The sequence below is a fragment of the Eleginops maclovinus genome, chromosome 5, assembly GCF_036324505.1.
Source record: "Eleginops maclovinus isolate JMC-PN-2008 ecotype Puerto Natales chromosome 5, JC_Emac_rtc_rv5, whole genome shotgun sequence".
Classification (NCBI taxonomy): domain Eukaryota; kingdom Metazoa; phylum Chordata; class Actinopteri; order Perciformes; family Eleginopidae; genus Eleginops; species Eleginops maclovinus.
This window is the reverse complement of record NC_086353.1, coordinates 8,431,797-8,566,548: the sequence shown is the minus strand read 5'-3', so window position 1 is coordinate 8,566,548 and position 134,752 is coordinate 8,431,797. Positions and strand designations below refer to the sequence as shown.

General features: G+C 40.5%; 12 protein-coding genes, 3 long non-coding RNA genes and 5 other non-coding genes across 23 annotated transcripts in view; 5 read left to right on the top strand and 15 right to left on the bottom strand.

Moving 5' to 3' along the window:
- Positions 1-14,175, bottom strand: part of ern2 (endoplasmic reticulum to nucleus signaling 2) — a 15,132-nt gene extending 957 nt beyond the window's left edge. The window contains exons 1-24 of one of the 2 annotated variants that reach the window (XM_063883925.1): positions 13,859-14,175; positions 12,622-12,739; positions 12,502-12,535; positions 12,271-12,343; positions 12,111-12,183; positions 11,744-11,866; positions 11,515-11,616; positions 10,313-10,372; positions 9,979-10,195; positions 8,827-8,905; positions 8,444-8,594; positions 7,666-7,799; positions 6,973-7,161; positions 6,344-6,497; positions 6,052-6,156; positions 5,872-5,962; positions 5,305-5,494; positions 4,730-4,826; positions 4,234-4,433; positions 3,701-3,848; positions 3,116-3,243; positions 2,538-2,661; positions 2,383-2,450; positions 1-1,391 (exon numbers count right to left, since the gene is read on the bottom strand). The exon at positions 1-1,391 is cut by the window's left edge and continues 957 nt beyond it. In XM_063883925.1, the coding sequence (XP_063739995.1) occupies positions 1,206-1,391; positions 2,383-2,450; positions 2,538-2,661; positions 3,116-3,243; positions 3,701-3,848; positions 4,234-4,433; positions 4,730-4,826; positions 5,305-5,494; positions 5,872-5,962; positions 6,052-6,156; positions 6,344-6,497; positions 6,973-7,161; positions 7,666-7,799; positions 8,444-8,594; positions 8,827-8,905; positions 9,979-10,195; positions 10,313-10,372; positions 11,515-11,616; positions 11,744-11,866; positions 12,111-12,183; positions 12,271-12,343; positions 12,502-12,535; positions 12,622-12,739; positions 13,859-13,948 (2,934 nt within the window). In that variant the 5' untranslated portion in view covers positions 13,949-14,175 and the 3' untranslated portion in view covers positions 1-1,205. The remainder of the gene's footprint in view (positions 1,392-2,382; positions 2,451-2,537; positions 2,662-3,115; positions 3,244-3,700; positions 3,849-4,233; positions 4,434-4,729; positions 4,827-5,304; positions 5,495-5,871; positions 5,963-6,051; positions 6,157-6,343; positions 6,498-6,972; positions 7,162-7,665; positions 7,800-8,443; positions 8,595-8,826; positions 8,906-9,978; positions 10,196-10,312; positions 10,373-11,514; positions 11,617-11,743; positions 11,867-12,110; positions 12,184-12,270; positions 12,344-12,501; positions 12,536-12,621; positions 12,740-13,858) is intronic. The other variant, XM_063883926.1, reaches the window with a different exon arrangement.
- A 1,218-nt stretch (positions 14,176-15,393) lies between these two features.
- On the bottom strand, positions 15,394-21,857 carry LOC134864596 (carbohydrate sulfotransferase 12-like). Its single transcript, XM_063883700.1, has 6 exons — positions 21,509-21,857; positions 19,163-19,795; positions 18,794-18,936; positions 17,264-17,392; positions 16,909-17,101; positions 15,394-15,978 (listed from the first exon to the last, which is right to left on the bottom strand). Exons 2-6 carry the CDS (start codon positions 19,682-19,684, stop codon positions 15,706-15,708), a joined length of 1,260 nt encoding a protein of 419 aa, XP_063739770.1. The 5' UTR covers positions 19,685-19,795; positions 21,509-21,857; the 3' UTR covers positions 15,394-15,705.
- Positions 21,858-24,574: 2,717 nt separating this feature from the next.
- Positions 24,575-32,461, bottom strand: eif3ba (eukaryotic translation initiation factor 3, subunit Ba). The gene is made up of 19 exons (XM_063883698.1): positions 32,227-32,461; positions 30,835-31,027; positions 30,626-30,745; positions 30,456-30,513; positions 30,200-30,328; positions 29,957-30,114; positions 29,243-29,374; positions 29,066-29,132; positions 28,935-28,981; positions 28,616-28,826; positions 28,451-28,523; positions 28,083-28,205; positions 27,894-27,972; positions 27,543-27,681; positions 27,310-27,435; positions 26,934-27,011; positions 26,404-26,512; positions 26,200-26,312; positions 24,575-25,131 (listed from the first exon to the last, which is right to left on the bottom strand). Exons 1-18 carry the CDS (start codon positions 32,324-32,326, stop codon positions 26,212-26,214), a joined length of 2,043 nt encoding a protein of 680 aa, XP_063739768.1. The 5' UTR covers positions 32,327-32,461; the 3' UTR covers positions 24,575-25,131; positions 26,200-26,211.
- Positions 27,122-27,209, bottom strand: LOC134865363 (small nucleolar RNA SNORD60). The gene has a single exon (XR_010165954.1). It is a non-coding gene; the product is annotated as a small nucleolar RNA SNORD60 (small nucleolar RNA).
- LOC134865366 (small nucleolar RNA SNORD60) lies at positions 27,764-27,845 on the bottom strand. The gene has a single exon (XR_010165957.1). It is a non-coding gene; the product is annotated as a small nucleolar RNA SNORD60 (small nucleolar RNA).
- A 145-nt stretch (positions 32,462-32,606) lies between the features above and the next one.
- brat1 (BRCA1-associated ATM activator 1) lies at positions 32,607-39,654 on the top strand. 2 transcript variants are annotated; one of them, XM_063882795.1, is made up of 12 exons: positions 32,607-32,975; positions 34,095-34,243; positions 34,319-34,466; positions 34,993-35,407; positions 35,546-35,653; positions 35,805-35,896; positions 36,065-36,168; positions 36,263-36,449; positions 36,682-36,755; positions 36,939-37,023; positions 37,143-37,426; positions 38,020-39,654. In XM_063882795.1, the coding sequence occupies exons 1-12, from the start codon at positions 32,849-32,851 to the stop codon at positions 38,866-38,868; spliced, it is 2,622 nt and encodes an 873-aa protein (XP_063738865.1). In that variant the 5' UTR covers positions 32,607-32,848; the 3' UTR covers positions 38,869-39,654. The 2 variants fall into 2 exon arrangements, with proteins under 2 accessions (XP_063738865.1, XP_063738864.1); XM_063882794.1 differs by having other exon boundaries at positions 35,543-35,653.
- Positions 39,655-40,733: 1,079 nt separating this feature from the next.
- Positions 40,734-46,343, top strand: LOC134864599 (GRB2-related adapter protein-like). Its single transcript, XM_063883705.1, has 5 exons — positions 40,734-40,881; positions 41,029-41,126; positions 41,534-41,653; positions 44,559-44,868; positions 44,954-46,343. Exons 1-5 carry the CDS (start codon positions 40,804-40,806, stop codon positions 45,131-45,133), a joined length of 786 nt encoding a protein of 261 aa, XP_063739775.1. The 5' UTR covers positions 40,734-40,803; the 3' UTR covers positions 45,134-46,343.
- slc5a10 (solute carrier family 5 member 10) lies at positions 46,276-70,481 on the bottom strand. 2 transcript variants are annotated; one of them, XM_063883702.1, is made up of 15 exons: positions 69,946-70,479; positions 69,751-69,822; positions 68,768-68,872; positions 68,162-68,221; positions 67,121-67,225; positions 66,892-66,997; positions 66,223-66,303; positions 65,931-66,136; positions 62,769-62,904; positions 52,531-52,638; positions 52,289-52,439; positions 51,983-52,151; positions 49,147-49,362; positions 47,811-47,904; positions 46,276-47,576 (listed from the first exon to the last, which is right to left on the bottom strand). In XM_063883702.1, exons 1-15 carry the CDS (start codon positions 70,051-70,053, stop codon positions 47,383-47,385), a joined length of 1,911 nt encoding a protein of 636 aa, XP_063739772.1. In that variant the 5' UTR covers positions 70,054-70,479; the 3' UTR covers positions 46,276-47,382. The 2 variants fall into 2 exon arrangements, with proteins under 2 accessions (XP_063739772.1, XP_063739773.1); XM_063883703.1 differs by lacking the exon at positions 49,147-49,362 and having other exon boundaries at positions 69,946-70,481.
- LOC134864597 (protein FAM83G-like) lies at positions 55,224-65,217 on the top strand. The gene is made up of 5 exons (XM_063883701.1): positions 55,224-56,598; positions 58,505-58,672; positions 59,611-59,735; positions 60,346-61,726; positions 64,169-65,217. Exons 1-5 carry the CDS (start codon positions 56,044-56,046, stop codon positions 64,538-64,540), a joined length of 2,601 nt encoding a protein of 866 aa, XP_063739771.1. The 5' UTR covers positions 55,224-56,043; the 3' UTR covers positions 64,541-65,217.
- Positions 70,482-71,211: 730 nt separating the features above from the next.
- On the bottom strand, positions 71,212-72,204 carry LOC134864326 (uncharacterized). Its single transcript, XR_010165823.1, has 3 exons — positions 72,137-72,204; positions 71,951-72,027; positions 71,212-71,477 (listed from the first exon to the last, which is right to left on the bottom strand). It is a non-coding gene; the product is annotated as an uncharacterized LOC134864326 (long non-coding RNA).
- Positions 72,205-72,287: 83 nt separating this feature from the next.
- chtf18 (CTF18, chromosome transmission fidelity factor 18 homolog (S. cerevisiae)) lies at positions 72,288-89,286 on the top strand. The gene is made up of 22 exons (XM_063884318.1): positions 72,288-72,514; positions 73,217-73,306; positions 73,398-73,548; positions 78,841-79,027; positions 79,157-79,249; positions 79,497-79,549; positions 79,638-79,770; positions 80,216-80,440; positions 80,525-80,622; positions 80,719-80,842; positions 80,928-81,064; positions 81,373-81,466; positions 81,551-81,649; positions 81,741-81,871; positions 82,258-82,372; positions 82,518-82,742; positions 82,989-83,138; positions 83,291-83,421; positions 85,130-85,274; positions 85,357-85,455; positions 86,647-86,716; positions 88,889-89,286. Exons 1-22 carry the CDS (start codon positions 72,427-72,429, stop codon positions 89,008-89,010), a joined length of 2,760 nt encoding a protein of 919 aa, XP_063740388.1. The 5' UTR covers positions 72,288-72,426; the 3' UTR covers positions 89,011-89,286.
- LOC134864960 (uncharacterized) lies at positions 73,834-78,525 on the top strand. Its single transcript, XM_063884319.1, has 5 exons — positions 73,834-74,903; positions 75,588-76,169; positions 76,392-76,535; positions 76,685-76,937; positions 77,413-78,525. Exons 1-5 carry the CDS (start codon positions 74,211-74,213, stop codon positions 78,075-78,077), a joined length of 2,337 nt encoding a protein of 778 aa, XP_063740389.1. The 5' UTR covers positions 73,834-74,210; the 3' UTR covers positions 78,078-78,525.
- On the bottom strand, positions 75,963-78,655 carry LOC134864962 (uncharacterized). Its single transcript, XR_010165882.1, has 2 exons — positions 77,541-78,655; positions 75,963-76,861 (listed from the first exon to the last, which is right to left on the bottom strand). It is a non-coding gene; the product is annotated as an uncharacterized LOC134864962 (long non-coding RNA).
- Positions 89,090-91,958, bottom strand: LOC134864961 (guanine nucleotide-binding protein G(I)/G(S)/G(O) subunit gamma-13-like). The gene is made up of 3 exons (XM_063884320.1): positions 91,577-91,958; positions 89,642-89,749; positions 89,090-89,541 (listed from the first exon to the last, which is right to left on the bottom strand). The coding sequence occupies exons 2-3, from the start codon at positions 89,737-89,739 to the stop codon at positions 89,436-89,438; spliced, it is 204 nt and encodes a 67-aa protein (XP_063740390.1). The 5' UTR covers positions 89,740-89,749; positions 91,577-91,958; the 3' UTR covers positions 89,090-89,435.
- A 986-nt stretch (positions 91,959-92,944) lies between these two features.
- On the bottom strand, positions 92,945-94,572 carry LOC134864873 (uncharacterized). The gene is made up of 5 exons (XR_010165876.1): positions 94,423-94,572; positions 93,839-94,001; positions 93,533-93,641; positions 93,257-93,341; positions 92,945-93,068 (listed from the first exon to the last, which is right to left on the bottom strand). It is a non-coding gene; the product is annotated as an uncharacterized LOC134864873 (long non-coding RNA).
- Positions 93,140-93,222, bottom strand: LOC134865367 (small nucleolar RNA SNORD60). The gene has a single exon (XR_010165958.1). It is a non-coding gene; the product is annotated as a small nucleolar RNA SNORD60 (small nucleolar RNA).
- On the bottom strand, positions 93,406-93,494 carry LOC134865368 (small nucleolar RNA SNORD60). Its single transcript, XR_010165959.1, has one exon. It is a non-coding gene; the product is annotated as a small nucleolar RNA SNORD60 (small nucleolar RNA).
- On the bottom strand, positions 93,715-93,803 carry LOC134865364 (small nucleolar RNA SNORD60). The gene has a single exon (XR_010165955.1). It is a non-coding gene; the product is annotated as a small nucleolar RNA SNORD60 (small nucleolar RNA).
- A 921-nt stretch (positions 94,573-95,493) lies between the features above and the next one.
- Positions 95,494-125,822, bottom strand: LOC134865200 (caskin-1-like). Its single transcript, XM_063884662.1, is given in 23 exon segments — positions 95,494-97,454; positions 98,629-99,307; positions 100,299-100,563; positions 100,565-100,951; positions 102,094-102,893; positions 103,162-103,300; positions 103,526-103,627; positions 104,133-104,240; positions 105,432-105,505; positions 107,238-107,319; positions 107,960-108,144; positions 108,656-108,754; positions 109,533-109,823; positions 110,375-110,489; positions 111,014-111,108; positions 111,320-111,428; positions 111,784-111,892; positions 112,497-112,618; positions 113,060-113,155; positions 113,341-113,486; positions 116,499-116,596; positions 118,587-118,638; positions 125,098-125,822. Coding segments are annotated over 23 exon segments (4,332 nt in total). The 5' UTR covers positions 125,192-125,822; the 3' UTR covers positions 95,494-97,369.
- A 1,390-nt stretch (positions 125,823-127,212) lies between these two features.
- On the bottom strand, positions 127,213-134,550 carry LOC134864759 (suppressor of cytokine signaling 1-like). The gene is made up of 4 exons (XM_063883985.1): positions 134,324-134,550; positions 131,706-132,135; positions 130,461-130,648; positions 127,213-130,008 (listed from the first exon to the last, which is right to left on the bottom strand). Exons 2-4 carry the CDS (start codon positions 131,964-131,966, stop codon positions 129,684-129,686), a joined length of 774 nt encoding a protein of 257 aa, XP_063740055.1. The 5' UTR covers positions 131,967-132,135; positions 134,324-134,550; the 3' UTR covers positions 127,213-129,683.
- Positions 134,551-134,752: the final 202 nt, after the last annotated feature.

The window sequence follows — 134,752 nt, the reverse complement described above, 5'->3', positions numbered from 1 at the left end:
GGCTTATTATTAAGCTGTTTCAACAACGTGGTTGCAAGGAGAGATATCAGAGCAAGATTTCTCCCTGAGCAAACTGTTTTTAAAATGTGCCAATGATAATTCTATCCACTGAACTCCATCTACTGCCTTCAGTGAAAAATGATATGATTAAATGACATGCTGTTAAGCGGCTGCCGTTTGCAGCTCCTTCGCTCAATACTGGACCAATTTCAAAAACGGTGGTGAGACACAAACACATGGGAACATTTGGTCCGGGTGTGAGCGTCACCATCTAGAATAATTTGATGCCCTTTGTGTTTTTTAATTATTAAAAATGTATAATTTATACAAACACATACATTTGTCTTGTTATTATAGTATCATTATTTAAAAACATGGCAATGCTGCATGTCTCAAGCCTTATTTACACTTCTCTTCTTCTCTCCCCATGTTTCCAGTTTATCCTTTTCATAATCCATTAAAGAAAAAAAAGGCTAAAAATAAATAAACAAAAACTGTCGAATAGGTTATGTTTTTCAATCCAGTTTAAAAATCTCAACATTGTAAACATCTTCCAATAAAATCTGGTGAGATTGGCTGAGGAACGAATTTGGCCATTGTGCAAAAATGTTTGCTTTAATCCAAAAAGGACTGCGCTGTAGAATAAGGATGAAAGACTCTCCAAAGATCAGCCGACTCAGAGCTCTAAGGGCCATAACCGAGGCCATTATATTTTGGGCTGCTATTTATAAATAAATCTATTCCCTTGACCAAGTTGAGTACCCTCATACACAATCAGACAATTCTGCAGTTCAAAAAGAATATGTTTTGAACATGTTTGTGGCTTTTATATTTTCCTGAATGTGGAGCCAACATGATGCTGAAATATTGATTGAACTGAATATAAAAGTGAACTTTAAAAACGTTGTCTATTATTAAGATTATTTTCTGCAGGTATGCACCCTGCGGACCTCTAATTTAATCCTAAAAATGTTTCTTCAGCAGCTGCAAAACATCAAATAAATCTATAAAAACAACTCAAGCCATATAAAACCTTTTTCACAGCACTGTATCATCCCCTCCAAAAACAGTAAGGGCTTTACAAAAGCAATAACGGGGCACTGTCAGCGATTTCTGTTGCTCACAAAATCGCACACCAGTGTATCTGTGCGTGTGTGTGTACCTGTTTGTGTGTGTGTGTGAGTATAGAGTGCCGAGCCATATCATTACTCTTTGGCGTTGGGGTGCAGATAGTAGGGGTGAAACAGTCTCTCATGTGAGCAGATGTGCAAAGCTGCGTGTGTGTGCATCAGTAACCGAGGAAACCGTGATGTGAAGTAGCTGATGAAGCCTTCGGGCAGCTCGCCGAGAGTCTCCTGCACCTCCGGGGGCAGCTCGTGGTAGTGGTGCTTCTGCAACGGGGGAATGGTCACATACACGAGTCAAAGCTTTGCTGCTTGTAGCAAATAAACAAAAAGTGTAGGCTGTACTGAAGCTCCTATTGAGGTAGAAATCATCTTCAAACGTCTTATTTTATTGAATCAACTTTCTTTAACGAATACAACAGGTGAGTCAACATCTCGATGGAGCACCAAGCGACTGCAGAAAGGTAATAATATATTTCTGGGGAAACTTCTTTTGTCTAATCATTAATTAACTAGCCCTAAGCCTGCGAGCTAGTTCAACTCGAGCCCCAATGATACATTGCCACGTGACGCGCCTCGTACTTCTTACAACCAACCGAATACATTCTCCTTAATCTGCCACTCTATCTAAGCTGCCAGATCTGCCTGCCTCTGCCTCGCTAATGCTGCTGCTGCTGCCGGGGGGATAGTTATCTAATCATCACTCAATGTTCTATGTAAATCTGTGGAGTGATGAGTTCTGAGCCTAGAAGCCAAACTCAAACTATATACTGCTCCTAATGAACATCAAAGAAACACATGAGTTGTCTGATTATTATTGTGGTTATATACACGTAGTATTTGCTGCTGTAAGCCCTTACTATGGTGCATGGCTCCCTTTGAGTGCAGTAGGAGAGCAAACTGTTGGTGGACAACAGCGAAAGTTTTTAAAAGGCTAGACGTCAACAAATATGGATTAAAGTAGAAGTTTAAAGTAGATTAAAGAAGAAGTTGTTGTTAAATAAAACATGTTGTTGTGATTATATGATATGATGACTTCAATATATTGTTACTTTTGGACCATTATTGGAAAGGTTTGGATAACACGTGCCGGAAACAATCCTTGCCACCACTTCAATCAAGATCAAGAAATAATATAAAATGAATAATATCAGTGTAGAATATTCTTCATCTGCAACTATGAGATTTAATTCAGAGTTATGTACGAAGCGTCAGACTACTCCGTACATCCCAAGGAAAGTAAAGTAAACAAGCTCACCTTATTCCTCATGGCTCTCAGCAGGTCCCGGACTGAGTTTCCTTTATATGTCCTGAACCGCCTCAAATCTGGAAACAGGAAGGTTACAGGACATTGATGGCTTTGTCGTCCTGCACAGGTGTAAACAGTGCAGTTATGGGATGCCGTGTGTTTACCTGTCTGCAGAGGCACAGAGATATGCATCCTCCAGTTGGTTCGAACCACGGCTCGTCCTGCTGTCTCCAGTTTGACCACAATCGGGCTGTCGGCTGGTTCCTTCTCGATGCGGTCACTCACGTCCTACAAAACCACACAAAGTGTTTTAAAGAGACATGAGGCTTAGCAAATAGAAAACATGTACTTACACTACAGTACCCCGGTATATACCAGGGTAATTATTGTAAACTTGTAAAAAAATATTGTTTAATTGCCAATGTTCTTTATGAAATCAAAACTAAACAGCAATGATTTTACCTGGATAAATAACTGGTAAAGAATGAATGGTTCTTTAAGGTGAATAAAGGTTGACTAATTCAGTTGTAGTCTGAAACTTGTGTAAAACTGAAGCTTAATACAAAAACTAAAACTAAACCTTTCTGGAAACACTCTTGCACATCTCCTGCTGAGACAGGATGAAAATTGAATCTAATGTTTAACCTGGAAGAAATAACTTGTAGTCATAAAAACAGGAGCCATTTTGGCCCCAGGGAGACAGCTGTTCCTTTGTGTATCTAGACCAACTGAATTACCTCACCTGGAAAAACAGCAGCTGCTTCTCGGGGGTCCAGAAGAACGGATGTTTGAGCACACAGGCGGTAGAGGGCCGGGACTCAGCCTCTGCACAGATCATCTGCTCGATCAGATTGTGTGCTATGACGTCGTCTGAGGAAGAAACAGTCTCAGGTTTTTGTGTACTTGTACCGTTTGTGACTTCAGCTGATTTTTGTTTAGATTATAACCTTCCTCAATACTGCCTGCAACACTCTTCTGGGTGCAATTACTAGCCCAAATAAAGTTAAAATACATGATAACCAGGAATACATTGTCATTATTAATAAAGGGACTCGTCTTGAGAGACAGTTCTACCTAAGAAGCTCAAGTCGAATCTGTGGAGCCCTGAGTGTATTTGCAGAGAGGTTTGATTGTTGAAGAACAATGGTGCTTTAGGGTTTTTTTATGCAGGACATGACAGGTATTTAGTTCAAATGAAATCTTTCTATTTGAGAATTTCATGTATTTTAAGGGATTTTGAATGAATTGACTGAACTAGCTTTATAAATAATATAAGATTATGCATGAACCCAGCCAGGGAAGAAACATAGACCTTTACTTCTCTCACCATGTAGATCGTCTGTAAAATGCGACAGTGAGTATTCTCCTGACAGGATGTTGACCTGCCGTCTTAACGCATCACCGAAGGGGTGCTGCCCCCTGCTGACCACGTAGTAAAACACGCAGCCGGCCGAGAAGACGTCCACTGCTGCTGTCTGCACAGAGAAGAGGAGAAACACAAGCACCTAAAAATACTAATTTCTTCCTCAGAGTTCATCATCTTTTATTTGGCTATGAATTTTTGGGAGAGAAATAAAATATGACTAATAAATTAAATACTGGCGAGATCATGAGGACGTGAGGAGATTGATGGTGAGGGTGATAACATAACCACTTTTTCCACAAGGGCTAGCAAATCAACACAAAACAATAGTTATTGGTAGTTGTTTCAAATACTGAATAATACACTCCTTAATCTACATTTAAACCTGAATGATCATCTTTAGTTTTCTCAAACTGTGACAATTTTAGCTATCAAGTTGACTGAGCATCAAAGAAAGGATATATATGGTTTATGTGAGATTTGTGTGTGCACCCTACCGGTTTGTTGCCCGGAGTATCCCGCAGCACTTCAGGAGCTATCCAACCTTCAGTTCCCGGTATTCCTGACCTCAAAGAGAAGCTGCACCGCCCCTCCGGGATCTTCTTACAGAGTCCAAAGTCAGAGATGAGCGCTCTGACCCGCCCAAGCGCACTTGGACCAGAAAGGAGGATGTTTCTAGGCTTCAAGTCACGATGGACTACAGGGAGAGACGGTGGAGAGCAGAGAAGAAATGAAGGACATAAAAAACTATTCTTGGCTGTTTAAGCTGTGCCAGATTTAAGATTCAATATATGTGTTATTTGAAGTAAAACATTGATTTCGCTGGCTCCACAGCAGAAAGAGAAACATTTTTTAATAATTAAAAATAAAAAATGTAATGTAAGATGGCAGTACTACAGTGCCTTCTGTTTCTGTGGGTAATACAATAGGAACATAATCTGTGAACCTACTTATATGCATGCATTTATCTACGAATGTGTGTGTATGACAGACCTATGTTGAGGGAGTGGAGGTGTGAGAGGCCACACATGGTCTGCCCCAGAAGAGTTATCGGATTCAGCCCAGGAAAACCAGACGGGTCCTCCACATACTTCAGAGAACAAAGACAGACATAAAACACGTTAGTTCTGTTACGAAAGCACACTTCACCCCTTAAAATGACTCAGCCTTTATTACCTAAACTTTGAGAAAAAACTGTTGATGAATTAAACTTAATATGGGCTAAATTTAACAACAGTACTGAAAACATCCATTTACAAACTCTCAAACAACTCGGGCAGTAATAATCCAAGTCTAATTTATCCATACAGACGCTCATTACTTCATAAACAGATCAGCAATTTCAAATAAACCTTACTATTGAAAACAAATTTGCTGTACCTTCTCTCAAGTAGAATATCAAACTTAAATCAGATTTAAAACTAATATTTTTGCTGTTGCTAAACGCACCCCATATTTTGTATTAACTAACACAGTTGAGGCATTAAAAGAGGTTTTGTTAAAGAACTCGATGTAACACAGGCTTAATAACTATAGCTCTAAGTAACAAAAGGCCCTTCTGTGCGGACCTGCTGCAGGGTGGCGGTGCACAGCTCGATGGCGATGTAGGTGAAGAGGCGGTCTCTCTCTGTGCAGAAATATCGGATGACGTTCGGGTGAGTGTCAGACTCTCTGAGGAGCTGCACCTCACGTTCTGCTACCTCGAAACACTCCGGCAGTATTCGCTTCACCGCTACCTGGCGTCCATCAAAGTTACCCCTGAGGTTAAAAAACAGAGAACCATAACATATTATGTCTAGTACTGTATATGCCACAGAGTTTATCTCAGAGTTATTAAAGATATTCAGGTTTTGTAAAGTCAACACATGAACTCAAAGCTGTTTGATGAGCTTTGGCAATTTTCCAAAGCCTACTGTCACATAAATATTGGTTTGATTTTGCACTGTGGTAGGAAAACTATGGATACATTTTTTTTATATCTAATGGAAGGCATTTCAAATCTAATTTGGTTATTGGTTATGGCTGCACAATACCTTGCACCATCTAAAACATACAAATCCACATACTGTATATTGTGGGCTGATTATGTATCCTTAAATGAGAAATAGTGCTGTATTAAAATACACATACTGTACCTGAAGACAAAGGTTCCTGCAGTGCCGTGTCCGAGCACCTCAGATGGCGTGAAGGAAATTTTCCCGACCAGCACCTCCTCACTGTTTCCTTCTGGGAAAGGCAAGAAGGAAGTAAAAATAAATAAATCTCCTCTTAATAAGGAGCAGCAAAAGGAAACAATACACAGTTGGTTGTGTAACCTGCTGTGGGGTTGTGCGCAGTCGTGACATTTGAATCGACATCTGAGGTGCTGCTGCTGTGAGTGTGAGGACTCGGTGGAGGGTCAGCAGAGGCAGGCTGAGAGTCTGAATAAAAGAAAGTGGAGATGAAACTGTGTCAAATAAGCTGCTTTAACACTACTTAATAGATTTAAATAATGCTTAATTTGTCAAGTGAAATTTAACGAAACAAGTTAAATAATTTAACCTGTTCCAAGGTAGGTAAATATATGAAAAAGAGAATAATATATAACTTGTTTTATAGGTGACATACCACTGGAGAGGTTTGTGTCAGTAGAAAGGGTTCTGTCTGATGAAACAGAGCCCATTGTCTGCATGTTTGTCTGCATGTTTGTCTGCATGCGCTGGAGGCGAGACTCAAACGCCTCCTCCATCTGCCTTTGAGCTTTCAGCTGATGAGCTGCACGCTGAAGAATCAGATACAGATTAAAAGAGGCTGTCATAAGATGACAGATAATAAGATAAGAAGGAGTTTGAGACATCAGTAATAAAGAGGATGATAACTGGAGAGAGATTATAAGAGCATAAAACTCTCCTTTGCAACACTGTCAATAAACACAGCAACGACTTATCAGCAAAAACACTTTAAAAAGCAGGTAAAGCACTGATTAAAAAAGAGCCATTTCAAGTGCATGTTGCCATATAATCACTATCTTAGTAACAAAGTATGTTTTGTTAGATTAACTTATTGAGGCATGAGTTTAGTGTTGTTGTCCTTGTTTCATGGTCCAAGCATAGTGCATCTTAGCTTAGGAGCAAAGCACTGGTGAACAATTTAGCTTCACAGTTTTTTTAATTCAAACTGTATTATTATTCAATTCTAAACAATTATTTTTGAGAATAAAACCTGCCTCTCACAAGGAGACGGACACACAAACTCACAACGGGATACGTGAAGGCGAAGGCCAGCCATCCTCCCAGCAGCAGCGTCAGGACAGCCAGAGTCAGGCGGTCCTGAGTCATGGAGAAGGGCAGCACAGCGGCCGGACTCCGGGCCTGTCCTGTCACCTTCCCATCAACCCCTCCGCTGTTAGCATTGGTGTCGTCATGGCTATCAGCAACTGCCTCAAACTGAAGGAAACAATGAGACAACAAGGATGGGAAACAGTGGAAATATAGAGAGGTTTCCCTTATTATTTACAACGTAAGTGGGGGTTAACGTCTGTTGTGAAATACCACCGCTCAGGGGCAATTTACACTTTATTTTTACAATTTATTTACAATTTGTTAGCGTCACTGGCTCCTAAAATACTTTTTTATGTTTACTTACTTTTTGAAAATAATGCTACTCACCTCTTAACTATCCAAATCTAGTCATTTCATATTTGCCTTTAATCTGCACAGTCCTTTGCCATTGTAACGGTGTACATTTCCCTGCTAGGGAAAGGTTTTCTGTTTCTGACATTTAGAAGTTTATCACATTAGTGTCTGGCTCTCTGAAGCAGCTTAAAGTGTGCAATAATAGACATTAAAAACCGGATAAAAGAGGATCATTGTTAGATATCATTCCTGTGATTTACTGACTCAGCTGTAGACAGCAGAAGTGATACAGAGGTATTTGGAGCTGACACTCACGTAGCGCTGATGGTAGTATGAGGCAGGAGAGGCAGAGCGTCGAGGGGGGATGACTGCCTCCCCCGAACGCTGCAGGCCAACAGGGAAATCCCTCAGCATGGTGGTGTGAGCCACTGGAGGGAGCTCGTGGTGACCTGAATCACACAGATATGATGCATTGTGAGCCAATTCTGTTTATGTCGGGGCTGGGGTCACTTTCTTGTCTGGTCAATAAATAAAAGAGATTTTTCAGTTGTGAGGAAATGAAGTGATGTGTCCTGTTACCCCAGAAGTCTTACTTTCAAACACCAAGCTCATGTTTTGGATGTAGAGACTTTATTTCCACAAAATGTTACTAATAATTTAGTTCCAGGAGGAATGAACCTTTCCCAGATAGGTAGATTTTCAATTATTTTATGATCATATTACTATATATTTGACTAGGTAAATCACATTACTGAAACTCTTTCAGAGATCAGAGAACCAATAGCATGCAGGCAAATTAAAACACGTAAAACAAACATACAGTATCAACTACAGAATCATGTGCCTAAGTAAAAGAACTCTACTAATATGTTTAACAAGAAAATTGAGAAAATATAGTTTTAAAAATACAATTAACAACATTTTAAGGAAACTTAGCAGAAAATACACCTATATTGTTACTGTGTATTATATTAGTTTAGTCAGAAGTTTGCATTGTCATTGGATGAAATCCTGTGAAGAAAAGTGTGTCTGTCTGTCTGTCTGTCTGTCTGTCTGTCCGTCCGTCCGCGTGCGTGCGTGCTAGCGTGCGTACCTATTAGCAGCCATTGGTTTTTTTGGCTGTTTGTGCTCCCCGGTGGGTAGCGCACATCAGTGAACGGTGTGATCTCACACTCCCCTCGCTCTCTGACCGTCACTCCGGCCGTCAGCGGACCCTCAATTCGAGCCAAGGTCAGTCCCCGAGGCTGCCATGGCAACAAAAAGCACAAAGTGGTCACATGACAGCTATATTTTGATCGACTCGATCATTATTAGTTCATAACTCTCTGACACAATAGATCTGATACACTGAAATAACTATTACTGTTCTGTTAAAGGGAGAATCACCAAAGATGCTCGACTTGGCCCTGAATAAAAAATGAAACTAGGTGTGTGAATGCAGTTATAATATACAAAAATATATATATCTAAACTCACCACTAATGAGACTCCATGGTGAACAAGGGAAGTGGAGGCGTAGAGGTGGGAGTCCAATTTTCCTACATAAAGAGTGGGTCTTAAAGAGAAAACAAAATAATGTTATTCTCTCAAACAATGTTTATCTATTAGAAAACCTATCAAATGTACTGATTTTTATCAAATGGTATAGATAAATGTTACTCGAGACAAGAAATACATGTTGACTTCCTAACCTAGAGGCAGAAATGATGACATAAAATAAAATAGTACGGACCAAATCTGGGCTCATCGAGTCGAGAGATTAAACTGAAAAAAGTGACGGAAATCAACAATTAAAGGGAAAAATTCATGAATATAAAAACCTCTTAAACATACTTTGAGTAATCATAATGGTCATGTCCCAAACACTAACCAATCTGAACCTCCATATTCAAAATAAACTGTTTAACTGTCGTACTCGTCCTAACATCTGTATGATTTAACACCAAAGGATTTCCTGTGTTTTTTATATCATGTTTGCACCTATAAAAAAGACATTTCAAAGACCATGAACTAAAAAACAAAAGAATGCTCCATGGTGTCTCATATAATAGCAACAACTGAAACACAATGCCATACAGATATGTTTTTCATGATAATATAGCCATAGAAAAAGCTTGCTTCTCATTGGTTGGCAGGAGTTCCTTAAAACATATAACCAGACACCTCCAACATAGCTCCAGCTGACAGTTTGACAGCCGCTGTAAATCAGAGCAGCAGTTACTGGAGATTAAACTGCACTACTAGTACTTCATGCTGCATTACTAGTCGCAGAGCAGACCTAACCAAGGGATAAACAGAATGTAAGCAAGGTTTTTAACACAGTAAAAAAATAAATCTCTGCAGTAAAAGCATCAGAAAGTGTGATGAATAATATAACCCAAGGAGAACATAACAGACTCAGCAGTTCTTGTCTATTAAATGTGTATGTCAGGACACCTCTCAGTGAAAAATCACTTACTTAGAGTGACCAGAACAATGCTTTTTGTTGTAAAGGCAAATTGGAAAAGTGTTGGCAAAGCTTTGAGCAATCTGAGAGTTTTCTAGTTACCACTTCAATAAATAATGTGATCAGACAGATGCATCACTGCTGAAAGCTCTCTCAGGCATGTATAACAAAATGTCTCTTACACAAGCTGTGCTTGAGCGCTGGCTTGCTCCTTCACAAACTGATAGCTCCACTTCAACGTTGAGTGTGCGTCTGCCTGGTCGTTTGCAGAAGAAAAGGTGAGGAAGCGTAGCGTTTCCATGGCGAGAGACAGGTGGGGGGCATGTCTCAGTGAGTCACCAGAGTACAGATAGACCCCCACTACAGGTGACCCATAATTCTGACTCCACAAGACGTCACCTGGAAGACAGTAAAACACACTTATGAGCAGGTAGAGATGGAGATATAGGAATACATCAACCTCTCACACATACTGTATATAAGCTGATATAATATTCACCACACACCTCCCCCTACCTGTTTCTCTGTCAACTGTCACAACGAGACCATCACCGCTCGACACAAGATGGGCCATCTCTAGGAGTCAAACAGGTAGGAAACATTAGTATGAGAGAAGCTGAAAAACTCCTCAATCAATCTTGAACATGTAAATATTAAAAGAGAAAGCACACACAGAACAAATACATCCCCAAAGGCAGCACAATCCTTAAACTCTGTCTTTAGATTCAGACTATGGCCTACAGAGGAAAGTGTAGCAACATTTCTTATTTCTATTAGACATTTTGTGCTTTTTGGAGAGCAAATAGTTTGAAATATGTGTGTGGGAGTAATAGAACAATGAGGTGCAACCACAGTGAGCTGAGATGAAGAGTTGCAGGCACTTACTCAGACTACTAACTATATACACTTTAATATACTTTATGAACTGTAGTATGGAACTGCATTTGCTGTCAACAATAGGGCTGCACACTTTGGAAACAAAAACGACTTATGATTATTGTTGGGAAAAAACTGAATGTACTCTTTCAAGGACAGAGGTGCACATGATAACGAAGGGAGATGATTGTATGAGAGGAGCGTCAGGACACTTGTAGCATATGCTCTGAATGTGATGACTACTTCCATTGTTGCAAGGGTAATAAATACATGTATCCTGTTTTGAAACGCAAGCCGGTATTGAGTGAGATTTTTGTAACAATTATATTAACTGATACTGTAATTGTGATATCATTTGCGGTATCATAAGGAATGATACACTATTTAAATTATCATCGAAAAATATAATAAAATGATCCAGGTGTTTGTTTTTTATCGGTAGAAAACAAGGGTTTTTTTATACCAATTGTAGGCTGGTATTTCTCTGCAGCATTGAAATACTTCATTCACAAATCTACCAAATATTACGCTTTGTTTGGATATTCTCTAGTCCCTATTGCAATTTTGATTAATTGTGTAGCTCTAGCTAACACCAGCGAATTGTGTGGCCCCAAATCAACCAGGAATTCAATCTTAAGCATTGCCACTTTAAATGTATTCCTCAAACATAACAAAAGGAAGTGCAATTATTACTTTTTTTAGACTTGCATGGAATCCAAACATATGTTTTGTATTGCTGTTAAATATTACAAGCGGGTTCTGCAGGGTTGTCATCATATAGACACAGAAGAAATATACAGACTTTAACCTGGCATGGCTGAATGTGTGTGTGCTAGACGTACTGTAGTCCTGTTTTTCATCGTAAGGTGGAGCGGAGTAATCATTGTACGTAGCGTTCCATCGCAGCTCCTGTGTCTTGGTGTCAAACATGGTTATCATGTATTCTGGAGAAGAAAAACAAAGTGTTGAGAGAGCATGAAACCTGTGTAGTTTTGAATGCAGTTGCGCTATATGTGTGTGTGTGTGTGTGTGTGTGTGTGTGTGTGCATGCATGTAGCGTGCACGACATACCTGTGCGTCCAATGTAGAGCAGAGGAGTGTTGGGACAGATGGATTCAGAGGTGGAGGTGGTTAAACTGGTTTGCTTCTCGCCAGTCTCAGGATCCACCACAAACCAAACATCCTGCTTTTTACCTTCAAGTGCCCACACACACACACACACACACACACACACACACACACACACACACACACACACACACACACACACACACACACACACACACACACACACACACACTAATTATTATTCAAATAAGTCCAATAAGTATTCGAAATATTTATGTTTAGTCTAGTCCATTTTTCCTCTCCGACAACTGTCTCACACAACGATATATCATACAGTCTCACACACACTCTCTCTCTCGCTCTCTCTTACCTGTGTATAGGATACCATCAGAGCTCCTGCAGGGAGCCGACTGAACCAGTTCTGGTATGGTAAAAGGTAATTTCTGCAGGTACACCAACACAAGGGGTCATGAAGTTTAAAATGATACAAATACAGACAAACAAACACACCGACATGCTGCATTGTTTACCATAAGGCCTTCCTTGTGTTTGCCACCCAGGACATACAAACTGCCATCGTTGGGGTCTGGGAGAAAACCAGGCCTGCAAAAACAACATTCATACACCTTTTGATTATTTCAAATATTTAAATACACGTGCCTCTCACAGCAGGACACGTTTACAATACCTTTGTTACAGTCAATTTTATTTATCTAAAAGAAATAGCTGTATAAACCAGAATACATATGTGTGTTACTCACTCTGTGAGGTAGACGGGTACTTGAATAATAGGGTCTGAAAGAAATTAAAAGACAATGTCCTGAGTCTTATTGAAATAAAAAAAAAGATACATCTATGAAACAGTATTGATGTGTATGAACCTTCTCTGAGGGTCCACTTGATGTCTCCGGACTGTTTGGAGACAGCATGCAGACTGCCGTCTAGAGTGGAAACAAACAGGAGCGATTCTGGGAGAGTGACTGATCTGACCCCTCCAACCTGATGGGCCGCCAGGAAGAGAAGAGAGAGAGAAACTTTAAGCTAGCGTTTTGACAGTCACCGTGTCATATATCTGATATTCCATCATAGCTTGACTCCAGCAAGTGCGTGTATGTGTGTGTGTGTTGGGGGGGGCGTGCGTGTGTGTGTGTGTGTATGTGTGTGTGTGTGTGTGTGTGTCAGTAGGTTTGTCATCCCAGCCAGGGGTTGGCTCTCTTGCCCTGCAGAACGTTTGTGCTCTATTAGCGTCATACTGTGTTTCTCATTTAGCAGGATATCCTGATTACCCCTCCTCCTCCCAACACTATATCCTATACTGGGAACTATTTTATACCCTGTGTGTGTTCACCACTCCCATATTTACTCACCAGCGGGTGGCAACTGACGACAAAAGAAGAAAAAAAAGGAACAGCACACTATGTTAAAAGCACACATTTGCAAACACTGCATCAAGAGGTGCTCATAATTCAAATATTGTACTCAGGGTGTAAAACTGTACATGCAATACATGTCACAAATGCTTTATACCCCAAAATACCTCTGCGTATGTATACACAGCTCTGGAAAAAAATTAAGAGACCACTGCAGCATTATCAGTTTCTCTGGTTTTACTATTTATAGACGTGTTTGTGTAAAATCAACAACTACTGACAACATTTCTCTGAGCTAGAGCAGTCTCTTATTTTTTTCCAGAGCTGTTTACATATAGAATAACTCTCTGCAACAAATGTATCAAACAATATTTTATTTGTTAATATTTGAAAATGCACCATTTTATCACATAAATATCTGACCATTGTTGGAGGTAGCATGAGATCCAAGGTTTTCATTAGCAACGCTTGTTTCACTGAAATGTCTGTGCATATGATAATGTTCAAACACACAAGCGCGCGTGCACACATAGACAGACACTGGCAGCAGTATTAACTTTCTTCACGCAATTTGGACTTAACGCTTAATCATCATATCCTGGCAACTCTACTCGAGCCTGAAATAGACACAGTGGGTTGGCAGTTGCAGTCTCTTCTGCCCAAACAGTATTTAACAACAACTAGAAAACAACAACAACAACAACAACAACAACAACAACAACACCCAAACACAGTAGAAACTTTATACCTGAAATAGCTTGCCTTCCCAGGACAGCAGGAGGAGAGACAGCAGAAGTCGTCCCAGAGCCCCCATGACCCCCGCAACACTTTGTTTCATGGCTCTGAACAAACCGAGGACTAACAGCTATTCAACTATCAACAGAGGTCGAACGCTCTCTCCATTCCCAGCACGGCAGGCATCCATCTCTCATAAAGTTAGTTAGCACCGACACCGGCCTTTTAACATCGCTCTGGTAGTCCACAAACACGGTGAAAGCTGAGCTAGAAACACCGCCTAAAATCCATAGCAACAGTCTTCACTTGTCACTTTTCCATATTTCCGTGTTGGGACGGAACCAGTGACGTCATGAGCGACCTGTCAAGCAGTGAGGAGGCGGGGTCAATAGTGTCGCCACAGGGAGTGGCATGAGGGCCGGCCAATGAGGGGAGACGTTTGCTACAGAAGGGGCGGGGCTGTAGAAACGGCTGGAACACGTGGAAACAGACAGCAGGACAGTTGCAACGCAACAAGAGCAGCTTTTTGTGCAATAGAAAGTAGTGGAGGGCGGTATTGTTTGTTCACTCTATACACTCCCTACAGCACATGTGGGCTGTTGCTAAGTACATTTACTCAAGCAGTGAACTTGTTTGAATTCGAGGTACTTGTAGGCTCAATTTCTTTATTTATTTCCATTTGCTACTTACAAGCTACTTTATGGGCCAATATTTTAGGCCCACTCTTTACTCCACTACATTTGTCTTAGGGTTTAAGATGCAGAATGAACAATGATCTGTGGGGACATTTCCTATAAAAGTAACAGTAGCCTACTTTTCATGTGACATCTGCCCATGGCTGTTACACTGTAGGCCTGTAATATATATATATATATATATGCTTAGACGAAAATCAAGTCCCACCTGCTTGTACCCCAAATATTTGTGGCTACACTGCTTTCCTCAATAGCTATATTAATAGCAGGGGTAGAAAATAAAGGGTGCATGAGTGAATGAAATGTGATTTAAAAAACTGTAACTGTGAGATCTTTGGTGTATAACTTTTAATAAAAACTTTAGTAGAGGACTTTTTTCCAGCAATAGATTTACTTTAACATTGTAATTTGCTGTATGTACCTCAGTAAAAGGGATAGTTTGGACGTTTTGAAGTGGAGTTGTAGAACGTATTATCCATAGGCAGTGTATTATCTACTGTAGGTGAAATGCGGCATCTTCCAAGTTTGGAGAAGCCAACAGGAGGGATGGCAACGAATCAAATCAACTAAATGCTGTGGACAGGGGCATCAGCAAATGTATTTTAGCCACCTAAAACAATATCTTTACGTTATTTACCTTGCCGTCAGACATTCTATTCTGATGGGTCCAGAAGCCCCAAGAACGTATTTTACTCCATCGCTTAGTTTGCGCTATCATCCATCTGATGTTGGTAATATAATTATGGATAAGTACCTCATACAACCCAACTTCACAACACCCAAACTACCCCTTGAAGTTGATCATCTGAATAACACTTCCACATACACAGTAAATCTAAAAAAAAGATTGTCAAACTGTTACAAAAAACTTTATTTCTCTGCAACATATTTCCCTTCAGAGAGATGCAAGCCAACAGTCTTTTCCATATGACACTCCAAAATACTATTCACAAACTACTATTCAAAGTGCCTTTACATGGAGAAACCAGACTGTGATAACGCAGCTAGTAAGCAGGTGTGCTTCAGATATAAATGAAAACAAAATAAAATAATACTGGCAGGCACTTCTGTCATTTGAGGTATGAAAAAAACAAAAAACAGCATCATAGACTGATTTTTAAAGGCATTTGCTGGCTGTGCGTAGGTGGTTGATTCTAGGTGCTTTCTACTGGTGGAGCGCGCTGTCAGGTTTCGGATAGCCAAACATTGCAAAGTCAGGTTCATATAGCTTGTACAGTTCTCTCCTGATTGCGATGGGAATCTGTGCAAACCAGTCTCTTTCCCAGCTGGCTGCAGTTCGGTTTCGAGCCCCTGAAGGGAAGTGTAGTAGATGATCCACCTCCAGAAGCTTCAGCAGGTACGCCGCGTCCGTTTCTAAGGATTCTAGTCGTCCAATGAAGTCATACTTGACCTGGCATGGATGGCACAGACGGTATACCTAAAACACACAACAAGCAAGCATACGATTTGAAAACTGCACTCATTTGAGGGTCTGTTAGTGACTTTGTTAGTACCAATACCACTGGCGAGGCTTAAAGTGTTCTTGGAATTACCTGTAGGGTAGACTTAAACTCGACTTCCACATCTCTATGGCCAGTTTTAAACAAATGTTGGCAGAGGTTTTGTCACAAAGTGTTTTTGCTACATTGCTTAGTGGTAAGGTTCTGTCTTGTGTTATTCTTTTGACCTCTTCTGTAGATGTGTGTCATCTGTTTTTACTCAGTTTTGTTTGTATGAAATGTTTTGTAAATATATTTAAATTGCTGCCCTTTTGGCTAGATTTTTATACAAAATATCTGCTTAAGGCCATTGGGTTTTGCTTTTGTGTTTGTGTGTTGGCACATACATGAAAAACAAATCGCACAACTCTACCGTTGTTCTGTATTTACTTTAAAATGCTCAGCTTTCTGAACGATGATGGAACAAAAGATCACTGTTTTTAATGCAAGTATGGCAATTTCTCCTGCTTTTCTGCAATTCTTTCGTATGAACTATACTACTACACTTAATTTATATTTGATATTTCTTATCACCAATTTTAAAAACCTATTGATGATTTTTTTGAATGTTTATACATCAACGTTTGTATGTCTTTTGGGAGGGTTTTCTCTAAAAGCCATTACAATGTTCTACCATATTCAGTTTGGGAGATTTTAATGTAATGTTTTTATGTGTGTAAATCATAAAATTAACGTAGAGTCGAGCTGAGGCATATCTTAGCAAGAAGATAAAGTAGACTTAAATGTGTATGCTGAAAGAAATCCCAGACAGCATAAATATGATCATCCAAAGGGGAAATGTACATAACCTCATGAATAATGCCAAGCTGAATTAAGTGTTGCTTTACACTGCTCTGTGAGATAAATACCTGCCGCCAGTGTTCGTTGAAGATACTCTCCTTCTCTGTCTCTGGATCCAGCAGGTATGTGATAAACTGCTGAAACGTTGGTTTGATTCCTTCTGCAAACGCCTCTGCCGCTGTCTCTGGCAAAATGCCCGATACATTAGCATAACGATGCAGCATGACAGAACCGAACTGCTTGTAGAAGTCCTCGTTAGGCCTGAAAACACACACACACACACACACAAATACACACACTTATCACAATTCAACAAGGATATGACTGCTGTTAGTGAAGCCCATTCCTCAGCCTAACCCACAACACAAACACTTACACAGTTACACACCCACTCTGTCTAACCATTCAGTATTAGACACTCACCTTCCAAACTTGTTCCTGAAAGCCGAGATAAGACGAACAAAAGGGTCACGCACGAACAGAAACTTGGTGTAATGCTGGAGCTTGAGTGCCATCAGGTGGCGGGACAAAGAACCATAATGCCTCCAAAACCTGGAAAAAATGCAAAACAGCACAGAACATAAGAGTAGATCTTCAGTGGCACCCTTCTTGAGTTGGGATTTTAATGCCTTGGTTTTATGCAATATCGAAAACATTTGAATGATGTCACTTAATGACTTGCCAAGCCAAAGAGTGCCATAATAAAACAGTACCTCAAATGTGTCCTAACGTTCAGTATTGAGGTAAGTAAAACAACTCACTTACCACCTGCTGCATGGATTATTCCATTTACAGTGCTTTGTTTTTTCTTTTTTTTCATACTTTTCCCCATTATTTTACAGATGTTTTATTATGCAATTCCTATGACTCCATAACACGAGTCCTTGAGGGGTAAAATATGTGTTTTGTATATCTGTGCTCGAAGAAAAACACAGGTTTAAAAAAGAAGTTGAGACAAAACTACCACGGAGAGAAATCATACCGTAATTAACAAAAACGTTTTGGTTTGACGCCCGGATTAAATGGTTTGTTTTCCTATTCGTCATTGTGCGATTGAGGTGTGAGGTTTGTTTGGCACTAAAGTCACTGTTTTCTATATTGACTTGTGGAAGAGATTTAAACTGAGTTGTTAAAAAAAATGATAGTGCACGCTTGGTTTCTTTGTGTTGGGATTTGGTGAGGGCTACATCTTTAAAACACATCATTTATCCATATTCATTGCCTGGTCGTGCAGTATAATATTCAACAAGTTGCTGTGGTGACTTAGAAAAAGTAACTGTTTAAATGTATGGTAAACACTTGATGCTTCTTTTATACTAAAGGCCATCACCTCAAACTAAAGTAGCCCTCCTCATCTTTTGCTTAATGCTGATGAAAGCTAAGATAAGCAACACATGAGCAATACCTAGTCTGCAGCTTATTGAAGGAATACATTATTATTGTGACTTTTGATATTATTGACATATATTAGTTTGATTTGTTGTTGCAAATAGGAGATTTGTTTTCAAAGTAGGTATGATTGGTACCATTGAGGACAGGTTTTGAAGATGGAGGCTGACTCCTTAACTTCTGTATAAATATTTTGTAGGTGATTGTTTTCAATACAAATACATTATGAAGATGTTGTCATTATCCAGTCAGAATTATGGCTGTGCAATGTGCAGAAAAAATATTTAGGTTACAGAGGGATTAAAAAAATATTGGTTTTTGTGCAAGTGGCATTAGAGGGATTTGGATATATTACTACGTTCCTGCCTGTGGCTCTTGCTAATCCCTATACACATAAAATATAATTAACGGGTAACATAAAAAGACATTTTATGAAATTGTCTTTGTCAGTGTGTGTGTGTGTGTGTGTGTGTGTGTGTGTGTGTGTGTGTGTGTGTGTGTGTGTGTGTGTGTGTGTGTGTGTGTGTGTGTGTGTGTGTGTGTGTGTGTGTGTGTGTGTCATACTTGGCAAAAGTGAGGTGGATGGAGGAGTTGTGTACGAGGTCAGGAGGAACAGCCTCCGGGTCGGTGTAAGGTTTTCCTGAGGAGGGCGAGATCAGAGACTGAGACAGGACCACCATCACTCTCTTCCAGTTGGTGCACGCCACCTAAACGCAGAATAAAGATGGCGGAAAGAAAAAGGAAAAACAAAAAATACCCTTGTTTGAATGTGTCTTTTGACCAGTGGCAAAATACTAGAGGAAACATTCACTGTGTCAAGAAGCTATTGTCTTCTTGGTATTTATTTTACACTTACATCCACTCACAGTGAGCCAAATCATGCCCACATGTGTTCCACCACCCAAATAAGCACACATTCACATGCAGCTGTACCTTCGGAACATAGCAGTAGATAATCTGGTGAGTGTCATCCACTATCAGGTGATCAAGTTCCCTGTTTGGGATCTGCTCAAACGGCCGAGTCCTTCCGGGGAATTCAACAGCTTCTTTCCCTGAACACACGTCCACGATTCTCTGCTTCCTCTCTTCCTGCTCCCTATTGTCCAAAGTAGTACGACTCCTTTCCTTCTCATCCTCCCTTGTTTCCTTGTGTCTCTGTTCTTGTTTTTCCTTCCCTTCGTCCTCTGTACGATCTTCAGCTGCTCCTCCTGTCTCCTCAGACAGCAATGTAGTGCTGCGAGCAGTAGTAGGGACCGGGAGGGAAGAACTGCTCTGGGGTCTGGACATAGAGTGCGAGGGCCCAGCAGTCGTCCGGGGGTGTAGTAACACCTGTTTGGGCTCCTGTAGGGGGTAGATGTTGAAACCCCCGACATCGTCCCAGTACACGATTATCAGCAGGATCATAAACAAAGACCCCAGGATAAACGCCACTCGTAGTCCACGCCACGTTCCCATGGTTATATTTAATCTGCTGCAGTGATTGGTGCAGAAAAGAGGAAGAGGTTATCTCAGTTCCATGGTGGCGGTCTATCGCGGAAGGACGTACTTCCTGCTTGCCATCTGCAACTAAAAAAGGGACAGGAAATGTAAATAAGACCCCTCTTCTGCTTTTACAGCCCCAATGAGGTGAAATGATTAAACAACCACAAAGTAAAAATACAAAAACTGATGTGACAACTGTTTTATTCTTACAAAATGAAACACAACACAGAACACATACTCGTGGTGAAATACACACAAGTACATTTACGAATACTAAATGTGTAGTATGCAACTCTACACTCCAACTTAATTTCAGAGATAAATATATCAAGAAGTGGCACACAAAACATATGATAAGAATATCAATGGAGCTGTTCTGAAAGAAGAAATAACACAATCTTCTTTTTACAAATAAAAAAGTTAAATGAACTATAATTAAAACACATCTTTTCTTAATTCAAGCAGTTTTGCTGCAACAGCTTTATTTGGTCTGGTATGACCATCTGCTATTATTAGAAAACTAATATTAAAATGATCTTAGATTTTAACCTTTAGTTTTATTAATGGCTAGGGCATAAACTACTAATGCTTTAGTAATCAATCAGACACCATTAATAACAAGTTCTGCGTTGCCAGGTTGTGAAAAAATCCCTTTGGCTGATGTTTATTCTTTCTAATTGGTAAACATTTTTGTTTAAACATTAGATTGAATTATTTGTAATTATCTAAACCATTTTTAAAAAGGAGAACGTAGTCTACAGTATAACATCAAAGTATGATGGCCTTTGGGTATAATCTTTAAGAGAATATTTTTCAAGTATGTGTCAAAAAAAATTGGTTTGAGCCGTGTGAATTTGCCCAGGGGCCGTGGGAACGTCACGCTCCGCCCAGGGAGCTCAGCTGTCACCGAGATGTGAACAAACGTGTGGGGGTGGAGGTAGCTTCAGTCCAGTGCCTGTAGAGGATTTACTTCCCTTATTGTCCCATAAAAACATCTGCTGTTAGGGAAAACACTGGAAAAAAGGAGGGTCCTAATAAACCAGAAAGCTATCCCGACAGGGGGAGATGATAGGGAAAGCCTTGTATTTTTAGAAAATTATAGTTTTTTTTGTTGCGGTTTTTTTTCCACTAAGTTTTCAATTTAAACTCCACGTTGACTGGAGGGGCCTATTTAGAGAAATCAACATTTACAAACTCTATCGTGGTCTGGCATGCGCTGTTTTTTCAAACACACTTGCGAACAAACACGCAAAAATAAAAAAATAAACATCAATGAATGATGTATGTGGACTCCAGTGTCTGTGGAAACCAAGTTTGCACTACACTACCTGGTTTCTACTTTGTTTTGGGTCGTTTTTTCTGTGTGCTATTTATAAACGAAGGCAGACACTGTTATAATTGAGTTAATATTTTTTCTATTTCGCACAGGACCCACCATCACCTCCTCCCAGAACTCGGTCGGAAAAAACTAATTTATACAGTACACATGTTACAATGTGCCCTTTCACCGGTCGGTGCAGACACTGTCGCTCTCTCATGCAAACGCACACTTTCCTGTAAATCCACATGCAGCAGCCGAGGACATATAATCTGCATTTGTTTTTCCTCAACAGTCTCCTACGCTTCCTCCCCACACAAACACCCTCATCATGCCGCCTTTAAGGTGCACGCACAGCCCGGTTCTGTTCCCTTTATGCCCTTCACACCCGGAGCATGACGGCGACAATTAAACGAGTCTTAACATTAATCTGTCCATCATAGATAAAATACTAAGTGACCTGAATCTTGTTTTCTTACCCGGCAGGAGAGCTCCATGGTCGGTCAACCCTTTGTCGCTGCTCGGTGTCCCCTTCTCTGTCCGTTTGCCCGGTGGATGAGACCGGGTGGGCTCCACAGACAAGTCTGTGGCGGTCTGCTCACTCCACAGACTGTAGCCAAATCTCGCGGTATTTGAGGAAACATCCAGCCATCTCCACATACTGTAGTTTAACACACATGCTGTCCGGATTTAGGCTATGAAACCATAAACCCGCCCACGCCTATGGCAGTCAAAGTAAGGTCCTGCATGGGACCCTCGGGAGGCCTTATAAAAGAGCTAACAATTTCAAAAAACAGCTTTGTGTAATAGCCTATTCATGATAACTCAAATTATGAGACATTCCTATCACATAACATTCAAAATGATGAGAAACTGAATCTGAATTAACCTATTATATACTAAATCAAGACTTACTATTTATTTATATGGCTCAATATAATATGCTTTTGTTTTGCATATCTATTAATTATATTCCTCTTTTCATTATTTTTATTAATCTGTAATACTGTCTATCACAAATGTCGCTTTTTTATATATTATTTATTTTTATATTTAATATCTTTGAAAAAATCTCTATTTTATGCTTTTGTTTATTTGGCTTTCTTTGATTAATTTTCCTGTTTAAATTTATTTTTAAAAATACATATTTATTGAGCATCGTTCGAGGGAGCCTAAAGATCAAGGATTTCCATTGCAACCACTGCTTCTCTGCAATTGTTGTGAACTTCAGGTATAGGTTGTTATCATCTTAGAACAAGGAGTGTGCACACCCAACCAACTATAATATGACGGGTGCTAAGCAGACGGAGAGCAGACAATGGAAAAAGAGCAAATGGCTTGCCCAATGCAGGGCTCCTAGAATATGATGTTTCAATCACAACTGCTCTTTATCAGATCTGAAGAAAATAAAATTGCATCAAAGCAAAAAAAAACTAATAAGCAAAATTGGAACATAATGGGATATTTAGGTTACAGAGCTATTTTACTGACTTGGAAAACACTGAAAATATGTGTGTATGCTCTCTGATTTTCCTGGCTTATTTTGTCAGTCATAAAAGCCTGGAATAACCCATGTTTAAATGAAGAGTTGTCTCTCAGTATTTATAACATCTGTGAACTGAAGGGGAAATGATGGGTTGGCTGCTGTCTCCACATCAGAAGTACGAGGCGGCTTAGAAGCAGTCGACTGAAAGTAAAGAACACACAGATCCTGTTACTAAAAAAGTCAAAGATGTAATTTCCCCCAGAGAGGAAAATATCTGAGATGGTGCCACAACCTTCTCAGATTTACAGTTTGTTCCTCCTAGGGGAAATATTGTCCAATTTACCTCACTATACTTGTTTGTCTCTTAAAGTGACATTCTACATAAGACAACATATTTTCTTAGAGTAAATAACAGGATGCTATCCTCCTATCCTGCATTCAAAGTGTTACTTGAGTAAAATACAAAAGTATAAGCATAAAAATAAAGTAAAGTACTAAAAGTACTAATTTCCGAATAATATATTTAAAAGTGCATTAATGTGTTTGTTGTTGCTGGTAAACAAGGGGCTAATAAAATGGTGTATCAAAATGCTTGTTAATGCAAAGTAAGTTAATATCGTGGAGTAAAAAGTACAATATTTATCTCTGAATTGTATTGGAGTAGAAGTATAAGAATTAGGAAAGGAAATACCAAAGTACAGGTACCTTATAATAGGATCTGAGTACTTCTACTTTGTTGCAACATCTTCTTTTCGGGTCATGGTTCAGATGGTAAGGTACATTTGAGGGCGTTACTTTTACACTTAGTTCATACCTGTCAGATCATGTCTTCAGCCATTAGGTTAATGAGGTGAGAGATCTCTGCAGCTGTAAAGTCAACACATAAAGTGGAACAAAACATTAGCACTGAGGAAGAGTAATGAACCTGAAAGCTGTTGGCACATGGAAAACAAACTGCAGGACTGGTTTGTCTTGATAACTGTGAAGCAAATCAAGTCATTTGTCAAGCCGACCTTAACTGAACCAAAATCTCAGAACTGTTTATTTTCATACACAACATAAACTATACTTATTTGACCTTACCATAGCAGGTTAAATTACTCAAGGCACTCATGCCAGGGATGGCTTGATAAATGCATTGACGAACACTTTCACCATAATGAGAGGCCAGCTGTCCAGAAGAATAAAAACAACCCTGTGATCTCTGCTGCATAACATCTTTCAGGACTAAATGCATTCGATGTGAGGCATTGTATGACTTTGACTTACAAATATTTTTGATCTACGGTGAAAGATAGACATATTTAGATCCTCTGAAGTACATTGCAGCTAGAGCTTAAGGGATCAGTCAATGTTTTATTTAAACCTCTGATGCAGTGACCTCTGGAGGCAGCTCAGTTTAGGATTCTGAGAAGACATACCAGTTTATGAAAGATTAGTTCCAAAGAAAAGGGTTTATACTCATAATATGACAGACAGACAAGTGAATGACAGAAAAAAAGCTTGAAAAGGGCAAGTTAATGAGCATTGCATTATGTACATGCCTAGTACCTTTACCACTGGTTGTGTAGTCCACAGAAATACCTGCAGCTAGCTCGACTTCTATCAATAAAACGTTTTTTTATTTGTATAAAAATAGCTTGTATTGAATGTTTTCCAACTCCACATAATATATGGCTTCTCATAAACTGTATTTATTTTATCAATTAATATGTAGATTATTTATTAGATGAAATATTTGGTGAATAAATTGTGAGAAACTGAAAAAAAGGCCATCCAACTTTTTCACAGCTGTAAAGGTCTTCTATTGTCACTTCAAAAGGCAATGATATTCAGGTAAATGGGATATAAAACGAAGGAACTCAGGAGATCCCCATAGTTGATATGCTGCCATTCTAGAATAATTATTTTACCAATTGTTGGAAATCTTGATAATTACTTGAATGATAAATTGATTATCAAATATGTTGGTAGTTTTCGGTCCTGTGGTCCCGGCTGGTCTGAACACCACTACATTCAGATGCTTCCCTCTACAATAAAGACAAACACTAAGACAAAGTCAGGTATTTTTCTGTTTGAATGTTTATTTAAAGTTATTCCCACTTCGCACCTCCTCCCTGTGTGAAAGCCTAGTCTGAAAGGAGGAGGATACAGGCCACTATAGCGCCACATCAGCACCTTTATAAAGAAGGCTACTTGTTTTGTCACAACACCTTCAACCCCCACTGGTATGGCACTCTGTGTTGCCATGTGATAACACACTAGCATGGTGAGGCTAGTTCCCAAAACAACCCCTGGAAAGGTCCAATAAGAGACAGGGCTGAGAATAGAGAGCATGTGACTCCAATTAATGAATAGAAAAAAAGGAGGCAGTAATACTCAATTTCAGGATCCACAGAGCGAAAAAAAAGTGGGGCGGATGATGGTGAGAGTCAATGAGATAATTTGAAATACAAAGTATCCTCTCTTCTCCCTCGATGTGAAGTGCTTTGATGATGTCACTAAAGATGAACGTTGAGGCTTGTGATCGTGAACCTCAAAAATTCACAGCGTGGTCGTCGTCCTTCTCCAATCAAATACGCAGTTCCTCTCTCCTCCTTCCACACAAAATCAGAACTAAAAGAGAGCGAAATGGACAAGTTAAATACAGACTGAGGATAAATCAGTGTATATTTGTTGTTTACATAAAACAGAGGGAATGGAACTGTTGCTCTCAAAGCCTGGTTCCTATACATTTGAGTCAAAGTCAAATTCAAAGTCTTTATAGCATTGTCATTACAGACAGCTGGCATCACAAATGGATAATATAATTAATATTTAGGTTTATGGGGAAGTTAATATGTGTACTTAAGTTGCACTTGTTGTTTTCCCACTGGGATAAAATTAAACGTAATAAATAAAGAACTAAAACCCATTGGTGAAAAAAATAAATTCATGAGATCAGTTTTGATTTTGTTCCAAGTATCTTTTCAGGCATGGAAATAACACATTTCAAAATACATGATCCCCATGTTTTTCATGATGGTAGGAACATCTTTAAAGACTAAATTGATTGTGGAAGGCAAATGTTGAATATTTGTTGTACTTCCTAATACAATGGAGATGACTGTATTCTAGGACGTGCTGCTAAAAGCACAGCAAATGCTGCTGCAAATCTCAACAACAATGCCTCAGTGAACCAAAGAACATGCTCTCAACAGTTTTCATAGTCCATCTATTCTATGGAAACCGGCTGCACTTAGTTGCAGTTGTGTCCAACTCATTCATTCGTTGTGCCGCAGGAATTCAGAAGGAGCTTGATGAATAAAAGTTGCTCTTGTTCTTGGAGTACAAAGAACAAGAGCAACTTTTATAATCAGAAACTAGACAAAAAATAAATGAGTTGGTACACAACAGAAGCAAAAACCAGCGAGAGAGAATTTACAAACTGTTGACGGCGTATACTTTTGGTTAACCAAAAATTAAGAGGGCGTTTTTACAACACTTTTGTTGTTACGATTTGAAGCAGCTTTTCACTTGAATGAGAATGTAAAACAAGAATCATCCACATGGTCGGACACAACTAAAGGTCATTTATGTAAAATGGCTATTTAACAGTAGCGGAGACAAAATGAACCACTCACGGGAAGCTACAAAATGACACCATTTTGAAATGTTTGAATAAATCGTGTTTGTGATTGATACCTGCGTAGGGGACTACAGATCTCCAAAGGGAATGATTTCTTCGTTGATAAAAAACTCAATGGTCTCCTCCTCCCAGTCTTCCACATTGCTGTCCAGCTCATCAGAGTCCACCCCTGTAAGATAGGAACACGAAGGTCATTATTTCTCTAAATCGAAGTTAAAGATTGTGAAGGGAGGGATCAAAATATGAGAAAAAGGTCCCACCTCCTCGGAGCTCCAGACGTGCGCTCTTCTGCTCCTGGTAAGTCTGCTGCGCTCTCTCCCTGAATTGACGGTAGTCCTCCATCATGGACCTGCGCTTATCCACCAGCTCCTACTCAAACACAGACGCACCCAGTTTCATAAAACAGGTCAATAAACCTGGGGTTGTAAACATGCATTCAAGGGGGCCGAATCTTTTATCTTAACTACGTAGTTATTGTGTAAACCACTCTGAATTATGAAATGTGCTATATAAATAATCCTGCCTTGCCTTGTTTGTCTCTTTATGAAAACTTAAATTGTACTACATCGAAAGTACCCGTTAAGAGATTTTTTCATAGCATTCAAATCTCTTCACGAGTGAAAAATGTAAAAAATATTAAATCCCTGCACAGACAATTTAATTATACTGTAACTTAACTCAGTGGTTAATAAAGGCATTAGAAAATACTGAAAGGGCCCAAATAGTAAATAAATAGGTAAGATATTGATGTGAACAGCGTGAAACAGCAAGATAAATGAACAAGTCGAACCTTAGAAGCCTTGGACTGACTCAGACGATCCTTCTGCTCAAAGATCTTTGAGTATTTCTTAAGATCCTTCTTGATGGTCTACAAGAGAAAGAGGGATATCCATTTTACAAGAAGGTTCCACAGTCACAAATAAAAACATACAACAAATATAAAATAATGCTGCACTAATACACAGGTTGTTCAGTTGTGAGCCTCAGATCAGAGTTGGAATCAGGAGCCGCAGCGCAGCTCTCATACGAGGTGTCAGAAAAGTATTTTAGTTTGTCATCACTGGCTTCACACACACACAAACACGGAGTCAATACATATACATACATACATACATATATATACATACACACACACACACACACATATATACTCATTTAAAAAGTACCTTGATCTGCTCCACGCCAAGCAGAGTTGGAGGTCTGGATCTCCAGAGCAGTTGGCAGAAGCGGTCCTTGTTGTTCTTCTGAAGAAGACGGCCCTGGAACGTCCACAGCCAGTATGCATTGTCCACCTAGACGATATGGAAGACGACATGAGTAAAGGCAAAGTCGTTTACAACAATCAATAGTGAATTCATGTCTGGAAGGAAAAGAAAAGACTCCACAGAGCGGCACGTACCTTGTGGCTCCACCAGGAGACGGAGGTGACGACATAGCGACCGGTGGGGTCCCACTCTACGTCAGAGGCCATGTAGTGCTCTGCTATGTTCATCATGGTACAGTCTGACGTGTCCACAAAGGTAAGAGCTCCATTCATACTGCGCACACAGAGAAAAAACAAAAAGATTTTACAGAGCTACACAGGGTGACAATCACAAGTGCTGATTTAAAAAAAACTGTGAGCCTCAGATCAGAGTTAGAATCAGGAGCTGAGCTCTCATACGAGGTGTCAGAAAAGTTATTTAGTATGTCATCAGTGGCTACTTGTTTCTGTCAATCACACAAATGCAATCACTCTACTTCAACTGACCTCCGGAGTCCGGCCAGCACCAAAAACTGTCCCTGGGGGCTCCAGAAGATGCTGTTGGCCTGCTGCTTGTCGTACGTCTCTGTGGAAAAAAAGAACAAATTGTCACATTTGGTTGAGGCCAACTGCACATCTCAGACTGTGAAACATGGTATCAATAGGACATTCAGCATGTGTCTCCAATCTACTCACTTATCAGCTCGATCTTGCCGTTGTTCTTGACATGATAGAAGGAAACGTTGATCCTGGGAGACTCTCCGTGGAGAACAGCGAACTTGCTGCCATTGGGTTCCCATGCAAAAGCTATGATTCCCTCTGGATGGACAGAAACACAACAAAAAATTAAACACGGTTCTACAGGAAGACAACCAAACAAAGATATTTTACCAAAGAAAAATGTGAAGAAAACACTTTTGCTATAAAACTAACAACTAACTGAATTCTTTTCAAAGGCTGCATTGGCCTATATGTTATCACTACAATTCAAAGCATTAAGAAACACATTGATACTTTTTTATACAATAACACAACGGTAATATTGGGTTGAACTAAATTCTTACCCTTCATCTCCACCACATCCACAGGAACCTGCTTCTCTCTCATGCGGAAGATTTCAAAGTTGGTGACCACACCCTGAAAAATATTAAAATTAAATGTAACATTTCATTTTTTCCTCTCCAAACCAGTGAGTTCTCAGCTGTTTCTCCTTCTCTCCAGATGTTTACCTGGGTTCCTTTAGGAGTCCTGTCCACCTTCACACACAGGTAGTCTCCGTTTCTCTGCCAGTGCAGCTTGCAGTCGACAACATTGAAGAGATTGCGGACACGGATCTCCTGGCGGGAAGGCATCTGCATCAGAGTCACTCTGGCTGGGATATCTTTGTCCTCAGGGACCCAGAAGGCTATGATGTTGTCACCGGGAGACCATGAGAAGTCCCTGTAGATACACAAACACACAGTTTAATATCAACATTTCTATATAGAAAGCTGTCAGAGTTTATAATTAGGAAAAACAAGTCATAAAGGCAATTTCAAAGACTCTTACTTGATGCCGGTGATCTTGAGACTCTTCTTGTCGAGCAAGCCCATAGACTGAAAGGAGCAGAAACATGTCTTTAATGTCTGTTTCACCCTTAACATAAATAAAAACTATACATTTTTTTAAGGTGTACTTACTGGAGTCTCATAGATGCTCAGGGTGTCTGCGGTCATCCTGGCAAAGAACTTTCCATCGTGGCTCCATCTGGATACAAAACATTAGCATTATTACATATTGAAAGCACTGCAGGAGAAACAAACGGGAATCGAAAATCAAGGTAAATTATATTTTGACAATGACAGAGCAAAACTGACTTGAATATGGGCCAGTGTGCAGAGCTCTCGCAGTGGAAGCCTCTCTTCTTCTGTCCAGTCAGAATGTCCCAGATGATAATGGCCTGCGGGTCCTCCTTAGTGTCCATGAGTGGACTGAAGGTCACCACATACCTGCGTACACAACAACCAGACATTTAGCCTCCGATGATTTAAAAATGACACTGTTCATCTAAAATGAGTCAACATTCATTATTAATAATTAACACGTATTTATTTCATAGTTTTGAACTAGGACCTTTAGTATTTTAAACAAGTAGCGTGTATGATTTTGATTCCAACAGCATTTGTTTTCAATCTGACAGATACACAATGCATCAATACTTGTTTTCACCAATGTACATGTAATATTTCCAATTCAGAATTCGTAATAAATGCACTGCTGAGAGAAGGCCTCAACTAGCCACAACCATATTTAACACCATTATGTAGTTTTGGAAATATATCCAAATGTTGTTGCATATGATGGAATACTGGACAGTTGGTGTTGGGATGCACCCCCAGAATTCCCTTCTAGTTAAAGATTTGCATTGAAACATCTTCATTAGATTAACATTACATTTTAAGGGGTGCACCAGTTTCCATCACTCACACTTGAGGCTAACGCTTACAGACACACGGTAAAAGCACTTCATCACGTAATGACTACTGCTAAGAAAGAGTCAATCAGTATGGCTAAACAGCAATATTGATTACCTCTCGCATGGTGAGAAGTCGATCAGGGACACGCCCTGATGACTGAACCTCTGGATCTGCTTGAACTTCTCTCCGCCCCACAATGCAATGCCACGTTGGTGGAAGGTGGCCAGATAGGTGCCTTTGGGAGACCAGCGCACGTATGTCTCTGTCCAGCGCTGCATCAAGACAAAACATTATCAGTCTGCAAGCAAAGCACTACTGTTTAATAACACAATTACAGTGCGATTGAAAACTACGTACTGCTCTTTCTTCAGATACGATTGGCTCCTTAGCATCGTTATTGAAAATGGCGGTCCTTTCTCCAGCTTCGTAGATGACACTGTACTGGTCACGGCAGTCTGGATCCTCAATCCAATGGCGCATATTACCCTGAACAGAAAGATCATTTGGCAAATGTTTTTATTGATATACAGTGGATTAAAATGACTATTAAAAAAAAGCTTATATAATAAATGACTGATTAAAAGTAAGTATTTGTGATCATATAAAGACTTACAAAGTCTTTGAAAGGCTGCTTCTCTGGAGTTTCCCACTCATCGCTGATGTTCATGTACCTGGAGAAATGAGCATACATCATTTATTTAGTTGTCTCATATTTATCCACTGTCACATCTTTTGCATTTCTTGTCACCCTCAAAGATCACAAAGTTCACACCGCACACTTACTTGTCAAAGTCAGTAAAGAGGTTAACCCTGAATGTATGCTGTTTGTCAAGTTTGTATCCATCTGCATTCTTTACAGCTTCGAGGGCCTGGGTAGGACCACTATACTCCAAGAAGATGTACCTGCAGGAGATATGGGTGTGTTAAACATCCTGAATTCGACATTAAAGTAAATATATACTGTGGTATTATTGCAACAGCAAATCACTTACCCTTTGGTCAAGCCATCAGCCTCTGGATAGAACTCAGTGGTGATCTTGCCGAACTTAGAGAAAATCTTGTGTATGACGTTCTTGAGTTTCTCTAAACGCTCCGGCCCCACCTGTGGGACGTTGTCCACCACCACCACCGAGTCTATGCCGTCAGCCTCAAGGGGCTTATCCTTCAGGATGTCCTCAAGGAACTCTGAAGAGGAGAAAAGGAAGGAAGGAAAGGAAGTACTCTGTGTTAGATTGGGCTTTCACATATTTTCATACCCAAAATTCAATTGAGAATGAGACCACCGGCTACATTTTATAAGCATTTTTATTTACATTTTAATATTTATTTCTTGCTGTAACTGTCTTAGGTCATACATAACTTTCTAATCTAAAACTTTGTTTATTTAACAAAAGACTATAGAAGTGTAAAAAAGGGCTACATGAAAATATTCCAATAGAAATACACAAGAGAGTCCCTGGTGAATTCTCTACCTTGTAAGGAGCTCTTGGCTTTAAAAATGATCAACTTAGGTTTTGGGTACTCCTATCTTAAGCTAATGCAATGTTCTGAGATGTTAATCCTTTTTTATGGTGGAGGCTTCAGTTTTTGTTGCTTTGTATTGTATTGCATTATGGGGGTGTGTCCAATAATAATAATCTACCAACATGATATAAATAGGGTTGACAAAATATTAAAAAGCTAAAATGAGTTAACACTATGCAATGCAACAGCACCACAGACCTACAAAGATTCCAGACTAAGGTTTAACCTTTCCATAAGAGTGTGAATACAAAATGAACATTAAGTGCTTTACACAGAGATTTTATTGCAGGGCTATTGTAAATTCTATTCAATATAGCTATGTTACCATAGAACCTTACACCTGAGTGTAATGTTATTCATTTTGCTGATGTGTCATTTGTAGACCTGAGGGGCACCTAGCTCCCCTCCACCCTGCGTCAGGTTTAACAGTAAACTGGTGTGAAAGCTGGCTTAATCACCAGCTGCTTCATTCAAACCAGAGACCTCATGTTTGCAGTAAAGGTCTTGTCCTTAATTTCCCATTCAGACAGCAAAAAGAAATGTTTAACAATAGACTGCTTTAACGCTGTTTCAATGTTCTAAAGGAGAAGGCCACAGTGTCTGGGTGAGGCTTCCAGAGGCGTGGATTTAAACTGGAGATAACGTCGGTTAACGGTAGCTAATACTTGAAATACTTTAAAGAAAGATTTATGTCTTAATCCTCGTAATCAGACCCCAATGTTTAATTAACATCAACGTCGGTAAGGCGAAGAGAGATGCCAGCTAGCTTATTAGCATATATAGCTGATACCGTTACTACGACTCTAAGCTAAGAGTTAGCAACAGGCCGGGAAGCCGGCGCGTATCCTGCCCCCGCTTACCCTCATCTTCGATATCATCCTCGAAGTCCTCCGGGTCGCTGAAGGAGGGTTCTTCCTCATCATACTCCGGGTCTTCCACCATATCCACAGTATCTTGCATTTATCGGCTTACTACGAGACGGATTTCTCGTCCTTAATGGAGCAGAATCCCACAAAAAAAGAGGCTGACGGTCCTCGGCCGGCGCGGAACCATGTGGGGTTATGCGAAAATGGACGATGTGACGGAAACGGAACTGGGTCGGAGGGAAAGAGGCGCTGCAGGGAAAAAACAGATCTGTAAAAATATGGAAGGGTGGAACGTGCCGCCTTTGCATGTAATGTAACCCATCCACATGTTTATAAACTAGCAAAAAGTGCATGTGCCCGTGTTATGAGGCTCACATTTTACTCAGGCGTAAGAAAGCCGCCGGTAGATCCGAAACTATTTCCCGCGAGATGGACGTTTAGCAGAACTACAAGGGAAAACTACATTTTGTTAAGCTAGCTGTTCCATTTCCACTACATAACTTTGATTCTAGCTGTATTTACGGATACGTGAATGGACGTTAGCTATGTATGCTTTAGTTTAACTAATTAGCTGTACAGTTATCAGTGCATCCTGAACTACCATTTGTTAACACACATGGACAGAGAGTGTGCGTTGCTGCTGCCCGGTGTCTGTGGGGTGCTGGCGGGCTCAGGGAGCTCTCTGCCCGATGACACCAGCCTGGAGAAACTGCTGGACTGGTTCACAGGGCTATCAGAGGCTGGTTAGTTGTACAATCTGTCATTATACTTGACTTCTTCCTTTCCTAGTTTTCACTCTTTCTGACACGTTGATGAATTAGTCTGACAGCTCAACATGCATTCAGTGGTATACTACTTATACTACTGTAGCTAAGTGTTAGGGGGATTACAGCTATGGAATTTAATAGGTGTCCCTACTTTACATCTGTGTTACTGATTGGATATAAGGCTGTCTCAAAGTGACCCCAGACACTGAGGGGCCAAAAGTCTCTAACAATGTTCATTTCGTTGTTTGTTTACTTTGTTTGCGAATATGCACCACTAAATCATCATGTACACTGAAATTAGGCTCATGCTAGCAGTAGCTTGATCTGCAGAATGTGCTGATAATTTAATCATAAAGGGTCAGAAAATACTGTAATGTTTGCTACAATACTGTCCTGCTTATTGATCACAACACATGTGCAGCATTGACGTTGTTCTGTAAAAAACAAAGAAAGAGAAATTCAAACTGTGTGTGTGTCCTGCCTCTAGCTGTTTCTTTTCAATATGATCTGCTAGTTAACTCTTCCATAACTCAAGTGTGTGTGTGTGTGTGTGTGTGTGTGTGTGTGTGTGTGTGTGTGTGTGTGTGTGTGTGTGTGTCTTATGCCACTGATTAACCTCAGACAGCTCATTCAGCCCTTGAAAGCAGAGCATAATCGTTGTAGATTCATTCAAATTGCATGCCAAGGGTCCAAAACTTAAAAGATATTTAGTATAAAATCATACCAGACAAAAAAAAGCACAATTTGAGATGCAGAAATATATGTAGGGTTTGCTATTTTGCTTAGAATGTGAGTAAAGACAATTGAAGTTGTCAATTTATTCCCTGTCAGTCAACTTTTAATTATATATTTTGAATATATATAGAATATTACTTTTTGAAACTGTCATGTGAATCAGAATCAAGTTTATTGCCAGGTACATTTATACATACAAGGAATTTGATTTGGTGTCTGGTGGTGCTAACATAAACCATTTAAAGTTTGGCAAAGGCAAAATGATCCATTTGAAATGCACAATGAGTGTGGGGAACAGGCGTGGATGGATGGATATTATATCTGTACATTGTCTAATGTCCACCTTTTGTCCTGATGTAGGGGGATCACTGCTCGAGGCCTGCCCATGTCTGCTTACATTTATATCCACTGTGGTTCAGAACACAGCTTCAGACCCCGGTGTCCTCTCCTTCGCTCTTAGACTCACCGGCCTATTGGCTGCCACTGAGGACAGCTTCAAAACAATTCAGGTAGAGTTTATGAAACCTTGTACTTTACCTAATTTATTTAAACATTTTCTGACTTTGGTGATGTCCCTTCTGCAGGAACACTCTGTCCTGAACAAGGTCTTCAACCTTCAGCACTGGCAGGAAGCAGGACTCTGGGAGGATCCGTGTTTAAGGATCGGCTGGATTCAGGGCCTAAGGAGCATGCTGCAGCACCCGCAGGCGCTCCGCTTCTTTGTACATTCAGGTGACTCATTGACCCACTTATTACTTATTTGTTTCTTTATCTCGTGCAATCTAACCAATGGCAGAAGGAGCTTTATAAGTGTATATACTCTATGTCTGTGAAGCTGAAGACAAGTTTCCAATTGAGTAAATAATAAAGATTCCATTCTGTTCCATTCATTTGGGAAAATATCGTCATAGTACAAATTCACATTTATACCACAAAAATGCATCTCTGTATTTATTATGAATGGTTCACCAGCTAACCTAGATCTGGCATGCTTTAATTGTGCAGCAATGGCGTTATTAACACCACAAAGAAAATACCTGAATGTCCAAAAGAGTTTTATTTTGCTTTATAATCCTTTACATGGAATTCCCTGGAAAGCAAGTAGGGGGTAGTGAATGAGTGAATGCTTTCCGACACTACCCATCTCTCCTAATGTGTTGTATATTATTGAAGACAGCTTGATGAGGGTGAGTAAATGGGAATAAAGACTAAGAATTGTACCACTTCATAACTCAAAACTGTTTTCCTCATTCTCCAGATTTCATTGACCTCCTTCTACAACTCCAGACAGACACAAGTCTATTTATTGCCTCAGCTGCAAATCAGATGCTCGCCCACATCCTGCTCTTCTTCCAGCCAGGCTTGTCTGCAGGAAGTAACGGAGTGGATAAGAAAGAAAAAGATGACGGGATGGCGCAAAGCAGTGCAGACTATTCTGCTGTTGTAATGTCGATCTCAGAGTACTTTAAGGAGTCTCTGGTTCCCAAAGAAAGCAGAAATATCCGTCAGAGTCTGCAGATCCTCAAACTGCTGGCCCTGCTCCTGGCCCCGGCCGGGCCTCCTCTGCGGGACAAGCTGATGCAGACAGTCGGAGACTCCCTGGAGGAACTGGTGACAGCAGGCAGCAGTGAGCTCACACTGCCTCTGATGGATGTAATTCTATCTGCATGCAGGTAGAAGGGATTCCTCATATAAACGCAAACACAGTGCTTTTTTCAGGCTCAAAGCAAATGAAGGAGTAGAAACAGCACTGAATAAATAAAAAGTACATGAATGAGTTCATTGTCAATGTTCATGTTTGTCTTCAGCAGCTCCGGCACAGATGAACGTGTCACCCGTCTTCTATCGTCCATGTTAAACATTAACAAACCCGCTGACCTCATACATGCTGCAGCTGCTTTACTTCGCAGAGGTCATCAGTAAGCATCTGTTCACAGCACGACTTCACACTGTCATAAAGGGTGTGACTTCACCGTCACCCGTACAAGCTCAGTTTGTTTTCTGACATCAAGGAATAACAGGATTGATTTACCCATGGGTGATGTTTTCCTCTTCTGTGTGTCTATCCAGTGATGCTGTCCACACAGCCCGGGCCGTGAGAATACTACTGCTCCCAATCGACATTATTACTGGTCAGACTCTACTGGGAACAATAAGCACTGGTAAATCACACAGATATACACAGTAATAACAATGAAAAAGTACACAATCTGTTATTGTATGTATAATGGTTGTTTTGTTCAGAAATACTATTTATTTTATTTTGTACTTTCAAGGGCCATATTACACCTTCATACATCTCTCTGACTAATTATATCTTTGTTTTGCAGCAGACGAGCATCAGTTTTCAGTGATGGAGCAGCTAAAGACTAAAACCTCCTGCATCTCTATGATCTGTGTCTGCCTAACCAACACACCACAGATCACACTCACGGTGAGGCTGTAAGGACAACAGAGAACAGGGGAGATTTTTTTAATGTGTAGCTGACCAATATCCCTTTCTCTCTTTCTTTTTCTTTTTCCATCAGCCTCCCGACGTCCTACCCTGTCCTCCAGTTTCAATTGTCACTGCAGTTCTGTCCTTGCTAAGGATCTGCAGCGGCGTCTTTTCCTCTTCCTCCACTGGTTGCAGTGAGGTTTGCAGGAACGTAATCGGCAGTGGAAAAGTTCAGAAATGTGCCCTAGAGGCTCTGACTACTCTCACCAGCAGCCCAGGTAACACTGTGTGTTTATGTGGGATCGTTTTTATAGAAATAATGCTCTCTTGCTTTATTGACTTGTGGTGCAAAGTAGCCAAATTTCTCACATAATAAATATAACTATATTAATAAGTTGTAGGATTCTGAAACCAAATGTAATATTGGCACATACATGTTTGTCCATACACAACAAAAGCGTTTTCAGGATGAAGATATTTTGCACTTATCCTCCATCCTGTGTATTGCAGGGGCGAAAGAGAAGATCAGCGAAGTGTTCACAGTTCTGATTCAATATCTGGAAAATCCTGATTCTGACCCGACTGTAAGTTCTGTGTTTCTATCTTCATTCTTGAATATAACTCATTTTACTTTGTCTCCAACCTTCTTCTACTGGGGAGCCGTGACTTTGAAGGCCACACCATCACTCACTTTTATTCTGTGCCTCCCTTTTTAGTATTTGTTGTGATATTCTTTAAATTCAGGTACTTTGTCTCTGTTTTTTTAGGTACTCCACAAGTCCTACCAGGCCTTATTAAAGTGGACGAGTGTGTGCACGGACTTCTCCTTTATAACAGATAAGCTGAAACATGGTAAAGTTCACCATAAACAATTTCCTGTGTGAGGTGTCCACACAGAACACACTCTACTGTTGCTGAGGCAGTGTTATATGTCACTGAAATTAAATGAATGTATATATGGATATTTTTAGATCTCTTGGAGGTAGTGAAGAAGCGTGTGTGTGACATGCGTTGGGAGGTGAGGGACTCGACGGTGGAGTTTCTGGGACACCTGGCAGGCGTGTGTGTCTCCATAGACTCAGCAGAGGAGGAGTGTGACGCATCTGTGGCTCTGCTGGGCGGCAGCTCTACCACCCCGCTCCTGAGGGAGGCGCTCCAGGACACAGAGAGTTATGTGAGAGCCAGTGCCATCGCTGCACTGGCAAAGACACTGACACACCGCTGGCAGCAGGGGGCGACACTCTCTGAGGAGGAGGTAGGAAGAAATTGTTTTACACTTCGCTCTGACAACAGTTGGCACAAAGTGTAAGAACTTCCTGTGTTGAAAGAAACTATCAGATTTTAGCCCCCTGTTTCAGCTAGGTCCGTTTACTAATTATTGGACTAAAATGTTATTTGCAGCGGTAACATTCGAGACCCATGTTAGATATGTGTTGTGTTGTGTGCTTACATTATCCCAGATGTATCCAATGCGTTTCCAACCTAGAGAAATCTGTAATTGTATTCAATTTAAAGGGTCTGTTTAACTTGGTTGCCTGTAATGGCAGAGTATTATGTGTGTGCGTCATCATATCATAAATTGACTTTTTATCCACTTTAGGAAAAATATTTACAATAGACTTTTTAGATCTTAATCATTTTTTAAGTGTTTATTTGAACTGGATGAAGGATTTTAATCAGAGATATTACTATGAACAACTATACATGATCACAAAGTAGACACCACAATAATTTACACTCAAAATAACCTTATTTAACTGTGTTGATTTACATGATATCTAAAAATAACTAAACTGTATGCACAATGCTTCAAGGAACTTTTATTGATAAACTTCTCTTTCCTTCCAGCCTGAAATAGTGAGGCGTCTGCTTGAAATCCTCTCCAAAGACACAGAGGGATTCCCCAGGAGGGCTGTCGTACAATACTTCATCTCATGGTACTCTTCACAGTCTCCTCCATCCTCCTCCTCCTCTCTCCTGATGCAGAGTGTGCGCTCCGTCCTCTCACAAGGCAGGGCAGATCTGGACTGGGAGGTCAAAGTTCACACGCTGAAGCTGGCTGAGCTGCTGCTGGACGAAGCCTTTTCAGGTCACCCAGGTTACAAAAAAGGCTCCGACGCACATCAAGCCCCGCCACACCCTTATGGTGTAGTTTCTGAGCAGGCATACACACTTCACACACATGCCAGTAAACACACAGAGGGTGCTGATTCAGATCTGGCCGGCGTGATCGAGCAGGGAGTCCTATCAGTGCTGTTGAGTGGGCTAGTTGACTGCGATAGACCTGTGGCTCTGAAGGCCTGTGGCCTGCTGATAAATCTCAGAGAGCTGCTCTGTCCTCTGTCGCTAGGGGTATTGGATGCATCAGCTGCAACGGCAAAAGTATCCTGTGAACTGCCAGGCTTGGGCTGGGGGCGAGAGATTATAAAGATACTGACGATGAAGAAAAGTGATCAGACCAAAGAGGCGGACAACGCTGCTCAGAGAGGTTTCAATGGAGCAGAGGAGGGAGGTGACGGTATGTGTGTGAGTGTGTGCGAGGCGTTGAGGTCTCTGGGTTTGGACGAGAGGATGGACGTCCTGACTCAAAGCAGTGACCACATCCACAACTCCCCCTTCTCTCTGCTGCAGGACATACTGACTGCCAGTGCCACTCACACAAAACCGGGGGAAGAGGTCATAGTGGACTGCTACTAACACATACACACACACACTGCCTTAAGTTGTTTTGTAACAATTATGAACAACATACAATAGTTTTGATTGTTTAAAGTTGGTATTTTATGATCTGTAGTCATACCTTCAGTAGATGGTAGTCAGCACGCCCTGGTTCTCCCGTATTTTTATTGTATTACTCGCCTATAAAGATCAATAGTTGCGACTTTGGTTAGTTTGAATTAACCAAGATCGCACAATAATGCAAACTTACTAATCAATGAAGGCAGCAGTAGATCAGAACCCCGTGTTGTGCAAAGTTAAATTATTGTTTTTGTAGTCTTGCAGCTTTTAAAGGGAGCTTAGGTAACATCTTCAGGTCCCCTCCTGAAACGGCTGTCTGACAGCAAGGTAATGGGATGAAAATAATCTAAACATAGCACGCACTTTACCTGATTTGTTTTTTCTAGGCGGTTACAATCAGTTTCGCTGCTGCCTCAGTCCACAACAGTAAATTGCTTTGCTGGGGGCGTGCCGACCACCATCTACTGTTGGAAACACACAGACTTTGGACAAGTGCCTTGTTCAACCCCACTGCAAACTATCCAAAGATACCCTTCAAACTCAGGGTACATTTGTCAGTGATGATGTTGGTTACAGTTCCCTTATTTTAATTACTGTATTATTGTATGTATCCTGTTTCTATAGTGATGTGAAGCTGAGCAATTTCAATATGAGAACATTTTCACAGGGGAATTTCCACTTCTCAAATAATTGCATTGACCAATATATCAATTTGATTCAATAAAAAAAGCTGTTTGTATTTGACATTTTCTCGTTGTTACAGATTTGTTTACTGTAATGTTCAAACAGTATATTGATCAGCAGTTCATGTTTGACATTCTGTCCGGACTAGTAAATAGAAGGAAATTAATCTACCTACCGTTTATATAGACTTGTTAAAATGACTCGCAAATGCTGAAACAAAAGAGTGAGTGACCCATTAAGGCATCCGCATTTAAAATCAAGTTAGATAACATGTCTAATTTTTAAGTTTAATATATATATACATTTTGGAAATAAAATCTCAGCAAAGATGTCATACAGTCTTACAAACTAATGGTTGTTTTGTTTTGTCAGTCCGAAAGCCTTTTGATATTTAGTTTAATACTCTGTATATATATATATATAAATATATATACAACCTAAAAAGGCATGAAATCTCAATATGAATGGATTAAAAAAGCACAATTTTTGGCATAACACATTTTTAAAAATACTCATTGACTTATCAATACAATTGATGATGATTTCTACTGTTGATTGACCAATTAATAATATGAGCAATCATTGCAGTTCTAATTGATACATCAACAATCCCCTCACACTTCACAGGCTCCATTTTTCCTGTTGCTTTCAACATACCAGCTGATAATTGAAATGATGTGTGAATCAGCTGGAAGCGCTCGGTTAACCTTTTGCAAAGACTTGTATATCTCCAGTGTTATACTCATAAACACTGGAGGTCATCGCTGTCTGTTTCAGGTTATTTTCATCCTTCCCCGTCTCTCTTGTCTTCATCCCACTGTCACTGATTTCCCTCGTGGAGATGCTTCATTAAAGCCCCAGAGTTTAAAATGAAGACATCAGAGGAGGAGATGGAGAGGGCAGTCTCCACCTCCACGTGTTCATCATCTCCAACTCAGTCACATGGAGTAAGAGAGGCACACACGCGCAGAGAAAACTCTCCTCATTAACTGATGAGCAGGACTATACACACACACACACACACACACACACACACACACACACACACACACACACACACACACACACACACACACACACACACACACACACACACACTGATTACCTCTTTCTATATTTGGAGGGCTGCTGTGCTCTAATCACACAGCTGTATTCTCTCTCTTCATTCATGAAGTGAAACTATTTTGGTGGCCGACTCCTCTCTTCAGGATGGAGGCGGTGGCTCTTTTCTCTTTCGAAGCTTCGGAAGCAGACGAGATCAGTTTCCAGAAAGGGGACATTATCAAGGTAAGTGTGTGTGAGTGTGTGTGTGTGTGTGTGTGTGTGTGTGTGTGTGTGTGAATGTTAAGTGTGGTACATTTGTAGTTTTTGAAAGTTACCAAAAGGTTGCTTTTTTTCTAAAGTAAAAAGAATAATTGTGCATGTGTGTTATAGGTGACAGAAATGGAGGATGATTCTAGCTGGGTCACAGCAGAGGTCAAGGGGAAGCGTGGCTACGTGCCAGAAAACTACATTTCTCTTCTTCCTTATCCGTAAAAAACAAATTTGTCCACATATTTTAATTAATAGAGAGTAGAAAACTGGCTTTATCAATTTGCAAACATTTTGTTATACATCTTTTAAATACCATCATTGGTTTTCCAAACCCTTCGTCTACTTGAACCCCTTTAAACGATGCACTGTCCAGTTGTGATTCCTCACTCACTTGTTTAATTTGACTTAAGGTTAGTTAAGAAAAAGTATTACAGAAGATACAAATAAGTCAAATATCATTAAGCTAGGTTCTGACCCCAAAATTGGGAACCAGTGATATAAATGTGAGCTGTTTTTTCATTCAAATTGTACTCATGCTTATGCCAGTCTAAAGGGTATAATGAATACACTGTGCTATAAAAGTCCAGGAGGAGAGAATAATTTACGCCCCTGTGTGTATTTGTAGGTGGTTTGTAGGACGGGTGTCAAGACTTGAGGCCGAGAAGCGTTTGCGCTGGCAAGACACTGGAGTGTTCCTCGTCAGGGAGAGTGAATCAGCTCCTGGAGAGTTTTCTGTTTCTGTTAGGTCAGTGAATGCACCCCACACACACACACACACACACACACAAACAAGCACAAGATACAAATCTGACAAATGTCATGCTGCAGGCTGACGTAATGTTCCTCTGTTGTCTGTTCCCATTGTGATGTTAATGGAATCCAAAATGTTTGTGTGCTGCTGTACCGCTGTAATGTAACCGCCCCGGGTATGATCTCTAAAAAGACGTTTTAACATCTCCCTGAAGGAATTCACTTCAGGAGTGTTGCATAAAAGATGCAGGCAGCAGCATCGTAGATCATCAAATGCAATAATGTTACATTATGCGTGCAGTTGGATGCTTGTTTTCCATCACACTGAGCACATTAGCAAGTTACAGCATCCACGTGTCTTTGAGTGTGTGTTGGGACTGTTAGAGGGGAGAGTCAGACTATTTAAAATGTACGCTCACCCGTTCCACTAAAAATAGACCGGTTTGTGTGTGTGTGTGTGTGTGTGTGTGTGTGTGTGTGTGTGTGAGGAGCTGTAATTTGGGTCAGCAAAGTGACGTGGGACACATTTAATCATTGAGGATGAATTAAATGTGTTCAATAATCAGGGCATTGTATAACACCACTCATTTTTTAATGAAACACAGGTACATTATGCAATTGACATATGCCATATGCATGCTTTAAAGTACATACTCTGCACATATTATTACCTTAAGGGATAACATCTGCCTGCCAGCAAGGGCTGAGAGATAAGAGGTTTGTTTTATTTATGCACACATGCTGAAACACAACCATAGAGTGCAGTGCTCAGAGTGATCCAAAGAGGGGGGTACAGTTCACGTTCAGTTCAAAAGAGTAAAAAAAAAACTGCATATTGGAGATGATTCTTTCACTGTTCTAATCAGAATCAGAATCAAGTTTTGCATTTGCCAGGTACGTTTACACATTCAAGGATATTTGCTTTGTTATCTGGTGTTGCAAACTTTCTAAGAAAATACGTTGCAATAGTCGGTCAAAAATATAAAAACATAATAAAAAGAAGTATTTTTAAGAAGAAGACAAGTGTTTACAGCAAATTTAAATAAACAACAAACCTAAATCCTCTACACATTCTTATTCTTTTTATCATCATCATCATCATCATCATCATCAGGTAGCATAGTTATTTTATGTCCAGATTCCAAACTATTTATTATCTCTAAATCTAGTGTGTTTGTAGTTTGTCGTGTGTTATAAAAGGAACACATTTAGTGTACCCAAAATGTTGGTAGCACTTTCTATGAGGGCGTTACACTTTAATGCATTATACACATACTTATAATGCATTAGAATCTGCTTGCACTGTTTATTTATAATTACAAGCACTTATAAATATCATTATTACAATAATAATAACACATTATAAAGACTTTAATCACAAAGATCATCGTTCTAATGTACTAAAATCCTTTAATAATGCCTTATAGTCACTGTTATAATGCATTATAATGTGATTATAAGTTACTTTTAGAATTCATTGTTTGCTTTAAGTAAAGCGAATATATTATTTCACAATGTGTTGTTCGTAGATTTACTTTACCAACAATTACCATTTAATAGTAACTCTTATAATGCATTAAATAGCGTGTATTACACATATGTTTAGAAAGCATTATACAGGTGGAAGTCATAGAAAGTGCTACCAAACAGTCTCTGTGCATACTGCAAGAAACATTTCTAAGTGTGCCTTTTATGGACAAAGGAAATTAAGCAGCTGAAACCCGCTCATTTTATTTCATTATTAATGATACTGTATGCTGAAATAGCTCCAGAAGCACACCTCGGGCAATTCAAAGTCTGAAACTAATTTAACCCATGTTTTTTGAATGTAGGAGGAAACTGGGACAGAAACTAAGGAGAATATGCAAAGGCTGTACAAGAAGGAGACTTTGTTTTTTAGGAAACCACTGTGCTGCCTAACATATTAAAACTACAAAATCACCAAAACCTCTTTTTGCCTGTGCTGACAATTGTCATCCAACAAATCCAGGTATTAGCGGCCGCCTCCTTTCAGAGTCATTCAATTATTATCTTCAGGTGTGTAGAGAGGATCAGGCTTAAAATCATTTAGACATTGGACAATAGACTGAAACCTTTGAAGTATTGCAATAGTACACTGTGCATGTTTACTTTAAATGTTGATATACTTCCGTCTTTCAATAACTACACAAACAAAATGACACAAAGGCAATTACTCACAAGAAAACACAACATGAAAGAGCGTTCTTTGCAGTACTATTGTGTACTTTTCTTTCAATATGGGATACCAATACAATATGTAGCTTGTAAACAATGGTGTATTTGTTCAAGTATTTTATAAGCCCCGGAGGAGTCTATATTAGTGTTTCATTTGAAAGATAATGTATGCAGATTATTTTCTTGATAAATGGATTTTGTTATATCCGTTGTAAAAAAAAAAAGACCTCTACAAATGGCTTGTTTTGGCTGACCAGCAATGGAAAACCTAATTATATGCACTTTAGACTTGCAATTTGAGGAGCTGAAACCTGCAAATATTTGAAAATGACAAGCAATTCATTGATGAAAATACCTAATGATTGTGGTTTAGTGGTCAGTTCAGCTCATTCTTTTCATTAGTTTCAAAGCAGTTCAGTTCAGGTTGCTCATTTATTCACTTGACATTTGAGATTTATAACCTGAGAAAAAAACCTCCTGTGATAGATAGAGATACACCCACACATGCACAGATGACTGAGTCTCTTTTCCCACACTGACAGAGGTATGCACACCACCTATGCATGTATTTCACAACAAAAGGAACAGGTAGCGGAATGAAGAATAACACAGCTCTCATCTTCACAGTGGTGTTTGAGCATAAAGCACGCCTGCATACCTTGCCTTTACACTCTTTACCTTTCTCACTGCTCTTTATTCTCCAGCTATGGTGAGAGGGTGGAGCATTTCCGGGTGCTGGAGGGGCGCGGTCAGTACTGCATCTGGGACGAGTCGTTCTGCTCCCTGAACCGCCTGGTGGATTACTACAGAACTCACAGCATCGGGGTGGAAAAAGTGGTCTTTCTGAGAGACGCTGCTGCATCCCCTCACCTGCTGCCCCAGCCTGGACGTAACCCGTACCCCAACCCTTATAAAACAACCTCTCAAGAGTCCCTCCTCTCAGCAAACCTCTACTTTCACCCCCCTCACCCGGAGAGAGAGTCTTCCAAGCGTCTGCACGAACCGGTTGTGGGGGTATGATGATTAATCATGAAGCATCATTTTTCTCGATAATGCTTCAGTTTACCGTTTGCCTGATGTCTTTGCTGTCTTTGTGTAGAAACCCCGTCTGGCTCATGCCCTCTGTGACTACACCCCCCCTCACACCGCTCACCTCCACTTCCTGCGTGGGGACATCATCGACCTGCTGGATTGCTCAAGCTCGCTGACCTGGAGGGGGCGCTGTCGAGGCCGAGTAGGAATCTTCCCGCCAGAATACGTCCAGCCGCTGTACCACTGACACCATATCAAACTGTGTCGCTGCACTCCTCTGTCAGGCTGTAATGACTTATCTTTCTTATACAATGATCCGATCAAACAATTTGTCCAAAATTCAATTAGTCCACAGACACGGAATGAATTTACGCACATTTCCAGTGTTGATTGACAGCTTTTTCTCATAAGCAAGTTGTCAAATACACCAGTTTCATCAGTGGGCCTACACTTTCAACTACTGTAATTATGGCAGGGGTAAAGATGGGGGTAGGGGCAACAAAGTCCAGTGAGGTCTGTGTGAATGGAAAGTCATAAGATTGGTGTTTGTGTTGCATGCGAAACCTGGAGTCGATGTTTATTTGATGAAGTTACATTGCGTATGAAACATAGGCCTACATACGTTTATGTCAAATAGACAGTGTAGCCTATGCTTGTAACAACCACACTGACACATGCTAAACTCACTTTTAAAGGATAAATTGAGAGCTATAGTTTGAAGTTGCAGGCCACTGACCAAACTGCAGTACTTAACAAATTGGGAGTTAGAATATGGGGTGATTGAATGGCCTGAAAGTGTTTTTTCTCAGTCAGCTTTGGGGCCACTGTGAAAGGTTGGTAAAGTTTCGGGAACGGCAAGCATTTTACAACAAAGTCTGTTCACAGTTCTTGGCAGATTCTGCTGCGTATGGGGATAAACCGTTTTCTAAAGCCTTTTGAAGCTCCACAGGGAGCTCTGCAAAATCTTATAAAACTGCCTCAAGTTTACTGCAGTATAACTTTTTATACCATTGATTGGACTGCATTTCTTACATAAAGGGAAATATACAGATGTTACTTATGTGGGTTACATATTTGACTTATATCTGACTAATCAGTTAATCAAAAAAATAATTTTCATATTAATACATAGAAAAGATCATTTGTGCAGCTCTAGGGTGAATCCTGACAACTCGTCCTCTGAGCAGCACTTTTCACCAATAGCTCCTATTAAAATGCTTTATTAAAAGTGAAACTTAACTCTATGTTTGCTTTGTTAGCCGTCATGTTTTTGCCTCTAACTTCCTCCTTAGTGAATGTAAGTAAACTATACAGCAGCCAAATAAAGAGTGATATTATCTGATTATAAATACTCTAACATGCATTCATTTTTGGACCAATACTTGTAACTTAGATGCACATATCTCACAATTTATTTGGGATATCACAAGAAAGAAACATCTGATGGTTGCCATGATATTCTTTGACTACAATTAAAAAATGTAAACTCAGAGCACATAAACGTTATAACAGAGTTTCTCAACCTTGGATTTATTGTCTGTTGAGGGATTCAAAAGTAAAAGCAATTTTTCAGTACTGATAAACTGTAATATGTCTGATTCATTTGTTCTTATTAAAAAAACAACTGTAACAACAACCCTGAACCTAACTTTAAAACATCTATTTCACATTATCTTTAATTTGAAAAATGTTAATGTTCTAATGCAATATTTCATTCAAAACACAAGTGTGTGTATTTTTATTTAAAATACTAAAAGCCGGACAATTTATTGGCCCAGAAAAGGTTGAGAAACTCTGATATATATTCATAAACAAGCCAAATAGCATGAAAGAAAACTAGAAGAGTAACTAAAAGTTCACAAAACCCTGTTTGACAGACAAAAGGACATACACATAACTTTATAAGTCAAATTAAACATATAGATATAAAATTCACGGTAAACATAAAAACACAACTATGTGTATTCTAACTGATTTTCTGTAAGCTTTAAATATATGGTCTGTAATGCCCTTATGTTAAGATGCCAGAATTTATCAAACTGCACATTGATGTTAGCTTGTTTCAAGCCACAAGCTTCATTGTAGTTTGCTCAATACCCTTTTAACACTTTAAAAGTAGGTTATTTAAAATCGGAGAGAAACGTTTTATGAGCAAAACAATAAACTATAGTAGTAAAAGGATTAACATCTTAAAACAACAGTACTATTAATTATAGAATTTTAGTGTTAATTAGATTATTTTTTTCTCTAAATCTCAAAATTGTTTATAATCAAAATAATACATTTAGAGGTCTGTGGTTAGAGGTATGTGCTCTCTGTGTTTTTGGGTTTAGTTGTAAATGTCGACACCTGAGGCTACATGTAGAGGATTTATGATGGATTCATGTAAAATCAGTACAAAAATCACAGTTTGTTTCCCCACCTTCTTGGATCTGGAGTTGAATTGGCAGGAGTTCAGCGAGAGGCTGAGACAGTATGTGAAATATGATCCTATACTCAGGCAAAGTATGCATAGAGAAAAATGTTAATGCTGACGACCAGGATTGCATTGACACAGCAGAACCTGGACCAGAAAACACTCTCTCTGACGCTCTGAACTCTGGGAGTTGGAGTCTCCTCTGATCGCCGCGCTGCTGCGATACACAACCCTGTCCCCTGACAGCATGTCCCCCGCTGTGTTGGCTCAGAGCCTGCAAAACACACACACACACACACACACACACACACACACACACACACACACACACACACACACACACACACACACACACACACACACACACACACACACACACACACACACACACACACACAAACACAAAGTTACTTAACAAATACAGCAGCGTGTATGTGTGTGTGTAGATGAGTGTTGATCACATAATAGCTGGTTTTATTCCAAGTGTTGTGAAAATTCAGACCCTTACTCTGGGAGCTACGGTGGCTGACAGAGGACACTTTCTGTAGAGGAATTTCTCTCTGTGGCTCTTCAGTCAAAGTCCACCAGGTCAGGTTACACAACTGCGGGAGAAGAACATGGAAATCGAACATTCATTTACTAGCGATTCATTTTGTCATGAAAAGCGACCTACAGTGTAAACTACATTTAGAGAATCAATATATGTTGACAAGATCCTGACGTAAAGGTAGAGTTAAATCTTCTTACAGAGACTTTGTTTGTTTGGTAAGAGCCCTATTAGATACTGAATTGCAGACCCTTTGTATGCCACCAATATTTCACAGAATATACATCAGTACACATCTGTAACAACACCCAATAAGACACCAAAATCCTTCAAGAAAAGAATAACACATTTTTAAAAAAGTCACGTTTTTCACTCTTCCTTGTGTAAACAGATACAATCACTCAAATGTGTGTTAAAACCTGTTGTAATACTTTCATAAATAAGTTATATAGGTGAGAAGATAAATATCACTCTCAGGTTTACTACATAAATTGAAAGCTAGATATAATGCATCAGATCCAACATGTTGACAAGGACCTGGTAGACAGATTTAACTGGTATTTTTTAATGCATAACCCCAACCATTAAGAGAGATTCATCAGTGTCAATCTCCTCTTATAACACTTGACAAATAACATTATTTCCCAACATATTCCAAAGATATTGCACTACTCTAAATCAATGGTTTCACACCCATTGTTTGCAAAACATGTTGGAATATAAACTGACTAATATTCAGTTGTATTTCCACTAAATGGCTTCTAATTTATACAGTATAATTGATATAAATAACTTATATAAAACTATAGATTTTCAAATGTTTATTGATATAAAATGCTAACCGTTATTGTGATTAGTTGTCTCTGCTTCATTTTATTAATTTACAATGACATCAGGAATGCAGCTGTTTGCAGTTTGAGTTCACACCCAGGCCAGAATTATGTAATGTGTCAAATTGATCGCCGGTATTATCAAGACTTGAAATATGAAGCATTTAGATTATAGATAGTCTTTCTATTGAGAGCAACAATAGTTCCTCTGCGCCTTAGGATTTCTCTCTTAGGGTGTTGATCTTATTGGATTTAGAAAGTCAAGGCCTCTTCGACTGTTTCGTAACATGGAGGTCAGCCTTCAGAAAATACCTGTTCCTTTGCGTCAGAATAAAATAAAATAAAAAATGTTTTAAAGACAGGACAACAACCTGACTATTTTTATATCTGTATGTTTCTGTGTACTGCCTGTGAAAACCAATATCCCTCTCGGACAATGGGTCTTTATTATATCTGTATGTACACACCTGTTCAGGGCTGGGCGGGGGTGTGAGCAGTGAAACTACAGTCACCACGATAACAGTGAGCCCACAGAGCAGGATGGCAAAATGGAGGTAGTGGACGCTGCGCAGTACATCAGGTGCCGAGTCCACAACGCCACATCTGGGAGGCGGGAAGGCAAACTCCAACACCATCCTACACACCCCTACCACCAAACCCACCATCAGGCCCCAGAACGCACCCTGGGTACACAGAAACACACATAGAAACCTATAAACAGATTACATTACAAAAACCAATAAGGCGTCACTATTGTCACACCTTGAAAAAACTCAATATTCTCAGATTTATTTCATAGGTCAAATCCAACTGAAAAGGAATATTTTCCCCAAAAATATATCAACAACTACCACTGTCTTCAAGTATGTCTCACATGGATACACAATGAACAAAGAATCCAAAAACATGGAAAATTGTTGATGTTTTCTTATTTGGGCAACATTTGACAACAGCAAAACTATATCAAAACATCTGTTCACAAACTCTCACACACTCAGTTTTATCAAAGTCTTGTTTTTGCAATAATTTCGTCATTACGACATGCATTCTCACTTTTTGAAACACTTTATTAGCAGTACTTGCATGGAAGAGTATCGTGTTTGCGCTAGCGTGAGACATGCTGGATTATTCTAAATATTAAGGATTTAGCAAAAATACATACGTTTATGAAGTAGTGAGAATACAACTGGATAAATGAGACTTCAATTATATTGCACGAGTTGTGTGACATGGTTTGCTATACTTTGGTTTTGATTTAGCTGCACCTTTTAACTTTAATTCATTAAGACTGTTTTATTTTTCGTTCACCAGGGAGACACATGAGGAAAATAATGTTTTTTATTCACAAACTCAAAGTAAGATGGGTTAAGAAATCGATTCCTTCTTTTAAATGCCTACATGAACATGCTTTTTCTGTGAGTGTTAAAGTGTTACCTTTAAACCTGTTTTTGTGTATGTATTTGTCTATTTTTTTACAAACACAGTGCATCTGGTCCTTATGCATGTATGTTTCAATGTTATGCTACTGTGATGTCCATATCAATTAAACTAAACTCTCTAACAACACATGATTTACTGAATAATACACCGAACGTCCTGCTCTGTATGTTGCGTGTGTTCTTTCCTGATTCACTCTCACTTTCCCAGCATGATAATCTGTCATCATGGTGTCACTTCTCACTTAAGTACACACACGTTCAGAAACACAAATAAGTCTCTGTCGCTGCCTCTGTTCAGCCTTCAGTAAAGAATGTGATCAGTGTGGTTCGACTGCACCACCATGAGAATAATCACCTTTTCACGGCAAGCAAAGCAAACAACTAAACATCTACTTAGTTTCTCATTATATTTTATATTCTCTCCATTCCTTACACTCATCTTGCATTTCAAAAGATAATGTTTCAACTAAAATACAGCATGTCTGTTTTCGGTTTTCTGTACAGTGTAAGACTATAGAGTGTGTGTCATATCATGTTTAGTGGCATGTAGCTTTTGACCCCAATGAGTCAGCACCATTAAGATTCTTACAGTGATACGCTCAGTGTGAGTAAAAAAAAACCTCACACCTTTGGTTTAACAGTGCTATTGACCCTTATCAATAACTTACTACAAAAGGTATCATATATACTGATACAACTCAAAGAAAATGATGGCTGTTCCTATGTATAACCTCTCTAGTAAGCATGGATTTGGTCTGTAGCAGGTCTTAACACATCAAGGCATATACAGTAGATGTAATCCTCTGGGGACCATGAAAGTCTGTATACAATCCATCCAAATATTGTTAAGAGTTCAATCTGGACCAAATAGGTGGATCCACTGACATTTCAATCCATACAGCAGCTAGCATGGCCAAAAAAGGATTTTAGGTAACAGGGACCAATGACCAACTAAGTGTTTGATAAGCTGTTGCCAATACATGTTGTAACTTCAGGCAGATTTATTGCAATAAAAGAAAACAAAAAATGACTATTTGTAGCTTTATTAAGAGTTGGATTTTATAAGAAAAACCTGAAAATCCTATTTATTTTAGTGGTTAAACAGCGTGTCCACAGAGAGCAGACACACCCAGGATGTGCTCTATTAAAATTCAATCCAGTGAACTGGTCTTTACTTGCAGGTGAAAGATGTTTTGACGTGTTATTACTGTAGGCAGTAGGCTCAATATATATTTTTACAACAGCATTATCTGTTTTACAGCACTCTGTTAATCTATATCTTGTAATAATCAAAACGTTTCCCTCACTTGCACTCTGTTATCAGCCAGAAACACTTTCATTTGTTCAAGTGAAAATGCAACATGTTCATTCTGGTTTCTTCAGGGGAAATAGAGAACTATACACTTCATAAAATGAGTGCGTTCACCCTTGGGCTCCACACCAAGCAGTGAGGGATGTTGGCAGCTGGATTCCTTGTGAGGCCAATAAAAAAAGGAGCACAAGTACGGTGTGGGAGAAAGGACAAACAGTGCAGAAAATCTTTAAAACTCTTATTTTGACAACTAGTTTACTGTACAAAATGTAGTAAAAGTTGTATTACGTTTGGTTATGTTTGAGGTTGAAAAATAAATGTCTTTGAAGGAGTCCCAAAAGAATGTACTGCTTCCAGCTTGAAAACTTGACTTTTTTTTGTATCAATCAGAATTATTATTTATATTTGGGTTTCTGAAAGGGTTAATTAGAAAGAAATAGCTATTTGAAGATGTCCCATTGGACTGTGGGATCTTTTGGAGGGCATTTTTCCCTTTTTACAGAGAAAACTATTAAGAGACTAATCTATAAAAATAACGTGTTTGCTTATTACCTGCTCGTTGGTCCTCTTCCAGAAGACAGCCAGGGTGAAGACAGCAGTGACGGGCGGAGCGAGGTAGCTTGTCACTGACTGGATGTACACATACAGCTGACCACTGTTGGCCGACTGAAGGATGGGGATCCACACCACACTCACCACCACCAAGATCACAGTCACAATCCTGGGACAAACACAGCTCTTTCACTTTAAAGGGCAAGCTCGGATTTTTTAAGTACGAGGTACTTATCCAAATGTCAGCGTCCAGAGTTTATAACCCATTTTCCCTGACATCTGACCCTCCATCTGTGTGTGACGTACCTTCCGACCAGTAGCAGCTCTTTCTCCGAAGCTCGTGAGCGATACTTCTTCCAGATGTCCATAGTGAAGAGTGTGGAGCTGCTGTTAAAGATGGAGGTCAGTGATGACATCAGAGCTGCCATCATCACTGCTATCATAAGTCCACGCAAACCTGCAATACAAGACACAGATGAACATGTATGCAGGTAAAAAAAAAATGTTATCAAAGAAGTTGACAGACTAAAAAATAACAGTATGCTCACCGCTTGGCATGAGTTCAATGACCAGTTTGGGAAAGGCGATGTTGGAGCATCCCACCTCAGCTCCACACACTCTCACACACTCTTCTGGATCCACACATCCTACAGTGTCTGAGATATAAAGACAAAGATCACTCACACAGGGGTGGAAGATGTGACAAAGCATGTTTTATTTTCCGTAACTTATACTTATAAAAAGGGAAAGGATCTGGAGTAAAATAAAAGTATAGTTCATCATTTGTTTTCTACAATTTACAAGACGCAAATCTTTTCAAACTCCATCTATTTGTTAGATAGTTCGTTTTTCTACTTTGATGATAAAAGGGGACTCACAACAAAGGCTCAGACTACAAAAGGACAACGAGTGGTGCTGAGGAAGTGTCTGCATCTCTCCCAGATGAACTGAACACATGTTATGCATGCTTTGAGAGGCCCCCGGCTGTGGAGGCACAGAAGGCCCAGGATCCCTGCTCACTGGTTTTAACCAGTGCAGATGTGTGTAGATCTCTGAAAAGGATCAACACACACAGTGCTCCTGGACCTGATGGCATCCCTGGCCGTGCTCTTAAGGTGTGTGCAGTTCAGCTGGCCGTTGTGTTCACAGACATTTTCAATAGGTCACCGCTCCAGTCTGTAGTCCCCACATGTTTTAAAGAGTCCATCATTGTCCCTGTCCCCAAAAAGACAAAACCCATCTGCCTCAATGACTACCGCCCAGTTGCACTCACCTCCATCATCATGAAGTGCTTTGAGCGGTTAGTCAAACCTTTTATCACCTCCTCCCTCCCTGACTCACTGGACCCCCTGCAGTTTGCCTACAAGGCAAACAGGTCCACGGATGATGCCATCTCCCTCACCCTCCACACTGCCCTCTCCCACCTGGACCGGAGGAACACTTATGTGAGAATGCTGTTCATTGACTACAGTTCAGCATTCAACACCATAGTGCCCTCCAAGCTCATCATTAAGCTCAGGGACCTCGGGCTCAACAGCGCCCTCTGTGACTGGATCCTGAGCTTCCTGACGGGCAGATCCCAGGCAGTGCGGATGGGGAACATCACATCCTCCACCTTGACCCTCAACACCGGAGCCCCTCAGGGTTGTGTGCTCAGCCCTCTCCTCTACTCCCTGTTCACGCACGACTGCATGGCCACACACAGCTCCAACACCATCATCAAGTTTGCTGACGACACGACCGTCATCGGCCTGATCACAGACGGCGACGAGACGGAGAGGAGGTCAGAGCCCTGACATCTTGGTGCCAGGACAACAACCTCCATCTTAACGTCAGCAAAACAAAGGAGCTGATTGTGGACTACAGGAAGAGGCAGAGAGAGGCACACACACCCATCACCATCGACGGGACTCCTGGGGAGAGAGTCAGCAGCTTCAGGTTCCTCGGGGTAAACATCAGTGAGGACCTGACATGGACACATCACACCAGGGTCATATCCAAGACGGCTCGACAGCGGCTCTTTTTCCTCCGCAGGCTGCGGAAGTTCAACATGGACTCCAGGATACTCTGAAACTTCTATAGGTGCACCATCGAGAGTATCCTGACTGGCTGCATCAACGCCTGGTATGGCAGTTGCACCGCCCTCAACCGTAAGACTCTACAGAGGGTGGTGAAAACTGCTCAGCACATCACCAGGACGGAGCTGCCATCCATGGAGGACCTCTACACCCAGCGGTGTAGGAAGAAAGCCGGTAGGATATTAAAGGACCCCCATCACCCCAGCAACAATCTGTTCTGTCTGCTGCCGTCTGGCAGACGGTACCGCAGCATCCGGACCAAGACTACCAGACTCAGGGACAGTTTTATACCACAGGCTATAAGACTGCTGAACTCCTGAGCTCTGTGAATGTCTACTCACATCTGTTTATAGAACACATATATATATATATATATATATATATATATATATATATATATTATACACATCTGCCATACACATCTGTTTACAGTACATATATCTATATATTATACATATCTGCCATATACATCTGTTTATACGTAATATATGCATCTTTCCATACCTCCTCATTCAACAACAAGTATTTAAATTACCGTACAGTGTGTTTAAATACTTTCAATGTATTCCACATATGTATATCTTTCACATCCTTAAATCTTTATTGTTGTTATTGTAAATATTCTTCTCTCTTTTTGCACTATTTTATTTCTCTTATTTGCACCATGTATGTCGAGTTGTTGGAGGAGCATGGGATATAAGATTTTCATTGCCAACATACACAGTACGTTGTAAATGCTGTGCATATGACCAATAAAACCTTGAAACCTTAAAGGCAATTTGTCAGTAAGGTGCAACTTTATATACATATCCATTCATTTCACTTTATCTTAAAGTATAACAACCCTGATCCAGATTTATATCAGTTATTTCTCCTAATCGTTCATCAAAAAAAATCCAGAAAATGTTTCAGTGACAGGTAATTAACAAGCAATCACATGATAAGCAAACACTTTGGCATCTGCATCGCATCACCTAAATAGGAAATGTGTATTTTGTATCAGTATGATAAACCCAAAATCATTTGTTTATCTCTAAGCCAATTACAGGCACATTACATGCAACAGTCTTTATCAGCAGCAGACAAACACACAACTAAGTCCCACAGTTAGTGCCCAACACTGTCTTTCGTAACGGGTTCTGCATGGGATGAAAAACCAGATTTGGGTCCTAACAGGAGGGTGGAGTTAACAGCCTCTCTTTCCTAACCAACTACCGGACACTCCGCCTTTCTGCCCCGGTGATAGAGCTTCCGTTGCCGGATTCCTTGGGCAGACACACACCACTGGACCAGCACTCGATTAACTTTTTGTCTGGAGAAGCGTTATCAAGAAACATACGGAAAAATAAACCGACGTGAACTCGCACCAAGTGAAGAATGAGACACGTAGGCGCCACGTGATCTTTACCAGCGTTTGTCTTTCGGGGAACTCAACAGTTGAATCAGTAAGTGGTTTTTATACATCCAGGATTAGAAAAGACAAAAAGAGAGGAAAAGTGCCTCGTCAGCACAGCAGTAAGCTTTAGTCACCAACAGTTTCAACACTTTTAAAGGAGGATTAATGACTTCTCTGTCAAGTATGTGTTCCGCTTTAGTTTGACTCACAGGCGGTCACTCATCCACCCAGACAGCTGTCTGCCGTGCCCGGCGGCTGGAACCGCTGAACCGGGCTGCGGCTGGATCTACCCGGCCTCCTGTCAGGTGAAAGGCGTGGCGTTGGGGGGAGTTGATTTTGCTAAAGCAACACCTGAGTGTGTGTGTATGTTTGAGTGTGCACAACCCTGAGTCTGTATTGAGGGAACTGTTGCAGCGGTTTCTTTCCTTCAGATGGAAATATGTTTATCGCCACACGGGCCCATGTCACGCGGACACGTTATGGAGCTTAATGTCAGTTTGTAAGTTTGACCCAACGGACCGACGAGAGGAAACTGGGTCAGCTTGGTTCTTTCCATACTTTACTCTTTATTGACCAGGGGAAATACTATGGCGCTGTCTCAGGTCCAGTGTCTGGACAACCACCACGTCAACTGGCGCGTGAGTGAAAGCAAACCGGAATTTTTTTATAGCGAGGACCAGCGGCTGGCGATCGAGGTTCTCGTTACCAAGGGCCGAGATGCATTCGGGGACTTCATACGCGAGACCGGCCTCCGGGAGTTTCTTTCGGAACCGGAGATAGAGCGGATTGAATACACAGCGGATGCCTATAGGCCCGGACATGAGCACCATCAGAAGCCAGATACCCCGGGGCCAGGGAACACCACACCGGGGCCAGGGACCATGATACCAGGCCCAGGGAACCTCACCCCGGGCCCAGGGAACCTCACCCCGGGGTCTGGGGAGTACGGGGGGGACGGAGAGGTGTCGCTGCAGTACTGGCCGGATCGGTCGGAGGCGTCAGTTGCGGAGCTGGACCTCGGGTGGCCCGAGGCAAGTTCATACCGAGGGGTCACACGTGTGACCGTGTACACCCAACCTCCAACCGAGGGGCACACGCACATCAAGGAGGTGGTGCGCAAGAGCATCGCATCGGCCCAGAAGGTAATAACAACAGTATACCAGTTTAGGAATACTGTTATATGTACAAGTCCTTCAAAATGTTACCCAAGTAAAAGTACTAAAGTATTGGCATCAAAACATACTTAAAGTACCAAAAGTAAACGTAAGCCTACTCATTATGCAGATTGGTCCATTTCAGAATAATGTATTATATGTTTTGTTTATAGTTATTGATACATTAATGTGTTTATCAAAGTTTGTAAAGTTTGTAAAAGTTTGTAAAGGTGCAACTCATTTATTTTAATTACTTTAATTGCAGGTTAACTGTTGCATTTTACCCCGTGTATGACTTAAGTCTGTAAGGATGATTATATTTCACCTAATTAAACAACATCTGCAAAGGTACCACATGTATGTAATGCAGTAAAAGTGGACGCTTCACCTTTGAAATGTAGTGGAGTAAAAGTACAAAGTAACAAATGTCAAGCAAAGTACAAGTCCTTCAAAATAGAATTTAAGTGCAGTTCTTGAGTCAATCTTCTTAGTAACTTTACAACACTGTAAATAACTATAGCAGTAGTATTCGTGTAGCCACACACACACACACACACACACACACACACACACACACACACACACACACACACACACACACACACACACACACACACACACACAGTAGGGCATTAATACAAAAACACAGAAAAGGCAATGAAAAAAATGATGGTTATGTACTTCAGTCATTTAAAATTGTAATTCTTTGAAACTATGTTGATCCTTTCAGTCATTTCAGATATAGCAAAACACAGATGTTTAATATGGAATATTAAGCTGCATAGATCTTGAGTTTTGAACTGTTGAATGAAAAATATAATTTGAAGATTAAATATGAATCAAAATTGTTTATGTTATTCATCAGTTGAAGGATTGTTTTTATCAAATGTCTGACACTGAACACTGGTTACAGCTTTGCAGTTTCACACAACGCTTAATCATATCTACTACTAAACATGTTGACATGTCTTCATTATTTTCTTGGCATCTTGTCTTACAAACCTTATTAACTCTTTTGTTCTTCTCTCACACGTGACATACTCACAAATACCAACAACAGAGTATTAATAAAATAAGTCTGATCCTGACACGCCAATGGTAAAAAATGCTCTGACGTCATTGGAAAGGTTACAGCACCTGGGAGCCTTTACCTCTTACATTCATAGATCCTGCCACATTTACAGATAGTCTAGACAAACTGGATTTATACATTGAAATACTTTTTTTTTTTTTTTCGCTTAATATGCCAACTGGGCCTCCCTATGTAGAGTTTTTGTATGTGCACTTACTAGCTTTTCCGAGAGCTATTTTCTTGATCAGCCTTCAGTAAGTTGCCAGCCTTTGTGCCAAAAGTCTACCTAGTTTTAAATCTTAAACAGGAGAGAAGAGTAAGTAGCCAGTGCTGTGTGAAGAGTACCATCCTGTTACTAGTATTGTGTTGTTGAATCCACAGAACACACACTATCCAGACACTTCACAGTCTGTCACCACTCTGCAGAGCAATTTGTTTCTAGCAATCTCTTTATGAAACATTTATGATCAAGTACAGGGTTTGCACAAAGTCTTGAGAGTTTAGAAAATGCTTAATTAAACATTATACATGCATTTCTTTACAATGCAATTGCATTTTTGCTTATAATTCACATGTGATGATAAGGCTACTAGAGTCTTGACATTCCTGAAATAACTTGAATTGTACTCTTAGGAAGTTATACGAATGCTTGACATTTCTTTTGTGTTTTGAGGGTTTATTTAATTTCTAGATGCAGTTTTCGTAAGTGCTTAGCTTCCTTTGAAGATTTAATGGCTGTCAAATCAAATCCACCCCCACGGATCAGGAAACACTAACCCCATTTGTGGTTTCCTCTATTTTTCTATGTGTTTGTGTGTGTAGGTGATAGCCGTGGTGATGGATGTGTTTACAGACGTGGATATCTTTCGGGACCTGCTGGATGCAGCCTACAAACGCAAAGTTCCTGTGTACATAATTATTGACATGGCTGCAGTCCCCTGCTTCCTCTCCATGTGTGGCAGAGCTGATATGCACCGTGGACATCTAAAGGTATGCGCACGCCCTGATGATGTTTTGATAAACTGGGAGATGAGCTTTTTGAAATAGATGGCTACTATTGATAAGTATAGCCCTCAAATAATAGAAAACTGTTCAAACTAAAAAGCTACAGTTCCAGCATTTCCACTAAATTGGTTTCATTTAAGTTGCATGTTCAAGTATATTACTACAAAAGGGAAAATATTTGAAATAAGGGCATGATCAACATAGTGGAACAGGTTTTTGCCTGTAGGCCTTAATAAGGTGCATGCACCAGCGGGTTGTTTTGCCATAGGCTTAATGTCTTTGTTATGTTTTACCCTCTGAGTTGAACTGGTCTAGGCAGTTAACAAAAAACCCCTCATGTTTAATTCATCTGGGCTTTTCTAAGTGTTTTAGACCAGGAAAACACTTAGGAAATTCCTATGTGAGCTGAAGATGATTAGATAAACTGTTCACATTCTCACGTCACTATCTGTGACATGTTTCTCTTTCTTCCTTCCTCACGGCTCCAACATCCAAACCTGTCATCTCTTTCAACCTTTTTGTTGTCTGCCATCTTTGCTCTTATTATTTTTACAAATGTTATACATCGCGTCTCCTGTGACATTTCACACAGAACATTGACTTTCTATGCATAGCTCAGCCAGGGACCACACCCTTATCACAGGGCCAAAGACAAACACTGCGGGGTGTGTCGTTCATACAGAGATACAGTCCATGCTCCAACCTGCAGTCAGCCAACACAAGTTTATGATGGTATTAATAAAGAAGAATTGTTCTGAAGAGCAAAAAGGGAACTCATTCTTTTTGGTCTTCCTATGCTTTTGTAGCCTTTATTTTCCTTTTGTTCAATAAAACCCTCCTCCCATCACTATTCATCCCTAAGAGCCTCCTTTTGTACAAAGCATTAACTCTGTATTCATATGTGCTTTTGTGTTTGTGTTCAGAATCTGCGTGTGCGCTGCTGTGGTGGGGTTGAGTTCTTCACAAGATCTGCACAGAAGGTGCGTGGAGCGCTGAGCCAGAAGTTCCTCCTGGTAGATGGAGACAGAGCCATCTCTGGTTCATACAGGTGAGCAGTGTACTCCACAGTATGTTGGTTGCAAGCTCAGTGCATTTCCACATCTCTTAACATTTAGCATTTAAAGCTGCCCAAACTAATGGTTTAAATTAGTGTGTGATAGGGGTTGCACTGTGAGACAATCCTACACAAAATGATCACTAAATCTACTTTGCCCTACGGAGCTTCACACAAATGTCTTATAGGATTGCAGGGCCTTTTTTCGGAAATACTTGAATATGAACAGCTGATTATTGTGGACATGTTGCAACATAGACATTTTTGCATTGTTGTTGCAACGTGCAAATCTTTATTTGCCAAAACTAATTTGTGTGAAATAGGCAGATCTTCCTCAACTATAAATATTTCCTTCAACACACGCAGAATTATTCATTTATAGTTACCTATTAACCATTTCACCCGCACCATGCAATCAAAAGGCCTGCTGGATCCATGACTGTCAGGGTACAGATTTGTGGTGTAATATTTAAACTGTGAGTTTATTTCTCTAAGGACTTGCGACATAGAGGAAAGAGCTGGAACACATGTAGTTTTCAACCAATCTGAGCACATGAAGTGAGTTCTGCTGTGGGTTTATGTTTCCTTGTCTGTGTTTTTCCAGCTTCACCTGGTCCTCATCTCGTTTGGACCGTAACCTCATCACAGTGATCACGGGGCAGGCAGTGGAGACCTTCGACATCCAGTTTTGCGACCTTTACCTCGTGTCCAGAGGTGTGTCCCTCCACAAAGTCCCCATGGTAGATGAGCCGATCCCTGACACGGTCCCTCAGGCCGCTCCAGCTCCGGTGTCTGCTGCTGTAGCAAGGAAGCTCATCAATCCCAAATATGCTCTTGTCACCACGGGAACTCACGCAAGTGCCAATTCTTCTGAACAAAATTCCAGCAACAGGAACTCCCGCCATCCCACTGGGCTAAAGTTTCCGAAAGCACGTGTTAGGGGGGTCATCGAAGAGCCACCCTTGCATCCGGGATTAGCCCATCTGGAAAAAGCATACCTGATCCCGTACTTGCCCACCTGGCCAGAGCCCGACCCACCAAGCGATGTGATTGGCTTTATCAACATCAGGGATGATAAGCGAGCCAATCAGGTCCACTTACAGAGGTCGGAGAGGTTTGAGACCAGCCAGGCTATACGCTTCAGCGCACCACTGACGCTACCGCCGCAGACTGAGAACCCTGCTTCAGTTCGGGATGCAAAAGCTACAGGAGATGCGGAGAATCCATCTGGGAATACAAACGTCTCTACTCCTGCGAGTCCAACCAACAAACAGCTAAAAGAGCAAATAGACATAGCTCCAAATAAAGACCAAACTGATGGTATAGATTCTAGAGGGCCCCCTCAGCAGCCCAACAAACCTTTGCCACAAGACACACACAAACTGAATGAAACATCGCCATCCAATGTTACTGCTGACTCGCAGCCAACAGACATTGCTAATCAAACTGCAGAGACTCAACCTGCAGCACCTCCTGTCCCTAAACGCCGCACTTTGCAGTTAGTCATAAACCCCGCCTCCCCAGAGGAACCCGGTCAACCACAGGTCACTCTGATGAAAATTGACCAATTGGAAAGTCTCGATGGCTTCAACAAAAAAGAAAACCAGGTGGAGCCAGGCCGTGGCCGCATGACATCTAAAGAGGACGACAGGGACTCAGCCAGCACCGGCGAGGGCAGCCAGGACAGTACCAAGGTCATGTGCGACCGAGGGGTCATTGATGCCCCATCAAGCACCTCTACAGCATCAGAGGAGGAGTTTTATGAATGTCCCACGACAGAGCCGAGTGATCCGCTTAACACGGGAGTGAAGGCGGGGTCGGGCCGCGGGCATCGCCAAGGAGACGGGTTCAACATGATGGCCCGCCTCTCCCAGAGCATGCTGGATCTGCGGGATCCAAGCAGTGACGAAACCTCTGACCTCATCCGCCAATCACAGCAGCTTCGCAGACAAGGGAACCCCTCACCGCACAGGCACATAGGACAGGTAATATACTTTTTTCCTACACATTTTAGGTTGCCATGTTTTCTGTTTAATCATTAGAGAAAATCCTTGGATTATAAACTGTTACTTCAAAACCTTGGCCTTTTGAAATTGTGATTTTACAGAATAACCGTTTTTGCTAGTTATATTGCAATAATCAACATATTAATTGCTAACTAGAAATGCCTCTGGAGAGCGCAGAACTACATGGAGGCCATGCCTTTGCAATGTCAAAGGAAGTGAATAATAATGTGTGTGTTCTTCTTGTAATTTAATGGCTCCAAATACTTATGGGTTCTTCCTTTTTCCCAGGCTACACTCTTCCACCAAGTTTACTGAAAATTGGGCCATTCATTTTTCTGCTGACAAACAAACAAACCAACACACAAAAATGAAAACAAAACCTGCTTGGTAGAGGAGGTAATAGGTTATGTAGATAAAGAAATGTAAAGTTATTTGTAGACGTGAAATGATTAGTCATTAAATGGAATGGCAGAGAATTAACTATTTTAAAAGTCAATCAATAGTTTTAGTATTATCAAAAATTACAAGTCTCTACTTTTCAATTGTGGGAACATGCTCTTTCCCTCTGTTTTCTATACTCGGCAGTTAGATTCAATAGATTCAGTTTCGTGCAGCTCTTTACGATACTAATGTAGATGTTGACACAAGGCTCGTTTTCATTCTTAAAATCCTTGTGTTAATTGAGTAATCAACGCAAAGTGCAGAAGTTCCCAACTATGATGTTTGTTGTGAATTAGTAGGCAGTCTTACTAAGAAAACACACACACACACACACACACACACACACACACACACACACACACACACACACACACACACACACACACACACACACACACACACACACACACACACACACACACACACACACACACACACACACCTGCTGTATATACTGTAAATCCAACTAAAATGGGTGTGCTGCATGTAGGGTGCCGAAGCAAGCCACTACCTGCTCACAGTTACGTCATCATTGTTTTCCAAATTTCCCAGATAACAAGTTGTGTGTGTTTGCACGCACCTGGATAGAGAGCTCGGCTGATCATGCCAGGGAGGATGATGAGGATGAAGGGCAGCATCTTCAGATAGGCAGCCAGGATCGAAGCTCCTTTAACATGACTTATATTCTTAGCAGACAGGGACCGTTGCACAATCACCTAAACACAAACAAAAGCACCTTTCAAATAAAGTAAAAACCAGGAAATGCTCAGTATAACAAGACCCAGATAAAAGAACATAAGCTGTAAATGCCCAAATAATAGAAATAGAGAAAAAAAAAAGGGCTTAGCATGTCAGAAATATATTCAAAAGCAAGCCCTGTCATTTAAAATCATACAAATGTATGAATTGAAACTAAAACTCACAGGAAACCACTATAACGTTGCCAAAACTAGTGTTGCGTACAATCATCTGTGGATCTTCTGAGTAGTTTTCCTGCAGGATTGTGAACTAGTTGAAGCTTGAGTATGTTATAATGACTCACATGGGTATCAAGAGAGTTGCATTGGTATGTAATTATATGTTGAAAATAAAGGCATGATAAAGGAGATGCAGACGTCCACATTGTGATCAACTTTAGTCAAACTAAAGTAGACATTCTTAGTTTTTTTTAAAGAAACGTAAACTACAACGTGTAGTTATAACCCTTTTAGCCATTTCCACAATTGCTCAACAACCCACATTGCATTGGTGATGTACTGTTCAGAGGAGCCTTCATGTTGTTAAATGAAGGCAAACCTTTAATACAGAAAGTGGAAGCACATTCCTGATATTTGAAACTACTACCAAATGTCACACTAGGATTTCTGCTATGAAGCTCACTGTTTGAAAAAGATAATCTGATATACTTAAAGGGAGTTTTGTAGGTTGTTTAGTCCCCTGGCATCATTTGAATTAAAGGAGATGTAGGTTTAGGAATAATATGTATAAGTAATCACGTTTGAGCTTAAAGGCAAAGAAAAGTGGAGGGCAGAGGACTGATCCCTGAGGTACTCCATCTGTTAATCAGCACTGATGGAAATGATATTTTTTGGGTTGACTAAAGTATTAGACAGAAACATGAGAGTAAATGAATCACCAACTAAATTGCAAAAATGCAGTTTTAAGCCTGTCAGTGAAGGAAAAGTACGTTATATCATTGAGCTATGTTATGAACTGAATGTCTTTGTGTTTTAGATTGACGAAACAAGACATTTAAAGGAGTTTGAAAAACCTGTACAGACATTTTTCACTACTTTCTGAAATTGTATAGATCAAATGATTAATCGATCAATCGAGAAAATAATCAGCAGACTAATAGATGATGAAAACAATTGTTATTTTCATCCCTACAGGCTTTACAGGCCACTCACAAATAGGCACCATCTGTTACTCTTCTGGACTTCATGTGTCCTAATCATCTCTGCTTCTTATCTTGTCCAGTTGTTCCAGACCTCCAAATCTCCGAGCCGTGACTCCCGACAGAGAGTCTCTCGTGTAATCATCGCCAAGCCTGGAAGTTTTCACCGCCCGACCCGATCTGCTGCCCCGGTGATCGGAGGACACCGTTACTGGCAGGGACAAACGCTGCAGCCTGAATCGGCCCAGGCGCGCACAGAGAACCGCTCTGGACGGTCGCCAAGACGCCACAGCCCGGGATACTGGAAGGCTGGTCAGGACGCGCCACGCATGCCCACCAACCCATCAGGGTTGCTAGGAGTATCTTTCTCAAAACTCAGCAATTTTAAACACTTAAGGGCACGTGGTGATGCGTCGCAGAAGAAGGCGTCTGAAAACAACAAGGCTGATAGGTAGAGGTGTGGGCGAGCGAAGGTACACCATAATGATAGAGGATACAGACATCCTGCTAACAAAGTGTTGACTTTTCAGTGTGGATTCTTCTCTATCTCATGGCATGCGTGTCATACCCTCTTTTCAAACCCTGCGGCTCAACATAAAATAACTTTCATTTTCGACTATGTTAACAAGAGTTGGCAGTTTGAATTGATAATATTTCTCAAGAATAAATTAATCACCTTCAAAACCGGCGCTTCAAGGCTAATATCGCAGACTGGATGGTTTTGGGAGTGTTTGGCTGTTAACGAAACCTTGGAGAAACAAACCATAAACAAGAGTATTGTAGACGAAAGAAAATCTGCTGTGACCAAGTCTCCTCTGCAAACTCAGGCACTTCAGTCTTAAAAACTATTCTTTAAAAAAGATTTCTTAATTGCATTAACTGCTTTTTCTTACTCAGAATTGTGTACTGTAAATTGTATTTTTTCCACATCAAACCTAGACAAGTGCATTGCAAGGTCAGTTTGTTATGGCTCCTTGCTGGTATAAGAGTCTCTGGTGTTGATACGACTGTGATTAGTTACTGATGGTGTTAGGGTAGGGCTGCTGTGTTGATAACTGGTATAAATGCAATTTTAAACACTGATGTGGGACCAAAAGTCAAATGTTGTAAATAAAAAGAAAAACTGTTGCTATCCAGCTCTATTCTTGCCTCAACCAGTTTAGATGAATAACATGTGATCTGATATATTCAGGAAATGTATAACACTGAAACCTAAAAAAACCTCAAGCATCTGCGCCCCGACCTGGAGACACTCCTGAAAATAGTATTTTAAGTAGTTCCTCATAAACTGCAGAAAAGTAATTATAGCGTATATTTCCATATTACCCAGGGGATTTGTGAAACCTGGTATTTCAGTATGTCAAGAAATCATCAAAACCAGGTAAACACGGTGGAGTTTTTTTTCTTTTACTGAGATTTGTGGATCAGTAGAAAGGACTCTGGAAAGCTGAACCTAGTGCTTAAACCTTCATTTTTGACCATGGAACAAAATGTATAAATAAAAGGAGCTCTGCATCCTGTTTTTACATTTTAAGGTCACTTTATAATATTTTCTCCTCCAAAAGGGCACAATAGAGGGCATTTGTTTCTGCATGTTCTTCGAAGTCGGCTCCAAAATTCCAGAGTGGGCTATTTACTGACCTATTTTATGTTGGTGATTATAACAGGAAATCTATAAAGCTTGTGTTAACCACAGACCCTTTTTCAGGCATTGAAACCAAAACAATAGAAACGGGAACAGGAAGTGCACCATTTACACCTAATTTCCTGGTTTTTGGATTCCTGCAGCACTTTTAAGGCCCATCAGTGGTGGTGGGTTTTTTCTGTGTTTGTGTAATATTGTACCTGGTCAGTGCACCAGTACCAGGTGGCCAGTATGGTGAGCCCCAGAGTCATGCCGGGCCAAGGCAGGTCCCCGGTGACAGCGTCTCTGAATAGGTGCATGGCGTCTTCGCGTGGCAGGTGGCAGGTACTGTTGGGAATGATCTTACTGGGAATGGCCATGCTGTACACACGCTCCAGGTTGCTGTAGCCTCCAATCTTTTGAAAGGCTGGGGACGGGGAACACACAACTCCAACAAAACATTCCTCAGAAATAACTGCAGTTGTGTTTATTATGTATGATTTGTGTACATACCCGTGACTGTTAAGATTATAGCACCTATAATCATGATGAATGTCTGTAGAGTGTCTGTGTAGATTACAGCAGCAAGACCACCTATAAGGAAGGAAAGGAAGTGAGTGTGTAGTCTGGGAATCTTTCTATATCAGCCGACAACGTTACAATGTATTTCTAAAAAGTGAAATCTGTTTTACTGGATAGTTATATTTTGTCTGTGGTTGTTTTGCCTCTTTTTTTGTCTCTGTAGAGTGTGTTACTTTTTAGGGTTGTATTGCCTCGCAAGGTCCTTTGAGTCTCTTTGTAGTAATATTTGTTGTCTCTTTGATTCTTTTTGTGTGTCTTTCTCGTAATTTAGTGTGTCTTTTTGGTTGTTTTGTGTCTCTTTGATTTTTTTAACCCTCTTTATAGTTGGACCTCTCTTTGAGTCTCTTTTTAGGTGTTAAGTGTCCCTGTGCAGTGTCTTTGTTGAAATGTTTTATTTATTTTTGGTTGTTGTGCCACATGTCACCGTTGTTGTTAGTCTTCCTGGTTGTTTTGCCCCTATTTGCAATTATTCAGTTTCTCTTTGTAGTCGTTTTGTGTTTCTCTGCAGTCATATTTTTGTTGCTGGTCCTTTTGAGTTTCGTCCTTTTTTGGCCCCTGTGCCTGTGCCCAGTAGGTCTGTGTGTTTGTGTGCCTGTGTACCTGCTATAGTGTATAGAGCAGTGACCACCAGCATGAGGACTGTGGACAGGTAGAGGTTCCATCCCAGACACACCTGGACAAACAAGGCTCCAGAGTACAGGTCAGTCTGCAGGCAGAAACACAACATAGATTCAGTGTCATTGCAGACAGAGTTGTCAAATGCTGGAAGGCTAATGCAGTGTTGGGCCACTCGTGTGTGTGTGTGTGTGTGTGTGTCACTTTGTCATACTGATATCTTTGTGAAGACCGACAACAGCAGTGAAAGGACAGCCAGGTACGTTCTGATCCGCTCTCCTCCAAAGCGACGGCCAAGGTACTCTGGCATTGTCACGATCTGAACACACATTTAACATATTTAACACATCAAAGCTACACAGAAGAGGCAAACTTAAAGATGAAGTTTTCTCTAAAGTGGGTATGAGGTACATATTGATAGCCAGTGAATTATAAGGTACTGTTTTGTCAATCAAGTCTAGGGGCTTTGAAGAGAGAATAGAAGTTTATTTTCAAAAAGTAGAGTGGCAAAGTAAAGTGTTTAAAAATATTCAAAATATAGCACACACTTCCAACTAACATAGATTTTTTTTTAAGGTTTGCATTTGTTAGCTGTATAAATAGGTTTAATGCTGCTCCTGCGCCTCTATTCCTGTATTTTTCTCCAAACTGTGTGCATGCCAACTGTCTTTCATGGATGACATAGAATCCCTCTTCCAAAAAAAAGAGACTATCCCTTTAAGAAGTGGTTTTAGTAGCTCAGTATGATTAGCCAATTAGCAACTTTGGACAAGTGGCATGAATTCACTATTGCCCCAGTTTTATAGTAAATATAAACAGGGACAAATTAAGTCATTTTGTGTGTGTGTGTGTGTGTGTGTGTGTGTGTGTGTGTGTGTGTGTGTGTGTGTGTGTGTGTGTGTGTGCGTGTGTGTGTGTGTGTGTGTGCGTGTGTGTGTGTGTGTGTATCGTGTTAACACCCCTTTGGGGAATTTTCAAGGCGGGGAGTGCTGGCAAGGAATGTTTTTTGGCACTTAAATGTACCTGCTGAATCAGCCTTTACAAGCAGACATGGTTGCAGGGTTGAATTGTCAAAAATTGCTCTTAAAAATGTTACCTAATCACTATTCCTTAAGCTCAGAGAAAAGGTCATGGGGTTGAGGAAAGATTCGAAGGAGAATTCATCGGGACTTAGGAAAAGAAGACGTAAGAGAATGCCACTGCATATTTTTTACCCATTTCAGTGTATGTGTGTGTATGCAAACCACAAACTAACCCCTGAGGAGATGTAGACAGGCACAAAAACCCAGGCAAGAGCCAGCAGCACATAGGTGGCCTGGAAGAAAGAAAGAAAGGAATCAGAAAAAGGACACAGGAGGTTTCACCAGACTATCCCAAACAATAGCCAAAGGAGATAAACATCTCTTTGGTAAAACTAACAAAAACCTTCTATTCTCTGCATGTGCAAGCCAAGCTCTGCATGTGCAAGCCTGTGAACTACTGATACTGAGGACTGACTGACATTATATTCAATACGCCACATAATAAAGTGTAATATTGAAGGTGTACTGCTGCTGCCCCCTGCAGCAGGCTGCCTGCAACAGCCTTTGAAGGAAGTTAAAACAACTATCCACACTGCACAACTAAATGTCTGTATGTCTTGGTCTGGAAATGGGAAAGCGGTAACTAAATAAAAAAGCTATTGCAATCACGATGCCAACTGTTTTCTTTTCAGATACAAAATGGAGCTCAGTTATTTTAGCTGTGTGTTATTTTGCTTTCACAAATGTGTTTGGTTTTACTAGTTAGCCATATAATTATTACATAATCATAAAGAAAATAACATGCTCAATGATTATTGTGTGTGTGTGCTTCTACTCACATTCCATTCAAAACCAGCAACAGCGATTCCTCCAGCAGCTCCGGTGCCGGCAAGGCCGATAAACAGACCTGAACCCTCGGAACTGGCAAAGAGAGACGCTCCGATCTATAGTGAGTAGAAGAAGTATTCAGATTGTTTAAGGTAAAAGTACCTTTGCAACAATGTAAAAATACTCGTGTTTAAGTACTTATTCAAGCTACAGTTTGAGCTGGTCAAGGTGAAGCTACTGTATTTTTCTGACGGGTCATGAGATGATTAATGGAGCAGGAAAATCCTAGTATTCGTTTAAGTTTGTTTTTCTTTCACCTCATTAATCATCCAACAGTTACTTTATTTACTTAGATTATTTGTATTGACACTTTTGTATTGTCAATCCTTTTATAGTTATATATGTATTGTAATCTTTCTCTTAATTGAATTGCTTTTTATTATTTTATTTGTATTTATTTATTTTTTATTTTGTCTTGATTTTCATTGGCCTTACTGTTGTCATATTTATTCCTGTTATCATGCTTTTGCTATTTTCTGCCACAATACTTTGAAAAGTCAACTTTGAAGCTGCTTTATAAATACTATTATTATTATTATTATTATTATTATTATTATTATTATTATTATAAATGAGAGGGGAAATCCCACTTTGGATGGAAAGCATAACCTATACTCAGACCTTTCTGTAATGGCCTGCGAAAAAAAGGTAGGGAACAGCCAATGATATTTGTGCTGTATTCTAAAAGTCTATCATATGTTTAATAAAATAAAATCTTAAAGTAAAAACAAGTTGCAAAGAATCAACATACTACCTCATTTACAAAAATATCTAAGCGCACTTGCTGATCAGTGGATCAGAAAATCCAACAACACTTAAACAACATTTAATGAATTAATTATTCATTTATCCTAAGTATTTCCAACAAAATAAGCGGCGTTTAGAATGATAGAAAGTAGATCTTGAAACACATGACTCACACACACACACTCACCGGCCACCAGGCCATGTCCCGTCCAGCCAAGAAGTATCCGCTCAGAGTATTCCTGCTCACCCTGCATGATGACTGACAGAGGAAACTGTTACACACAATCATCCACAATTTACATATAAAATGAGCATGCAAGCATTCAGAAAAACACACACACACACACACACACACACACATTTATAAAGATCTGATTCTCACCCAGATGCCGACAGCGAGGTTGAGGAGGAAGTAGGTGACTATGACAAAAATGTCAGAGAAACTGAAGGACTGAGACAGGGCGTAGAAGTTGACGGTGGAGTTTGACATCCTCAATGTTCACACCAATGCACACAGACTTAACAATAAAACAACAGGCACACTTCTGGTATTCACACACACACACACACACACACACACACACACACACACACACACACACACACACACACACACACACACACACACACACACACCTGTGGATCTAACAATTACACATGTACAGTCACTCGCATCAATCACCTCTCATAATCTGACACTGCAAATCTACTTTGCAAACACACTAAACACCAAGAATAAAACATTACACTCCATAAAAACACATACAGAATTACAAACACACACATACACACACACTCACACACACAGTCCAACACACACTCTAGCCCTTGGTAAAAGTCCCTGCTCAGCTGAACTACAAGCTCGCTGTAACTGAAAGTGTTTGGTGTTTCTTGTATGTGTGAAGAGGGCTGTCCTTTGGTTGAATTGATGATTAAACACATCACCCTAATGTGGCACCTGCAGCGCTGACACACACACTCTGCCAGGGGATAATGGAGTGCATGGTGTGGCTGAGAAGTGGAGTACAGCAGATGCTTGTGTGGACAAGAGTCCGCCACACACACACACACACACACACACACACACACTGATGGTCAATCATTGGCGGTGACAAATGTATAATCATTAGCATCAAACACAAAAACATCTGCTGGTAAGTGCTTAGTAGGCTCTGTGTGTGGGAAATGTTTTTAACAGTTTAATAACTGTTTATCATTTCATTCAATAACTTTCAGGAAGTCATTTGTAGACATTTTTAAAAGCTTTTACTCCAATAAGTTGGTGAAAAATGTATTTATTTATCTACCGAAAACCTTAATTTGTCCCATAGCATGGATTATTTTCAGACATATTAAGGACATACAGTATCTTTCAATCATTAAGCGTTTAAGGGTATATCAATTCGTAGTATCGCATTTTGGACTGATGACGAAAAAAATATTCATGCATGTTACATGGTACAATGTTACAATATAAGATGTACGTATATCATGCTTTTTTCTTGGTAATTTGGAATGAGTGTTACAATTGATTATTTGAGCATGTTCCACATCATTTGAAGCATGTTTTTATTTGTTTAACATATTGTGAAATTTAATTTAGGAAACACTTGAACATATTTGTATTCGAAAGAATGTATATGTTATTATATTTGTAACTATGTATAGATTTTTTTTTTACTCCCAACACAACTGGATACTTTTAACATTCTCCTTTTCATCAACTTTCCACTATAAGAGGACCAGAAGTCCAAGAGGAAGCTACGGAGAGAGTTGAGTTGACTTTCCTTACGTGCTCCCTGATGTGAAATAAACTCAGGGTCACACACAAACTGCTGGCCACTGTTTGTCTGATGTAAGGAGCAGATGGTGGTGATTTAGACATCCTGACGTCACATACATCATCATTAATCCCTTACACACACACACACACACACACACACACACACACACACACACACACACACACACACACACACACACACACACACACACAGAGAGAAAGAGAGAGAGAGAGAACAATTTGTGCAACAAAAATGGTTGTTGAAAAAATTAATTACTTTGCCATTTAAGATGTAGCTTGAAAAATATTGCATAAAGTACTGACACATAAAAACTGCATCTAAGCAAAGGTGCAAAAATAAGTTATGTGCAGGATATTGTACGCATTACAGTGGTTATATACATAACAAACAGTGAGAGGTAAATATGAATGCAGACAGAATAAACCTGTGCAGCGCTTACAAAAATATATATGCAGGTAAAAATACAAATAGAGAAACAGAGTAATAGATATCTGATGTTTAATGATCAAATATACCAAACGCTACGTAGTATGAAAAGTGTAATAAAGACGTGATTTTTTAAATAGTCATGTTATTAATTACCTTTATACTGTAAAATACTCATTGTCTTTCGTCTGGAGCCACCTTCAGGTCAACCTCAAGACGCTGAGTTTTCATCCCTGTAGCAATAAGTAGCTGTTACATAAATTACATTTAAAACAAAAATATATGGATTAAAGATTAGCTTTGTTTTATTATTTTTACATATCTTATTGTATTAGGATATACCTTTCTGGAACACATATTACAAGATATTTGTAGACATTGCTTCAATATCTGACATTTGTTGAGCTCCGCGGTGCATGATGGGAGACGAGACGTGGTCTAACAACCAATCAGATTGACGGGGACACGCTTTACCCGGAAGTAAAACTTCAACAACAAAAAAATTGCCGGGAAATTTGCAGTTCAGTCGCTACTGTATTCACCAGGGAAATATTTATGAGAAAACTGTTCTTGGTTTCAGGTTAAACACATTACAGTGTCTCTAATTGTTTGTTGTAGCTGTCGGAGCAGATATGGACGAATATGACGAACTTTTCGAGACAGAGGATGACTTCGATGATCAGTTCGCCGACGAGCTGGAGGCGATGGCTGAGATCGAGGGTGAGGAACTAAATACAGATGCAAAACTTTAACAGGACCTTTAACGTTCCCAGAACAACCCTTAATTCTAAACCGTCGTATTAATTACCACCTGTGGTTGAATAAGTATTCAGTTATTAGAATAAAAGTACGTTAAAGTAATAATCATTTAGTCAAACTTATGTAGAAAGTACTGGAACATGCCCTTTACAATTCCCCAGAACCGTAACGTATTTTATATATAAATAAAAAAGCACAAAGATCCTCAAAGATAGGATTTGCTTTTCCGGCATAAAAGACACTGTTATTGTAAAATAACACTTGTGTCCAGTATTTTCTTAGATTATTACTACTACTACTGAATGTATCTCTGTGCAATAGCCTATATCCTTTTACTACTGTTATCAACCACACTTCATTTGACATGTTACACTTATTTTATCTCATGAATACTGCTACTTACAAATCTACCTGAATGTGACCTTATGTCAATTGTAATACTTTTTATTTGAAACATTATTTGCGTGCTTTATATCTAAGAGTGTGCTTTTTCCCCGTCTCTCTGTTCTTCCCTTTTACAATTTAAATGTCCCCCTCTGTGAGCAAATAACAAATTCTGTTTCTGAAGTGTCAACAAGTTATCATATTCTTTTGTGATTAACTATAGTAACCTCCCTATAATTTTCTCATTCATTATATTTCTTTTTTTCTTGAATGTCTCAGAGGAATCCTCTAAGCCTGAGAAACGTCAGAAGCAGAATCAAGGAGACGACATTTCTGACATAGAGCACCTGCTGGATAATCCGCTCACCAGTGAGTTCACCCTGAGAGAACACCGGCTATTTTTAAGTCTTTGTTGTGTTAACTTGATGTTGTAAATTTAAATCTGACTTTGTCGTCACAGCCCCAAAAGCAAAGCGGCAGAAGCATGATGCTGGAGTGTCCAAGCGCCTTTTCAACACTGTGCAAACTCAAGACAGCAAAGCCCCGTCAGAGAAAGATGACATCACACCGCCGTCCTCTCCAGAACAATTTGAACTATCTCGCAAAATCAGGTAGGAAAGATGCAAAGAGCAGTGGTATGGAGCGTGGCGAGGGTTGAATTCCTATTCAACTTTTCATGCTGGAAACGTTCAACAGGAATCTATGGGGTCTACATGGGGGTTTATGGGAAATAACAGGAATAAAATTCAAATATTGAATAAATTGGGTGTTGGAAGAGTTTAAACCATCATTCCGGAGAATATACTGAGTAAAAAATATCTTGTCAATACAACCTGTTAAAGCTTTTTCTGTTATATAAGATTTTAATTTGAATACTATTTCAGGGTACCCGCGAGGTCTTAAAAACGTGAAAAAGTCTTAAATTTAGTTTTCGTAAATTAAGGCCTTGAAAAGGTATTGAATTTTGTTCACAGGTCTTAAATTTTGTTCAAAAAGTCTTAATTTTCATCCACCTCCTTATTTGATACGGCGCCACAACATGTATTTTTTTGTTCGTTGTTACAGCGAATCTTAGAACACCCAAACGTTGCATTTTAGTAGGTTACATCCTAAATATCAGGCAACCTGTACCGATTCATTGTAAACTGATTGAGACGCTGACACCCCCCTCTGCATTGCATTGTGTTCTCTTTGGTACAGTCTTTGAGTTCGCGCGAAGTGAAATCCGAAAAAAATGTGTTGACATTAAAGTAGGCTACTCTATTTGCTAGAGATGGGCAAATGTCGGTTCAATCCGTCGTGGGTACACGACGCTAAGTATAACTGGGTTCAGCCTGTGCCAGGGAATGTGTGGGAGGCACAGTGTACTTTATGCAGAAAAACCTTCAAACTTGGGACCATGGGGCATATAGCCTTGAACTCCCATATGAAGAGTGCTAAGCACACAAAATTGGTTGAAGTGCGTTCGAGCCAGGCACCGATAGCAACTTTCTGTGTGCCACCTTCAGTGCAGTCTACCTCCGTGGCTAGCGCTACACCACTGCAGCAGGTACCACTGTCAGGGTTACTGTGCGGGTCAACACCAACTCTGCAGGCAGAGGTAATATGGACTCTTAGGACAGTATACGAACACCACTCCTACTCCTCCAATGAGGGCATCACCGATGTATTCAAATGCATGTTCCCTGACTCTCAAATCGCGGCAACATTTTCATGCGGGAGCAACAAGACAGCGTATCTTACGAAGTTCGGTCTCGTCCCTTTTATCAGTAAGGAGCTCACCGAGCAGGTAAACCAGGCTGTTGGTTTTGTGCCAATGCTGGACGAAAGCCTCAACAAAAGCACAAAAACCAAACAGCTTGACATCCATCTCCGCTACTGGGACGGTGACCGTGTTCGATCACGATATTTTGGCTCGCAGTTCATGGGCCATGCAAAGGCGGTGGACCTTCTCAGTAATTTCAAGGTAAGTTGCTACAGATAACATTTCTGAAGAATACTTAATAAAAGATAATTCAATATGTAATCTAAAGGTAAAACAGGGATGTTTTGAAATTAAAGTCCATATAGGCAGAGCATATCCGTGCTACAGAGAGGCTCTGCACAAGAGATAAGCTAGGCTACTTTATGAAATGGTAAACAGGGCTGTACAATTATTCCCATGCTAACTTCAGAGCCCGCGCTAATGCGCTACTGCCATCTAGAGGAAATCGTTTTTGTCAATATTGAGTCATCACGTTTTCTTAGTTGCTTACCGTGCATTACCTAGATAAGAATTGCAATTCTTAAAACAACTGAGCTGAACAAGTTATTAGCAATTTGTCTAGTATAGTTTTGTTAGTAACTTTTCACACAGTCTGGCAACAAACTGCAAGAATAGCAGTACTGTGGAATAATGAATAGGCCTTCTATAATCTTACACAGTAATATGTAGTCTATTACTGTTAAGACTGACAAAATGTAAAACAAATAAAAACATCTGTTGCCCTTTCATATGAAAATGTATATAGTGTAAACTGTTATATCAGCAACTTGTTCAATCCAATATTCCCCTACCCAAAGCATGATACAAATGGTTATAGAGCACTTTTATATTGTATGACAGAATACTGCAAAGGTGTTTGAATTTTGTTTCTGATATTTCTTGTAGGAGTGTTTACGTGACCTTGATTTGAGGAGGATGGTCTCTTTGTCCATGGACGGACCCAACGTCAATTGGCGTTTTCTTGAGATGCTGCAGACGGAGCATGCTGAGCATTTTGGGGGTGCCCAGTTGGTTGTAGTGGGAAGTTGTGGGCTACACACTCTACATAATGCTGTCAAATGTGGATTCACTGAGTGGCATATGGAGAAGTTCTTAAGAGCTCTTCATACTATTTTTCACAATGTGCCAGCAAGAAGGGAGGATTTTTGCAATCTTACAAAGTCCAAAACCTTTGCTTTGCCTTTCTGTGGTCACCGCTGGATCGAGAACCTCCCAGTAGTGCAGAGAGCCATTGAGATCTGGCCTGACATGAAGAAATATGTTGATGCTGTTACAACCAAGAAGCTCCCAAACCCTGGAACGTCTTCTTATGACACCATCGAGGTGGCAACCAAAGACCCTCTTATTTTGGCAAAGCTGCATTTTTTCATGGCAGTTTCACGAAGTGTGACACCCTTCTTGACAAAGTATCAAACGGATGAACCTGTGCTTCCATTCTTTGCCAATGACTTGGCTGAATTACTGAAGGTAAGCTGAATCTTTTAAGTGAATCTGTGTGAATATATGTCTTTTTATTTAACATCATCTCTTTTCATTACAATAAGACTACTGCTGGTTGATTTGGGCCAATATGTGACCACAGACTACATCTATATAATCAATTTCAAATAGTTCAAGTGTATTGTGACAATGATGCTACTGTGTCCCAAAGACATTTTCATTCTCGGATATGTTTTCCCTGTTTTGTAGAATTTGCTGAGGCGATTCATCAAGCGAGAGCTACTGACTGATGTCACACCTCAGCACTTGGTACGGCTTGATGTCACTGACAAGCAGTCGAGGGTGCATCCAAAGGCAGTGGACATCGGCATTGGTGCAGAGACTGCCATAAAGGTATTCTGGAAATAATCATGGCCGACAAGTAGGCGTTTCACAAAATTGCAATTTGGTGGTTAAAGGGAAAGAGCAAGGAGAGTTGTGTTGTAAACAGTTGTGTTGTAATCAGGGACAGTTCACTTCAGCTATTCCTTATTCATCCTTAGGAACTCCAACAGCGGAGTAAATCCTCAGAGGAACTTTCCATCCTACATTTTCAAAACCAATGCATGGAGTGTCTATCCAAAATGGTCCAGAAGATTCAGGAGAGGAGCCCTTTGAAGTTTCCGATTGTTAGACAATTAACTTGTCTGAACCCAGCCTTTATGTACAGCAACCCTGAACTGTGTCAGAAACAGATGAAGAGCATAGTCAGGAAGTTTCTACAAGACAGACAGTTGGATGGAGGAGTTGCTGCTGGTACATATTCATACATTATTTTATTGATGAGGTCTAAACATAAGCATACAATTTACTAATGTAATACCTGTACGTAAGGGATAAAGAACATCATGGTATTCTTGTATCAAAAAATACTGCATGTTCAAAGTGGTAGCACAGGCGTTACACCTCAAAGTGCATTATTTGTTTTATCTACGAATGCAGTTCGTTATCCTGATTATGCCATTGTTGTCATGCCATTATAAGTTAGAATAATGCTGTGCAGTGCATAGCACTAAGTGTATTGTAACACTCTTTAATGTGACAGTTCATTGAAGCTTCCCAATGCGGCCGATGGTCAAAAAATAGGAACTACGTAATAAGAATTATAACATAATGCATATGCTAACACAGCACAATAGGACATTAGATCAAGCAGTCGTATGAATAATAATATATTACTGATATTGTAGCTATACATTTATTTGAATGCTCTTTCATCCACTCTTCTTAGGTGATCTGATCACCCAGAAGTTCTCAGAGATGCTGTCCGTGGAGGTCCGAACTGAAGAATTTCAGTCCTTCCAGCCATTCAAGAAAAGACTGGATGTCTTTCTAAGCAACATCATCAGTGAGACCTACCCACAACTTTGGTCCTTTATCCAGAAGCTTCTACTTCTATCACACGGGCAGGCAACAGTTGAGCGGGGCTTTTCGGTGAACAAAGAAATTGAAACTGCTAACATTCACGAAGACACCGTTGTAGCGCAGAGAATCGTCTGTGACTACATCTCTCTCCATGGAGGGGTTACCAAGGTCCCCCTCACGCCAGCCCTGCTTTCCTCGGTCTCATCTTCCAGAGCAAGATATAGAATTCATCTTGAGACGGAGAGAAAAAAGAGAGAATCTCAAGCAGAGTCAGAAAAACGAAAGGCCATTGAGGAGAACCTGGAGCAACTGAGAAAGCACAGAAGATCCATCAAGGAGGTAGCCGAACATCTGCTCAGGGATGCTGATAAGTTGGCAGACCAGGCTGAAGCCAAGCAAGCAGGCAGCAAGATGGCGGAGCTAATAGCAAAATCGAATGCCTTTAGAAGGAGCCACAAGGAAAAGATGGCTGAACTCATTAAACTGGACGAACAGATTGCTGCCAAAAGAGCTGAGCTCCAAAAGCTGTAGGATCTATTGAAATGCACACAGGCACACCCACAGACGAATGCAGGCACACGCACACACAAACACACACACACACGTACACCCCTCACAGTTATTGTTTTAAATTATTCTGTCTTAGGACTTAAATACAGTGTAGATTGCAACAACCGCACACAGGCACACCCACAGACGAATGCAGGCACACGCACACACAAACATACACACACGTACACCCCTCACAGTTATTGTTTTAAATGGTTCTTAAATTAATGACTTAAATACAGTGTAGACAGGCTGTAGGTTACTTTGGGAAAAAACATCCATACAAAGGCGCACCCACAGACGTGTGCATGTGCATACATGCACTCCTCACACAGTTATTGTGTTTAAATATGGTGAATGTTATGTTGAAGCAGATCTTTGAAAGCTGTTGTCCTCAGAGCATATTGTTCATTAAAGTTATTTATTTGATTGATTGATTGATTGATTGATTTTCAATTTTTTCATTAATACGCATACCAGGGAAGGTGCGACGTTGGTCTTAAATTTTATTGAAAGTGGTCTTAAAAAGGTCTTAAAAAGTCTTAAATTTAAGACTAAAAATCCTGGGGGAACCCTGTATTTACATTTTTGATCATTGCTCAGGCAAAAAGAAGGAGTTTGAAGAACTAATAATATCCTGTTAAAACATGTGATGGCGATTTATCATTATTCACACTTTAAAGATGTAATGCTTTATTGTTATTTGTGAAAAATACAGACTTCTAAAACCTTTTTTGTGTTTTAGGTCTACCCCGTCAGTGTTGGATATCAGTGGATTCGCTTCAATCCTAGACTCGCCCAGGCGACCTCCAGCAGCGCCTGCATCGCTGCATGTGCTGAAGCGGCCTCCTATCGAGGGAGAGTACATTAGTGTGACGGACTCTTCAGGGAGTCGGGTCTACCTCAAACAAACAGAAGACACGGGAACAAAGGTTGAACTCTTCAGCATGTCGAATGTTACACAAACCTCATGGCATCAACTCAGTTTACAGAGTACTCTGATTAATTGTCAACATACAGACTTCTAGTGCCTATATATGTATAACTGTGTGTGTCTCCAGGTTGTGGACACCAGGTTGGTACCAGACTACCAGGGTTCATTGGGGCTCCTGGCAGTGCCAATCAGTGCGTTGAGAGATCAAGAGCTAGAGAGGGTGAGTGACCAGGATGCATTTGACTGTTCCTGCACAAAAACATACTGTTGACTCTCAGTATTAACATGCCAAATAGTTTCCCTCGATCTTAACGTTCATTATGATAATACAAATACAGATAATAGTTAAACTTTATTTAACGGGTAACATTTAAAGAAGAATGGGTTGCACAGCTTTGTGTAATTTGGGTCTTGTAAGATTTTTGAATTTTATTTTCCCTTTCTTCTTTTTCTTTGAAATCCTGCAGCGCCACCTGCAGGTTGTCGAAGAATCTCAGCGTTTATCAGATTTGCTGGCCAGGTAACCCCCCCCCCCCCCCCACTGATGAATCAAGAAAACAGCAGTAAATGTTCTCTAATTTACTTTTTTAATTTGTGTAACATTACAGCAGTGTGAACGAGGTGCTGGTTGAGGAGGAGGAAGAAGAAGACGGCGATCCTGACGACGCAGAGGGCCGAACCTCTCGCCTCTGGGTGGACAGATTCTCTCCCCGACAGTACACACAGCTTCTCAGTGATGATGTATGTCATGTTTACTGTTCCTGTGTACATGTATTGCTACATACATACATCCGTTATGGAAGTCTTTTTCTGTCTGTTGAAGTGAAATAATAGAATAAAAATACATTTTAGACTTGTGAAGAAAGAAGTATCCAAACAAAATGTCTTACTTTGCTTGAAATAATGAGTTTGCATTACCTTAGCTGCAGAGTAATTCATTCAAGATAACTCATTATTTTGTGATACTAAGTCATTATTTTTAGAAAGTTTCTCATTATATTGCAACACTATGTCATCATATTAACATAATAACTAATAATTATTTTTGCAGTACTCAATGACTATTTTTAAAGTGTCTCATTAATGAAAATAGGCTTTCATACTCAGTGAAGGAAACCTTTTTTAACAAAGAGATGTACACAGTGTTCCTCACTGATGCCAGCTGTGTGTGACTGTTTCTTTGTAGTTTACCAACCGCTGTCTGCTCAAGTGGTTGAAACTTTGGGACACAGTTGTGTTTGGAAGAGAGAGGAAGATCCGCCCTGTCCGTTCTGAAAAACAGGCTCCCAACGAGAACTCATTTAAACCCAATCAACCCAATCAGAACCAAATTCGCTTTAAGACCAAGATCGAGATGACTGAGGAGATACTGGAGGCCGAACTGGACCATCACAAACGCCCCAAATTCAAGGTAAACACACCTGTAAACTCATGGCACTTCAGTTTAATGAACGTTAGGTGTGCTACAAGACTTGTGTTTTGTTTTCTTCTCTAGGTGGCTTTGCTGTCCGGTCCTCCAGGTTTGGGGAAGACCACCCTGGCTCATGTCATAGCAAAGCATGCTGGGTACAACGTGGTGGAAATCAATGCCAGGTTAGAAAAAGGGAATTAAAACTGACCTAATGGTAGTAGAAGATCAAATACATGTTTTTATAGTAATCCTCCTGTGGTACTGTCGATGATTTGCAGTGACGATCGCAGTGCAGAGGTTTTCCAAAAACGCATCGACACAGCGACGCAGATGAAGTCTGTTTTGGGATCCAACGAGAAGCCAAACTGCCTCATTATTGATGAGATCGATGGAGCACCTTCGGTACGTTCTGGATCCTTAAAATAACTGCTGCGTTTCCTCTTTATTTTTTGTTATAAATGCTTTTCCCATCTGCGGTGTGTGACAGGCTGCCATCAACATCCTGTTAGCAACTCTGAACCGGAAAGACGGACACGGCGGGGATGCTGGTGCAGAGACGGTGAAGAAGAAAAAGAAGAAGGAGACCATCCTGCTCCGACCAATCATCTGCATCTGCAACGACCTGTAAGAGACGGTGGTGTTCAGCAGTAGCTTATTTTTGTTATAGCAGTAGTATTAGATGTATTATTATTTGGCCTCTACTTCAATAATGTGTGTTTTGCTGGGAAAAAAGACTTGCAGCCTAAATAATAGCTTCAGGTAGAGGTTATGCTCATGAGACACAACCTACACAGAGCTGGTGCAGACAGCCAAATATATGAAAATGAGAGCTTGTCTGTTTCCTGAGATGTGCAAGTGAAAAACCTCTAGATGGAGTGCTGTGGAAAAATAGTTTTCTTTGCAGCCATCATCAGATATTTTTTCCTTTTTAGTTATGCTCCGGCTCTCAGACCTCTCAGGCAGCAGGCCTTCCTCCTGGTTTTCCCTCAGACCCAACCCTCCCGCCTGGCACAGAGACTTTCAGAGGTCAGCGCACACAAAGTCACACATGCACACACACACAGGCGTACAAGAACATTGCGAACCACACCAATTTTTTTGTTGTTGCAGATTTCACTCAAGCAGGGTATTAAGACGGACACAGGAACCCTGCTGTCTCTGTGTGAGAAGACTGACAACGACATCAGGTCATGCATCAACACGCTGCAGGTGGGTGGCACACTGAGTAAACGTGGGTTTGTTGCAAGATCATTACTATCCAGTGTAATTATGATAACAAAATGTGTTCTTGTCTGCATAGTTCCTCCACGGTCGCGGCCACAAGCGAGTGGACACAAAGACCATCCAGTGTGTGTCTGTGGGGCAGAAGGACCAGAACAAAGGCCTGTTCCATCTGTGGCAGGGGATCTTCCAGTTACCGCGTCCAAAACGGTACAGCATGTCCTGCCAGAGCTTTCTTGGAGTTTGTGAAATTATAAAAGCTTTCTGTATTTCGGAGTGCTTGGACCTTTTGAGAAAAATGCAGCAGACACATTTTAAGTTTACTCCAAAATATGACATGAAGCGAATATTGAGCAGGAAATCTGCATGCTGTTTTGCCCTCATTACAATGACGTCATAGTGCCTGCATTGTTTAGAGAAATCCATAAAGTTGTGGTTTGTATTACGTTGTTGACCAACAGGGAAATTAAAAACTAAATTTGAAAATGTCAATGAATAGACAAACAGTGAAAAGGCACTGTAGGCAAATGTCAACTCTTCAAATCAAAGTAACATGATATTTTCTGTTGGTTAATATTTACCTTTTTTTCTTTCAGGAAACGCATTGGTGAGGGGTTTGACGAGGCATCGAGCTCAGGAGGTGGAGCTCAGAGGTTTCAGCACATTTTAAATCTGGCTTATTCAAGCGGAGAGTATGAGAAGGTTTCTCAGGTAAGGAACACGCATCCAAACACATGAAAACAGAAACCCTTGATATACTGTCAAATGTTAAATACTGTAAAATAAGAAAGGCTATAAATAAATGTATTAATCAACCACATTATGGTGTTTTATATCTGGTATGTGTTTTCCACAGGGTCTGTATGATAACTATCTGTCGATGCGTGTGAGGGACCCCAACATGCAGTGTGTGTGTGAGGCTCTGGAGTGGCTGTCGTTCTCAGACAGGTTGAACCAGGTGATCCTGCACGGGCAGAACTTCACTCTGATGAGATACCTGCCCTTCCTGTCGGTCACGTTCCACTTCCTGTTTGCCAACACACATGTGCCCCGCATCAGCTATCCACACAGCCAGCACGAGGTAATGATGCACTACATGTACCTTTCTGTAGTACACACAGAAAAACTGATGAAACAGCAAATATTGAATGAAGATAAATAAAAGGGGCAATTATTAACAAAAATCTGATTCAGGCTTTTGAACATTGAGTTTAGATGTCAACATATTGAATGAAGCTTTCAAATATAGGAACAGATATATATTAGCTGTTTTATGCAGGGTGGTCTCCTTTTATAACCAGTTTTTGATTTATTGTTTTCTCTCCAGGCCTCTACACGGCTCCTCAGCAACAAGAACGCTCTGTCTACCATGTTGGCCGAAGTCCCACCATGCATCAGAACGAGGATCAGCCAGCTCAGTCTGTCTCTTGATATTCTCACACTGCTCCTCGACATCATCTGTCCCAAACTACGGCCTGTATGTAAAACGAAACACAGTAAACTTGTTAACGTGTGTAACTGTAGGAACTGCGATCTTATCGCAGTACATGTCCCCTGTGGACCCTTGAGAAAGACCTCTCTAAAACATCCAGGGACTGCGTCAAATCTTAAATCCTGTGTTTCTTCCAGGTCAATCCGCAGCTGTTCAGCAGCAGAGAGAAAGAGCAGATGCATGAGCTGATCAACACAATGCTGGCATACAACCTGTCATACAGGCAGGACCGCACACCAGAGGGGCAGTACACATACATGCTGGAGCCGTGAGTACACACACATACACACACACACACACACACACACACACACACACTCACACACACACACACACCTGTGTATTGCATGCAGGGTAGGTATGTGTTCCTGGGGTGTTGAAGGTCACTGCTCTGGTTCTCTGCTTTGAGGCTTAGAGAGTAATCCCCTTAACACCTGGTGTGTGTTTGATGGTGGTGGTGGGGGTGCAGTGTAGGATGCTGCTGGACAATCAGATGAAAGGATGCTTAAAGGTTTGACCTATTAGAGCGGAAAATTTAGAAGAAAACAAGTTTAGAAATATCAGGTGACAGTCAGAAGGGAGCAGAACTCAGCACATTAAGGTTCAAACTTCAACCATCGGAGACTTTTGTTTATCTTGATATTTGCTGAAGACCGGACTTCTGTTGGTCGTAGAATGAGATAACAAGCCGTGTATCTCAACCATGCCGGGCAGGGAGCAGCCGGGGGCCGTGAGGGGCTCCTTCCTGCAGGCTCGCTGTGACAGCGTGATGTTCACCAACGACTGGTGCCTGCCTCTGGTGCTGGCTCTGCTGCTGCTCCTCCTGATCTACACCTTCCTGTACCTGCCGTCTCTAGCTCACCACAACGCCTCTCTTTGATTCCTCATGGATAATGAATTGGAACACAGTTGTGGATATAAACATTACAAACATCACAGGCGGAGGCGGATGCACGCCCCCCGGCGCTAACAGGCTTATTGGGTTGGATGGCTCTTTTGTTTTTTTGGACACTCTTGTTGATTGGTCAGACTGTGACAGAATAATGAACGTTGCCAGGTTTCAGAGAAGAAAAAAGAAGTGTTCATTTTTGTCTATTGGTTTTATAATGAGAGAAATAAGCAGTCATGCTGTGTCTGAGTAGTTCCGTCTTAGATTTACAGTGTGCTATTGAATCATATTGTCTAAGAACCCTCTCCCATCGACTTGCATGAGGGGCTTTTCATATCAGTATTGAAATGCTAAGGCAAAACCAGGGGAATATCATGGGAAGCTACATACCAATGTTTTGCAAGTTGGATTTCACTATTGTCAGCAATGACAGATGCTGCTGACGGGTGTTTTTTACTGTTTAATTGGAAAATCATGTCAAACTTAATTATCTTATGTAATTATATGTTACTCTTGGTTTGAAATCATAAATGAGATGGTTGTCTGTGCTTTGAGCTCTCATAACTAGACTGATAATGTAAATGTGTTTGCCAGAGGTTAAAGTACTTGCATGTTTAATGAATAATCTAACACGATTAAGGGAGAGTTGAACCATCCAAGCAGCTCTTCCATTAGACTTTACCAAGTTCTAATGATAAAACTGCTGATCATTGAAGTGATAAGTTGCAATAAATAGCCCGCAGTCACATCGACTGATATTTTCTTATCTATGTTTTATTTCGATCCAGCAGGCATCGAGTCAGAGAGTTTACTGGCATGAACTGTGGTTGTGTTGGTGAGAAATGGAGATCAGCTTTAAGAGGATTAAGGTTTTAGAGAATGACAGATTCAGGGTTTTATTCTGGAAAACATTAACCATGGCACCAAATGAGGAAGCTTAATATTATTCTGTTAGTCATCTAACAAGGTTCCCCTCTGTGTCAGGCTGTCACCCAAGGTCAATAGTTCAATTAGGGTTATTTAGTCTGTTTTTAAGCCCTTCATGTCTCTTGATGTTCTTGTATAAACTTAGTATTTGTGTTTGCAGGCGTGTCGAGGAGGTGGTGAGGTTCCCCGGCCTGCCGCCGCGTCGTCAGCTGACGTACCAGGCCAAACAAACCATCAGCAGAGAGATGGAGCAGGAGAAGATGAGGAGAGCCGAGCAGCTCATTCTGCAGAGAAACCCTGTTGTGGTGAGGGGACTGAAAGTTACATGCCATGCATCCTGTGTGTTAATTATCTAATGTATTTATAATCTACTGTCTCTTTGTGAAGCACAAAGCGGTGGAAAAAAAGATGGCTGGCCCTAACCCTATCAGGAACCATCAGCAGAGGCTGGAGAACATCGTCAAACAGACCACAGTGGAGATCAGGGTGACACACACACACACACACACACACACACACACACACACACACACACACACACACACACACACACACACACACACACACACACACACACACACACACTGCATCACATTGACTTTGGTGGATTTCCTGGAGATGCACCCGTATTAACATGGACCAGTGCTCGCAGATTTTCACACACAAACCTTTCTATCTTAGCTTCTGACATAGAATTTATATTTGCTACAGATTTCTGACTCTGGATTTCCATTCAATTAGAAACAGCTTAAAAGATGGGGTTGACTTTAAGAATGAATTCAAAGATAAAAAAGTTGAACAATAGTACATTAACTGTTTTCACATCAAAAATAAGTGATACTTTTTTTTACATTCACTACTTACTGCCTGGGGTTGCAACAACACAATCTACATGTTATGGTATGTTTGTGTATAAGAAATAAGAAATAAAATGTGACTAAAACCTGTTAAATATTCAGTTTTGCTGCTGCGAAGATAACGACTTGCCATTTCACAGCTTTTCAGTTTTTCACAGTAACATAACACGCAATCTGGCAGATGAGTGCCGAGACCGTTGTGATATTGAGCTAGATTTTCAGAAACGTTGACAGTCAGAGCAATGATAAGATGTGGTGTTGAAAATGTAACCTCGCAGATATATCTCAACCCCTAACGGACCAAAAGTTGCAATTCAAAACAAAAACATATTTTACTCATCAGTTCAACAGGGTTTTCATTGATTGTTTTAAATGTTTATATTTATCTACAAATCCACTCAGGGAACCGCTTTACACTGCTAATTGTTGTATTTTCTGAAGCCTAGTTTGGTTATTTGAGCACCTAGATTAGGACAGTAGTGCTCTCTCTCTCGCTCTGCCAGTATTGAGCCTCCCACAGTTGTATGTGTTAGTTAATGCCTGCAGGTGGAGTCAGCATCTGTTAGGCACTGACCCTCAGAGACTCTCTAGTGAGCTGCAGAGTTATAATAGTTCATTGATCGAGAGGGGAGCCTCTAGAGGGCAGAAACGAGGATAATGAGAAGTCACTGGGTTACAGTCCCTGATGGTGAAACTGGGAAATCAGGCTAATGAGCGGTAGTGTGTTCATTCTCTTGACCTCCTTTTTGAGGATGATGTTCTCTATATTTGATCTATATTAACCTCATCCTCTTCGTCACTCTGTGTTTTCGTTCTGCAGCCGGAGGTGGATTTCTTTGGTCGAGTACTGGCCCCCAAACCACAGAGACCCCGTCCCACCTCAGATACAGGTACTGCAGAGACTCTGTGCTTTGTAAGAAAGCTAATTTTCTCACGATAAACCCCTTGCGATGAATCGTCTAGTTTTAGGGGGTAAAAAATATATAAGACAGAAAAAAGAACCACTAAACAGTCAAACAACTAAAAGAAACAAGACGTAAAGACTAAAACCCATCACAACCATTAGTAGACACAATTAAAGTCATCTAGAAATAAAAGAAACAGAGATGTCCCATTACCAGAAATGTTGTTATCTATACCAATACGAACAAGCAAAGAATACATGTAAATTTAAGGCTTACAAAAAACAGTTTTACCAACTTCCATGGATACAAAAGTCCAAAAAGAGGATTTGATCTGAGCATCTAAGACTTAGATTGATTTAACCTACAGTATAACGAACAAATAAAGCCACTCGAGGGTTTCTCACATTGTGCAATGGTGTGTGTGGAAAAATAAAAAAGCACCATCTGCGGAGTCTATATATAACATGGAGGGGACGGAGATCAGTGTGAGGGGGTAAACATGGTCAGTGTAGCGGATTGTTAGTGCTATAAGTCGTTAAGGAAGTATTTTTCCCACATTAATTGTGAAACAATGTCTGAAATTACCAACACAAGTGGGTTGAAGGTGACCAACACTCGTTTTGATTCATCCAAACGCTTTGAGAACACTGAATGGCTGTTCAGGGAAAAAGGCCTCGAGGCAAATGAGGTCCATAAACACACACAGGAGGTGGAAACTAATGTGTGTTACGTAACACTTCAAATTTAAGGCTCCTGTGGCACACTGCAGGCAGGAGATTTAGACTGTCAACAGCACCTGCATCTTCCCTCCATAATGTTGGTAATATCATATTTCTATCGGCAACATGAACGTGTGGACACAGCCTGAGCAAAACCGAAGCATTATATTTGGACACCAGCCAACAGAATATACTGTCTTTATATTTAAGTATGTAAATGAAATGTATAACACTGCCTTTATTGGTTACTTTGCTACAGTCATACAGTCATTATTGTAGTGACTGTAGTCGGGGCTGCCAGAAGCTTTGTGTTGTTGGAAACTAGATGTGACTGCAGTGTTGAAATGCATTGCACCAAATATAGCACATTTGCATAAACAAAAGAGCTGAAATGTGTTGCGTGTTGCGTGTTGTCTCTCCTCCAACATGGCCATCTGGGGTTAATGTTTTCCAAATAGGCTTTCCACTCTTGCTTGCAGTTACAAAGTTCACACAACTCTGGAAAATGCTTTCTATTGTTCTTCTGTGAGTTCTTATAATATCCAGTTATAGACACCCAGTAATTGCTTTGTTTTATATGCAGTATTTCTCTCGTTCTCCAGGAACACAACAACAACTTGTTCCCAATATTCTATTTTAAATCTCTATGGTTACTGTTCTGTGCTGATCTCCATGGCTACATTCTGATGATAACTTTCATCACAAATACCTGTACATTATTCAGTGAATAACATCGGCCCAGATTCAGTGCTTAGTGTATGTGGAAAAGTGGACACAATAAAATCACTAACCTTCCTGAAAGCACTTCATTCCCAAAATTGATCAACAGCGTAATCGGGGAGATGTGGGAGGGGGTGTAAAAAGCTGTTTTAGTAGGTCAAAGCAGGACAAGGTTCTTTTGACTTACACAGTCAAAGCTCCAGTGTTAATTTTGACTTCATTTATCAAAACAGCTTTGAATATGTGTTATCTTATGTTATGAAACAACATCCTCAATTTGAATGAAGTCATTGTCTTAAGCAAACTTAAACCGTGGTTTTCAAGAATGAACGCCTACAAATATAGGTCAAAATGGAATATTTCATCAGTTAAAACTTGTTTTATGTGAATCTTTGTGCGATAAATGTTTACTTTTGGAAGCCCTAAGCGATTGGACATTATTGTTGTTACACAAGTCAGAAACAATCCTAACAAGCCACAACTGGAAGCTAATTCTACAAATACTAATAATATTGTTCAGCCTGATCTTCTATCTGCAACGGTGCGCAAATACAGAGTTTAAAGAATGAATAGACATCTAGCTTCACAGCGGTTTAAATTTAGAACACAAATGTAACATGTTCAATGAAGCTTCAAACTGTTTGGTTTAGCCATGCAATAAACCTGTTCCTGATTCTGAAGAAAACACAATGAAAATATGCTCTTTCCCTCTCTGCAGGTGAGAAATGTGCGAGTGTTTGTATGGGAAAGGCAGTGGGCGACAGTGACGTCTGGTTCCGGTTCAACGAGGGCATGTCCAACGCCGTCAGACGAAATGTCTACATCAGAGAACTACTGTAACACACACACTGACAACCACAGACACGTAACTGCCTGTATTTATATGTGTAACGGTCTGAATGAATCCAAAATCCAGCTGTTAAATTCCAAACAGTCTTTATTTTGATTGACAGTGTAAAGAGCCAATAAAAACGAGTTGTTGAACATTTCTCAGCATTCCGTGAAAACAAAACTCTAGAAAGCTACTCAGTGCTACACACTCACACACACACAGTAGTCTTAACATAAATTAAAAGCATTCAGAAGTCTCCCAATAAATAAACATGATAGCAATAATATGTGTGTGTGTGTGTGTGTGTGAGAGGGAGAGAGAGAATGGGTGAGTTAGTGCAGCGTGGGATTGCATGGTTCTTTGTTTATATGCATCCGTGATTGTGTGTGTCTGTGTGTGTGTGCGTGTGTGTGCGTGCATGTGTGTGTGACCATTAGAGGATCACACACTTGCCCTTCTCGACCCAGGGGTTGGCCCTCATCAGCTCAGGGTTCAGAAATGGATCTTCACAAACACAACCCTCGATCCACTTCACCAGCCTAAAGGAAAAAACACACACGGTAAGCATGAAACTGATACGTGTGTGTGTGTGTGTGTGTGTGTGTGTGTGTGTGTGTGTGTGTGTGTATGGGGACTCACTCAGTGACGGTGATAGAGGATTTCTCTCTGTTGATTGCCAGCTGATACTGAAGGCTTTCTACTTCTCTCCTCATCTGTGGGACGTCTAATTCCTCCATGATGCTACTGCTGTAAACACAGACAAGAAAGTTCACAGATTTAAAACACAGAAACAGATTTACCACCAAAACTTATCAGCGAATCAAAAATCCAATGTTTTGCTGCAATTCAAGAACCATTCTAAGGGTTTGTACAAAGTCGGGAAAGTTGCGGTTTGGGATATTCTTGACGTTATACGACTTCTTCAACAAATCTGGTTCATTCATGGTAATATGAACAGATGGTAAAATAGCAAAAGTGCGGCAGTTATAAGGAATTCTGTTACCTCTTTGCAATGTTCATAGTGTTATACGAGCACATTTTTTGAGGCGCAAAAGAAGGACAAAAGGCAGATTAGATGTAAATTACACTGAAAACGCTTAAATCTGTGACTTTTTGACCTGAAGCCGAAATATTTTTCTTTCCTCTTGTTACCTCGTGACCACTTGGTAGGAACCACTTTTGATGTATAACTATATGAGGAAACCTTATAAAGACCAGATGGTCGCCACTTTGCAGAGTTTCACGGAACACCAAAGGGAAGTGGTTAATGGGACATATTCGTATTGGAGTAGGTGATGACAAAATGCCAAGATGACACTTAATTGAGACCATATGTACCATTTTGCTGTGAGTAGTTTAAATATTATCAGTAGCAGGACTAAACGGAGATGATCTTTTTGTTTCAACCTGTTTTTTTTAATGAGATGAAAGGAAAAATGTGCAATAATGCGAAAGACGAAAGTAGAACTGCAACGATTGTTCAACAAAAAAATAATGGACAACTATTTTAATAACTGCGAAAAACACACTGTATATATCAAGTGCGAAAATGGCAGATAAAACTGTTTTAGCCTCATCATTGAAGATACCTTGCTGCTTTTCTGTCTATTGTCATACAAAGCTGAACCTCTTTGGGTTTTTACTGCTTAAACAAACCTTAAAGACGTCACCTTGACCTTTAAAAACATGTTACAATGTCTGATATTATTTAGAACAAATGATTCATCTCAAAAATAATCTGAAGATGGAGATAATTGTACAATGCAGACACGGGTTTGATAACAAGTGCTTTGTAGGTCCATCTGTATAGGAAAGGCACTTTGTTGTTCTTTGGTTACTGTGGCTGTCACACAGATGAAGTGTAATAAAATGATCCAGTTGCATCATATTATAATACACAAGTTTACTGTAAAAACATCACAATTGAACTTGAAGCACACTGCTAATGCGAACACACTTTGCTGGATGTTTCAAACGTTATTTTTTAATGGAGAGATGTAGAAACGAGGCTCAGTGGTTGTGTTTTCCGTCTTATATTTCTACTTAAAGTAAATTATGCCCCACCCTGCCACAGGCCACATTACAGCAGGAAGAGAAATGGAAAGAGAGAGGGCCAAGATGAGAGTTGAGGCTGACCAGGGATCAGTTTAGTCCTCTCTACTGGAAACTCTGTCTCCCTCCTCTTCCTCTCTCCTCCTCTTCATCTACTTCATGGATCTAAGTAGTCTGCTGCCTGGTGCCTGATTCCTCCTCCAGCATCCATCCTGCTGTCTCACCAGCAGCCAGCTGTTCCATAAAAATGGCCTTCATCATTTAATTATAACATCTTTCCAAATGTACGACAATGACATCAGCCCTCATCACTCAGCAATCAGGGATGTTACAGGCTGCTGATCACACATTTACATTTACATTAAGCCGATAATAACGCAGACATTAGCGTGTAGGCGGTTAAAGCGAGTATACATGGTCGCTGTGTGGCTAAAACATCGAAACATCAGCTCCAACGCATTTGTATCGTGATTTCATGTCAAAGGAAACGCGCAACTCCCCCACACAAACAACGGCTCTTACCGTCAGGCCTACCAGGAGAGGAACGAGGGTCGATTTTGCGTGCAGCCGGCTGAAGAGGGGTGCAGACAGGGCTTCGGCAGCGACAATAACAGCTGAGGGTCGGTGGAGTTTCTTCGGCAGAGGGTCCGGCTTCAGTGCAGGAGGAGGCGGAGGAAGAGGAGGAGGAGGAGGAGGAGGAGGCTGTGTGTGTCGGCGGTCCGCGGTGCAAGGCACTCCCCTGCGCTCCTCTCTGATAGCGACTGGATGCGGGATGCGCAGGGCGGGGAGAACCGGAGCCGCACCGCCTGCTTTCACTGTCAAAGCAGACTGGAGCCGAGCACCTGTATGGAAATCAGGACACGCACTGAGGTCGGGCAGAGGCAGGAAACACGCAAATAATGCAGACGAGAGATCCAAAGGGACGACAGGCCGGGAGTCTTATTATCAGATCACCGTGGAGCTCGGTTTCTATGGTAACTACGGTAGATTCCACAGAGGTCTGCGGTAAATTTAGAAACGAGGATCAAAATCCCGTTTATTGCCAAGTAGGGTTTCATACACAACTGAAGGAATTTGCTTTGCTGAATATAAAATATATGAACAATTATTTAAAAAAGGTGTATGCTACTACCACAACTAATGTACTTAACTATTGAAAGAAGGGAAGGAATGTGCACACATATACACTAGGGAAGTCTTCAATCTTTTTTCCTTAAGGGACCCCTGCTCTATCATTGAGTAAACTAAAGACCCCTGACTTACACAAAAGGAAATCGTATGGCTATTTCATATATCAATGCATACCCTAGACTGCATAAATGTACCTTTAGCCTAAACAGTAAACATAAGTCAAGCTAGTTTATTTAAATGTACATTCCTTTGCAAATAATTCCTATGAATATTGCATCAGGAGACATGCATACAATACACTTTGGTGAGTTGGTGCATATACTTAAAGAGATTAGATTTATCATTTTTAAAAAGGCAACAAGTGAGGTTAAAGACAAAACTAGAAAAATATAAGCTTGGTAAAGTGTCTTTTATCTGGTGCCCATTGATCCCACCTATATCAACTGCAGGGTTTACTTTGGTCTAAATCTGAAGGTCTGTTGTCTTAAGTCAATGTAAAGGTTAAACACCTGCTATTCCTCCCGATTTCAAGTACAAGAACTCTCAGAATACCCTTATTCCCCCTACTATAGTCTTTGGTACAAACGTTTGTTTATTAACAGACATGTACACTCTTAGAACAGGAGCTAGGACTGCACCTCCAACTCTTCAGTTATCTAGATACAATAGAGTCAAATTGCAGATTGTGCCTTTGAGCTGTTTTTGAACAACAACAAAAAGAGCACTTCTATTCTACCAGTCAGAAAACAGCAGACAAAATTACTTCAAAGTTTATTTGACAAAACAGATTATATTGTCCTTCATTGAAACATTGAGAGTTGTAGTTTCATCATTCAGCTTGCTTGAGGTCAACGATTTTCTGGCCAGTGATGACAAAAGGAACCTAAACAAAGAAAAGACAAATACAGATTAGGGTTGAACAATCTGCACGACAGACAGAATTGTGATCATTTTAAGCCTCAGATAAAAGTTCGAATCAGGAGCTAAAAGCTCTCATACGAGGTGTCAGAAAAGTATTTGATATGTCATCATTGGCTGTATGATACCAATGTGCAACATAAAGAGACTCACCCAAAAAATATAAGTCCATCATCAGCTGTCGGTCATTAGCAGGATCATGTGGTTACTTTCCCCATTTGTTGACTCCTGCATAAACCTGTAAACAAATGCTCAGATTAAGTTCACATAAAACAACAAACATAGTCCTGCTAATACTGTTGGAGCCTCAGGGAAAAGTTAGAATCAGGAGCTGGAGTCCAGCTCTCATAGTAGGTGTCAGAAAAGTAATTTGATTTTGTCATCACAGGCTACAAGTTATTCAAATGCTGACATGTTGCATGGACTCACCAGCTTTCAAACTCATGGTCAACCTAGAGCTTCAATCTCAGGAGAATCTGAAACACAGCAGACTCAGATCTTCGTCCAAAAGCTAGGACTCTTTCACTCCACTCTTTACCTGAAACATGAAAGGGGGAAAGTAAGTGAAGTGATTTGTTTTGCAGAAAACTGCAAATGTGTTACAAATATTAGAGCCTCAGTATGAAATTAGAATCAGGAGCTGGAGTTCAGCTCTCATAGTAGGTGTCAGAAAAGTAATTTGATTTTGTCATCACAGGCTAAAAGTTCAAATGCAGATAAATTGCATAGTCTTACCAGCTCTCAAATCTAGCAAGGTAGGTCTCCAGACAGCTCAAACACAGTTGCACACTGGAGCTTATTTGTATGGAAATCATCTTCAAATCAGATTCGTTTTCTGCTCCTTAGCTGTCATGCAAGTCACTCGGGCACCATTCCAAGCTGGACTCCATACAGCCTACTGGACAAAGGGAAATAAAGGCAAAGGTCATGAATAAGATCCAAATGCACCAGTTATAATGTTATTTAACCATTTCACAGCCTACACAATAACTGTGACAAAAATATTGATATGCTTCAATCAATATGTGCCTACAACTGGAGTCAGTTCCGTATTCAACCACACATTCTTATGAAAGAAAAAAAGTTATGGCTGTAATCTGAGCAAGTCACTTACCCGGGACGTGTGGTGTATAGATACAGGATAAACGTTAATTAAGTTACTAAAACACCCATACTCAAATTCACAATGTGTAAAGTTTTAGAGGTGGAAACACCACGTGTCAGGTTCGGCCCATGCAGACCATCCACGTGTTGCTGTTTTAAAAAATGTAGTTGTATAGTATTTAACATATGTCACATGTTAGCATCTAACTACTCACCGGTCATGCTTGTTTCAGACAATCTATTCAGCTTTTCGATTCCAAGGGGTAACATTTGAAGAAACCGCTGCGAGAAGGCGCACCGTGAGCTCCTTTCTGCTGCCATGCTGGATGTAGAAGAGGACTGAGGAACCCGAGGGGAAGAACTTAAGGGTTTCCGTCCAACGCGGACCGGAAGTTCCTCCCCTTTTTTACTAACGTTAGCTATTTCCTAGCTAGCGCCTTTCGTTGGTCTTTCTGAACTAAAACTGGATAACTACTAATGGGACTTTCTCATCATAATCTTTAGTTATATAACTACTATTATTGTAACAGAAACACACAAGTAATCATTTAAAAAACAGCCAAATATAACGATGACAGTGCCAGCAATAAACACCAACATCGAAGACGCTACGCCCGAGCCTCATGGTAGTTGTAGTTTTTAAATGTCACGATGGTTAACTGTTAAGAATGTTCTTTGTTTGAAGACCAAGAGTTGGTCTGAAGTAGACCAGGAAGCTCCTAGTTAAATCAAAGAGTATTTATTAATGAAATAAAAATAGTGTAGTATGTTTACAAGGGAACACCTGTGGTTACAACTTTAAACCTCTCTCTAAAAACAATGTTCTTAATCCAATATCCTAGGGGATAAAGTGAGTCAATTGATGATGGGTTGTATTTTTCTTTGTTATATTGTCTTTTTACAATACTTGCACATTCCACAAAAATGTTCCATTATGTTTTGAAAAAATAGCTTACTATAGACAGACTATTTAAGCGTTTTGGGATCTGTTTTGATCTGGAGCAGTCTTTATGGTTAAGCTCTTCTTGTGGTACAGCATACCAGAGGGCCACGAAGCAGCAATTACAATTCTTGTGAGGCCTTTTTACTTATTCTGGATTTTTTTTTGCCTACGACTATTTTAAATGTTTAGTTATAATAACATTTCACTCACATTACATTCTATTTGTAGAATGTAAGATCTTTATTTTATTTAATATTTCATTTTTTGCCCAAACAAAAAATTTGGAGGCTTATACAAATAGTTTCTGACAACCCTTAGCTTTTTAAATATAAAAGAACCACACTTAAAGGATCATGTATGATTTTATTTATACATTTATTCTGATCACAGCTGTACAGGAATGCATCGTCACAGCAGAAACACAACCTAAACCCAACCATGGCACAACAGCCGTCACAACACTCAACCAAAAATGTACAGGCTCAATCAGCTCACCTCAATTCAATGTCTATAATTATCATCATAATTATTAATATTATTATTCACATAGAACCATCTGTCTCTCAAATATATCTTTGTTTTTAAAGAGCATAAAAATACGTGGACTCTTCATTGGGATGAACACTGGTGGTTGATCCACTGTTTCTGGCCTACATGGGTGAACCACTGAAAACTGGGGAGCTGAGGAGTAGCACAGCCAATTTGTTACAGCTTGCAGGGAGGGGGGGTTGATTGATTTTAGGGGATCATATAGGACTCACAACTCAATCTATAAACTACTTCTGACATAACAAACACACTAGGAGCGACAGTTTGTTAAAAAAACAGAAAGAAAAACAAACGATAAACATGTATGAGTGGGAGAAAAAAAAGAGACAAAGTATAATTTTGAGTATATGACGGAACATTACCAAGGCACAGAGAGATGCAGAGTTAACAAAACAGACACAGAGGGAGATCAAAAGGGGGAGGGTAGACAAAATGTAAGGTGGGCAGATTAGAGGCAGTTTCACTAACCAACACTAGAGGGAGCTCTAACAGCTCAAATACCCAGGTATATTATAAACTCTATGTATGTATACTGGATGTACTATATAAAGCATTGAAATATAGGATTATCTTTTAAAAACACTGTTCACTGCAGCAGGACAAAGGGATACACAGCATGAGTGTGCTTTTTTATATGTGTCTTTGCATGTTAAGGTAATGTGTGTATGTAAATGTTTAGATTAATTCCGAGCAAACCTCCATAGATGGAGCTTAAACACCAACAAAGCAGAACACCAGCAAGATTAAAAACTGCGTGTGTGTGTTTCTCTGTGTGTGTGTGTGTGTGTGTGTGTGTGTGTGTGTGTGTGTGTGTGTGTGTGTGTGTGTGTGTGTGTGTGAGTGTGTGTGAGTGTCTCAAAATTCATAGACACACATCTACATTGTCTTACTGACCGTTAGAATAACTACTGTACGGGTGGGAGGACATTGACATGAGCATCAGCAGGGAAATACACACGCTCGTAACGACAACAACGGCAACAAGAACAACAACAGCAACAACAACAACATGAAGAGAGACAACACACAGGTCAGGAAGTCCGGCTAACCACAATCCTCCGCTCACACAGAAGAGGAATACAGGCTACGATTCATCTGGAAAAATATATCCGTTTGACATCGTAGGGATGGGACAGACTCAGAAAGCGGCCTGTCTGTCCATGTGCTTTTAAAAACTCTCTCATCTGTATGCATCTTATCTCTCCGTCTATCTTTCTATCTGCCTGTCTGCCAGTCAGTTTATGTGCTTTTTTTTTTTTTGTTGCAAGCAATATGCTTTTCTTTTTGTCTTCCTGTCTGACTGAGTGAGCATCTCTGTCAGTCTGTAAAGATAAAAGGATGATGAACATGATTGTGCTTCTGGGTCCACACAGCCGTGTGAGGCAGTGGCGGCGAGTCGCTGGGCTGCAGAGGTCAGAGGTTGTGTGGGAACGGCCTCCTCGCCGTCAGAAGACGTACTAGAGCTACTGCGCCACACAGAGGACTCCCTCCTCAGTATTGTTGTACAAGGCTACATGAGAAGCGCTCAAGCAGTAGGGACACACTCTCAAACACACACTCGCACTCTCAGAGCGCCAGCCTTGAGCCTTGGAGAGTTTTCTTGATACACCTACACATGATGAGAGGGAGAGGGGAAAAGGGCTTGTTGGAGATGAGGCGTGGGCCAGTGATCAGTCAAGCATTGCATCCAGTTGGTCTGCCAAGTCATCAAACATGCTGCCGATGTCGTCCAAGATGGAGACTGAAGACTTTTTGCTGGAAAGACAATTTGATAGCACAAAAAAGGAAGAGTTTAGCTCATACTGAGGCAGACACAGCACAGTCACAGTAGTACTAAATATGATTTTGATTGTGTCAGCTAGTTTGGCATTCCCCTCAGTTCATTGTTGGTGAGCATTTTCAAGCTCTGTTAATGATGAGTAATAATCCAGATGCTCATACAAATAGATAGAAGGTAACCTCCTGGGTAACCTCACAGTACTTTTAACTTAAGCTGTCTGCATTTTTTATATTTAAAGTTTTTTTAAACAAAATCATTTTGATTAAATGATACAGCAAACCCTTTCTGGGTGCAGTCAAGGTTTATTTGTTTTTTAAAGGCTTGAATTGATCGGATTCCTGTAGAACAGCTTCACTGCAGGAAATGCAGTGTATTTGTTTGTGCGGTTAAAAGAAACATCGGTTGCTCTTGTGTTCTATTTCTCAGTAACTGGCTCATCTGTGTTTGCGTCATGGCCTTTGGTTATGAATATTGTAACCTTGTTTCAGTTTGTTTTGTTGTAAGACTTTAAATACTACAGTACATATCATCCTTCCTTAGCAACTGTTGCTATGGTACATATGCCAGAGGCACAAACCAGAACTGTATTTGTTTTTCGGAGCTGTAATTGCTAAGTCTTTGAACCCCAGCTGTAATTTCCCAGTGAATGTGGTTAGACTACGGGACTGTCCTGAAACCAGAAAAATGTTAGCTTTGAAGGTTTTATATTTCACATACACAAAGAATATGTGTTGCAAAATGCAGTGTGGGGGAGATTTTAAGACAAAAGAAATGAATACATTTGAAATGGTCATTCTCCAAACTATAGGCCTGCAACAAATTACAGGATTCAAAGGTACAAACTAGCTGTGTCCCCCCTCTTTTAATTATCATGCTAAGCTAGGCTAACATGTAGTATTGATCTCCTCATTTCTAACTTGGAAAGAAGGTAAAATAGCATTCTCATTCAAATGTTTGAACTATTAATTTAAGTTTTATGCAGCATATTCCATCCAAGCTTTCAAAAGATGAGCAGGACATAACACTCAAGCAAGTGTTTTCACTTTCAGCTCCACATTATGTAAGGAAAAGCTCTGTTCATTTCATCATAAAATGACATAAATGGTACATTCTGTCACAAGAGCAGATTATAACTTCATAAATGCTCACTCATTTTGTGCGTCTTCTTCTTTCATTTTATTTTCCACAGCTTGCACGGCAGCAGCCAAGGAGGCGCTGGTCTCCTCCAAACGATGCTCCTCCTCCTCCTCCTCCTCCTCCTCCTCCTCCTCCTCCTCATGCTTCACTTCCTCTACTTGGCTCTCCAGCTCCCTCAGATTCTTCTCCTCGGCCCTCTTCCTCTCCTCTTCCTGCTCTTTGTGCCTTTTGTGCTCCTTCTCTCTCCTCCTCTCCTCTTCCTCTCTCTTCCTTTCCTCCTCCTCCTCCACCTCCCGTGTCCCGATCAGATCGATGGAGAGGCCGGCGATGGAGGATCGAGGAGGTTTGACCGGGTGTGGAGAGGGCGTGGAGGGACTCTGGGCCGGAGAGGGTGAAGTAAGGGGGAGTCCACTGGAGAGTGAGGGAGCAGAGGGGGTGTCAGGAGCCGGAAGAGAGGCGGTGGCAGGGAGCGGAGATGAGGGTCTGGGGGCCGGGATGGGGCATGGAGCCAGGACAGGGCCTGATGCCGAGTTGGGGCCCGTTCCCGGGGTGGGGCTGACCGCAGCTGGGCTGGTAGCAGCAGGGCTCATGGGGCTCATAGCAGCTGAACCTACTATTGTTTTCCCGGGTTTAGGTGCTGTCGGGGGCCCGCGGGGCTTTGGGGATACAGGCGGAGGGACACGCTTCGGTTCTGGTCAGAGGGAGAGAAAATGCTGTAAGATTTCTTAGAAAAGCATAAACTCACAGGGATAAAGATTTGTAGGAGATTAGCGCTGGATATGTATTCCAGACGAAGATAATCTTTGTTTAAAATGTCATGAGAGCTCTTATTATTACCTTTCTTAACTCTCAATTTGTCAGCTGTAATGCTAACAGCGTCTTATTCATCTAGTTTTTGAATATACGTATGTTGCTCAGAATAATTCCCAGATATTCCCAAAGCAACAACACAATTTGATCATATTGTCATGATGATATAATTTGGCTTAAAGTTTACAAATGATAAAACTGAATTATCACGTTTATCTTTGAATAAAAAGAACCAGGCTGACGTCTCATACATTTTGTTTTCGTACACAAAGATATTCAGTTTACAATGCTCCTATTTGAGAAGTTATTCAACAATTTGAATCACTTAGCAAATAGCAATTTTGTAATTATTCCAGCTCTAGTTTATTACCAAAGGTGTAATTAAAATGAAGGAAACTCATTAGAAATTATTGCTTCAAAGCCCCCTAGAGACATACGAGATCACAAGGACTTTCCCGGTTTGACTCAAGCCAGGGACCTGTGTTGCATATATTCCCCTCTCCTTGCTTTTCCTGTCAGTTTCTCTACTTTTTATTCATTCCCTTTGCATAAGAAATGTGTCCTTTTAGTGGTATAATGAGAGTGTGGCAGGGATGAATACAGGTCAATAATCCTACTCCCCAGCCTTGCGATTACAAAATGAGGACTCTGATGGGAAAGTGCTATAAAATGCACATAGAAGGCTTATTTTCACAAAATCCATTCAATCAGAGCCCTCTAATGCTTTAATCACAAACACAATCTACATTTTCATCTACATGCATTTGATGGAATATGACCACAGAGTGTTTACATACACATTCAATATAAGCAGAATCTAAACTCAAAGACCAAATCTTTAATTTTAGTCTGTGATTGTGTGTGTGTCTCACCAGGGCTCTGTGCCGGCTCAGTACTCTCAGGCCCGGGTATGGGGACCCTGCGCGTCGGGGTTGGGGGGTCAGCTTCTGTCTTCCTCATGCTGACAGTGGAAGGTTTTGGGGAGACTGGCGGCTTCAGGGACTTCCTCGCCTCCATCCACTCACAGCTCTCCTCCGTCCTATCAGCAACCTCGGACACCGGCCTCCGCCTCAGCACCACGCCGCCGTTCTGCTGCGGCTCGCCTGCGTTTTTACGGCTACTCTCTGTGTGACTGCCTGGGAGAGTCCACCTGGTTATTGCTTTGAGTGACACTTTCTGTTTGATCAGATCTGCGGTGTTTCCTGCGTATGGTGTCAGAGCCTGTTGTCATGGTAACGGCGTTAGCATCAACGGATGCAGGCGCCTCGGGGTCTGTCGGCACGGGACGTGGCCTTCGTCGGAGCGTCGCTGTGCCGTCCATGACCTCTGATGATGAGGAGGAAACCATGGTGGAGCGGGGCCGAGGCTCTGGGCGTTGCTGGACTGGTTGCCGAGGAAACAGTTCGATGGGATCATCAGGGAGGGCTTCCGGTCCGCTGATGGTCCGGCGCCGACTTAAGACATCATCCTCCTCGGAGCCAAGACCCCCTGCACCGGCCTGCCGACGAAGAACAGGTGGACTCACCTGGAGGTCACATGAGTGTTACACATGCATTTTGCTAAAACATCTATTTTAGGCCTTGTCCACGCGGACCCGGTAGTCTCTGACACCGGAGTTTTGTTAAAATGTATCCTCCGTACACAGGAGTGGTTTAAAAAGAATACCGCGTACACACCTAACTGTGAAATCCACCACCAAGGAACGTAGTATACATGTAGTACACATGCCAAAGCAATAGTGGCAATGTAAATTGAAAAGGCAATTTCAACCAATCACAGAGTAGTTAATAAGCGCGGTAATGCAGTAGCAACAATGGCTGCAACAATGTCAACAAATTGTGTGGACAGACAGTGAGGTGGAGCTGCTCCTCAACGTAACCATTGAATATAAAGTCACGAAAATGTCTGAAAGTGTCGACTGGGAAGCTGATAAAAAATATATATAATGACATTTTAGCTCTATGACATCCTAATATAGCCGACAGCATGCCAATAAATAGCATCAACGTTCTCACCTCCACCATTTGTATCACTCTGTTGTGCTTGTGACAACTCTGCCGTAAACAATGGACATAATTGCGGTTGTCATGTCCACACGCAACTGCCGAAACCCCGGTTAGCTAAAAACCCGCCTGTGGACCCCGGGTAAAAACAATCACGGTGCGGTGTTCCAAAAATACGACTGCGTGTGGACGGACCATGCAACCGTGATTATTATTTCACGGTTGCACAAACTACCGGGTCCGTGTGGACAAGGCCTTAGTATTGTCCTCATAGTTTAAACGAGTAGTGTAAAGCAACAAATTATATTTATGAGTAACTTGTACATAAGTATTTTCCTTTTTTGTTACTTTAGACTTTTAAATTCAATATATTTATTTGAGGGGTCCAGCATATTCAGATTATTAATACAAACACAAAATATACAATAAATGATGATGTATTACCACCAAGCATCAGATGCAGCACATAAAAGGAATGTCCACATAATGCATTACTAATTATAATTCAGCAATATAATTCAAAACTTTTACTTTGGATTCTTTTTTTTATTGTTATTTAAGTATGATTTTGAATAGAGGAGCTTTTCCTTCGCACTCTGGCATTGCTACTTTTTCTTAGTAGAAGATCTGAATGACTCACCACTGGTCCAAAACTAACACGCACCTGTAGGTAGTTGGTGCTTCCTCCCACATTCCTCGGCAGGGTTTTAGCTCCACCAACAATGGATGTTTCCAGCATAGCAGCGAGGCTACGGACACTCCCAGAAGCACCCTCTGATCTCTCCAGGCCCCCTGAGTCCTGAGACCTTAACGCTGACCCCAGGCTGCCGCAGTCACTGGCTCGCCGCTCTCGATAGCTTGGTGGCCCCAGCAGGCCCTCCAGCTGTCCCTCTGCCTCCCCATCACCCCCAGTAATGGAAGAACAGGAGCGTTTAGGTGGCGTCGGGGGCCGACCTTTACGTCGTGGACGGAGAGTGACGGATGACTGGCTGCGGTTTACAGTGACATCATTAGGGGTAGGATGTGCGGAACTGCTACGGCACACAGTGGCGTATCTAGAGTCTGACTCTGAGCCAATGAGACTATGAGTTCTCCGTCGCTCTTCCTCCTCACTGGGCAGGCGGAGCAGCGGCACTGATGAATCTGCTGCTGCCAACTGAGTGGAGGGCCGTGGTCGAGCCCTGGGGGAGGCCTGCTGGTTCCGTCCATGTTGGGGGGTTTGGGGTGGGGTTTGTGTTGGTGTGTGGGGAGGCGCCTGTGAATGTGTTAGACCTGGCCGAGGTTTGGCCAGCGGGCTTGGGGCTCCCTCCCTCTGCTTCCTCGCCTCCCTCCTGGCCTCTGAGCTGGTATTGCCACCTGGGCTGGGGGGAGGTGAAGAGGAGCTCTGAGCGTCCTCAGAGCCCCTTTCTCCCCTCTGCAGGTCCTTTAGTCTCCTTACTCCCAACATCAGCTTCTTCTGATGGCCTGAAGGGATGCAGCAGTGTGGAGGAGAGAAATAGTTATTGCAAAGTATTTTATTTGCAGTATTCTGTTCTATGAAGTGTTTCACAACAAGCTGAGTATGTTCAGTCAAAAATATTTCAGATTGAACAGAATTAGTTCTGACAATCACAAGTTCTGACAATCACACCAGAAATATATACAGTATGTATAATTGTTATTTGTAGGTACAAGACAATCAAAGGCTCTATATGTCGACACACTTTAGAAAATAATATTGTATTTCTCTTACCGAGTTTGGTAATGCCGATCTCTTGCAGATCTTCAAGGCTGATGTCAGAGATGAAGTCAATGTTTTCATACCCATTCTGCACCAGAACCTGGTAGTACTGACTAAGACCCAGGTGAGACAGCCAGTCTCCCAGGTTAGCCTAAAACACACACAGAAACAAAAAAAATACAATATGAAAAGTGCAGTGCATGTGAGTATAATTCTAGTTTGTTTTGATTCGGAAAAACTAATTTCTTAGCCGACTGTTTAAAGAGATTTGAGGGTGTACGCACATATACACTGTATATATGCTTGTGTTCATGCAGCTACCAGAACGCAACATCTCTCCTTTTTCTATTTTGCGTATTACACGTGAGAGCCTTACAGGTTTGTGGTCTGGCAGCCAGTCTGTGGACGGCAGCTTGCTGATCTCTGATGTTAACTTCTTTCGATGTCCAGGCTTCATGACCCCAATTGCCGTCAGGTCCTTCAACACAAAGCACACTTAGTCACACCAGTAATTCAGCATAAAAGTACTATAGGAGTTTTTTTCTCTCTAAAATGTACACATTTGTATGCACACGTTTGACATTGTGCATGAGCTGTGTGTGATATGCCTTCAGGAATATTTTGCTTTGGATAATCTCTGATGAGTGTCCCCTGCCCTGAGGAAGGGTTACGTCATACCACTGTCTCCGCTTCAATACAAAAACACACAAACACATACTAGTACTAAAAACACAATCAAGGACAAACACAGGGAAGCGTTTACAGCACAGACTGGAGCACACAGCCATGTGTGAACACAGGTATGTAAATGAAGCAGACAGAGTATGAGTGGTTGAGGCTCAGGACTCACACCAGGGGGTCAGGTGACAGAGACAGGAGGGTCATGATGACATCATCCACGTCAGCTGATTTGAGAGCTTTGCTGGGCGGAGCCTTGACAGACAAGGGGCGGGGCGTGAGGGGGTCAAGTGTCATGACCTTACCTCGCAGGTCATGCAGCTAATGGTGTCTAGATCATATCCCGCGGTGAGGAAGTGGGTGGTGTAGAACTGCAGCTGAAACTCACCCAGCCACGCCACTACTGCCTGCTTCTAGAACACAGAACAAAGAACACTACTGCCTGCTTCTAGAAGAGTCCACGGGAATTCTTCTAGAAAAGGGGAACACACGGAACTGTTCTAGAACACAGCATTGGAGCCTGCTCTAGAACACGGGAGAGAATATTGTTCTAGAACACAACATAGCAGCCTGTTCTAAAACACAGGGAAGAAGAGTGTTCTGGGACACAACATAGCAGTTTACTCTAGAACACAGGAGTAAAGACAGTTCTAGAACACAACTTAGCAGCCATTCTAGAACAGAGGAGAAATTACTTTTCTCAAATACAGCATAGCAGCATACTCTAAAACAAAGGGGAAAAAAGGGTTTTGGAATGCAACAAAGCAACATTCTTCTAGAACATAGGAGGGAAGACTGTTCTGGTACACAACATAGCAGCCTGTTCCAGATCACAAAATGTAACCCTTTAACCCAACAAAATCTGAAACGCAATCACTAAAAAGAAATAGAAAAACTTTTGTGGAACACATAATAAAGACCAGTTTAGCTTTTCAGTTTGGCTTTAGCTTCCAGGACAAATTAACCAACCAACCAAAATACTCAATGAGATATCTTGAGGGTTTTGATGAATAACAATATAAATGGATCGGACAGAAAGTGTTTCTCATTTGGGTTTACAACCCTTTATAAACCCGGCAATCTGATCAATGCTCAGAAGGGGAGCGTCTACTCCAACAGTCCTCCAACATTTGACAATTTGCACCAAAACAATCTAGATAGCAACATGAACTATGATGGAACACTGCTGTCACCTGGCAACTAGGAAATGCTTGATACTAGCGTATGGCATTGGCTTGTTTCTAATACACACAGACTTTAACCCTATACACAAAACACACAGCGCTGGTTCTAGAGCAGAGCGGCAGCATGTGGGTGTCTGCAGTCTCAGTGTGGTGTGAGGAGAGGCGGTGGGTGGAGGTAGGCAAGACAGCAACAGACTCCTCAATGTGTCGGTCACTATGCCTGTCTCCATGGTGACATATTTGCATGCCGATCTTCAGAATGTCATCTGTTCAGGTGCAACCCAGCCACCTTGGCAGACACCTCACTGAACTCAATGAACCCACCCTTGTAGATGTAGATTTCTCTCAAACCCAAGCACTGTTTGAGAAGAATCAGAAGAACAGAAAGAGGAGGCTCCAATCTGCCATCCAAGAACTCACTTTCCCATCATCCTCCTCTGCCTTCCGCTCAAACGACCGCTGTTCATGAACTGTGCAACTGGAGGTGCCTTGTGCTATAGGTCGAGAGGTGAGACAAGGGAGAAAAACAAGAAACAAGTAATTAAACAAATTGCTTTGGAAATGCAAAGGACAGTTATGTTATTTCTCCCTTTTATATTTTGATAATTACAATGTAACACAACATGTTCCTTTTTCATCTTCATCTGATCTGATCATTCTAATACATGGATATTTTTACAAGGACATGGCCATCTGGAATAGAGCTAAGTGGTGAGAGAGAGCGGTGTGATAATGGTTGGCAAACGCTGCTATAATTTAATGTATATAAATATATAACATAACAACGGTTTGTATATCTACAGTCCTACATGCTACAGCCGCCTGCTGTAAACAGGATGAATTTCTCTCACGCAGGCAGTAACTAAGGTGATAATTAGGTGTAGTCTGCGTTGTGGTAAACGGTGTCTTTTTGGACGAGATTAAGGTATCGTGAAATAAGATTCGTTTCATCTAGCTCTCTGATGGGTTTGGTGGATCAGGGACAAAGACGAAGAACAGAAGGTGTTGTACGCTGCAAAGATTGTAAATTCTCCTGAGGTTAATTTGTCATTTGTGATACTGGGAAATATGGAAAATATGTATTGATTGATTGATTGATTAAACATGATGTCTCTTGAATTTAATCCCTCAGTATGTCAAATGACATACTGTATATCATTTATAAAAAGCTGGTCTGGGCAGTTTTTGTTTTTTCTGGATCTTTGAGTTTCATAATAATTCATTAGAACAGTTTATTTGTAGGTAAATATGATGTTACATGATGTGTAACAATTGACAAATTATATTAAAATGGTAACAAGTACTGTACTTCTTTGTGCCAAAGAAAATGACACCTGTTTGGTGTTTCCACTCGATTATGAGTTCAAAACGTGTAGTTAGTTCTGCATAAATATTTTACAAACAGCTTCAAAAACGTCTTTGCTCTGAAACAAAATCTTACTATAACTCTGTTCTAATAAATCATTAACAACTTAATGGACCTGAAAATGGGATACTTGTTGCAAAGCCAAAACATTGTGTTATTGAGCGAATAGTGCCGTATTTCGAAGCATTGTTGCCAAGCATTCGGCGAACAGTGGTTATTAAATGATAGCGAAAATTGCCAGTCAAGATACATTTCAAAGCATCTGCTGATATTTCTTTTTATTCGCATTTGGATTTGTGAGGTCTGTCTCATTCTCCTTCCCCTGCTCATGTCTGTTTTTATTCTGTTTCTTTCAAGAAACACAAAATGATCCTAAAAACCAAAAAGGAGGTATCCCCTGGATAGAGCAACCTGTCCCTGGCTGTTCAGAACAACATTTTAGAGCAGCATTTATAAATAAATCATTACTATTATGCAAGGACGTGGACTGGAAATGCAACTTGTGTCTGATGTGAACAGACAGCTGGTCTTTAGAGGGCCAGGTTGACTTAAAGTGAAATAAGGGAAGAATATTCATTAAAGCAGTGATCAAAACCAGCCCTGAGGCACTTGTTGTTCTGGTAAACACTGCCTTGATCTCTGTTAATTGTTATCACTTTACTTCAGACAAAATGCATTCTTTGAATCACTAGATCAGTGTTACACTTTATTTTATCAAGAAGAGAGAACAGACTTTGTTTAAATAACTGCTGTCTTTGATAAAATAGCAGAAGGCAACAGCTAATGAATCATGGCACACACTATCACTTTATGTAAGGCTGAAGCTTTGATCTTGTGTTTGGGTGAGTTTGTGTGCTTACTCGCTGACTGCTCAACAGACTGCGACTGCTCCAGGAGATGCTCCTTGGCTTTCACAGACTGAGACAGCACCGTGGCCAGGAGCTAAAAACAGTTTAAAAACACACACACACACACACACACACACACACACACACACACACACACACACACACACACACACACACACACACACACACACACACACACACACACACACACACTCAGAAAATGAAACATTTACTCAAGCATAATCATTCAATCCAAGAGGTGTCTTATGACTCAGAGGGCTGAGTGCACATTCTTTTGGCATTTCCTGCAGCTTAACAACAACAACAGATGAAGCAAAAATCAAAGAATAAATACTTGTTAGAACAGAGGATGTACCTCATAATATGGGAAACCTTCTAATTTGGCTTATGTGTAAGTCATTATGTTTAAAGGTACTAGCTAAAAATAGGCTAGTGATACTCGGTGAGTAGATCAATTTAAGAATGTGCTAAAGGTGTTATAGAGGCCACCATCTTAATGCAACTGAAAATGGGTGATGATTAACTTTTCAACGGAAGAACAAAGTAAGCAGGAAACAGATGTGGTTAACCAGGTAACTAGAATAGTGTCGGTTTCCTGGAAATGTTTAGCTGTTTCCCAGAAACGACATGCTTGTTGTTACTGTAAAGATCCAGTAGCAATGTGATGGAAACACATCAAAACACACACGCAGAAATGAAAGGTTTTGTTTTACCTTCACTCCTTCAGATTGTGCATGCAGGCCTGGGGCGTTAAGGCCGTGTGTGTTGACTCCCGGTGTGTGTGCAGGGTGTGGACTGGGAGCCGGGGTGGTCAGAACGTGTGTGTTACCAGAGCTCTGCAAGCTACTGGTGGAGCGAACACTGCCGATGCTGCCAACACTGCCACTGCGCTCGCCACCTTCACACACAAACACCAGTAAAGGAGGATAAATAATTATATCCACAACATTTATTTGACATTATTAGTTAGAATAATAGAAAATCAAATCCACCAATAATGTATGGGTATTATTAAAGGTTAACATACAGCTTTATATGCTGGGGAAAGCTACCTGTCAGTATGTATACTACCTATAAAAGGTTATCCTTTACTAGCTTCAACGTTAAAGTGATAAACATGTTATTGCATCAATACCTATTCTCAAATTGAACCATATTCTGTGAATGCCATTTATACAGAATTAGCACTTTTATTTTTTTGTGTTTCGAATAAATTGTGAAGCTTATAGTTTTGTGCTTTTACTCTTAAGTTTACATTTTGAATGCAGGACTTTTACTTGACACAGTGAAACATGGTGCTATTTCTACTTTAACTTAAGAGAAAAATCTACTTGTACTACTTTCACCACCACAAACATACATATTGCATGATGCAGCATTCCTGTGATACATATTCAGATTGAGTTTACCTGCCAGCGGTTTTCGCAGCACCCAGATGTCCTCACTGGTGCCACTTGGCTGTCCAAGAGTTGGAGAGCCCTGAGGACTCAGCTCTGCAGTGCGTGAACCTGTCACACACACAAACACATGCACACACACATACTTTTACTGCCACTATTTTATTGAATTGTGGATAAAAGATCTTATAAGCAAATATTCACCAACTATTCAACTGTCATACTCAACAGCTTCAAAGACCCTGATAAGGAGTGACATATTTTCATTTATAAATGTGTTTAACTCTTAAATGAACAGAAGAAAGCACATCCAAAGATACATTCACTCAACTACACATTCATAAACACATATATTCACAGTGGTTCCAACACCTCTAAATTCTAATAACTCTAAACCTGTAAAGCCCCATGATTCCTTTAGGCTGGTTCATGGTAAACATGTGTATAATTTAGTATGATAAGCAATGCTTCTTTAATTCTGAAAGTATTCAAAGCGATGAAAATCGTGCCATTCATTCAAATGTTTCAGGTAAAGAGTCAGTTCACTCAAAAGACAAAAAACATTTCCAAATACAACGGATGTATTTGGAAATGTTTTAAATTCTTAAAGTTATGGTCGTTGATGAAAAATAATAGATTATCTCTGGATGGTTTCCTGTCATTAGGGTGAACTGATCCTTTAATGTCCATATACTGTATACACACACACACACACACACACACACACACACACACACACACACACACACACACACACACACACACACACACACACACACACACACACACACACACACACAGTATATATACTGTATATATACAGGTGCTGGAACAAGCAGATAGATACTATGTTCTATATGTGGTTTTGTCAAAAGGTAAACAGCAGTACCTTTCTGACTCTGCTGCTCCGGAGAAGTGGAGAGAGGAGGGGGAGGAGGAGGAGGAGGAGGAGGAGGAGGTGGAGGAGGAGTGGACAGAGAAGGAGGAGAGATGGGAAAAGGAACGTACCCAAAGGAGGAGAACCGAGCGAGGGATTGTGTGTCGGGGTTGAGAGGAGGGGGAGGCAGATGCAGGGGGAGGACTTTGGAGGGGGGGTATGAGTTTCCGTTGACGGCGGCAATGGGACAGGGGTTGGACCTGCGTAGCAGGAGGGTGTGGCACTGCAGGGAGGGGGAATAACCTGGACACGAGCCAGGAGGAGGGAGGTGCAAAACAAAAACAACAACAACAACAACACAACAATAACAACTGATCAGTCAACTTGAAACAAAAACAAATCTAATCAGATATGAAAACTTATGAAATAATAACTGATTAAAATCAAAATATGAGAAAATAAAACATCTATATATCCACAGGGAATATATCTCTATACAAGTAAATACTAAACCACTCTAACAACAAAGCAAACAAACAATATGAACAAAAGCATCACAATCAAGCAGAGCGGGTTGGGTTGGATTGGTTTATTTTAGGGGGGGGGGGTGACAGAAGGAGTAGAAATATAGAGAGGTGAGGGTGACAGCCAATAGTGGACAGGACTGATCAATGGAGATGTTTGACAGGTTTGGAAAAACAGCCTGAAAAGGCTGATGGTGCTGCAGCTAGCTAATGATCAGCTATAGCTGCAGAACAGCTGCTGAACTCACACACATGCGAAAGCACACACACACACATCACCCACCCACACACACACACCAACACACATACAGCTGTGATGTGGGTGGTCACCTGCCCTCTTGATGACTTCCACCATGTTGGAGGGAAAGTAGCCCACACGGTCATTTCCTGTGCGGTTGTCATGAATGCAGCCTTTCCATCGGCCGTCAGAGTGCTGCTCCAAAACCTGTAAACAAACAAACAGTTTACAAAAATATGATCATATCCTGTTCACTATTTTTTTAAAGAGGACATATTGAGCACATTTTAATGTTTATATTTGTATTTTGTACCTCTACTGTGACATGTTCACATGCTTTATTGTTCTCATACTGCCTGTGCTGCAGAACCTCTTTCACCCTCTGTCTGAAACCAGAGCCCAGTCCGCTCTGATTGGTTAGCTGGCCGGCTCTGTTGTGATGGTTCAACTGCTTAGAGAGGCACCGCCCCTTAGCATATCATATACAATGAGTTGGAGCGCTATCCAATAGATGTGCAAGTGTTGCATAGTGATTTCATTATGTTACGAGGTAGACAAAGAAGTCCAATGGAAGCGTTGGCAGGCAGTTTGCAGACCATCTAAATACCGCAAAACCTATATAACACTCTACAGGAAAAGGTAAACCCCCCAAAACATAATAGGGCCTCTTTAAAATGCTAACTAGAATTGGTCACATCTAAATTAATATCAGGTTTATCAGATCTATGTACCGTGATAATGTCTCCAGCTTTGATGTTGAGGCTGGTAAGGTCGTAGTTGTTGCAGTAATCCTTCAGGGCACGCACCTGCATCGCAGCCGAGGCATCTACGGGTAGAATCAAGAGTGAGCAGAGGAGTTGAGCAGAGGACAATCAGCTGAGAGTTTTACATATTTGGAAAAAGTACAAGGACTGTTTAATCAAGACACATGACTCTCCCAGTACATCATAGTAAAGTAACCATTTCTATAATAAATTGTCCGTATCAATATTGACGGTTGTGGGATTAAATTAAGTGTAATTCCTGCTGGAACTCACCTCTCAGTAGTTGTTTGATCTCTCGACTGGCCTGTGTGGTGGTGAATTGGTTAACAATGTCCAGGGCAGTTTGGCTCAGAGTGTTTCTCACCCCTGCACTTATGCCACTCTGGATGGAGGAGAAGGAACAAGATTAGAGCTGCAATGGGAAATTGTTCGGTGTTAGTCTGGCTGGGTGTAGATGCCCAGTGCGAACATTAGATGAGTATGCGGCCGCCTCTGCAACAACATCAAAAAGGTGACAAAAGTGTTGAAAAGACAAAACAGCTAATTTGAATATTGCAGGACAGGGAGGATGCGGGCCATTCTGCTAGACTTTCATGTTACAAGCTTCCCACAGGCTTTATCACACAGCTCCGTGGGATGAATGCCAAGTGCTGAGGTGTAAAGCTTGCTCAGCTGAGGAGAGGGAGGCCGCTTTAACAACAGTTGCTTATTTGAAAGAGACAGACAGATGGACTTACATCCAGCAGCAGACGCACTACCTCTGTCTTCCCACAGAGGGCTGCTTGATGTAAGGCTGTGCCAGACTCAGACTGTCTGTTTATATCTATCCCGGCCTGAATCAGCAACCTGCAGCACACAATAATAATAATGTTAACGTTTATTTGTGAAGCATCTTTCATCACATCATTCCATCAAAGTGCTCTTAAGTATAAGTCTTAGGCTTTTACTCTTCTAAGCTACCTGAGGTTACACATTTCCAAATAGCACACACAGAGATGTGGTTTGGTATGATAACAAAGTAGTCTTTCAATTTTGTCATTCACAGAAATGGTCAGCTCTTGATTGCATAAAACACGATTTATAGATAGTACACCAACAACTAAATAATGTATTTAAATAATCAAACTTTTAACCAAAATAAATCTGTTAGACATTCTCTTTTTAGAACCAAGTGGCTCCAACAGCGTATAGATAATAACGGCAGTAAAGTTAAATCAATATCCATACAAAAAACACTTTATAATCCAAAATGTAAAAGAAACCTTAAAACAACTGTAACTTTGTGGAACTATATAGTATGTGCTTTAGACCGGAACACATTTTTTGGACACAATCCTGATCCTGAAGTTAGGGTTATGTTAGATGAGTGAGTGAAGTGGGCAGACTGACTGACAGGCAGAGTATTAAGAAGACAGACACAAACTGAGACGAAAGGGACAGGGTTTCAGACCGTATGACATCGATGTGTCCGTTCTTGGCAGCGAGATGGAGAGGTGACACTCCGTTTGGGTCAGTGGGTTTTGGTTCCAGCATGGCTGCACACATGTTACTGCTGAGCAAGAGCTGGACCACCTTAAAAACAGATAGACATATAATATAAACATTTAATATATATATAATATGATATGGAGTGATTCAGTTTGCAGTGATTTACATAAACGGGATTGTATATACAGTATATATACCTGTCACACTTTCGGAAAATGTGTGAAAAAATCTGATCTCAGTTTTTATTTTTCTATCAAAAATCATTATAAAATATTATTGTTGTTTTGCATTATGGTTTAATTTGAAGGCTATAGTTAATGTGTCTTCAAGCCTGTAAGTCATAGTTTGAGTGACTGTCTGTAATTTATGTTTTTTTGGTTGTATCATGCAATATATTGTGTTGTCAAATTGATGAAGATCGTGTCTTACTACACAGAGCTGTAAGAGAGGCTTTCCTAGTCAAATATAGGTTTAGTAAAGTGTATAGATACGCAATTTAATGTTTCTTTTGTTTTTTCTACTCACCGTGACACGTCCAAATTCACAGGCGAGGTCCAGTGGTGTTTTTCCAGCTGAGTCTGAGATACACGGGTTGGACTGGTGTTGCAGCAACATCTCCGACTGTAACACACATACACACACAAACACACACACACAAATCTCAGTGGTGGTTCTGAAATTCCTTGCTTGGAACAATTACAAATCATGCATGCATCATCAGGCACACATAACACACAACACCCTACAAAACACACACAAACACACAGCAACTATACACACATTTGAACACACACAAACACGGTTACCCCATCGTAGTGTCCATGCTGGGATGATAGGTGGAGAGGGATCTGTCCTTCATCTGACTGTCCGTTGACTGACGATCCGGACTTCAGCAGCATTTTCATTGGTTCAGTCTTCCCCTGCCATGCAGCATAATGCAGAGGACGCATCCCTACACAAAACACACACACACACATAGACAACACATACAAAAACACACACAAAGAGGACAGCACGATAAAACACAGACAAACAAGACCGCACAAGGACATGCACACAGATATGAACAAGAAAATGAGAATATAAAGACAGATGAGTTCATGCAAATACACACACACACTGTTATCGTTATTAGAACAGTTTGTCAGTGAGCAGTTTAAACTACCTTTTACAGTAGTATAACTAGACTCAAACATACACCATTGTAGTAACTGATATTGAAAATATAGATCATATAAATGAAGAAATGATTTTTTGCATTGAAGATTAAACAATAAGTCAAAAATGGCTCGCAACAATTTACTTTTTACAGCTTTATTTTTATAACAGTTACTAAATATCTGATGGAAACTTTTTTAATCAAATGACGGATGGGATAATCAAGAAAACAATCAGAAGCTGAATTAACAATGACAGGAATCATTAGTTTCAGCCCTAATGTTTCTGTACTCTCAATTTAACAGGCACAGACTGGCAGTGCCCCTCCCCTGCAATCTTATTGTGGCTGACATGCCAGTGATCCTTTGTGACAGTAGGAAAACAGACAAACTGCTTTCAGAGAAAAGGGCAAGTCCAGAAATCCCCTATACTGTAAGTGGCTGAAGAGACCCTAGAGAAGCTTGCAGGAAACTGGACATTACAGCCCATGCAGGAAATGCATAGCAATGCAAAGTCCAGCTGAGCACAGCACAAAACGGCGCAACGGAGTCATTACTCTCACCAGAAAACATTAAGCCGCACTTTGTAGCAGTGACTGCAAGAAGCAGAGAGGATGTTTCTCATGGCAGCATTCCAAGACCCCCAGTCTTAATACCAGCGATAAGCCACATCATCGAGCTGAAAAAACAGGCCCTCAAGGCCTGGCTGGCATGAAGGAGTCCTGACTCAGAAGAGAGGTGCTGGCAGAATGAAGAGAAGCAGCAGCTGTATGAACTAGTAGCTAAAGCCTGATTATATGAAGAGATGTGGAGGAAAATGACTCTCAGGCCGCCTTAAACAGCTTTTAAAGAGGCAGCGAAGAGCCGACTTCACTCAGACAGAGAGAGGGACACTAGACTTGACTTGTTTGAAGATGAAAGGACTCAGGAATTTAAGAGAAACTCATTTAGTCTGCAAACTCATTGGTATTCCGGCCCCCCATCCACCTACATATGTCACCTCATCCTTGACCTGCAAAGCACTCACAATCACACATGACCCAGATCGTCCACTCTACCAGCACTTCACTCCTCTAACTTCAGGTATAGACTGCCCAGGTGTAGAGAGGCCCGTTAAAGCATGAGCTGTGTCCCTACAGACATACGAGCTTTAATAAGTAACCTCCTCTTAACAGTGGTCCTACTACTTAAGGCAAGTTCGATTTGAGACTTCTTAAGACTTTTTATAATGCCACTTGGAATGAAATTTGAGACCAACTTTACCTGGATTTGTGTGACGTTAATGCGGGAGGCATTTATTTATAACAAATAGATGTTACCAATTATTTGGGGATTTTACAACTCAATTCAAAAGATTGATTAAGGACATTTTAATAGCAATTGAGGCACTATTTCGAGATAAACAAATCCATTGCTTATGGAGGAAACCTTTCTTAAGTTACAAGCAATCCAGTTTGTGGTGTGTAAAGTAGTATGTCTGTGTCTCTTTCTATAGATAGCATTTTGTACCTCTCACACAGGACGAATAAAGGACACAAACATTGTGAAATACTTTGACAATCACAACCAAATCAGTTTTTATGATTTTGGAGATACCCTAAACTGTAATCCCAGGGAAATCCTGGCAGAGTTCCTGAATACATAGTTGTATGCTTTCTTATTTGTTTAGCTTTTTGGACAGGATATCAAGCCCTGAGGGCCAGGCCTGCAGGATGTCCGTGTCAGTGACCGTAAACTGGCATCTCAACACGAACATTTAGTAGATGGATGTGACATGGTCTGAATCAGTATCAAAACTTCCATTCCACTCTCCATTACCGGATTTCTTTGGGGAAGCTGAAACACGCCTTGATACAATGTTGACATAGTATATACTGTAAGTTCAATAGCTCATGATTCATTCACGCTCTGTTAGCTCTGTTTTGGTCTCCACCAACTTCTGAGGGAAATGTCTGGCTCATGCCACGATTTCCAGTGCTTACCATTGTTGATGCAACCAAGAATGACTATTTTGAGTTTTTTAACTTGTGACAAAAGCGGGTAACACTTACAGCAGAAATGTTACAATAAAATTTGGTCAACATGTGTGGAGCACCAATAATTGCCAAATTGTAGCTTTGCTCTTCGCTTACACACGTCAGCCTCCACCAAGTAAAATCTGATTCCTGCTCCTCTATGCTGTGACTCTGCTTTTATTTATTATTAAGTAGCAAAGCAAGGTGGGGGTAGTGTGCAAGTAATGCAATGGTGTGTAATCTGTCTATACACCAACACAGTGTAACATCGGTACAAAGAAACTTCCTCTCCAAACTGTGATTCATTAGTGATTTAATGTTTCTCTACCAACTCTACTGAGATGGTAAACCTCTATTTAGAGACATGCTGGAGAAGACTGAGATGACTGTAAATGAGGAGATAGTAGTCTTGCAGCCTGTGGGGATTAAATCTCCCATCTGCGCTGAGATTTCTTCTCCTTCTCCTGGAATCTGCCAGTTTGAGATGGAGATATTTGCTGCTCTGCTCCAACTTGGCTCTCAGTCCTGCAGCCATGAAGCTCCTCCATTGTTTATTGTTTGCTTTGCACACAAATCTGTCACCTCTCATAAATACTGCACCCTACACAGACAGAATTTTTATTACATTTCAAACAATCTCACCTTTTATCACACAAGAGGGTATTAGCAGACACGTACTCATAGCTGGAAAATACGTGTTTGTTTTCCTCTTTTTTATGATTGTTTTTTGTCTGTTTTTGGCCTTTTTCATGTTAAAATGTAGGGACATGTGCATTCTCTGTGTGATTTTACCTTTATTGTCTTTAATATCCACTGCTGCCTGGGCCTCCAACAGCAGAGAGATGAGCTCCTTGTTACCACTCAGAGCGGCATGGTGCAGCGGTGCCAACCTTCACACAGACACAGATAACGTTTAAAAATACACATATTCAAATTTGTAGTGTGAAACCAGAGCATAACTTGCTGAAATCATCTTAAGCGTAGAGCAGCTCCGCCCCCCAGCTCTGTGTGAGCGACGGGAGGGGGCAAATGACCTACTTCCATTAATAAGCAATCTCTCTACCCTAGAGCAAAAGCGTGCACATAGCACGTCTGTGTGTGAGTGTCTAATGGATCCCTGGTGGATATAAGAGCCTGGCCCCAGAGTCAAATCAGCAAATAATCAGTCATTACGAGGAGTTGAGTCCAATTATCTGATTCCAATCATTGTAATAAAAAGATCTGTGCTATCTGATGGAGCCAAAAGAAACACAATCACAAACCAAGCATGAGCACACAAAAAGCTTAACCGCTTATGAGTCTAAATATAGCGAACATCCATACATTCAGAATTGATAATGAACAATTTCTGAACAAATTAACAGCTGGGAAATGTTGGCTTATATTCAAGGTCATAAAAGTCTTCAGCTGGCTGCGTGTTTTAGTGGAAGATTTAAACTGGAGTAATGTGTAAAATGATATGCATGATAGTATATTGATCTCAGAAGGAGATTATGTAATGTTTGCCTGCACCAGTCACTACAGCTCCAGCCAGTCAGCTACAGATGTAAGTGGGTGTTTTGACGTCACAGATCCTGTGTGTAGTACACCTGTGTTTAACTTTATCAAGGTACAAAGTTAAACAACTGAAGGTCAGCAGAAACAAGATAGATTTTCAGGGGATGACGAGCATCTCTCCATGTTAGGGAAGCTGCTTTATTATCTACCAATTGCTTCACACTGACATAAGTTACTCTATAGCAATGATAGCTACTGGCTTAAATCTAGTTTGGTTAACTAAAGCTTCTTCAGAAAAAGATATAGCAGAATATATAACAAACAAGCGCTATTTTGCTATATATGACCATTTACGAGCAAACATCTACATCAATATGCACTCACGCAACCTGCATGCCAAATTTCAGTCTCCCATTGCGAAGGCTGTGGCAGCCTACATGAGGAGAAACCACCTGGGCAAGCTATAGGGCTGCTGGTGGCAGCTAAAAGGTACAACAAGTATATTGAACTTGCCCCTTCTTGGACTGTCCTACTGATTTGAGCAGTGGCCTGTAGGCATGTTGTCTTACTCGTCAGAGCAGAATCTAGGAGGTTCAATTGCAGTAAAAGAACAATGGCTGAATACTAGTAAAATAAATCACTCTGTTTAGCTCTTTTTTTTTGTCTTTCAAGCTCCTGACAACAAAATCTGGGTCTTAAATTCATACTGTGTCCGTCTGTTCTGGTATGTCTGTTTGGTGCTGAGCAGGAAGTGTACAAGAAGGGTCTTTAGAGCTTTTTTTCTACTTAAACAGCTGCCTGCTGTGGCCAAAAATGTTGCTATTTTTGCAGTGAGAGTCAATTAAAACTAACATTGTGGATCCTACTGATAAACAGTGAGCTGAAACTATAAAGCTTCACTATAAGGCTACGTAGAGCGGAGAAACGCTGCATATCTGGGTGGTAATTCTCTGTAGTTCATCAATACGGGTGACCCTCTTTTCATATTGTCATTTAGTCGCCATTGTATCAAAAATATTGATCATAGGCACATTTTGTTATCCCTCGGGGGGTTCTGTCCTCCAAGTTAGGAACCACTGCCCTAAATAAATATGTTATGACCACGGGTTGTAGGTCATAACATATTTAGATTATGTACTGTTGAATATTTCAATATCCAATGTGATTCAATTCAGGGATTCAACTCTGTAGCTACGATGCAATATAAGGAGTAGCATGAATCAGTTCAAGCTGATGACAAGAAGACAAGAAAGAAAAGATAATGAAGTAGAGAGGGAATAAAAGAGGCAGGGAAAAACAGAATATGAGGGAAATTAACTCTTGAAAAAGAATGATTTCAATGACAAAAAACAATAGGTAACAAAATGAGCTGTATTGCCTCACCCATCAGCATCCTGGATGTTGACGTTCACTCGCTTTGCAGCTCCGAGGAGCTCTGAAACAAACAGCAAAGTAGAAGAATAACAAAGTCATTACAAAAACAGTGACATTTTAATCTATTCATAAATCAGTGATTACCGTATTCTCTCCCCTTGCACATATTCTAATTATTCATTCCCTGCAGGTAGAGTTGACAGCTTATACCTGAGCCTCTAAAACAACACATTCTTCACTTCAACAGTGGCGGCCAAGGGCAAGGAGAAGCGACAAGGTAATGAAGACAAAGAGAAGTAATTCAGGAAAACTTGTCCACAAAAGCTTAATCTGTACCTTTTTTAAATAGTATGCATAAAACACATGTGTGTGACATGTGTGTGTTTATCCATTGATATGAATTGTATTCTTGTTTTTCCCTTGTGTTCGCAGTAGCTTTTTATTTACACTAAACTCCAGTGATATTGATTTGAGACAATTTCCCATCAGTAGTGCCTGGCTAATGTGAACAAACCCGTTCCATCTAGTTACATGAATAACTGTCATTTAGTTGTTGTTTAGTGTTCATCCTTTTATCAAAAGACTCAAGAGAAATTGAGGATTCTATTCAAACGTTCCATCTTTACTTTCCAGGTCTATTTGATTTATGTATTTTCAAATACATTCTCTCACCAGATGCTAGTATCTTTGACAAATAAGTGTTTTAGCAGAGAAGGTATATTTTGCCCTTCAGCCAAAATAAACCTGAGGGAATAGCTCATCCTTTTGGAAAAATAAAGTCCTTTCTGTGTCTGAGATGAAAGACTGATACCACTCCTGCCTATATGATAAGTATGTCTGGGTTTTTTGTTTGTACATGTATCTGCCTGTTATAATGTGAGTATGCACACATGTATGTGATAACAGGATCTCTGACTGGAACGTCAGAAAGATGACACTAGCCGGCAGCAGGTAGAAGCACGCAGACGAAAACACTCACAACAACCAACACACTCTGACAAGGACACAGAAAAAGCGACTTGTTTGTCTCTCTGCCTCTACTTTTTTTTTTTTTTGGTCAACCCACATAATCCACGGCAGTAATCTGTAGCTGTTCTGTAATCTGGGGAAAAGCTTCTCCTTCTCTCTACAGCTCTATCTGCAATTCATCCCTTCATCCTGCTCTCACACTCTAATTTCCCTGTAATTTGCTAAAGAGCGCGTGCTGATTGGTAGTTCTGCTGTGTCTGTTTACACTCTGCAGCTGACATCATTCTCCTATGTGTGTGTGTGTGTGTGTGTGTGTGTGTGTGTGTGTGTGTGTGTGTGTGTTTGTGTGTGTGTGTATAGGTTTCCTCCTTGGATTAAAAACACGAATCCTCCCTCCCTCCCCCCAGCGGATGAATCAATGAGTGCAGATATCTGTGTCACATGAAACCCCCCCACTCCAGACTATAAACTGAAGGCAGCACCACAACTATTCTATGTTTTACTCAATCCTTCTTTACATGAAGCCCCCCCCCCCCTTGTGATCCAAAACCATGACGTATATTTAATCAAATACTTGCAGGAAGCTGACTAAGACTAAGACTGCCCTCAAACTATTAATCCTTTCTTTTGTCTCAAAACTGATTTCCATCTTGACACTTATTTTATTCATACCCTAATTATTCCAGTGACTTAATTCCAGGACCCTTACATTTCATATTTATTTATTTACTTGTAACAATTATGCATTTTTCTCCTTTGAAACAAACTGTTTAAATCATTACCATAATATCTCACTGATGGTGTCCTTGGACCGGGGCTCATTTTCTTCTTCTTTTTTTATGATAATTTCAGGCAAAACACCGCAACTGAGCCCTGGTTACCATAGTAACCCCTCAATGTGCAATTCTCACTGACTGTCAATCGCCTGGCAGGGATTACTATGATATTATTTTTGCCACATCTCCCTCAAATTGTAGCTATTCAGGAGTTTATGTGACGTGATTTTATTTTATTTGAAACACTTCAGTCTTAATGAAGAGTGCCAATGAGCTTCAGGCAGAGCGGCATGCAGGGGAACAGTGGTGTGCTTACCCGAACCTCAGGAGAGGTGAAGTGGAGGGTTTTCTCAGGGGTTCTCATTACCAGAAATGATCTGAAGTCCAGTTTTCATCCCCTCGGACTTCTGCCTGTCATCATGTATTTAGAGTTTCAGCCTCACATGTGACCTAAAACTAACGCTGACACGTCTGTTCTCCGTCTGCTTCCAGTCCATCGCACACATATGTTAGTGACCGGACTCAGAGGCACAACATACTCATGCTCGTGCAGAAACGATATCAGATTTATGTCAAAGATACAAAATGTTACGCGAGTGCTGCAGGGGCCACTATCAGAACATCTATATGCAAATGTATGTTACAGACCTTTTTAAATCCTTAATGGTGGTTTGTATTATTATGTGTGTTGAAAAATGTCACAAATGACAAAAGTTTTTAGGTGCTACTTTACTCATATAATGATAGAGTCATGGCCAGCAGCTCTTTAGTTAATAGGTCATAAGATCAAGACACTTTCTGACCGAGTTTAGACAATAAGAATGACATTTTATAAATGTAGAAATGGAGGTTTGCAGTTAGTGCAAAAGGTGAATAATTACTATGCTCATTGCTTTTTAACACAGACTTTAACTTTGACTGAAGTGCAATTAAATGTACCAAATTTAATGCATTTTTCTGTTAAAACACGAACAAATAGTATACTCTGCCTACAGTCAGATACATCTATAGGTCTGTCATCAGAGATCAAAATCGAAATATGTTTCTGCTACAAGAAATCATATGTATTTAAGACCGCCCTCTCAGTATTAAGTTTAAAGTTTGAGCACAGTATGATAAGGTGGTGATCCACATCTTATCTTAAGCCACACGCACAAATAAAAAGTGATCATCTTTTCCATGAAGATTTCTTCTGGTCTATCACCATGCTGCTGAGTTTAGATCTGTGATTTTGATGCAGTTGATAACTTGATGTTCAGGAAGACCTTTACCTGCATCAAAGAGTAGCCGCTGTGCCAGTGTTGTTGCACTTTCTTTATCGTCGGTAGAGGCAGATACAATGTACAAATGACTTTGTGCCCATTTCAGTTTCTTGAGACAACATAAGAGAGATACAATTATGATAAGGAGGTTCTCATATCTCTAAGATTAAGAGCTTTATTGCAACTGAGCCAAAGATAAAGAAAGCATTACCAAATGGTTTACAGATAAGCTTTACGTCTGAATCTATTTTAAATTGTACGGGAACTCACTATGGTTCTGTCTGAACTGATTCATTAAAACTTTCAAAAAGTTAATGATCCAAAACACTGAAGAAAAAATGTCTGTAGTCTAATGATTGCAGCAAGACTTTTACAAAATCTCTGGGGAACTTATATGTTTTGGTTTTTGTCAACAAATCCCATTGTAAAAACAAACAAAGAATGGATTGATCTAAAACAGTCCTCACTGACCCGTGACCCTTTGCTGCATATCCACCTGTCTCTAGCCATTTACTGTCTATCTTCATCTGTACCGTATGGTAAAGTCTGAAAGTCTCAAAACAACTTCTTCTAGCTCCATTTTTCATTCAAAACGTTTAGGAGCAAGTCAATTTTCAAGTAATTGAATATTGATGTACATGGACATTATCTTGATGTGTTTCTGGAATATTTTTACTCAATTTGACTGGAATTGTTTGCGTAGTGTAATTTTGCAAAAAATGTCTTGTGTTTTCTTCAGTCTTGTTTTCCTTTTCCTTTCTTCAAAAGACAGATGGTTTGTTACACAGAACCATCTGAGAAAACCTCGTTTTGAAACTGTTTGCAAAAGACAATTAAAAAAACAAGTTGGCAGGTGATTTGATGAACCATCTGTCACAAAAACTCTTTCCAAAGCTTTCAATGAAGAGAAACATTCAGTGCCGCTCTCTGATCTCTTTTGAATGAACTAACCAGCTCTGATGTAGCAGATGCCATTGCAGCAGTGCCTACCCTAACCTCTCACACACCTTAACAATGCCCATAGCTGCCAGTACCCCTCTCAGCTGGAAGTTGATTGGTGTGACCACTGTTGTTTCTGACACACACACACACACACACACACACACACACACACACACACACACACACACACACACACACACACACACACACACACACACACACACACACACACACACACACACACACACACACACACACACACACAAACATCACTTGAAGCCTAACCAGATATATTTGAACTTGATCTTCTGATATCCTGAGAAACAATCTGCCGCAAAGAAAATTGTGGGGAGAATTTAGGAAGCAATCCTGGAAAATAAAGACCCCAAAAATGTTAGCAGATTTGGCTAACCCGCTGCTAGCTCTACTTGTTTACCATTCAGACAGGAGAATGGTATCGATGCCCTTATCTAATCGGCATGAAAGACAGCAAGCATATTTTTAAAAAAAAAGTCAAACTATGTCTTTGATCCGTTGGAGGAGAAGTTTCCCAGCCTGGCAGTGACCAAGAAGGGCTGTGAAGTGAAATGGCCTCACACAGACCTTCACCACTTCAACGGCTAAATCCATCCTCCATCAAACTGTGACATTTTGACAGAGCAAACAACTCCCTCTCACCTGCCGATCTGAACTTCATTAGCATACCGTTAATAATGAAAATGCTGTCAGGCACATGACTAACACTTGACGTGTCGAGTGTGTACCTCTGCAGACTTCCCTGTTTACTGCGTGTGTGTTAGTGGCGTTTGTGTGTGTGATTCACCTGCAGAGAAACCCTGCTTCCTGTTCAATTATTCAAACATAAACCTGGATTCACGCAGTGTGTCTCACACACACACACACACACACACACACACACACACACACACACACACACACACACACACCACACACACACACACACACACACACACACACACACACACACACACACACACACACACACCTCCCATAACTCACCCTTTGACCTCTCTCCATCACTTCCTGTCTCTTCGCATCCCTGCATTCATGAATTGTCATTTCCCTCTTTCTGTTTTGCAGTCTCACTCTTTTTCTCTCTCATTCTAGCCCTCCTCATCACCCTCCACCCACCTCCCCCTTTCTCTTTGTCAGTGTGCAATGGACTGAGCACTCAGAGCTGATCTGTTCTGGCATTTGAGAAGAAGCATTTTTCTTTGCCATGGCACTGCTGGAATGTCCACAGACAAACACACGAGAGGAGAGAAGAGAGGAAGATAGGAGGGGAGAAGGGAGGTGACAAAGATAGAGGAGAGGAGAGGATAGGAGAGGAGAGGAGAGGAGAAGAGAGGACAGGACAGGACAGGAGAGGGGTAGAGAGGAGAAGTAAGCTGACAAAGATGGAAGAGAAGGAAGGGGAAGGGATGAGCAAGGATAGAGGAGGATAGGAGACAAGGATAGAGGAGAGGATAACATGTAAGGATAGAGGAGAGCATAGGAGATACGGGTGGAGGAGAAAAGAGGGGAGGAGAGACAATAAGGATAGAGAAGATGAAACAAGAGATGGGTAAACAAGGATAGAGGACAGGAGAGGAGATAAGAGATGAGACAATGATAGAGAACACAAATGAGACAGGAGCGGAAACAAGGAAACAAGGAGACAAGGGAACAAGAAATAAAGGAACTGAACAAGGAGTAAAACCAGAGAGAGAGGAAAGGAGATAACATGGGAAAGGAAGGAGGAAATGAGAGTAGTGAGGAGGAGACAAACTCAGAGTTGAGAGGGGCCTGGTGATAAAATGGGAGAGGAGGAGAGCAGTTTCAAGGCTGTAATTGAAATCTAATTATCACCTCAAGTTGCAGCTGACAAACAGCCGCGCACACACACACGTGCACACATGAGCGCCACATTTAGTATGTGCACATGTCTGCACGTGAACACTTACAATCATCACATTATTACCACTAACATCTGGCATCTTCACACACCAATAATCCCTGTCCCGAGAGCAGTGTAGGACCTTCATGTACTTCAGCCTTGCACACACACACACACACACACACACACACACACACACACACACACACACACACACACACACACACACACACACACACACACATATTTGTATGCATTCATGCAAAAACACACGCACACAGAAAAACATTCAAGGGAGGAAAATGGTGACAAGCATCCTCCTGATTTCTAATTTAATTCTGATGACACTCCTCACACATGTGCAACGTCATCACTATCACACACTCGACGTCATAGCATAGGCACAAAACACACACACACACACACACACACACACACACACACACACACACACACACACACACACACACACAACCAGTCATTTCCTTGTCAGGATGGTGCAGGCTAAATCTCCATGTGATAACATTTAGCCTAAATGGTGGACAGTTTTTGTATGTGTGTGTGTGTGTGTGTGTGTGTGTGTGTGTGTGTGTGTGTGTGTGTGTGTGTGTGTGTGTGTGTGTGTGTGTGTGTGTGTGTGTGTGTGTGTGGCAGGAGGGTGGAGGAATACTGACTGGCTTTCCCTGGCCGAGGTCTCTGTAGAAGCCGCTGAGCTGTCAGCAGGTCCTCGGTCTTCACGGCCTGGAGCAGCTCCTGGTCCTTCCCCATGTCCCCTCCGTCCCGCCGCCTCGGTCCTACCGGTCCCGCTCTCTTCCTCTGAGCGCCCTCTCTCCTCCGTTAATCCGCTGCTACATCCTGACGCTGCTCCGGGCCTCCCGCTGGAGCTGAGGCGCGTTGGGATGTATGCTGCCGGTAGTGGGATGCTCCGATTCAGCCAGGAGTCCACCGCACACCTCGCTATGCCTCCCCTCTCTGCGCGGTGCTACAGACTCACAACAACCACCGACTGACCCACCGGACCTCGCTCTCCGCTGGGATGCCACGCAGGAACACGCTCGCGACTGATTCCACTGATTCAATCCGCGTGACGATTTCACCGGGTCTACGTGCGTGCCGTGCGTGAAAACGGTGGAGCTCGAGCGCCCTCCTATATGCAGGGTCAAATCCGCACCCCTGAATTCTCACGAGCCCTCAGACCGCAGAAACACGCACGGGTCGCTGATGTTTAAACGTGTGACCGCTGTCCCCGCCGCGGTGACCAGCTCGCGCCAGCTCCAGCGTGCATACGCACACACATTCACAGTCACATATGGCATTACATAAATACGAGCGACTTGTGTGCGCGCCACTCCAGTTGTTGTAATCCCAATCCGCGTGTCTGCACGCGTGCGAGCGGACAAGTCAGGAGAGGTCGTTTGACATCGTAATGAATGTGTTCTCTGTCGCGTGCAGAGAGAGCGCGGAACAGTGGGAGGCAGAGTCCGGGATCGCGCGGACCCATGAGAGGTTCAGCACTGTCACACAGAGAAGAGAAAGATGGATAAATCTTACAAACACTGTCTTTCATTCATGTATTGCACTATTGCCTTATGTTCTCTCTGAATATATTGTGAACATGTCTATCCTTACCTCTCTAAAAATCTGCACAGCCCTCCACTTCAAAATATAATATGCTGCAGTTTGTCACACTGTATATTGGCCTATATTCATTGCACTACGTTCTCTTTCTAAATTTATATTTTGTGTAAATACTCGTATTTATTCTTAATTTATGTAAAAAACAAAAAACAAAACGTGTATTATCTTTTTTTTTTAATAATCGTTTCATTTTTGATTTTCTCTTACAACTTATTGTTTATGTCGTTTGTGTTTGCACAACCATACACCCAAGCAAATTCCTTTTTTGTGTAAACATACCTGGCAATAAACTCAATCCTGATTCAGATTTTTATTTCTTTTTGTTTTATTCAGATAATTTTTATAATTTAAATGATGTCTTACATTTACATTTCATATTTATGGCTACTTTAACACATTCAAATAATTATTCTTGAAAGGTCTTATGTAAAGCATTTTTAATTGCTTTGTTGTTTAAAGATGCTAAACAAATAAGCTTGGTCCCTATATGTGTCACAGTGGTCATGGTTTCACGTCTACATTGTTTAGGGTTAATGAGGCAGAGATAATTTGAGGACAGGAAAAGTGTGTGAGTGTGTGTGAGTGTATGCGCATGTCCCTGGTGCAGGGCTAATTTCGACTAAAGGGGCCACTGCCAGTCAGATTTAGGACAGGATGTGGAACACATGACAGAAGACTGGTATTCAATCAAAACTGTATGTATGTGCATGTTGTGGATACTATTGACAGAAAGTGTATCTGATTGCTAGACAGATTTCAGTTTTTCAGTTTAGAGGCATTTTCTTACATGGCAGGATAAATCCACTATGTGGCGACCCAGCATTCAAATGAGCTGATTATAATTTGTGTTTACACTGAATAAATGACAAAGTAAGAAAATGCTTTTAATTTTAAGTGTGCTACAATCAAGTGACAACCTGCTTGGCTGAGCAGTGAAGCCATGGTGCCAAAAGGTGCAGTTCTTTGAATGACCACTAGAGGCTGACTGCAAACGCGAGTCCTTTATTGACTTAAATTGGCCCTCTGTGTAGTTTCCTGTTAATTTAAAACAGTATGTTGATTCCTTGTGCACAAACTACAAAACACATATATTGTATTAGCATGTAGTCAGCCTTTTAGTAAATGCTCACTTAAACTTGCTAACACAATGATAATGTTACTGGGTTGATGTTTATCAGGAATAATATTTACCATAAGGACCATTGTGGTTTCACATTTTAGCATGTTATCATACTAAATAGCACTAAACAGAGTTTACAGTTCAGTCTGATGAGAATGTAATTAAAACAAAAGTATCGAACAAAATAAACCAGCAGACAGACAGCCATTCCACATGCATGGCTAAAAATAAAAAATATGTACTACACAATAAGGGGATCAAAGGGGACCCCAGGCAGTTTCCCACTTTGCCCATTCAGTAATTTAGCCTCAGGGTTGCATTACAGCTTGAAGGATTTTTATTTATTGAACAGGAACCAATATTTTGCAAAGCGTCACACTCTAGTAAAATGTTTGTTGTTCGACAGGACTGAAAACACTAAGAGATGTCAAATTATTTCAAGGGTGTTATAATAGACGATTAGAGTCCAGACTTTGAAAGTGCATTAATCAATACCATTAACCTATGTTTAAAATGTCAGCCTCTTTTAGCACATTTTTTCTGTTTGACTTACTTTCTAATTGAGTCTTTGGTCCTCTCAATATTAATAATAATAATGATAATAATAATAATAATAATAATAATAATAATAATAATAATAATAATAATAATAATAATAATAATACATTTGATTTGTAGTGCACTTTTCATTTCAGCAGTCTAAAAGTGCTACAGAGCAGGGGGAAACAAAATTGTTAAAGGAGAACCTAAAAAAACACCAAAAAAAGTTGCATATGCAATAACATGTTAATTATTTTCAGAAAACAAAGGTGAAAGTAAACCAGGTAATATTGTTTACTTTATACTATATTAAACTTGCAAAATAGGTTGATTATAAGATACAATATTTGATGCTTTATCCATAACTTCCCAAAAACGCCTCCTAATGAAAATTAAGTATTTTTCCAGGGAAACATGCTTATTGTTTTCTGAAGATAATGAGATAATTAAACCATTACGAAAAGAAAAATACACTTTTGTCCTGCGATTACGAGATAATTGACTCACAACTGCGACATAACAAGATTAAAAAAAAAAATGCAATCGTGGAGACTCGTGGTTTCTGTTCAGAACAATTTGAAAAAGATAATTTATTAACAGATTAGTTGTCATGAAGCTGTTAGCAAATATTTCAGCCATAACATATTACAATAGTGATATGTTAGCTTCAATTGATGTTTTTTTTTTTTTTCCCTAGTGGCCAAACATCAATTAATGCAGCTTTAAACAGCAGCAGTTTTACATTTTTGAGGACGTTTCAATTGGTGCATCATGGAAGCAGTTTAGGCCATCAACAACACTAACCACAAATAAGACTATAAAACAACAATGCAAGCATCCACACTGATCAACATTCTCAAAAAAGTATCGACAAACACTAGTGGCATGCTCCTTCTTTGAGGTAAAAAAGCCTAAAACTACCTTAATAACACATATAAGACCTCAATATTTACATCAAATAACCTTCATGAACATTGCGACCTATTTGTGTAAAAATCACAAGTAGGCAATAATCATGAAGTCTTCAGTTTCATTTTCATTTTCAGAAATGACAGATTCATCAAGTGCTGGATTCTCCTTCAGGCCTATGTTAAATCTAGAATAATATATATTTTTAACAATACGTTAGGGTACTTATTCCACACAGTTCATGTGAAATGCTCTTTCTACATGAAGTAGCCTTTTTCTGTAAAAATAAACTGGATCTTCCAAATATGCACATTTAAACAGTTTTCTTATGATCATTTATAAACTTATAAATACAAATAACATAACTAAAAGATACATGTGCTTTATAATGTTGTATCTGCCGTATTTGACCACAAAAACTATTTGACTGTTTTCACACTGGTGCCTACCAGCACAGCAAATTGGATTGTTTTCCAGCACACTGTTAGATGCAGCATATTGACAATAGGATTAGGAATGGATTTCCTTCATAAGGAAGCCAGACATTTCAGTCTCTCCTACGGAACATTTCGCCTCATTAAATTGGATGAATTTTGCTCTGACAGTGGTCACAATGTTAACATTAGCCACTGTTGCTTTTGGTATTTGATTTTTTTTGGGCAACCATTAACTTTATTGTAGATTAGAAGGGGGGAAACAGAGGGGATGAAATGCGCCCAAGCCACATTCAAACCTGGGTCCAACCTGCCAAGCGCCAACTCTACCAATTGAGCTATATGGCGGCCAGGTATTGGATTTTTAATACAAAATATAAATAGCGATTGGAATATATATTTTTCTCAGCCCTTTACACAGGATTTGTGTGATGTAAAAGAGGAAAAAACTTTAAATATGTACTACTAGTACCTTGTAAAATACATACTATATGACAATGTGTGCAAATAACCCTTGAACAATTTGCAGATGAAATACATAGGCTGTATTTGTCTTGTTTATCAAATGGAAAACAACACAAATATAGAATGTTTGTTTACCTTACAACATAAACAACGTCTATATACAACAGCTGTACGACTGAACATAGTTTTTAAGTTGCGGGCAAAGTCCAGGTAAGGTGCTTAAATGTTCTGCTCCATATAAGCCTATCACAGCCCTCCTGCACATCTGCTTCAGGTGCTCAGGACGCTGCCTGCGATAAGGAGAGGTCAGTTTACAGGAGGAGCCAGTGTAAAACGTGAGCAGAGCAAAGAGTGAATCAAAAGTCCTGCTGCTGCCGTACAGACTGAACAGCAGGTTGTTCAGCAGGACACGCACACTAGTCGGGCCGTCGTCACTTTGGTAGCTGAGGGTAAAGAAAACATCAGACCGGCCGCTGTCTCTGCAACACAGCAACATGCATACAGTCACTTTGTGGGCACTTAATGCTGTTTACTCTTACTGTGTAATAGTTATGTGACATGTAGTACAGGAAATCACTCATTCTGTTCTTCTAAGAATTTTGAACTTCTATATATCGAAACAGAGATCTGTCAAGTGGACACAATTGTTAATGTTAAAATAAGACTGAATTGGATTCATTAAAAGCTATGATGAAAGCAGCTGCAATAAAAATATAAAAGATATATACATTTAACATAATATACAGGCTAAATTTGACTGTTGTTATTTGTTTTAAATGAATCCTTATTTGAACTACCTAAATCCCATTTAGATGTAAATCCACTTGTTAAACACTTGAGCAAGACAACGACATAATAAGTTACAGAAAAAACTACATCCACTGAACAGATGAAACAACACTAAAACTGTCAAATGTAAGAGGTGGGTTACCTAATGAGGAAGGTACCAAGTGGGGCCCTTGTGAGTATTTCATGTGCCTGCTCCATGGTCATTGATCCCCAGTAGAAGCCGCTGTGTTGGAGCTGATGGTGTGTGTGTTTGACTAATCTGTACTCTTCCGCGCTGCTGAATGGACGGAGGTGTGTAGGCAAGCTCTCAGCATTGGCTCCAGTGAATGGCTACAGAAATGAACATGTTTGAAGTTAATAGAATAAATAAAGTAAATGCCAACATTGTTTAAAGGTGCAGACAAAAGAAAGTAAAAACAAAACATTTTTTGTGGTGTTTCAGAAAGTATCAGAAACTAATTTGGATTTGAAGTATTTTGTGTATTAACAGTATAAACAGTGACAGGTTTACCTATCAGTTTTCTGCCATCCTATCAAAGTTGTTTCATAATTATTTTTGAAAGATGCTATATTTTAAGAATAATCAATCAATAATATTAATATGAATACAAACAACAATAAAGTACTGTGCAGTGGTTTAGATCCTTGTTACTGAAAAGGTGTAGGTTAGAGGTCCTGTGTTCAGACAGGATTTGTCAGAAAAAGAGGCTGAAAAGTTTCCATGTCAACATTCAAAGTCCAAAAATAAGCTCAAGCTGAATAAAACCCTAGACGGTGACGTAACCAAAACATCAGAGATTATGTCTGTGTCTTTTAACCCCTGAGTATCAAATGTCAATTCTATGCAACAGCTCCATTCGTGTGAAACAAAGTAAAATCATCACGCTTTGATTTTCCAGTTTATGTTTTTCATCATTGTTACATATTCTTTCGCTGGAACTAATTTTAGCATGCATACAGCCATAATATCAGCTGTCGTTACTTTCGGATTCAGATGATAAATAGTATATATAAATAACAAACGAGATTGTCATATTATTATAAAGTAAGATAACATTTAGCCAGTGAGTTAAAACCCACTTCTCCTTTACCAGCTGAAAAGATATAGTGATGAATGTATTACATAGTCACACTTATAATACAAAATTATAATATATACTGTATCATTCTGAAATAGGTCATTTTGCAAAAAGAGTAATTGTACTTATTTATGAGGCTCGTGCTTTAGTTCTTTTATTAATACATAAAAATAGGTATACTTTCCCCTCTTGGATGTAACCTTTAATAATGAAAACCTGGTGTTATCTCTCTCCAGCCATCTGTGCACTGTTTAAAAATCATTATCCCAGAGTGGTAAAACCATTGTGAGCAAATGTTGAGTTCTAACCTGGCAGGAGCTTCCCGGTTCTCCATTTAAGTTGAATTTTTGCCAGAGCAGTAAATCGAGCTGCCTCTCCGTCGGCTCTTGGCTCTCAGGTTGAACTATCTCTGGGCTCCGGGCTCGTTCTAGTGCTGCATGTTCCTCAGGGGGTTGGCTTTGGTTCTGCGTGTCTGCTGTGTAGTTCTGTTTTCTATGTACTACATTCCCATGAAGATTGTCTCTGACCATCCTACAAAGGAGAATCCTCCTTTTGACCAGCTGTTGCATGAGTTTCTCTTTTTGTCACTGGCAGATTCTCCATCACTGACTCCTTTCTGGTCAGTCACCTGCTTCTCAGTCTTCTCTCAGACTCCATGTTGATTTAATCCAGATAAAAAACACAAAGAATTATAGGGGAGTCGAGGCACAGCCATCTTTCATTGAATAACTTGATGAGCTGAAACACAAAAAGGTGAACAATCACAGTCAAACTGTTTCATTTTACTGCACTTTCAGATCCTCTTAATCCTGAAATTAAACGTTTTTCTTGGCTTCTTAGGGATGGCCGTAACCAGTTGTGAACACAGCATTGACATATCATGGCATTTTAGAGTTGGAGTGTGGAACTTTTACATATAAATGAATGGCTGTTACACGCAAGCCCTTGCTAGATAAGTTCACACAATGTTGATTATTGTATAATATCTTTGCAGTTTAACGTGCTGCCTCTCCAGAGGAGTGCCCATTTCAAATCTTCCAATGCAACTTTCTAAAAACTTAAATCCTTGTCGGATTGCTTTTTTCTATGCATCTACTCCAGATAGCTGCTGCTCCTTCACTTTGCTCCTTTAAAAAATAGCTTTAAAAAGATACGATAAACTTATCAAGAAACAGCTACATATTTACACGTCCAGCAGTAACAGAGACAAACTAACATTTATTTGCTTGTTACTACCTGAATAATATGAGTCATAAAATCTGTTCTGCGGATACTTCTGCATAGGAAATGATACTACAAAAGTAATGAGAGTAAGCCCAGCATGAAGTTGTGGTCCTGAGCTGAAACTCACTACAAAGTTGTGTAAAGCTGCAGGGTGGCTTCAGATTCAGGTTAAAATGTTCTCGAGGATCAGTGCTGAGTAACTTATTTAACGTTAGATACAGTCTTACTATACAATTACCAATAACTGCAAACTGTTGCAAAACTTGCAATCCACTCTGTCTGTGTTCAGAATCAGGTCATGTGACAGACCACAAACCACTTGATTATCATCAATCCCTGGAAAAGGCTGTGACAGTTAATGGCTGCAAAAATGCTTTCACTTTCTCTTTCAAGCAAGATGGAGAACATGTAGTTCTTAAGTGGATTTCTCCATATCGCTAAACAAGTTAATATGAATAGAAAAATGTTTTACCATGTTGTATGCCCCTGCTGTACTTTTTATGAACAAGTTATGTTAAGTTTATCTATAATGCTACTTATATAAAGTGACTTCTCTTTAAATTCAATGTGGCTTATAATTAGAAGCTAAAAACAAAATACAAATGTGTAAACAAATAGGTTTAAATTAAAAGAAATATAAGTGTTTTCTCTTTTCCAGTTTCTCTGTTAAAATTCTCTTGTAATATTTTGCTTTTAGATTTGACATTTAACTTTTATTTAGAGAAACTGTGTATAAACACAATTTAATATTCCTAAATTTCTTAGATTATAAGGCTTTAAAATAAATAAATAAACAAACCCACTTTTATCTTTATTGTTTCACTCATTCTTGTCCCTCTTTTTTTGATAGTCTTTTTAATTCTTTGCTCAAATAGAAAAGAGGTTTGTAAATATTACACTTGCTGTTTCCCCAAAACATTTCTTCAAAGCTCAAATCTTATAAACTCAATTCAAAAGAGAGGAAGAGAAAGGCTGTCATACTGTTCAGTTTACAGTCAGATATGTAACTCCGAGATCTTCTCCCCCACACTCACAATAAAACACAGTATAGTCTTTCAGTAACCTATTGTTATAGTTCCATACTCCATTTCACTACATTGGAAATAAAACAATAACTGCAAGATCTTAATTTTAGTTTTATCTTTAACCACTTATTGGATGAATAGTGTATAGCCTTAGTTTTTAAAGGAGGGCAGCAGGGCGTTCGATACCGCAATGACTCAAGCACTGTTGATACAAAGCTTATGCAAACTCCCTGAAAATGAAGCTGATATTCAGCACTTCAGCTTCAAAGTCATTGTTTCCCTTGTGATCCAGTGTGCTGAACAAAATGCTGTGTGTAATAGTGTGTCCAAAATAAATTCTGATGCAAAAGCTTCAAAAAATAAACTAAAAACGAATGTTGTTACTCCACTTTGTGACATTTTAGTGAGGTGACATGAGATGTTACTGACACAGGGAGAGAATGTCATAGCTTTCATAAATAACGGAAATGTAAACTGGTTAATTTGCCTCTTTATAACAACCACTAACATCTCACTTACAGATGTACACAGTACAGAAAGAGCTTCCAATTTTGAGTAATGTGTGTGTTTCGGGATACTTGTGTTGTTCAGTTTAGATGAATGAATGAGTATAATTTGGCATTATTGGCTAACAACAAAACTTGAGTAAATACGCGTAAAAGGAGCACCAAGCTTACCTTCTTGCAGTGACTGAAGATCACAGCCGTGTGGAGTCCGGGCAGCACTGAGATTCATTCGTGCCCTCTTCACCAGAGGACGCAGCTGGTTGAATAATTCTAACATTTTTACTTTCGCTTAGTGCTCTGCTGGAGGGCGTGGCCGCTCTCGAAAACCGCAGGACGAGCATACATTAGACTATAAGCACCTTACTACTTTAGTTTTCTGCTCCACAATGAGATAGTCATTAACACACATGCGCACAAAATGAATACGCACACGCACGGGCACACGCGCAGCTGCTTTCGCTTTTGGATTTATTTTAAATCACGTGATTGCTAGAATTGTGTGTGTGCGCCTTTTTGTGTATTTGTGTGTGTTTGTGTAACAATAGCATATAACATATGTATTCTCAGCCTCTATTATTGCTGATATATTCACAAATAATT

What these genes read in the sequence shown, in the direction of transcription:
- LOC134864596 (XM_063883700.1), bottom strand. Translation starts at nt 19,684, where the DNA reads ATGGGAACGTGGCGTGGACTACGAGTGGCGTTTATCCTGGGGTCTTTG. An exon ending in TCTACTGCTATGTTCCGAAG is followed by an intron (nt 18,937 to 19,162) that starts GTACAGCTGCAT and finishes TTCTGCGTTTAG; the next exon opens with GTGGCGTGCACCAACTGGAA. An exon ending in TCAACGAACACTGGCGGCAG is followed by an intron (nt 15,979 to 16,908) that starts GTATTTATCTCA and finishes TGTGTGTTTTAG; the next exon opens with GTATACCGTCTGTGCCATCC.
- eif3ba (XM_063883698.1), bottom strand. Translation starts at nt 32,326, where the DNA reads ATGCAAGATACTGTGGATATGGTGGAAGACCCGGAGTATGATGAGGAA. An exon ending in TGAGCATCTATGAGACTCCA is followed by an intron (nt 28,982 to 29,065) that starts GTAAGTACACCT and finishes TGCTCCTTTCAG; the next exon opens with TCTATGGGCTTGCTCGACAA. An exon ending in GGACTCCTAAAGGAACCCAG is followed by an intron (nt 28,524 to 28,615) that starts GTAAACATCTGG and finishes AATATTTTTCAG; the next exon opens with GGTGTGGTCACCAACTTTGA.
- brat1 (XM_063882794.1), top strand. Translation starts at nt 32,849, where the DNA reads ATGGACAGAGAGTGTGCGTTGCTGCTGCCCGGTGTCTGTGGGGTGCTG. An exon ending in CCGCTTCTTTGTACATTCAG is followed by an intron (nt 34,467 to 34,992) that starts GTGACTCATTGA and finishes CTCATTCTCCAG; the next exon opens with ATTTCATTGACCTCCTTCTA. An exon ending in GTAATTCTATCTGCATGCAG is followed by an intron (nt 35,408 to 35,542) that starts GTAGAAGGGATT and finishes GTTTGTCTTCAG; the next exon opens with CAGCTCCGGCACAGATGAAC.
- LOC134864599 (XM_063883705.1), top strand. Translation starts at nt 40,804, where the DNA reads ATGGAGGCGGTGGCTCTTTTCTCTTTCGAAGCTTCGGAAGCAGACGAG. An exon ending in GAGTTTTCTGTTTCTGTTAG is followed by an intron (nt 41,654 to 44,558) that starts GTCAGTGAATGC and finishes TTTATTCTCCAG; the next exon opens with CTATGGTGAGAGGGTGGAGC. An exon ending in TGCACGAACCGGTTGTGGGG is followed by an intron (nt 44,869 to 44,953) that starts GTATGATGATTA and finishes GTCTTTGTGTAG; the next exon opens with AAACCCCGTCTGGCTCATGC.
- LOC134864597 (XM_063883701.1), top strand. Translation starts at nt 56,044, where the DNA reads ATGGCGCTGTCTCAGGTCCAGTGTCTGGACAACCACCACGTCAACTGG. An exon ending in GCATCGCATCGGCCCAGAAG is followed by an intron (nt 56,599 to 58,504) that starts GTAATAACAACA and finishes TTGTGTGTGTAG; the next exon opens with GTGATAGCCGTGGTGATGGA. An exon ending in GCCATCTCTGGTTCATACAG is followed by an intron (nt 59,736 to 60,345) that starts GTGAGCAGTGTA and finishes GTGTTTTTCCAG; the next exon opens with CTTCACCTGGTCCTCATCTC.
- slc5a10 (XM_063883702.1), bottom strand. Translation starts at nt 70,053, where the DNA reads ATGTCAAACTCCACCGTCAACTTCTACGCCCTGTCTCAGTCCTTCAGT. An exon ending in ACCTCGCTGTCGGCATCTGG is followed by an intron (nt 69,823 to 69,945) that starts GTGAGAATCAGA and finishes TTCCTCTGTCAG; the next exon opens with TCATCATGCAGGGTGAGCAG. An exon ending in GGGACATGGCCTGGTGGCCG is followed by an intron (nt 68,873 to 69,750) that starts GTGAGTGTGTGT and finishes TACTCACTATAG; the next exon opens with ATCGGAGCGTCTCTCTTTGC.
- chtf18 (XM_063884318.1), top strand. Translation starts at nt 72,427, where the DNA reads ATGGACGAATATGACGAACTTTTCGAGACAGAGGATGACTTCGATGAT. An exon ending in ACAAACGCCCCAAATTCAAG is followed by an intron (nt 80,441 to 80,524) that starts GTAAACACACCT and finishes TTTCTTCTCTAG; the next exon opens with GTGGCTTTGCTGTCCGGTCC. An exon ending in CCGTCCCACCTCAGATACAG is followed by an intron (nt 86,717 to 88,888) that starts GTACTGCAGAGA and finishes CCCTCTCTGCAG; the next exon opens with GTGAGAAATGTGCGAGTGTT.
- LOC134864960 (XM_063884319.1), top strand. Translation starts at nt 74,211, where the DNA reads ATGGGCAAATGTCGGTTCAATCCGTCGTGGGTACACGACGCTAAGTAT. An exon ending in ACCTTCTCAGTAATTTCAAG is followed by an intron (nt 74,904 to 75,587) that starts GTAAGTTGCTAC and finishes TATTTCTTGTAG; the next exon opens with GAGTGTTTACGTGACCTTGA. An exon ending in GTGCAGAGACTGCCATAAAG is followed by an intron (nt 76,536 to 76,684) that starts GTATTCTGGAAA and finishes ATTCATCCTTAG; the next exon opens with GAACTCCAACAGCGGAGTAA.
- LOC134864961 (XM_063884320.1), bottom strand. Translation starts at nt 89,739, where the DNA reads ATGGAGGAATTAGACGTCCCACAGATGAGGAGAGAAGTAGAAAGCCTT. An exon ending in TCCTCTATCACCGTCACTGA is followed by an intron (nt 89,542 to 89,641) that starts GTGAGTCCCCAT and finishes TTTTTCCTTTAG; the next exon opens with GCTGGTGAAGTGGATCGAGG.
- LOC134864759 (XM_063883985.1), bottom strand. Translation starts at nt 131,966, where the DNA reads ATGCAACAGCTGGTCAAAAGGAGGATTCTCCTTTGTAGGATGGTCAGA. An exon ending in AACCGGGAAGCTCCTGCCAG is followed by an intron (nt 130,649 to 131,705) that starts GTTAGAACTCAA and finishes TCATTTCTGTAG; the next exon opens with CCATTCACTGGAGCCAATGC. An exon ending in CTTGGTACCTTCCTCATTAG is followed by an intron (nt 130,009 to 130,460) that starts GTAACCCACCTC and finishes GCTGTGTTGCAG; the next exon opens with AGACAGCGGCCGGTCTGATG.